A 144,179-nucleotide genomic window follows, 5' to 3' on the forward strand; every position below is an offset into this window, starting at 1 on the left:
AGAAAATATATAATAATTTTTTTTGCGCTATATGACATGCTGTGAATAATTTATATTAGAAATAATCACTTACTAATATATAAACATGAATTCATCAGTATTAAAATGTTAGATAAAAAATTTTATAAAGTGAATTCGCTTTTAGCTGAAATAGAATATTATAAATTATTTTTATTTTTTCAATATTGGATAGATATTTAGGATAGATATTCAGGATTGATATTCAGCATAGATATTCAGGGTTGATATTCAGGATTAATATTCAGGATTGATACTCAGGATTGATATTCAGCATAGATATTCAGGATAGATATTCAGGATTGATATTCAGGATTGATATTCAGGATTGATATTCAGGATTGATATTCAGGATTGATATTCAGGATTGATATTCAGGATTGATATTCAGGATTGATATTCAGGATTGATATTAAGCATAGATATTCAAGATAGATATTCAGGATAGACATGAATAAAATAAATTGTTAACTATATAAGTGAAAAATACAATAAAATGCACATGTGTTCTACTAAATTGCAACTTTTATTATTTTTTTATACCGCCTAAACATTCATTTTATTATTACCACAATAAAATAGACGTTAATGCCAATAAATTCCAAAAACATAATTATTAGGGTTGCGATCAGATACTAAATTAAAAATTCTAGTATATTTCTAAGACTTTTCAAGGAGATTTTCGGTTTTCTTAAAAATATATTGATCTTCTCTCGACAATTAATTAGACATTAAAATACAAAATATGTTGCCTTAAAACAAAACTTAATATGTAAACTATTTGATATAAATAAATATAAACATGAAAGTAAGAAATGATAACGGTTTGGATTGTATAAAATGAAATCTGGCAGTGGTTTAGTTGTCAAGTTGGTTTGCGAAGTCATCTACGACTATAGTAAGTATATATAATAATGATATGTGTTATTGTATGGTATAATTATAAACAAGAAAATTTAGAAAATTTTGAACTATGGGTCTTTAAATTTTTTAAAAACTTCTTTGGCTGTTGCATCTTAAAAAGAAAAGTTAACATATAAAATTTTAGCTAAAAATGTTGAGAGGTTGACAAGATACTGCAATTTTAATACTGACCTGGTTTCCTAAAATGACCTGGTTTTCATAACACTCTGAAAAAACATTTTTCTTAAAATAATAAAAAATAAAAATGGCAAAAACATGAAAATAAACATATATAATGTTTTTTTGATGCTGAATTCAATAAATGTACTTAAAATGCTAAAATATAAAAGGAACATGCTTAAAAATTAATAAAAAAAGATTATGTTAGCATTCAAAAGAACGTCCATAAACAAAAAAAACTGCTTTTGTGTAATTTAAAGGAACTATATTTATTATACAAAGAAAACAATCCAGAAATACAAATAAGTTACTCAAAATTTGCTTCACTTAGACCAAAGTGGTGCATTTTGCCAGGTGCAAGTGGTACACATTCTGTTTGTGTTTGTTCTTAGATGCTTTAAATATTGGACTAAAGTATAAGGACTTACTTTCAAAAACCGTTTGCTCAGTAGAAAACAAAGAATGCATACTTGCACAGTGTGATGATTGTCCTGGTAAAGAACCCCTCACCAAATATTTGTATGAGATTTTTGGAGAATACGAAGATGATTTTGAGATACACTACGAGCAATGGCAAACTTCTGACCGTGCAACACTATTAAGTTTAACAGCTGATGTTCCAACGTTTGTTGAACTATTAGCATCTTGTTTTGAAAAGCTGCAAGCTCATTCTTTTATTGCTCACTCTCAATCACAGTACCTTAACCAACTGAAACAATATATGGATCAATCAAACATTATCATTATTGGCGATTTTGCTGAAATTATGCTTTTGTTGTCCAAGATGAAATACAGAACTATCATTGGAACACCCAACAATGTTCTTTACATCCCTTAGTCATATACTATAAAGATGATAAAGGTGAACTGAAACATATTTCTTACTGTTTTATATCAGATGATATCATACATGATGTAACTTATGTGTTCAAAATATTCCAACTAATCATACCAATATTAAAAATAAAATTTTCCAATCTGTACAAATTACATTTATTCACTGATGGTTGCGCAGGACAGTACAAAAATTGTAAAAGCTTTTACAATCTATGTCAACTAGAGAGCGAATTTTGCTTTAAAATTGAATGGAACTTTTTTGCCACGTCCCACGGAAAGTCACCATGCGGTGGGATTGGTGGTACTGTAAAAAGATTAACAGCACAAGAAAGTTTAAAACGACCGTACAGAAACCAAATTCTCACATCAGAAGCTATGTATGAACTTTGTATTGATAAAATCAAAGTTGTTAATTTCATTTACATAAAGGGATTGGACTTACAATTGCAACGTGAAGAGCAAAAAGAAAGGTACACTGGTGCAACAACTCTACCTGGTTCTCGTAGCTTTCATCAATTTATACATCTTGGAGATAACAAAGTTGGGGCAAAGAGGTGTAGTACAGACACTAATTATACAATAATCCACAATCTTAAAAAGAAACAAGACATAACTTGATACTGTCACTTTAGGTTGTTATGTCGCTGTAGTCTGTGATGATAAGTGGTGGATCGGCATTGTAACTAAAACCAACTTAGAAGAAGTTGATGCTAAAGTTAAGTTTCTTCATCCAAATGGTCCACCAATCTGTTTTAACTAGCCTAAAAGAGACGACTACTGTTTTATTTCAAACACCAACATATTGAAAAAACTATCTGTTCCACAAGCTTGCTCTAGTTCTGGTAGAAACTATGTGTTTGAAAATGCTGAAATAGAGGAAGTACAAGTAAAATGGGAGCAATATTGTAAACTATTACAAACACAGTCAAAATAACTTTCATCTTTGATACCTTTACAAATCTTGTATATTTAAGTAACTTTTTAAATTACGATTAACTTTATTTTATTTACAAATATTTTTTGGGAATTTCTTGAAAAAGTAATACATCTTTGAAATTAAAGTTCCGTATGTTTTAGTTGTTTTTCCAGTTATATTTTTTATGCCTAGTAAGATTATAAACAGCTGAAAATATAAACAGCAAAAAAAAAAAAAATTTTGATGGGGATGTTTTGAGATATTGGGCCCCAAAGTTGGTTTATAGAAACTAGTTGTTTTATTAATTTTTATGCATGTTCTTTTTATATTTGAGCATTTTAAGTACATTTATTGAATTCAGCATCAAAAAAACATTATATATGTTCATTTTCATGTTTTAGCCATTTTTATTTCTTATTATTTTAAGGAAAATGTTTTTTCAGAGTGTTATGAAAACCGGGTCATTTTGGGAAACCAGGTCAGTATTAAAATTGCAATATCTTGTCAACCGCTAAACTTTTTTAGCTAAAATTTTGCATGCAATATTTTTTTATAATTAGGAATAATGTGTCAAAATATAACACAAAAGGAAGACACATGGAACATTCAATGGACTGGGTGATTTGATGTGGAATTGCCCAGAAGCGTTTAAAAATTACATTCAAATTTTTGCTATCTAATCGCTAGCTAGAAAGATCTTCGTCGCCATATCGCTGTCTTTATTTATAAGAAAATAATTTTAGTAGTGGTTGGTTAGTTTTATTCAAGATAGAGTAATTTCTATTCAAATAAATTGTTTCCTGTGGGAAATCAGTAAACGACTAGCAATTCAGTCACGAGGATCGACAGCTACATACGCTAGCAGTAAATCGCTAACTAAAAACCCGTTATGTGTGTATACAGTGGTGGCCAAAAGTCTTGGAACAAAACATTTAACGACCAAAAAAATTTTTTTTTGATCTAAAGTATAAATTTTGAAAGTTTGATGCTTTTGTTTTTACCTAGCAATATGTTTATAGTTACATATTTGTATATTGCGCAATTTATTATCGTTTTTTATTATTCACAAGCAATTTATCAGCTATATTATGCCAGAACTTTCACCTAAAAAAAGAGGAATTATTGCTGCATTATATGAACAAGGTTTAGTTCAAAGAGAAATATCTGAAAAGCTTGGTTGTTCATTATCAACTGTAAGTAGAACTTTAAAAAGGCATAAAGAAGAGCCCCAATTAAATTTTACTTCAAAGATGAGATCAGGCAGGCCCAGAGCAAACTTATTGGCCGGATCAGCCATGCAAATCCACGGCTATCTGCACACGTGGTTTCAAAAGAAATTTTTATTAAGAAAAAAGTAAGTGACCGAACAGTTAGAAGAAGGCCTTTGGTTGATTTCAAAATGAAGGCATGCAAGCCAGCAAAAAAACCTTTTTTATCATTAAAAAACCTAAAAAATCGAAAAACATTTTGTCAGCGCTACAAAAATTCGACTGGAGAAAATTGGTCTAAAGTTCTTTTTTTTTCTGATGAAACATGTATTAAACAATTTAATGTTACAAACAACTTTGTAAGAAGACCAAAAAACTGTAGATATATGCCAAAATATACAGTTAGCAGTGTCAAGGCTCCTGTGTCTTGTATGGTTTGGGGTGCTATTTCTGCCAAAGGACGTGGGCCATTATGGATAATGCCCAAGAATACCACAATAAACAGCAAAGTCTATTTGGATGTTATGAAGGAGAAGTTGCCACCTTTCATGCAGATCTTGAACTGCACTTATTTCCAACAGGATGGTGCACCATGCCACACAGCCAAAATTGTAAAGAAGTGGTTTGCTGATGAAGGAATTCAAACCCTTGAAAGTTGGCCTGGGTCATCACCAGATCTTAATGTTATTGAAAATTGTTGGCATATTATGAAAGTAAAAGTTGCTGCCAAAAAGCTTAGATTCTATAATGATTTAGTTGAAGCAATCAAATCAGTGTGGATCCATGAAATTACACCAGACTATTGTACAAAACTTGTTAACAGCATGCCAAAACGTATCCAAATGGTAATTGACAATAACTATGCTTCCATTAAATATTGAACTTTTATCATGTATGTGCATGTACCTATCATCTTTAAAATTGTTATAAACACTTATTTTATTGAAAAAAATAAAAAAATTTACTAATAAATTGTTTTTCACACAAATATATTTATTTCATAACATAAAATATGATGCTCCAGGACTTTTGGCCACCACTGTACACATCGTTTTAACCATAGATGACTATAGTTACATATTAATTATAGAATTTTCTTTATGTAGTAGCAGCGACAAAGCTACAATATGCAGCTATTGTTATAAATAAACAACATCGCTAGCTAAAAAAATATTATGATATCTAGCCATCAATTAGCTTTACAATTGTCGTTATACTGTAGTTAGCGACATACCTACAATCTGTAACTATCTATACATCGTAATAATATCGCTAACTATTATTACGATGTATAAGAACAAAGCTGCGATATGTAGTTATTGACTAGCCACAGGTTTATTGTTATGTTGTATTTAGCTCCGGTTCTAGGTTCTGTAGCTAACAAGCTAATATCAATAGCTATAATAATAATAGTAATATCAATAGTTACAAAGCTGCGATATCTACATACATGGCATGTCGTTGTAAAACATAAATGTCACAAGCTAAATTATTATCATGAATATATTAGATCCAATATTAAAAATCGAATTTTTTAATACGTAAAAGATAAAATGAAACAATAATGTAAGAAAAAATTGTTCAAAAAACGGTATAAAGCTTGATAGTAGCTTTCCCACCAGACAGTTTAACTCCGCATTAAATAGTCTTAGAACCGTAAAGTAAAATGTCCGCAAAGTAAAAGGAACCATAAAGTAAGGACAGGCGAGTATTCGTTAAAATTTGGATTACGAAGTTTACTGAAAGGCGAAGTTGACTTCGGCTTTGACTTCAATGCCGAATTTGAAATAAAAATTTGCCTTATTCGTCAAGGTTCATGTTTCGGAGTTAAAGAGTTAAGAGAGAGTTGTAGCCACAATAAAAACAAAACACAAATAAGTAGTTTCTTAGACTTATATGGCTCACTCGACCTTGGAAACATCAATTCAATAATTAAAAAAAAAACACCGGTGTAGTAGACATGATTGTCTTAACGGTAGCGTTTTACTGTACAGTAAGCCGTTGCAAAGCACTGTACAGTAATTTCTACCGGCCAGGCACCAAACACTGAACTTAGGCAATATGTACGAACAGCAAAAAAAAAAAGAAAATATAATTTTTTTGAGTATAAATATTTATTTTTCATATAACTTTTAAAATAATTAGATTAGGTAATTTTATAATACGAATAGCTTTTTCTAATTAAAACTACATTACAGAAGAAGTTTTACAACATGACGCCCTTCTTAAATTGAACCTGTTTTGAAGATTAGGACTGAGTATTCTTATTGTAACTACCACTAGTAAGATTACCTTTCAAGATTTACGAGATCCTACTATCCTTATTGACATATAAATTAGGGGTTTTATTTCAGAACTTTCCTTCTCCTAAAATAGTTGACTTCACTACGACTAAAGAGTCTTACATACCATATATAAAGCAAGTTATATTGCATTACATGTTTCTAGTAGTAGGGTGACCTGACCTGAGTAAATTTAAACCAATTCGAATTGTCTTATTGCTGTTTGTAACCGCAATATTGGTATAAACTTTCACAAGTAAAATAAATTTTTGTTAAGGCCACCTTTATACCTTCGTAATAAGTTTTGTTGGCCCCTCACTTCTTTTATTTTTTATTTTGCTTTATTAATCTCTTGCAGTAAGACTATTTTCATGAATATACTTTTATGAGAATCCATATGAGAATCCATATGAGAATCCATATGAGGGTTCAAAATTCTTAATATAAAACATTATTTTAATCGACACTCAAAATCTGAATTTTACTTTTTTCATTCAGTAAAATTTTCCAGTTCCGTTGTGACACGTAAGTAACCCCTAAAAAATTTTAGTTCCTGGACAACTGAACCTGTCAAGCGTAAAGAAAGCACTGATTTTAGAAGACTACCAATCTCAGTTGAGGTTCGCTGTTATAAAATTACAAAATTTCTAAAATTTTGTAATTTTCATAATTAACTCATTGGTCAATCTATGTTGGCATTTTCAATAAAAACACGAGTGTTTTAAAGAAATGAGAGAAAAGAGGTCAAGAAAACAAACCGCAAGACAAGAAGCTGAAATTGTTTTCCTAAATCAATTTAATTTTATTGTTTAAAAAACAAGTTTAAACTATTTAAAACTAATATAAAATTAAGAATCTTTCAAAAAGTTTTTACAGATAAAATAAATTTACTATAGTATTTTAAATTTGCATAGTATTAATTATTTCAATTCTTGCTTGCTAAAACTTTATCAAAACTTAATAAGAGAGAAAATAAACTAAGAGAGTTAAAAACAAGTTCATGATTAGTTTTAGAATGATAAATTGCTTAATTTGCATAATTAAAAAATAGTCAAAACATTCATAAAGTAGAAATATAATCCTAAAATAAGAAATATAAATATATAAAACACTAGAGAAAATTTACAAAAACACAACTTAATTCGAACAAAATTCAACCGACAGCTACATTTCTATCATAATATACACCAGTATTTTGAAGATAAACTATTTGGTTGTTTTATTTTATTTTCATTAGTTTAAAAACATTTGCATCTTGAAGAAGAGGTTTGTAAAAAAACCACGAAAAAACAAAAGCTTCAAGAGGCTTTTAGTAAACAGCAATCGGCGTATCCAAGAATGAAAAAAAAAAAGGCAGTTGCTATGCTTATATTTCGATAACAATGCCCCATATTTAGTCAGTCACCATTTTTGTATCACTGATGTATTGATGTATTTTAAGAATGATTTTGATACATAAGCATAAAAGCATGACTGTATTTCGCTTTCAAGAGAGTATCAAATGCCAGTTGACGCAGTATTTTATAAAACTCTTCACTTAGACAAACTTTCTGAATTAAGGCTCGAAATAGACAATTTCCATCATCTTCAATCAACTTTGATCGCTTTTCTCAAATGTAGCTATTTTTTTCGATTCGCAAATGTAACTATTTTTTTCGTATCCTTTCTTAAAAGGTATTTTAATAGTTAAAGGAATCTTCAACAGAGAGTATTTCCTTGTTCTCCATTAACTATTAGTGGGTATAAAAGAGTTTGTTTTGTTAACAACTTTGACAAATTTTAAAGTTTCAGATTCAATATTAGACACCTCATCACATGTTTTTTGAAGAATTTCAACTTCAGATCTTTTTTTTAAATTCATGTTTAAACCATGATACTTGTTACGAAGTGTTTTGCCATTCTTTTTTTTTAGCTGATAAAGTCCTTTATCAATAAATATTTTAATAACTTCGTACGAGCCATTCCAAACTGATTTTCCTTTATCACCCTTCTATCAGCTGTTCTAAAATTAAAAACAAAAACTTCATTGCCTAGATTAAATTAAATTTGGTTTTTGTGACAATTTTCATAGTCTTTGTTTTGTCCCAATTGAGATTTCTTTATATTTTTTGCTACCTTATCATGAATTATACGTTGAATGTTTTTAATTCATTTTAAGTTATCGTGCAAATCAGCTAATTCCAAAATACCTTAAAATAAAAACTAAATGAATAAAATAAAATTTAATAAATTTATTTCATTCATTTATTGAAATAAATAGCTTCTTCTCTGTCTAAATCAACAGGTACATCATGAATTGAGCTTCGATCAATATTAATGCAATGCAAGGGTAAGACTGGCTCTCTTGCATACATAACTTGAAAAGGAGTGACACCTGTTGACTAGTGGCGAGTTGTTCGAAATTCAAACAGTATGCTATCTAATAAACGAGATGATTTGTAGAAACTTTTTACATTTTTGAATGTTGTTTTTGACAAGATTCACAAGTGACAACAAAATCTTTATTCATATTAGGCCACCAATATCCTAAATCAAACAATTTCTATATCGTCTTATCTCTCCCAACATTTCCAACTATAGTATTTGATTCAGCTGATGTGCCCAATCTATCATGTGCTGCTTTTTTGTACTGATCACGAGACATTTGATCTTTGACAACACTTAAAGTGTTTGGACCAGAAGTAACTCTAATGATTTTTCTATATTTACAATGTAACATACCATTAAAAATTACATACCTGTCACTTCCTTTTTTAAAGTAAACAAACGACTCATGAACAAATGTTTTTTGAATCCTTTTCCACATTTTTTACCTCTTTTTAAAACATTTACACTGCAAAATTAAAATGTTAAATGTTCGGTACCCAAGTACAGAGTTCGGCACCTAAGTAAGAATCACTTGTCAGGTATTGTCAGAATTACTGTACAGTGATCCGTACCGGTTAACTACTTTGTACCTCCTACACCGGTCCTTACCGTAAAGTAAAGTGTCCTGTCCCGAAGAAAACTGTTTGCGGAGTAAGTTGTCCGGTCAGACATTTTACTCCGGAATAGAGCGTCCTAGTTTGTTGTATCCTTCCGTCTAGGACAATTTACTCCGGAGTAAACTTTCCTATTTTTTTGCGAATAATTTACTCCGAACCACTCAAGCAATGTGTTTTTGTTTAAACGATGGTTTGAGAACTCGCGCATTATTCTGCGGCATAAAGAAAACTTAAACGCTTTATATACTAAGCATAATATTATTATAATTAACATTATATTGCGTAATATTATGCGTCATGAAACTCAAACAAATAAACTTAAAGCTTTTTAGTTCACAAGGTCATTTTTTACTGGTTTGAAAGTTTAAAAAAATAAAAAATATGTTAACACTGAGATGTTTAGAACTTTATATTTTGTTCAAGGTTTAAGTTAAAAATACTAAAAAAATAAAAACTATGTTTTTTATGTTAACTTGTTTGAAAATTATTCTAGATTCAGAATATATTTATACATTTAAACTTAATATTATAAGTAAAATCGATTGTTTTTAAAGTGAAGTTTTTCAGCTTCTATAGAAACGCCCCTAGCAACGGCAATTTCCTGACTTTTTAGTTAACTATATTTTATATTCATTACCTAATTGTTTTTGCAACCGTTATTTCAATCTATTTAGTACTTAATTAACTTTTGCAACATATATTAATAATATATGTTTTATAAATGTGTTTTTAACAGAATTCTTATTTTCGACCTTGTACAAAATATAAAACTGAAAATGAAAACTTGAAATTTTCAAGGTGTGCTCTTTAACAATTATTTGAAGGACTGTAGCAGAGTCACAGTAAACTCACGATAATATTTTAAGTTTTGAACAATTATTTTAAATAAAAAATGGATTTTTTCTTTTTGCTTTAACTGCTTAGATCAGCCATTTTGATAGAAAAATCTTCATCGAAAATTTCCATGCCACGTTCTGAAACCTTGTAGTGCTTGTTCTTCCTAGGTGACAAGTAAGATGTTCACTGTGACAAGAACAAGTAGTTTACTTTCTCTGCTTTTTGCTAAAAATAATCTCAACCCATAAACCCTTCTTTGTCATATATTTTAATTGATTACCTTTCATTATAAACCTGGAAAACATAGACTCTCTTTTCATTGGGAGTGCAACTGTTAGGATAGACCCCTTTAGTTAAGAAAATATTAACATCGAGAAAGTATTGTTCATCTATTTCATCATGCCACGTTCTGAAACCTTGTAGTGCTTGTTCTTCCTAGGTGACAAGTAAGATGTTCACTGTGACAAGAACAAGTAGTTTACTTTCTCTGCTTTTTGCTAAAAATAATCTCAACCCATAAACCCTTCTTTGTCATATATTTTAATTGATTACCTTTCATTATAAACCTGGAAAACATAGACTCTCTTTTCATTGGGAGTGCAACTGTTAGGATAGACCCCTTTAGTTAAGAAAATATTAACATCGAGAAAGTATTGTTCATCTATTTCATCATTCACTTCATCTATTTTATTTAAAAAACTAAAAAAAGTTTTTTAAAAGTTGCATCTACCAAACTGGTTGACTTTTGTCAACAAAATTATATATTTTGACAAAAAAATCTAATAATGTAGGTCATTTACAAAAAGTTTAAGTAAATACCAGCTAATAATATTAACAATACAAATAATAATGATGAAAATAAAATAAGCAACTAAAACAATTGCAAGAATGATAAAATAATTTTATAATAAAAAAAAATCAGTATTCATTTTTAAACAACAATAATAATAAGCTAAAGCAGTTAGAAGCTGCTTTAGTTTGTCAAATAAACCGCTCCATTAATGACACACAACTGCATAAACAACAATGATATGTTTGTTTGATTAGGTAAGGTATACTTTGTGGGGTTTAAGAAATAGTACAACAGACATATTAAAGTAGAGTTATACACTATTTCTAAGAGCATGTTAAAAGTAGTTAAAATCTGCAACACAACAATTATCACAACAACATTATGGTATAACAAAAACTATTACTGTAAATAAATAATGGTACAAAACAGCTAAGATATTATCTAACTACAGTTAAATCATATTTTGCAATGTTACCTGAAAACAAAACTAATCATAATTTTATTGAATTCAATTCAATTTTTCTTTAACTGTTGGGAAATGAATAATAAAGTAAACTTAAATTCATGGATGTTTACTAAACTAAAACCATATTTCAACAGTAGGCAAGCTAAAATAAAAAATTGACAAAGTTAAAACCAATGAAGAAAGGAAATAAAAAAGAATAATTTCTATATATATATGTATTAAATAATAAAATAAAACAAATCAAAAACTTCAAGTCTTTGAAATCTTATAACAAAAAACTTCTTCAAACTCCAAGCATAAATAAAAATGATAAATAAATCCAAATAAATAAATAAAGCTCCAGCATAAATAAAATTATAGACAACATAAGTATAAATATAAAGAAAAAGAAGAAAAAGAAGTAAAACAATAACTTTTTAAACTCTTTAAGCTAATACTACTATTTAAACTTTTTAAACTCTTTAAGCTAATACTACTATTTAAACTTTTTAAACTCTTTAAGCTAATACTACTATTTAAACTTTTTAAACTCTTTATGCTAATACTACTATTTAAACTTTTTAAACTCTTTAAGCTAATACTACTATTAAACTTTTTAAACTCTTTAAGCTAATACTACTATTTAACCTAAATTTCTCATTTATCATAAACTAGCTACAACTTGTAAAATCAAGCAATCATTTTACTTGTAGTACAAGTAAGATGATTATTTGATTTTAAATCTGATATAAAACTTTGCACTCACAACTGAAAATGTAACTCACACACATACATACAGATACAAAAATAAATAAAGAATAACATCATAATACTATTATGATATGACTTATGTCTTTATCAAAATACTATAATATTACAATTACTATTGTTAGTAGTAACTATATATTAGAAATTTATATAGCTAAAATTATTAATAGTAATATATTATCGAATTTATCGAATTTATAGAAATGACTCTGTAACTCATAAGAGTTGAAAATGAAATTACGTAGAATTTCAGTCTATAAGTTATAGACTGAAATTCTATAAAGTATAACATATAGTATATGAAGTTCTATATAGTATATGAAATTCTGTTATAGTATAACAGCCAGAAAATTTAACAAGGATTAAAAACAATACACAAGATCTGAGATTTGAGGTTAAAATTTAAAGTATTTATCAATGAAGTTCTTAAATTGATTACGTTTGTTAACTCGATGATTTCTTGTCTTAGTACATTCCAGTCATTTACAACTGTATTAGTAAAAAAACTTTGTCTGATTGTATTAAACTTGTAGTTATTTTGTATTTTTATTGACTTCTTATGGACTTTTAATTTATGACCTCTTGCTCGATCATTAGTATTAAAATATTCAATTCGGTTATGCAAATTTATTTCATCAATTCGTTTTACTAATTTGAACATTTGGATTAAATCACCCCACCTTATTGATAAAATATATAATAAATTATGTAAACTATTTATATATAAATTGAAGTGCGGGGAAAAAAACTTGACTAATAAAAGTTTTTGGAGCATGCAGCGACAGATACAGTAAAAGAATGAGACTTTAATAAATGACTAGTCAAGCGAGGATGAGTTTTAGTTGATGGAACTAGAGATCATAGCTCTTTTAAGCAGTGATTTACTGCATCAAAATAAAACATACTTGCCTAATTACTAATAAGGCTAGCGGTAATTGCCTGCAGTGCCGGCAAATAATTCCGAGATTATTTGCCGGCAGCGCAAGTAAAGAAACAATTTAAATGTAATAAATACAGTGATTTGACTAGTTTGTTAGTTTTGGTGTTATAAAAACAATTTAAATTATGTAAAGTAATATTTATTTATTTTATTTGCTTTTATAACTTTTTTTAAGCCAGAGTTAAAAAAACGAAGACTTTTTTTTTAATTATTATAGACTGCCTGCCCAAACCAAAACCCACAGTCAATCTATGAACACTCTATACAGGTCTAACCCTATCAGAGTCAGTCGGTGATATATACTCTTCACTTTGCCCATCCCTACATCCTTATTCAAGTCAGTATTTGTATTTAGACTTTGCTGCGCTTATTCCTAACTCATACTCTGCGTCGCCTAAGGCTTTATCAGTTGATGTATGTACACTTTGAGGCACCTTTTAAACTTAAACCAAATAGATGGTAAGTATTAATAAATAAACATTAATAAACACTAACAATGGGTAATACTAAAAAAATTTAGAACTGTTTGAAAAAAAACATAAATTTTGACGAAATAAAATAAATAAACAGACAGATTCGAACTCGGAAAATCGTACGCATTTCAACTATTGTATCCATTGAGCTACGCAATCATTTGAATTTGACAAGTTTTTAAATTTATATTTTTAATCATCCAGTCGGCAAGTAATCTCGAATTATTTGCCGGCAATTACCTTTTGCAAATTACTAATTACTAGTATGTTTTATTTTAATGCAGTACTTCACTATTAAAAGGAGCTATCATCTCAAATCCATCTAAAACTATCAGTTATTACAATATTAAATATTATTGTTGTTGTAAATATTATAATAAAATAAAATAATAATAACTAAATTCAGGAACTAATTATAATAACACTAGTACGAATAAGAATTATGGTGACGTTATTTCTAAAAGTAACTTTAATTATACAAAATACAACCTCTTCTTCTCTAAAAAGTCTCCAAGTTACTTTCTTAATTTGTCTTACTTAAAAACGTCCACAATCTTTGTTTGTTGTTGGCTGTTTTGCCAAATGAAATTTCACTTTATTTAGAGCGGAAAACTTACTCCAATGCAGGACAATTTACTCCGGAGTAAAATGTCCTATCGGACAGTTCACTCTGACGGACAGTTTTCTCCGACAGTCCGTAAAGTAAAAAGTTCTAAGAAACATAAAACACATGATATCGATAACCAAAAATGTCAGCTCAAAACACGCGCGATGAGTTCTCGTGTGAATATCGTGGAGTAGATTTAATTGATTCTTCATTAGATACTAATCCTTTATGTGCCCATGGTTGGTTTATTAAATATGTTTTTGTTAAAGCATTCTTAAAATTTCGTTTGTAGAATAATCTTCTATTTATTAATCTTCAAACTGCTATTTTTAATTTGATTAAAAATAGCAGGTTAGAATTAGAAGATTATTTTACAAATGAAGTTTGAAGAATAATCTTTTTATAACTTTATAATTAACATTATAAAATTTCTTTATGATTTACTTTTTCACATTTTATTCAATAGTGAACGTTTTAAAATTTAAGTTATTATTACTTTTTATTGTTTAACGTTTTCTTGCACATCATTATTTTCTTGTACATCACCTGAAACCTTTAGAATAAAACACCTAATTTGCAATACATAATATCTTGTCTTTCAAGGTCCAACATTGTTATTTGAACGTTTTTTTAAACACAAGCCATCACAAAAGTATTACGCGTGTTCAGCATGCAGAGATCGCAAAGAATGCCCTTTTTTTCAATTGTATGGCGAGAAATTAACCAATGCTAAAAAGTTTATTCAAGAGGTACTAAATCTACCTTTATAAATTAACTATTAATGTTTTTTATGTGACAATAATTTTTCAGATTTAATAAATACTAGAATGATACCATTAGAAAAGTCTTTATTTCAGTATTCTAAAGTTAAAAAAGTTTTAAAATTTACGAGTTTTTGATATGGATTTATTAAAGAAGGTGACAAAAAATTTTGTGTTTTTTTTTTTAACTTCAAATTTCATAACTATTTCAAGTCTTACTATGCTCACAACTTGGTATGAAAAGAAAAGTATCAGAAAAATATGATAAATATTTTTAAAGAGCTTATCCTGGGGCATTCCCCAGGATAAGCTCATTAGAAATATTTTATTAGACGGACACCAGAAAACTTTTTAGAAAACTTAATAGGCTTGAATGTTTTTAATTTTTTTTATAAAAGTGTAATAATTGAGGATATTAAGTTTTATCTTTTTTCAAAAAACCACAAAACCACAATTTAATAGACTAGAATTTTGATTTTTAAATTTTTTAACTGTTTTTAAAGGTTGTAAAGAAGTGTTTAAATTATTATTTAAACACCTCTTTGCAAGATCTTTTTTAATTATTCTTGTACATGAGATCTTTTCTCTAATTACTTTTTCATTAGGATAATGCTTTTGTCAATACTCTTTTATAATGCATAGAAAACGCTTTTGTCAATACTCTTGTCAAATTTATAAACTTGAATTATTTACTTTTTGTGTTTTAAAGATTCCAGACTGAAGCAGCATACTCTAAATAAGGATGAACCAGAGGTGTATTAGTTAGTCTGAATTCATATTGAAATATTTAAAACGGTGCTTTATTGAACCAACTTTTTATATTTTTTCACATCTTTTTTATAGTAAGAATTCCAGATTGAAACTGCATGCTCTAAATAACGACAAACCAGAGATGTATAAAGTTGTCACATTGAATTCATATGAAATACTTAGAAAAGTGCTTTATTAGACCAAGTATTTTATTTGTTTTTCTAATTGTCATTTTAAAATGCTATTCTTTTTTAAATCATCCAATATCATCACAACAAGATCAATTTCTTATTTATTTTTGTTAAAATTGACCTACCTCCTGTATTGATATACAGTTTTTTGTTCAAATGTGCATAATTACACATTTTTCTAGATTTAAATTCAAAAGCTACTTCTTTCATCGTCCAACAAGATGGTTTAAAATATTTTTATATTTAACCTAAAAATGCAATTTTAACTGACTATTCTTTCATTGCTTTGTATAATAAAATATAAAAATTCTAGCAAATTAGTTATGCATCCTTTTCTTGAAATGAATCTGTGTTGCTGTTTAGAAATTAAATTGTTATTAAATTGTTATAAATTGTTAATAGTGTCAGGTTCGCTCTTGACTAATATTATGGAAATACTCCAGTTTCAAATGAGCAGTAGAATGATGTTGATTTTGGTAAAGGAAAACTTTTGAAACTCTCAGTTTATGTAGTTGATTCTGATTGATTTATTACATTTTAGTTTTGCTTCTGCAATAAGGTTGTCAAAACTAGGCTTAAGTCAGTTAATTAAAAATTTTTTTTGTTGGTATTCACCTCCCCAAGGCTAAGAGGACCACTAAAGTTAGGGAGGCTACTTTCTTGACTTTCCTTATTTTCATTCGACAATGCCGACCTGACAGTGTCTGAGGTCAGCAAACATAATTTGCAGACCTCAGATTTTTCAAACTTAATTTTATTTGTTATTTTAAAAAGATTAAAAACAGCAAAACGAATGATTTATTTTCTTTCTGAACAGGTAAATTTAAAAACACAACAAAAAAAAGAACATTTAATTTAAATTCTAAATAAATAATTAAAATAGAGACGAAAATTTGAATACAAAAAAAAAACTAATCGGCAATTTTATTCTAATTCTGAATAAAATCGCCGATATAACAGCATAAAAGTTTTTATTTAAATTCTAAATACAAACCTTTTATTAAATTGTTAACAAAACAATTAAAATAAAAACAAAAAAATTAGGTTTTTAAAAATATCTAAGAGAAATAAAAAAAACATCATTTTATTACTATTAACTATTGTTATTATTAACTAATAACAAACTATTGTTATTATTAACTAATAACAAACTATTGTTATTATTAACTAATAACAAACTATTGTTATCATTAACTATATTATTATTATTGTTAACTATTGTTATCATTAACTAATAACAAAATGATTTAAATAAAAAAGCAAAACAAACTTTTTATTTAAATTCAATGTAAATAATTGCAATAAAAGTGGGAAAAAACAACATTTTTTTTGTTAAATTCTTAATAAAACAACTAAATTAAAATGGCAAAGCAAATTGAATGGTAAACAAAACAATTAATATAAAAATGGAAAATGTGCCAATCTGATGCTGGCCTAAAATGATTTTGGATGGATAACTTTTCACTGACCTTATTTTTTCCTAATTCTAAGGGCTAGTACTGTCATTTTTTTTTCTGAGGGCTAGTACCAGGGATGCGAAGTTCCATTGATTTTTTGGACTCCGGACTCCGTGCTCAAAAATCATGGACTCCTTGGACTCCGACTCCAGACTCCGGAATTATTATTTTTTCTTTCTTAAATTAAATAATGATTTTTATTATCTGGAGTTTTTATGTATAAATGCTGAAAAAAAGTGATAGGTTACCAATAATATTTTAATGATGAATAATATATGTATATATATATTTTAGGTGCCCTAAGTAGTCTATTCAGAATTCACTCCTCCTTCCTAACCAATGTCGCAAAACTTGCCCAAAGGTGGGTTTGAACTACGGATCTCTTACTTTTTAGGAAAAATAAGGGATCCGCGGGTTTATGCAGCCTAGCGCAACCACTGCTTAAATCCAAAAGTCGATTTGTCCCGCTTTTGCTAGATAACAATTAATAAGAATAGTACAACTCAAAACATAACTTTTATTTAGTTTGTATTGTTGCATGCACAGAATTCTCAATTTCTCTGTTTATTTGAAAACATATGATCATAAAATTAAAAAAAGATTTAAATGTTTATTTACATTACACTCTAAATTATACAGTTGCAAGAACAAAATATTACAATATCTGCATTGTCAAAAAATATTCAAATAAAAAACTTGTTTGTTCGTAAAAAAAGCATATCGACAATTAACTCAGATGTAAATTGACTACATTGATCTGGGGTCATGTGCTTTAAAACTGAAAACAGTCGCTCAACACTGACTTGGGATATGGGTAGCGACAATGCGACTCGGCAAGCATCCCGTAAAACCTCAGGGAACTCTTTAATTGCTTTTAATGGGTTAAGTTTTAAAAATTCGTCTAAGTTGGAGGAGGTATCTTTAAACATTGATCGAATTTCCGGAATTGTTTTTAGAGCTTGTCGAAACTCTGTTTCTATTACGTCTAGTTGAACCTGCATTTGTTCTTTTGAACAATTCTTTTTAAGCTCCTGTTCACACAGCATAAATAAATTTGGTCGTCGCTTTGTGACTGGTGAAGCATCCTATTCGTTTTCTGAACTAGAGTCGGCAACATGAACTGAAAAAGAGTTGCGCGCTACTGCGTTTTTAATTTTGTTGAGTTTATCATTCTTATTTTTATTAGCCAGTTGAATCAGTTTGTAATTAATTTTCCAAAGTCCATCAGCTGCAGCTATCTATAGAGATATTAATAAGTTTTTGAATATGAATTTTTTAAAGTTAAATTTTCAAAACTATATATATAAATACAATTTGATTAAAAAAGACAACTTTATCTTCAGTCGCTGTTAGCATACAGCCATGCCTAATATCCACGTAAACTGCTGCAAGAAACAACGAATTTTCGCGTATTGCGCTTTATCTATTATTCATTCCTATTTTGAAATCTCTGGCTAAGTCACTGTCTTTCCCGTCTAGTTCACACTTTATTGAATTCCAATCAAAAAGGAATTTGCCTGCTGTAATATTTTCACGCTGAAGACGAATAGTTAGATCGCGTGCCATATGCAATACATCTCTCAATTTTTCCCACATCCCCCAAAAATATGGTTGCACATTAAATTCTTTAGTAGCTTTTTTTTGCATATTCAGGTTTTGAATTACTGGTCGAATCTAGAAGAACAGAGGAATTCATTAAATATATGTATTACGTTATCAACTTGTTAAGTTAAGAGGATTATTAAAACATAGAAGTTATAAATTATAACTTACTTGAATTAGCCTCTCGATCATATTGAACTGGCTAGACCAACGGGTAGCCTGATCTAGTATTGGAACAAGATGTGGAGCTTGGTCTCTGAAGAAGTCAATCCACTTAGAATTTCTTGCAGTTTTGACAACTTCTCTTGCATGGCTGAGGAATTTTTTTATTGTGGGTATCATTAATGCATCAATAGTTTCATAATTGTTTGAGTATTGCACATTTATACCGAGGTAGTGGAGCATATGCTTAGATTTAGAATCGACTTTTAAGTAAATTAGCATTTCCGATAATTTGTTTTTGTTTTGTTCGCAATGCTTTTTGGCAAGATCACTAATTTGAATTCTCATATTATCTCTATTCATTTTAAATCCAAAATGAGATGCAACTTTTTACAAAGCTTTTGAATAGGTTCTTGATCAAGCGCCTATAGAAATTGTTTTTAAAATAATACATTTTTATTGAAAAATGGCAAAAAAAACATAATTTTTTAGATTTATTTTGAAATTACTTAATAAATATTAACGAAAAAATAATTTGAACCTGGAATGAAAGACCTTCAATCAAAACCAGTTGGTTGAAGGCTTCTAAAAACTCATCTTTTGCTGTTATATATGCTTCACCAAATTAATTATTTGAAACACAACCCTCGAAAACATCATTAGGAAAGTTGTTAACATGGCTAGTTACGAATTGATGATGTTAGTAGTTTTTCCGTCAAAGGAATTGTTGCGCATAATAATTTTTATTTATTTGTTGAGGTATTTTTATAAGCCTTTTTTTTTGTCTTCTTTCTGATTTAGATGGTAGGTTTTTTACCATTAGTCCAGATCGTTAGTTTGACTCAATAACGCAAACTTACAGACATTTGAATTTATTTTTTTTTATTGCGTATAATTAATTTGTGAGTTCAATTTGATAGCTTTTCGTATCTAAACCATATCGCTTTCATTGCAATTTTTCAGTAAGCGTTATTAGAATAAAAAATTTCATTTTTTTAGGAGAGTAGACCGAAAACCAATGTACATAATTATTATTTCACAACATTTCGGGTTTAAATTAAAAGAAACAATTTTTTTCTTAATAAAAGTAGTTACAAGTTTTATTTATTTATAATTATAGTTTCACACTACTTAACAGTTTTAAACAGTGCTTAAACAAAGCACAAGTTCTTTCGACAATTATTTTTAAAGAACTTTACTTTGTTAAAATATTCATTTACTGCTCATAAACTAGTTCATTATTTCTAATCGAGTTCTTTCTATGATAAACTTATGCAAAAAAATAAACTTCTAAACTAAAATATCATTTAATCTTAAATTTGGTACATATTGAAAAAATTTGAACAAATAAATTCTCAAACATATTATTATTTACAGGTCTAGCCAGGGAGCAATTTTTTGAGTAAAACAAAGAGGGTGAGTCCTTCAAAAGTGACGAATATCTTATAAAAAATATTGAACTGTAACTCAAATATTAACTCCCTCTCTTTTTAGGGGAGGGGGACACAACCCCCTTTCCATACAACCCGTGAAATCGCCCCTGGGTCAAGACAATTGATGACGAGGAAATACTTTAATAAACAGTTCATCATAAGTACTTTCTTAATTGGATAAAAAAAATTATTTTTTTTAAACTATATATAAATAAACAAAAATTGTTACATATAAAATAAACATTGAGGGTTTCATTTAAAGTTTCATATTTAAGAAATATAAAACTTATAATGAAATATGATGAAAAGTTTAAACTTAAAACACTTTATTTTCTTTAACTAATTTTAACTGAACGGGTAGGCAAATGGTCATTTTGCACATAAAATGCGAGCTGCATACGCTTCTTAACAAGGCGCGACATTCGAACCGATACTCAATTTGGCCAAATAAATAAAATTGGCAATAAGGAGGTTAGCTTCCCGGTTAAATGCTCTTTTTTAGTGCTTTGTGAAAAGATCGTCAGGTCTTTTTTAAGCATATTAATAACTAAAAAAAAAAAAAAAGAGTTCCGGAGTCCTAAAGTTTTTATGGACTCCTAAGACTTCGGACTCCGGGCTAAAATAGGGACTCCATGGACTCCAATTCCGGACTCCGACTCCGGACTTCGCATCCCTGTCTAGTTCGTCATTTTTTCTGAGGACTGAGAGTACTGTTATTTTTTTTGGATAGCTTTGACTTTCTTTTACTTTTGTTTTGTTGTTCATTTATTTGTAAATTAATTTTTGTCTTCTTTCGACTTTTTCTGATAGGTTTTTTTTGTATTTATTTATAAATAAGTTTAATTTATTTTTTAGTTCTTGAATAATAGTTTTATAATACTTTGTTCTGTTATACAAAATATTCATTTTTTCAATTGTGTGGCATGTCTCATTGAATTTCAGGCTATATTTAAAATCAATAACATGATGTGTGTGCGGTATAGCTTCCAATGATGGACTGTTCTCTAGTTAAAATACTTTCTAGGTATTTTTTTCTTAGTTAAATTGTGCCTAATATTGTTAGTGTTACTACTACTGTTTGCTTCCTTATTTCATTTTATTCTTTTATTTTTTTTTAAAACTGCAAGCCTTGTTATAAGATTAAAACAGCTTTGATATTTACATCAGTTAAAGTTAAATTGCGTCATTAACGTTTTTTAAACTACTGGGTTAACATTAGCTTTAATTTAAAACTGCGTTAAAAATCATTTAAACTAATATAACAAAAATTACTGATGAAATCTAAATTTGGTATTTGCTAATTTAGTTTCTTTATATAAAAGTGCTGCATTTTTTCAATTTAGAGAAATAACTATGTAACTGTTTAGAGACAAAGTTCTTCAAGTTTTATTCATCACAAAGTTCATTATTTGCACACGAAAATTAATAAATTAATCAAAAGTATTGAAAAAGTTGATTTCCTTCTGGACAAAACAAGTGCAACTCGACAAAATGTTGACTAAGCTGTATTTCGCTATCAATATTTCGTGGCGAATCCTTTGTTGTTGATTACAGCCTTGCATCTTCGAGGCATAGATTTGATCAGGTGATCAAAGAAACTTTGTGGAATCGCTGCCCAGGCCTTTTGGGCTTGTTCAAACAGTTGATCCTTATTACGAACACCTTCACAATTAATTCTGTGGTTGACGATCTTCCACAGGTTCTCGATAGGGTTGAGATCCAGAGATTGAGGTGGCCAATCCATCACCAATAGGTGGTTGCCTTGAAACCACTGCTTTACTACTTTTGCAGTGTGTTTCGGATCGTTGTCTCGCTGAAAAACCCATTTTATTGGCATATTCCATTCAGCATGAGGTAACATAACATCTTTCAGGGTATTTTTATACATGAAACGGTCCATTATTCCATTGTTTTGATGTATTGGACCTAGACCGTTAGCAGAAAAACAGACCAGACCATTACATTTACCATGCTTCATGGCCTTATGGCAGTAACGTAAATCGAGGCGTTTTCCGGCCGGTCGACTTACACGGCAAATGCCATCGCTCCCAATGATGTTGAACTTCGATTCATCACTGAACAGGACAGTTTGCTATTTCTGCATATTCCAGTCAATATGAGATGTAGCAAACAGGATTCTTTTCTTCTGATTTTTTAGTGAAATCAGTGGTTTCTTTGCAGGGCGTCGAGAAAACAATCCGGCTTCAATAGCAGGTCGTCTGATTGTTCGCTCCGATACAGGCAGCTCTATTTGCTTTTGTATCTCGACTGATGATATCCAGGGATCCTTCTTGACGGATCTGACGATCATAGAATCCTCTCTAGAAGTGGTGGAACGCGGTCTTCCACCTTTGTTATCTGCTGCCAACTTCCCCATTGAACAATATTTGGAACATAGTCTTGATACGGTCCATTTTTTCACGCGATATTTATTACAAATACTTTCTTGTGACATTCCACTTACGTAATCGCCAATAATTTTCTTTCTTAGTTCCAATCCAAGACTGTCAGGAGCCATTTTTGAACTTGAAGTCATAAAAATAATAAAAATAAATAATCACACTTCTCAAGGCTTACCGTGTTACATTTACCTTGTGATGATACAATAATGCTCTGTGGAACACAACGTCTTGGTTGGATGTGGACTGTATTGATGTAATGAAACACTTGTTGTATTTCACTTCTTGTATTGATGTTCTTCAATAAAACACTTTGATAAAACTTTCTTGGATAAACTGTCTTGATAATACTGACTGATTGACTTCCATATACTGACTGAATTACATGTCGATTTACATGTCTCTTATATAGTAAAATGAACCTGTGCAAACCTGTTCTGGAAGATTCTAGATGGTTCTTTTCGATGCTTCTAGAAGCTTCTGGATGCGTCTGGATGCTTCTGAATGTTTCTGGATATTTCTGGATGCTACTAGATGCTTCCAGATGCTTCTTCTGGAAACTTTTGGAAGCTTCTGCATGCTTCTGGAAACTTCTGGATACTTCCTTTAATTATTAAAAAACTTCTGTGACGTTGACACAGACCAGACTTAAGAAAATGAAACAAACCAAAAAAGTTGCACTTGTTTTGTCCGCTGCAAAATGGCACTTGTCAACGAAATTCTGCCTGTGTGCTGTCACCTGTTTGCTGATTGCTCATGTCATGGCATGCTATGACTCCAGACTCCTGAACTGTTTGCTGTGGTAGTATAGTTCGTTTCGTTTTTAAGACATGTAAAGTTAAGAACACTTTTTAGCATTGTTTAATGTTGGTTGCAAATGTTTTGTCCAATACTGTATATAATAATTTGTATTAATATATATTATTTTAATCTTTTTTCAAACCTAAAATTTATTTATTACACTAAAGACTCCACCTTTCATGTCGATGAGTTCGATAATATGTTGCTCAACTATGTGTACCTTCAAAGGAATTGCAGCCCCTAGATTTCTATAGCTTGTAGAGAACTGCTCAATACTTTTGACATAAGTAGTACTTTATGATTTTCCAAAACAGCCATGGACTACTTTTTCAAAATCTCTAAGTACCTTAATGTGTTTGGATACAGGTTCTCCAAGACTGAACTCCTGAAAAAACAGCTCAAAGCTGTCAATTTTTTTAAGCACTTTATTGCAAGCATTACCTTCTAAACGATGCAGCTCTTGGTACGATACTCTGCAGATGTTTATCATAGACAGATATTGGTTGACAAACTGTATCCCACATTTCTTGTTTTCAAACAAATTTTTTTCATCTCTTTTAAAATTTTGTCTATAACACCTAAAAGTATATGTAGACTGGGAATATTTACAAGCTCTATTTTTTTTTTTTTTTGTTCCTTGTATAATAAAGGGGGTTGAACAACACTTTTGAACATTTTTGCATTTTTTAATTTTGCATGATCAGATATCCATTGGTCGTATAATCTGCACAAAGATTCTAAAGAATAATGAAAGCTTTTTGAAAGTTAAGAGATGAGGTCATGCAAAACGGACAAGGGTGCTTTGATGTTGCAGTTTGTTTTCCAATCATTTGAAGCAAAATCTTTAGATCTTCAGATTCTGTGTAATCTAAGGAAGAAATGTTCAATTTATCCAAAATTATCTGCAGATTAAGATTAAGATTATGGTATTTTTTGTTCAATAAAGGCAAAATGGCCAGTATAATAGTTTTATGTACACTTTTATCTTTGAAATCTTTAAACGCATATCCGTCACACATTTTTTAAATTTATTTGGGATTTTATCATTTTCTAACTCTAGTTTTAGGGTGATTGATTAAGTAACTTTGAGGAATCCCCAACCCTCGGAATTGAGGTCGGCAATAATTTGCCGACCTCAATCTTTTAGAGGTAGGCATCAGGTTGGCAAAAATTATTTGATACAAAGGTCTTACCATAAAGCATATAAATGAAGTCTGCAATTTTTTGCTGACCTCAAACACTTTCAGGTGTGCACCATTGCTACAAGCACCATTGCTACAAGCTTTTTCTACCAACTATTTATGAATAAAAAATCAAAATGAATGATACAGATTGCATTCTAGTTATTTAAAAAAATTGTAGGTAATAGATTACTTACCACTTTCTTTTCATTTACTCCTAATAATAATGGAAATTTATCACCATGGAATAATTTTCCAATCAGCTGGTTGCTCTCAGTCAGTTTAATATCCACACTTTTCCGTCTTCCTTCACTTCTCAGAAAGTGAGCAACTTCAATCATATTGCCATTATTTTGAAGTCATAACAAAATTATTTAAAAAATTGCCTTTAAATTCATAAGTAAATTATTATAAAAAAATTTTTAAGCATCAAAACCTTACCTGGCATGTAGTTTTTGTTGAAGTTTGTTCTATTTATCCAAAGAAAAGACCTCAGTGGTCAAGCCTTGAATAGAACTGGACGGAACTTTTCCTTGCATTGTAGGGGATGTTGATCTTACAATGGCCGTCAAATTCTTTTATCTTTCTAACTTCGTACAGGGATGTGGAATTCCTTGTGACATTTGAACATAGCAATCTGGACAATAAGTCTCTTTGCAGGTTTATTTGAAATGTCTTCGGCACCTTTATAAACAGGTTTCCTCGAAGCACATTCAACCAATGGGGCCAATATTTTTTCCATTTTGATTTGCGCCAATTTTCACATATAAAATATTCACATTTTCTGTCTCTGATAACCCTGGTATCCAGATCTAAATTTCATAGCATATGTCTAGTCACTAATGTTCCTAGAATAGCATAAGTAGATTTCAACTAAAGTACATTATATATAAATATGTATATTTTACCTTCATAACACGGTTGCATAGTGAAGTAAGGGTCAGACCCAAGAAGCTTTTTTCTACATTTTGAGCAAAGCATGGTAGGAAGGTCTAAGTTATTAGCTGAATAATCTTTCCAGACCTCTAAGACCCTAGTATATGGTTCCTTAAACAAACTTTTCAAAATTTTTTGTTTTATATTAAACTAGGTAAAAATTCATTGACAGATTTTAAATTTCATCAAAAAAAAATTCCTTGTTTAAAAGTTATGACTATTCAATGTTATTTTAGGGGGTAAATTTGTGAAATTTTAAACTTCTTATGGTCATAAATCTTAAACGAAAAGATATTTTTTGATGAAACTTGAAATCTGTCGATAAATATTGGTCTAATTTTCGATAGGACTTAAAAAAAAATTTATTATCTTCGGAGACGTAGTTTGAGGAAAAGGGCAATAAGGGGTTGAAACGGTGTTGGGTTAGCTCAATTTACCTAAACTTTTTGCAAGTCATCCTCATTTGATACCAGTATTAATGTACTAAGTATTTGAGTATGCCACATAGCTCATAGTTACCTATCATGAACAACAAAATTACTAGGCACTCGCCTAAAATACGTGATTTCTCCCTAGGCCCCTGGTGAAAAAAGTTGTTTTTTACATTTTTGAAATAAGGAAGAGTCTTCTGATAAACGAAAAAAAATTTCTAGGGATGTGTTGCAAGGTCTCAGAGCATGTTCCTATGCACCATGTGTATATATATATATATATATATATATATATATATATATATATATATATATATATATATATATATATATATATATATATATATATATAATAACAGAAAGAAGACTAATCGGACGATAATTAGAGAATTCAGAATGTTCACCGGAGTTTTTGAAAATTGTAACAACAGGTGTCATTTTCCAGCAAGCAGGAAACAAGACTCAGTCTAGCACTTATTAAATAGTTTAATGAGAATTGAAGATAGTTCTGGAGAACAATGTTGTAAGATTATGACTGAAATGTTGTCTGGACCACAAGTCATAAATTTGAGTTATAATTTTAGCAGAAGCTGGAGTGATTTAAGTGTTTAACAATGGGTTAACCTGTTAAATTGGAATAGAAAGAAGAAAATGGCCATAAGATTCAAGAGTCGAATTAGAAGTAAAGTTTGTTGCAAATAATTCTGCCTTATCCTTATGAGAGATAATAAGATCAGTCCCATGAATGAGAGATGTAATGTTCCCTACCCTTGTTAATGAAGCTGTTGAAGGTTTTCCAAAAATCTCTAGAGCCTAACTTCTGAGATTTAGTGAACTGAGAATAATGGAACTTAGCATTAGACAACACCTTTTTACATCAATTTCTTGCAGTAATATATAATTATTTGTTCTCAAGGGGTTATTTTTTTGAAAAAGATAAAAAAATGAATATGATAAGATATAGCAGCTGCACAAGAAGGTGAAAACTATGTAAATGCTTGACTTAAAACTGACGAGAGGGAATGAAAAAAATTATTACAAGTAGATATAGCAGCCTCAGCCGTTATCATTTTTTTCATCTTTTCTAAAAGCATTCATTCCTGCCTAAATCTAGGAGGTTATGTAGAAGGGGCATTTTTCAGCTAAGAGAATAAAGACATCAGGTTAAGGACCGTCACAGAAAATCATGAAAAGAATTCCAGTCAGTTTTAGAGTAGTAGTAAGTAGTGCAATGATAGGGTGAGTCTGAAAAGGAAGTACAAGATAAGAGATTTAAAGAGACCATTGCATGATCAGAACCACCTCAGGGAGAAAAAAAAAACTGAACACAAGCTAGGATCAGAGACAAGACATTAATCCAGGATTGAAGGTAAAAGATTAGGGTTGTCAGGAAAATGAGCCACAAGGTTAACTGAGTAAGAGCAGGGTTCCCACTTCTCCTTAAAAACCTTAAATGTCCTTATAAAATAAAAACCTCCTTAAATGTCCTTAAATAACCTTAAAAGAAGTTAAAATTTGACTGCTCTCCTTAATTTCTCCTTTTTTTTTGTTTTTTTAAGTTAGGAAATTTTGTTAAAGTGAATGAATTACAACAAAAAAATTTTTTTTTTTCTGGTGCCGAGCAAACAATATATTTATATAGATATATAAAGTAATATATTAATTTATAATAATTCCTCTGTATATATTTAAAAATTTTTTGAAAAAAATAAGATTCTGTTTTTAATGTAATCGTTTTCTCCTTACTTTTTCATTCAAAAAATTGTCATTCGCGACCAAATCTCCTTATATATTAGGAAAATATCTCCTTAAATCTTCTTAAAATCCTTACTTTTAGCCTCAGTTTAGCCTCCGTTTAATCCTTACTTTTAGCCTCAAGTTCTTAAACTCTTTATCTCTAAAGGTCATTGCAGCTTTATTTTCAAAAGATAACATCCAAAATATCTAGGATCTAGTGTGTTTGCCAGGAAATGAGCTCCACTGACAGTCTGAAGGTATCTAGTTTCCAAATTTTTTTTTATCAGTTGATAAAAATTATAACATGTTTATTAGCTCTTTAAAAATTTTAAGTGTCACTTATTTTTGTTTGACCTCTTTGCAACTTATCTAGAGCAGCTCTAATTGTTTTTAATATTTTCAATAAAAGTAGTTGGGTTTTAAATGATATTTTTTATATTGGTTTAAACCATTTGGTTTAAACCTTTTGGTTTAAACATATCGACCCTGCCTACAAGGCAGCAGGGCATAGGGCAGGTAGTACTGGGTTACATGATACCAGTAGTAGGGTGATTATGATGATCTAGAACCTGTCTTGATCTGGAGTAGTTAAAACAAATCAAAACAAAAACAGCAAAAAGAATGCTTTGAATAAAATCTAAATAAAATAGTTAAAAAAGGCAAAACAAATATTTTGTTGAATAAATGAAATAGTTAAAATAAAAATAGAAAAAAAACAAAAACAAAAATATTTATATAAATATTAAAAAAAAAATTATAAAAATTAAAACATAAAAATATTTTTTTTGAATTTAAGTTTTAAAATAATTGAAATAAAAATGGCAAAAAAAAAAGTTTTCAAATACTCAACAAAGTAGTAAAAATAAAAACGGAAAAAATCTACTATTGGGTATACAGATAACAATTTGATTTTCCTGTCTTTATAACATACAATGTTTTCAGAAAAAGTATAAGAAAACAAGAACAAGGAAAGAAAAGTTTGCTGCCAAACCCTCAGTTGATGTTGTGGAAAGAAAAGGTTGCTGCTAAACTCTTGCCAAACCCTCAGTTAATGTTGTGGCACTCCTTTGCGACAATAGACTATAAGATTGTCAATGTATGTACTGAAGCCCCCAGCACATATATATGAGTGTTCTCTGTTTAAAATTTAATGTCAACGCGCATAAAACATTGTTTGGTCTTCTTTAATTATTTCACTTTTTTAATAAGCAACATGTTTTTTTTTAAAAAAAGAATGATAATATTGAAACCAAAAAAAGTTGAAATTTTTTTTTTTTTAAATTGGTAAGTTTCCTGCCTTAACTAAAACTCTCAGTTGATGTAGCCGCACTGCTCAAGTCAGTCAATAAAACAAAATTTAAATAAAAAAAAGTCTATTAATTTGTGTTTTTTAATTTTGTGAAAAACAACAAAATTCAATTAGTAGGTACATGACATGAAATTTTTAAATTGATCAAACACTATATTGTTATATATTATTGGATAGGTCTTCAATTCAATTTTAAAGGTGAAAAAATTACCAAAATTGAACAGTTGTACAAAAAGTTATGGCATTTTGAGTACCAAATTTTTGATATATGGTTTCTTGAAGCAACTGTGATCAAATTTTAAGTTTTTTTCAACTTAAAATGTTATAACTTGGCCAATTATTATCGAAATACATACAACTTAGTATCAAAAGATAGGTCTAACAAAGGGCAATATGTATATACAAAGGGTGTACAAAGGGTGCTAGAGGGACGTCTACAAAACCCTTTATTATATTGAAAAATGGGCGCACCCTCTGATCTAATATTAATTCAAAACAATTTCAAAAGATACATGGATGATGGTTTTGTCTCTTTACTAAAATCAATAATTGTTAATTTGGTGTTAAAATATCTTAATTCTTTACATCCCGATATCAAATATACAGAAGAACAATCTAAAATTTCATATTTGGAAACCACACAGTACCAATTTTTAAACTTTTTAGAGGTAACAGTTGTTCTACATGATAACAATATTATTAAAATAGATATTTTTTATAAACCTACAAATTCCCATTATCTAAATTACAATAGCCATCACCTAAACATTTAAAGGAAAGTATATCTTTTACATTTACATTAGCTAAACAGATAATTTGTTTTGTGTCTAATCCAACTAAAATGGAAATCAGACTTCAACAACTAAAACAATTTTTAGTTGGATGTAACTACCCAGTAAAAATCATTAATAATGGAATTTTTAAAGCTCGACTACAGTGACCAGCATGTCAAAAAAGAGAAAAAAACAAAATTATACCTTTTGTAACTACAAATTTTGCAAATATTAATTTTGAAAATTTGTTAACTACTCTACATGGTATTATGAAACTGTCTGTTTCAGACAATAATTTAAAATCAGTTTTTGAAAACACTTCTATTGTACTATCACAACGCCAACCAAAAAATATTTTAAGACACATAAATACAAGTTTTAATAGGAAACCAGTTTTTATTAACGATGAATGCAAGGTTCCAAAATGCGTATCAAAATGTTGTAAGTTATGTGCTATGTATCTTCAGTTTGTTAACCATTTCACCACATCATCTGGTAAAGTATGGAACATTAAAACTTCAATGTCATGTAATTCCAAAAATATTATTTATTTTCTATTATGTAATGGATGTGATGTTTACCTTTAAAAGAGAACTATATACTTTTACAAAAATAAATAATGTCAAATCTTCATTAACTTTTAAAATCCTAAAATGCTTAGAGTTTTAAACCTTAGCATAGAGTTTTAAACCTTAGCTTAGAGTTTTATTTTTGTTTCAAGATTTCCTTAAAAACGGGGTTAAGCTAAGATGTTAATATTATAATTAATAAATGTTTAAAATACTTTGAAAAATTTTTAATAATTATTTACTAATAGCGTGGTATTTGCAACAAAAGTTTATTAAAAGTCTTTTTATAAAGTAGTTTTCTTATCGTAACTAAAGTCGTCCACTGGTAAATTCATGCATTCAAAAATATGCCTTTAAATCAACTCCTTATTTTAGGATAAAACTAAACAAGATAAACACAAATGATTAAAATGATAATTGAAAAAAAGATGACTAAAAACCATTGTTGTGCACCGGTTTTAACAAGGGGAGAAGAAGGAGGGGGGCGGGGACTCAAAAACATACCCCTTCCCAAAGTTGCCAAAAAAAAAGTAGTATCTTCAAATAAACTCTGGGTTCTTCACTGTATATATATATATATATATATATATATATATATATATATATATATATATATATATATATATATATATATATATATATATATATATATATATATATATATATATATATATATATATATATATATATATATATATATATATATATATATACAAATGTTATATATATATATACAAATGTTATATATATTTACAAATGTTATATATATATACAAATGTTATATATATATATATATATATATATATATATATATATATATATATATATATATATATATATATATACAGTATTGGACAAAACATTTGCAACCAACATCGAACAATGCTAAAAAGTGTTCCTAATTTTACATGTCTTAAAAACGAAACGAACTATACTACCACAGCTAACAGTTTAGGAAACTGGAGTCATAGCATGCCATGACATGAGCAATCAGCTGACAGGTGACAGCACACAGGCAGAATTTCGTTGACAAGTGCCATTTTGCAGCGGACAAAACAAGTGCAACTTTTTTGGTTTGTTTCATTTTCTTAAGTCTGGTCCGTGTCAACGTCACGGAAGTTTTTTAATAATTAAAGAAAGTATCCAGAAGTTTCCAGAAGCATGCAGAAGCTTCCAGAAGTTTCCAGAAGAAGCATCTGGAAGCATCCAGAAATATCCAGAAACATTCAGAAGCATCTAGATGCATCCAGAAGCTTCCAGAAGCATCAAAAAGAAGCATCTATAATCAAGACTATGTTCCAAATATTGTTCTATGGGGAAGTTGGCAGCAGATAACAAAGGTGAAAGACTGCGTTCCACCACTTCTAGAGAGGATTCTATGATCGTCAAATCCGGTATGTGGTAGTGGTGTAGTGGTAAAGCGCTCGCTTCATAAGCAAGAGGTTCCGAGTTCGATCCCAACCACGTCCCTGGTAGTACCGCGCTCAACTTGTTTCTCCGCGCAGCGGCCTTGTTCGTCAAGGTTCGTGTTTCGGAGTTATAGAGTTGAGAGAGGGTTATAACCACTATTAAGTAACCTCCTCGTCTGTAGTGGCCTTCTCGGCCTTGAGGAGGTGAATAACAAAAAAAAAAAAAAAAAAAAAATCCGTCAAGAAGGATCCCTGGATATTATCAGTCGAGATAAAAAAGTAATTAGAGCTGCCTGTATCGGAGCGAACAATCAGATGACGTGCTGTTGAAGCCGGATTGTTTTCTCGATGCCCTGCAAAGAAACCGCTGATTTCACTAAAAAATCAGAAGAAAAGTTTCCTGTTTGCTACATCTCATATTGACTGGAATGTGCAGAAATGGCGAACTGTCCTGTTCAGTGATGAATCGAAGTTCAACATCATTGGGAGCGATGGCATTTGCCGTGTTCGTCGACCGGCCCAAAAATGCCTCGATTTACGTTACTGCCATAAGACCATGAAGCATGGTAAAGGCAATGTAATGGTCTAGTCTGTTTTTCTGCTAACGGTCTAGGTCCAATACATCGAAACGATGGAATAATGGACTGTTTCATGTATAAAAATATCCTGAAAGATGTTATGTTACCTCATGCTGAATGGAATATTCCAATAAAATGGGTTTTTCAGCGAGACAACGATCCGAAACACGCTGCAAAAGTAGTCAAGCAGTGGTTTCAAGACAACCACCTATCGGTGATGGGTTGGCTGCCTCAATCTCCGAATCTCAACCCTATCGAGAACCTGTGGGAGATCGTCAACCGCAGAATTAATCGTGAAGTTGTTCGTAATAAGGATCAACTGTTTGAACAAATCCAAAAGGCTTGGGCAGCAATTCCACAAAGTTTCATTGATCACCTGATCGAATCTATGCCTCGAAGATGCAAGGATGTGGTCGACAACAAAGGATTCGCCACAAAATATTGATAACGAAATACAGCTTGGTCAACATTTTGTCGAGTTGCACTTGTTTTACACAAAAAAAATCTAATCGCAAAAAAAAAAATTTGTTGTTGATTTTGTTCAAAGTGGGTAGAATTAATTTTAATTTTGCAGCTCATGATATTTTGGCATTAATGATGTCAGACAGCATGTTATTCCAAATATTAACAACCCTGAGTAAAATAGAATATTTACGAACTTGGAGTTAGCACTATAGTTTGGGTAATTTAAATTTGTGCCCTCGAGTGTAAATATAGTTGTTTATTAAAAAGAAACTTGATTTATTTAGACAAACTAAATTGTTCAGAATTTTGTAACATGTAATCATGTCTTGCTTAAGGTGATTAATTTCTAGTAGTTCCAAACGATGATTATTAAGTCTATTAAAATTAGGTTAGCAATTCTCTTAGTAAAATGTCTTAGTATTCTTTCCTCTGCTTATGTTCCTTTTAGTGTAGTTTGGTGACCAAACTGGAGAGCAATATTCTAAAATCAGTCTTATGTAAGGTAGTGTAGGCTTTTATGCTAATACAAAGATCAAAGCAAAAAAACGTTAGATTTCACGTTTTTTATAATTTATGGTTTCATGATAGATCATGAAACCATAAAGCTTAAAAATGAAACCATAAGCTAGAGCTTAAACTTATTGTTTCTTGATCTATCTTTTTATAGTTTATTGTTCGTTGATGTACTATTAAAAATTTAAGTATAATTAATTTTTTTATTAAAATGGTTTTAAGATGTTTTCATTCAATTTTTTCAATCAAATTGTTATGCAATAAAAGCGAAACAAAAATATTTGGTTTAATAAATCGAATTATATTTCCTTAAGTTTAAATATATGCTTAAATTGTTTTTTTAAAAAAAAAATTTCTTTGAACAGATGTAAAATAATTTATTAATTTTAATTTAAATTTTTTATCATTTAATATATACTTTAACTTTTGCAATCACTGGTTTAATGTTTGCAATAGAATGTTTTTACTTTTAAAACTATTTTCAAGAAACAAAATATAATTAACTATTTAAAATGTTTACAATTTAAATAAAACTTTCTTCCTCACTTGCACTATGTTAAGTCTGATATTGTTACTGTAGCTAGTTATACATTTAACTTTTAGCAACGATCCTTGCTATGCTGGGTATTATGAACTGGGTATTGCAAATGCCACTGTATTAGATTTATAATTAATATAACTATTACAATTATGTTCTATTAATTATAATAGTGATACCCCTACCTGGGTGTGTGGTGTAATTGAAGTCAAATATTACCTATTTAGGGTAAGTTTGAAAGTTGTCTGGGCAGGCTTTTTTTTTTATGAATTTTCGCAAGTAATTATGATTTTGCAGTTATTAGAATATATTAGAAAAGAACACCAGCATTTTTTTAAATATATACAGGATGCTCATAAAACTAGGAAGTTTTTTAAACAAGATAATTTGTATCTATAGATATAACTTTTTAAAATAGAAATAACAGCACTGTTGTTTCTATTTTAAATAGTTCTATTTAAAAAGTAAGTTAAGTGTAATGACCATCACTTGATACAGCATTTATAATAGAAATGACAATGATACAACATTTATGTTTGTTTAATTAATAACCATTTTCTATTGAACATTAGAGATAACTGTTGTTCTCAGTTCTCTCTGATGGTTTTTATAATGTGAAGTTTTATTGTTTTTTACTGTTTTTTATTTCTTTTCAAGGAGACAAAAAAAAAATTGCTCAAAAAGAAAATCATAAAGAAGTTATGTGAAGGTGATGTTTGGTGTTTCTCCTGTGACACAGGCTTTCAATATGTGCTTTTACACCAACATAAAGATCATCAAACAATGGTACTAAGTGCAAACCATCTTATGTCACCAACAACCTTTATTTATCCAAAAGAAGAAAAAAAATCCAATGCAGTAATATTTTTAAATGGTTTTTAATTTTATATATATAGTTCTAATAGATTTTAAACATACCACATTAACTAGTTCAAGCAATCAACATATTTCATGCTTGTTCAAATTTTTTGTACAAAATAAAAGTATTAAATGTTTTCAACTTACCTTGTTATTATAAAGCCAATATATAAACAAAATTTATAAGTTTATAAATAAATTTTTATATTTTTTTTTGTAAGCTGTATTGGTGGGAATCAGAGCCAGAGGTTTTTAAAAGGAGCCATAGGAGTAAATAAGCCAGAGCCATTAAAAATCTGCCAGTTTCGTGGCTCCCTTCAGTTTAAATTTTCAATTCAGTTTATTAATTTGTATTAGATTTCTGGAATGGCCTTTCTATCCATTCTATGGATGGAAGGCTGTTTTAATGCGTTATCTGGGAACAAGCTAATAAGGGTTTTGCCAGTTTTAAGAAAAAAAAATTTTTTAGTGCATAAGATATAATCAAAATTTATAAAGATATTTAACATTGCTGGAGCCAGATGAAAAAATTTGGGAGCTGGAGCCATAAGTTCAGAAAAAGTTCACACTGTTTTGGAAAAAATTTTTTTTTTCAAGATTGGACTGCAATTGATTTTCATGTTTTTTAAAGATAAAAGTATAATAATGCTCTAAGCGATTTTTAAAACAGTCATAAAATAATCCACAATCTGGCCCTGTGCATCCAGATAAACTTTATTTGAGTCCTCCCAGTCTAGAATTTCTACTTACATACCAATCTTAATGAATATTTGAAATTCTGAAACATAATTGAGCAGAATCAAATAGATAAAAAATTGGTCAGACTGCTAAATCTTGAATGATTATCAAAACATTTTTTTAGTTATAAATATGAAGTTTGGTGACATTGATGTACTTATAGGACAAATTAAACTAATTCTTAATGATATACCGTTTTTTCATCAGTATTCACTCTTTTAATTTCTGCAGATATTAAATTTAAAGATTGAGGTAAAAACTTCATTAATGTATATCATTTTGAGAAAAGTAATGTAAATTGAATATCTTAAGATTTTCAATTTACCTTCAATTCGTTATCTCAAAATGTTACATCATCAGTTAATTATGTTTGAAGACCATGATGCTCTTTTGAAAAAGCTTGTAACAGAACAACAACAAAAAGCTGGCTTAGCTAGGTTTGAACTGAGTTACTTCGTACAACAAAATTTAAACTGAGAAATTAGTTTAGTATGTGACTAGAAAAAATTGCAAAAATATCATCACCAACTAGTACAGCTGGTACTTGTGTGCCATTTAAAGTTGTTCTTGAAAGCTTTACCCATTTTACTTTCAATGAATATAGAAGCATCGTTATCTCTACCGTAGCTACCTATATCTACCAAAGTAAAGCAATATTTTACATCACATATGGCTACCCAAACCAGATGGTTTTTGTAGTTGTAGTATGTTGATCCACTTAAACTAGGAGCTTCTATATATAAATGTTTCATCTATGGCCCCAATAGAATTAGGAAAGTTCCATTCATTTTCAAATTCGTTTGCCAATTTTTCCCACACATTTGATGTAATTGTTGCCTTTAGATAACATGGTTGTAACACATCCCAAATGGCCTTTGTTGTTTCATTTATGTTGCATACTGTTGTTCTGTCCAGTCTAAATTAAAAATTTTGCAATTCTTGTGTTTGTTGTGAATCTTCAGTAGCCAAGTATCTTAGTCAATCGAGGGTGATATAGTTTGACAGCTTTGACATGACTTTTTGTGCAATCATTGACAACAAGTGTTCGTACCTTTCAGGTAACATTCTGTAAAAACGTCATGAAGTCGTAGCTCAGTAATATGTGTGTTAAATGCTCCTTTTTCACAACGGTTTTTAACCCCTTAAGGACCAGGCCCGAGATATCTCGGGTCATGTTATATGGTCCAAAAAGACCGAACCCGAGATAACTCAGGCGGTCACTTATTTTACGTTTCATTATGTATTAGCCCGAAATAATTCGTGAGAATAATCTTATAACAATACTATTATATCAAATTAACTAAGAATCAATCAAATTAATAATATTTAGATTAATAACAGACTTTTTTTTTATTCTTAATATGTCAATATCTAAGTTCTAAGCATTAAAAAAAAATTGATTTTTTTGGTGCATTTATTTGAAAAAATATTAGTCCTTAAGGGGTTAAACAATGAACAAATCCAAAATTTTGTGCTTTCTTTTTTTTTACTCTGCAATGTTCAAAGAGCTAGTAATGTATTGCAAAGTGCGAGCTAGCAGTTCAAAAGATAATATTTTCTATTATTTGCCTTTGTTATAAAAATCATTGGTTCATATAATTATTTTTTTTTTTTAATAATACTTTATTTATTACCTAAGGAAGAGAAAAATTCTTCAATAGTATTTAAGTTGATGATCAAAATCTATTATTTTTTGACTGGAAATAATTGTTATTGTGAATCTAGATAACTATTTTTTAACAAAAATTAGTTGAACAAAAGTTTTTATGTAGATATTTTTAATGTGGTGTTTTGAAATAAATTTTTATTCATTAGATTTTTTTAAATTTGATTCTTAAGCGTTTTTTTTTTTACTCTTTGTTATATTCCCAGTTAATGTTAAAGTTTTTTCTTATCATTAGAACCTGTCTGTAATTTTAATCTGTGTATACTCATTATATAATTTTGAAACATTTTTTTTTTACAACAATTTGTAGTGAAGGTAATTTAAAAAATCTTTAGCTAATAGCACATATTTCATAAATTCAGTAACAGGTTCATAGTATAAAAATAAATAAACAATAAAAGGAAACATTATTTGCTTGGCATCACGAAAGTGATTAAAAAAATTTGTTTAATAACGCTTCTAAAATTAATGGAAACAGCTGGTCGTGCGACAAATATTGTGGATGTTGTTGCATGACAGTTGTCGCATGACTTATAATTAAACTTTTATTTTAGATTTGAGTGAACAGATATTTTCATTTTTTTTAACTAAAAACAAAAAATAGGGTATTTAACAAGATTTTTTGATTATAATTTTTTTTATCAATATGTTTTTATAAAATGAATATTATTTTTAAAATTTTTATATAATTTTGCTTCGTTTAAGACCCAACATGACATACTTTTGAAGAAATTTTGTTTTAATAATTATAGGAACCCATCTATTGTTTACACCTAGAATTTTTTTTTTCAAAAATTTTTTAATTGCAGTATTTTTTTATTATATAGAACACATTTAGAGGGTGGGAACAAATATTTAAAAAAAAAAGGAGTTGTTTTAAGGACCACCATAATATATATATTTTTTATTAAAATCAATTTATATATTTATATATACATATATATATAAATATTTATATATATATATGTATATATTTATATATATTAATATATATATTTTATATATATTAATATATATATATTAATATATATAAAATATATATATTAATATGGGTCAGTAGCAACACCTTTAAATATTTTTTATTAAAAAAATGATTCCAGTGATTGTTTTTTTGATGAAGATTAATATTCATGTACCTTCGATTTTTCAAAGAAGTGTACTCATCCAGTGTAATTGAAAAGCGTTTTCCCATTGTCACTAAAGAATTGAAAGTGTTTTTAAGGTCATTCCTTACGCCAGTTGCAAACTTTTTAACTGACTGGATTGCTTGTTTGTGATTTTTTGGGAAATCATAACCTTTTTTAGACATTGCAGATCGAATGAAAGAGCTGTTAACAATGGCATTGAAACTAAATCCATCCCGTGCTGTAAGTCTTGAAATCACTTCTTCAATTGATTGCTTTCGAAAAAAAGTTGAAATCTTAGGCCTTTTTGATTGTGATGCAGCTTTTGGTGTCACTTTTTTCTGTTTCCTTTTTGATTCCGTGTCTTGTCTAAGTGATACCACATTCCAGTTGTGGAACTTGTGTATTGACTTGTATTTCCACAAATTTTGCAAGTAACTGTTTTCCCTTTGTTTAAGGTGCAGTGTTTCCAAGCCTCCGACATTTTGCCAAAAGGCAAATCAAATTTAGTGATAAAGACCACAATAAATATGAATGATGAAGACTTAGCAATGAAATCGCAAATGGCGGTCGCTTTTTTGTAACGGTGAAAAAGAAAGAAAAAACAATCATCTAGAAAAAAACAGTAACTATTAAAAGTAAAAAAGAAAAATATATATATATATTAAAGAATAAATGAAAGCATTAACAAAATTAAGCCAAAAGTAAAAAAAAAGAAAAAAAAATGTCAATCAAATACAACAAAAAGATATCTTTAAATTAAAATGTATAAAAAAAAAAGAAGTTAAACGCTAAACAAAGTTAAGAAAAATATGGAACGTTTTTATAAATTCGAAAAGTCGAAGATGTAACAAAAATATATACTTTTTAAAATTTATTTTTATGTTTAAATGTTATGTAATTTTATTTTTTCTGTGATTTTGTCCCTATTTTTATGTTTTTTAATATTATGATATATGTTTTGTTTTGTGTGTGTGTGTTTGTATTGTGTTTTAATGTTCCTGATTTTCTCGTTTATTGACTTTTCCTATACATTTTGACCCACCTAATCTATTTTTATCTGTTAGTTGGAGATTTTAATTATTTTATATTAGAGTGTGACGTGTTTATTTTAAGTTTTTTGGATTATTAATGTAACGGTTGTATTCTAATAGTATTGATTATAGTTGTTAGTATTATTATTATTTTTATTTTTTATATTCAGTCTAGTTTTTCTTTACTTTTTTTTTTTTTTTTTTTGTTGTTGTTGTTTATTATAATTTTTTGTATCTAAAAAATCTCCTCGGATGTACTTATTCTTTATTTTACTTTTTATATATGTTAAGTATTTAAAACTATTTAATTTTTTTTGTTTATTTTAGTTAATTGGTTTTAGTGTATTTAGTGTAAATTTATAAATATTATACTCAATATATTATTTTTTATGATTATAGTGTTATCATTATTATTAATTCATTGTTCATCATTTTTATTATTATTTGTGTTAAAAAATATTTTTTTATATCAACTTTAAGGTATTTACTTAATATTAGTTTTATAACTATTTGTAAATGACCGTGGATGTAATATCGTTTTCCAAAAAACATTGATTGATAAATAAGTCACAAGAACGTTTTTCTAAAGTGTTTAGACAAAACTAAACCAACAAAATCACTTTTCAAGCATAACAAACAACAGCTTTGTTGACAGGAAAATGAAAATTAAATTTTTAATTAAATTTTTAATTTATTGGTTGAGCCATTTCAAGCATTCTAAAACATTTTCAAGCATCCTTCAACGTTATTAAAAAAACAATATTTGCCGAAATTTCCGACATCATTTTACCGGTAAATTGGTAGAACAATTTTACCGATTTACCGGTAAATTTTCGGTAAAAGCTCAACCCTAGTCATGTTTTATTATTTTTTGCATTACTTTACTGATGATGATGAGATCCGATAATTTGTCGGATCAATTTTTCCCCCTTTTTTTGGAATAGGTGTGATGTTTATTTGTTTCCATAGTTGTGGTGTAGTTCCAGTGTTGTATGCTTTGATAAACAGTAAACTAAGTGGCAGGCTAAGAGCAGAACTACATTTTTTTAGAATATAAGGAGAAATATTGTCAATTCCAGGTGCTTTGTTTTCATCTAATAAATCAAGTTTTTTTTTAACATTAAATGGTGAGAATAGAACAGATGGATTTAAAGTATATTTTTTAATTGTTCTTGAAGATAAGCTTTTTATCAAATTATTTTCTTGATCAGGTGGTTTGCTGAATGATTCATAAAATTGTTTATTTAGACAATTGGCTATGTTTACATTTGTTGTTAAATTTATGCCGTCAGCATTGATTAATGAGATAATTTTACTTTTATATGATTTTTGATTATTAATATATTTGTATAATAATTTTGGGTTAAATTTGCATTTGCTTATTATTGATTTTTCATGTTTAATTCTGGCATTTTTTACTAATTTTTTCAATTCTCTTGCTTTTCTATTGTAATCAGTTGAAAGTTGTTTTTTATGGTCAGATGATTTTGAAGCAGATTTCATAAGGAAATATATATATTTTTTTGATTAGCTGCCTTTTTGTGCCATTTGATAGAGCTATTTTTAATTTTATTACTATTGATACAGATTTTTGGTATATGAATATTCATTAGATTTTTATAAGTTTTTATTAGAATATTTATCATTTCGTTCATGTCTTGATTATTGAATAGTTTAAACCAGTTGATGCTGTTGAATGCTATATTTAGATTTAAAATAGTTACCTTTTTGGTACATTTTGGTATTTTTTTGATTTTTTTGTATGGTGTGTGATTCATTTAGGTAAAAGTCCCAGGTAGTGTTAAATGGAGTTTTTTTTGGACTGAGATATTGGATCATTAATGCTAATTGTATAGATCTTGTTTAGGTCATTTGTAATTACTAGATCAATGATGTTATTGTTTAGAGTTGGTTCTAGTACTGATTGTACTAAGAAATTTGAATTGAGAGTGTCTAGAAAGTCTATACTGGATTGACGTGTACAACTTGATCCTCCATTAATGTCCCATAATATGTCTGAATAGTTGAAATCGCCTGCTATTAAGAGACTTGAGAAACGATTTGAGCTAACTAGTTGGGCAGATGATGTAATGGAATAGTTAATTGCATTATTTACTTGGTGTTCTGAGTGTGGTGGTCTGTAGATGCAACCGATAAGGATGGATTCTGTTTTAATTTTAATTTCACACCAGATAGATTCAATTATAGAACTGTTTAATTGTTGAAAATTTATTTCTAGTGATTGAATATCTTTTCTTATGTAAATCACCACTAGGGTGGGTCGTACTTTTAAAATTTTGGATATGGGAGCGCGCGCAACATTTTTTTATATGTATTAGGGTATTAGAAGAGACGTGAATAATTTTTTTTTTCTTAAAAAGTTCATCTAGTGTGGGCGCAGGGCGTTTGAAAAATGTCAGTTTTACAAAAATCTTAATATATTGGCATTTTTCGGCCTTTTTTATATTAGCCAAAGGAAAGGCAATTATTAAAAAACAATAAGACATAATATATACATAAAAAATAATATATATATTCGGTGCTACTTTTCTTAATGCTATACAAACACGATAGACGTAAGAAAAGTTGGCTACCATTATGGATTTTACAAAAAATATCTACTTATAAACTTTAGAAATGGGAGCGCGCGTAAAATTTTTTTTTATGTGTTAGGATATTAGAAAAGACGTGAATAATTTTTTTCTTCCTAAAAAGTTCATTTATTGTAGGCGCAGGGCGTTTAAAAAATGACAGTTTTATGGAAAGCTTTAAAAAAAATTAGTATACAAAACTTGTTGTTATTTTCAATGTGCGTAATGCTACTAGTATAAAATGAGGTGAATCATGAAACATAGTCATCAAACTTTGTGGGCTTTGGACTTATATCCTCCTTTCCATTATTATTAAAAACCATTAAAATTATTAAAATACAGGAAATGGTGTAGGATTTTTTATTTTTATAAAGTTCCAATAGCTTATTTGTAGGATAATTACTAAGATAATAGTTTCCTGACGATTTGCGGTTTAAACGAGTTTTATTTATTTATGATCACTTTGGCATCCTAAATATTGTAATAAAAATGTAATTAACAAATTTATAACATATTTATAAAGGTCGTTTTTTTACCTACTACAAAAAGTACCAATATTTCTTAACAAACATAACATCAATTTCATTGCTATAAATGGCTAAATCTACTCGAGCTCAAACAATGTTAAAATGCCCTAAATTGCATGAGCTATTGGGTAATGGACTCGAACTTTGTTTATCAGAGCTGTCTACGCTGAGAGATAGTTTACGGTATGGAATTTTGTTGCGTGATAGATCAGTTACACATTTGAATACAAGATGTATGTGTATACAAATATTTATTAAAATAAAAAGTATTTGGATGTCAGCAAATTCTACAATCCCGTTGGTCTCAGAAAAATACGCAGTTGATAAACTTGTCCTTGAATGGAAGATTGCAAAAGACATTAGAAAACTGAGAACTACAAAAAAAGAAATATGTATACGGACAAGCTTGATAAGTTATTTGACTTGACGAAATGTAAGTGCAACATCTTTAGCTGTAATGAAAATGGATGCAATGGTTGTCTTAGAGCTAATGTAACTTGCATATGTCCAAAAGTAGCAAAGATACCTTTGCAAGAACTATTTTTCCTACAAGCTCAAAGAAATAAAATTGGTAACAAAAGTTCTTTACAAATAGGATTAGTTGATATACCAGAGACACATCGGTTAACAAGATATTAGGTAGAAAAGAATCAGACTCTAAAATACCTGGAACACTTAGTGAGGATGCAAGTAAATGCTAAAATACTAAAAATATTTTTGTCAATTTTTGTTTAAACTGTGAATTAAAAAGTTGAGTATAAATTGATTATAAATTTTTTTCATTAAAATTGTTTAACATAATTTTTTTTCTCCTTTAGCAGTAGAATTTCAAACAACAGGCGATTCGGACTTTGGCAACAAAAATGCAGATAATACAGAAAAAGTTGACTTCAGTTTGAAAAAAAATTACTTAGATATTACCAGGGTTTCTCAAGCAGCTATTACGTATGGGGTATCTAACAGAGCTGCAGCAGCCATAGCTACTGCTACTTTAGCTTCTGCAAAAGATGCAAATTTTTTAAAGAAAAATACTGATATTTTCATTGATCACAACAAAATAAAACGAAGTAAGACTAAGTTAATGAAAGAAATCCGCGGTAGAGCTGAAAAAGTAGCGATGAATGATAATATTCAATGTATATTTTTTGATGGACAAAAAGATTTGACTAAGTACATGAGAGAAGAAAAAGATGGAAAATTACACCCATCGGAAAAAAAAGAAGAACATTATTCAGTTTGTTCTGAACCTGGAGGAAAATACCAATTTCATTTCACTAACAATTCTGAAGAAAGAGTAGAGACTGCAGCTGAGCAAATAGCTGATGATATTTACAAATGGATTGCGAATCATGATGTCGGAGACTATTTAGTTGCCATTGGTGCAGACTCAACAAATTTAAACACTGGTTGGAAAGGAGGTGTTATCCATTTCCTTGAACATAAATTGGATAAAAAATTAATGTGGATAATTTATGCTCTTCATACAAATGAACTACCTCTCCGACATCTAATGATTCAGCTTGATGGAAAAACTACGTCTAAAAATAATTTTTTTTTTTTCTAGTTGAATTTTGCAAATAGAATATGTTTCCTTTGGTGCTCCGAAATCGTACTTTCAGTTGAAGAAACATATAATCTGCAACTTCTGTTGGAGTTTATTGTTGGTGTTTATGCGCCTCTTTGGTTTGAAATCAAAGTAAAGTGGAAGTGGACTGAAGGGCCTAATCATATACTCAAGCAGTTAAAACTTCTTTGTCATCAAAGATTTAAAGTTAAAGACATTGTAATGCCCTACGTTTTATCTTCTTCATGGAATGCTCATAGTGAAAATGTTCTTCAAACGTTGTTATGTAGTCTAGAAAAAACAGAAAGACAATTTGCAGTTAAAACAATTTTAAAATTAAAAGGAGATTTAAAATACGGAAACACTAGTGTAAGAAGTAGAAAACATCATATACATAATGAAAATGCTGAATCACTTTTTGATCTAATTGATTGGAGCTTGGATGTACACGAACTTTTACTTACATGTTTATTGTCAAAGGATGAACTTTTAAAATACAATGATATTCCTATGTATGTACCTTGTTTTCCTGTTCATGGGCAAGCTATTGAACGATGTGTCCAAGAAGTCACACGAGCTTCTCAATCGGTATTTGGAAAAGATAGAAGAGATGGGTTCATAAGAACAACATTAGCACATCGAGAAATCATGCCCGTGAACCAATCAAAAAAAGATCTATTTAAATTAATTTAAGCAATATTAATTTTTTGATGTTTTGCTTTGATTATTTATGATCACAGTAAATAAGTTGAACTTTAAATATATTGTATCTTTTAAATGACATTTTATATATTTTATTTATGACTTTATGAAGAGTAGCACCCCAAATTATGTTTTATTTTAATGTCTATATTATACCTGGTTGTTTTTTGATGATTGCATCGCCATAGGCTTAAATAAAAGGACAGAAAAGTGCTAATTTGATGCATTTTTAGTAAAACTATCATTTTTTAAATGCCCTGAGCCCACAATAGATGAACTTTTTTAGGAAAAAAAAAATTATTCACGTCTTTTCTAATATCCTAATACATAAAAAAAATATCACGCACGCTCTCATTTTTAAAGTTTATAAGTAGAATTTTTTTGTAAAATCCATAATGGTAGCCAACTTTTCTTATGTCTATCGTGTTTGTATAGCATTAAAAAAGTAGCACAGAATATATATATATTTTTTTATGTCTATATTATGTCTGATTGTTTTTTAATAATTGCCTTTCCTTTGGCCAATATAAAAAAGGCCGAAAAATGCCAATATGATAAGATTTTCGTAAAACTGACATTTTTCAAACGCCCTGCGCTCACACTAGATGAACTTTTTAAGAAAAAAAAAATTATTCACGTCTCTTCTAATACCCTAATACATAAAAAAAATGTTGCGCGCGCTCCCATATCCAAAATTTTAAAAGTACGACCCACCCTAATCACCACACCTCCACCTTTTTTACTAGTTCGATTTTTATTGAAAGATAACAGATTTTTCATCAAACCAGGAGTCAGTTATGCATATAATAAGTTTGTTGACTCAGCATTAATTGAAATTCATCCCATTTGTTATTTTAATGAAATTGCATTTGAATAGAAGCAATTTAATTTGTTTAATGTTTGAATATCTGAATTAAATGAGTATTGTTTAGATTTAGTTTTGATTTCAATTTTTTTAAGTTTGCCTGAACGGATCCCCCAATAATATTTTTTCCCATTGTTTTCATTGTAATGTTGCCTCCCATTACTTGCAAGAACTTCATGAGTAAGAGCTGCATTTCTTGTGTTTCTGATTTTTCTTAATTCATTGTCAAATAGTTGTTCTTTTTTTTGTCCTTGTTAATGTAAACATTTATGTCCTTGTTAATGTAAACATTTTTGAAGATATCAATTTCGTTTAATTTTTTTGTATTACTAATTACTAACTTTTGAGTGTCTATGCTGTCGAGTTCGATTAATATCAGATCAGGGCATCTTTCTGATCCTTTATTTTTTTTTGTTAAACGTATTATTTTTTTGATATTATTTAATGAAAGGTTGGCATTTATCGCTTTTAGCATTGTTTTGATTTTCTGTTTATCATTTTCTAAGATTGTATTTTTGTCTTCACTGGGTGATTCGATAATACTGCTGACAATAATATTGTTTTCAATTTTCTTTTTGGTACTGAATTCATTGGTACCAAAAAGAAAATTGAAAAAAGAAATTTTAGCCATCATTACAATTTCAGTTTCTTTTGGTTTTGGTATACTTTGCTTTGTTGCTTCTGCGTATGAGAATATTGTTGGATTGTCTGCAGTGGAAATCAACACTCTTTCTGCTTTAAGTTTATCAATTTCGAGACGTTTCATATATATATATATATATATATATATATACATACATACATACATACATATATATATATATATATATATATACATACATATACATACACATATATGTATATATATGTATATATATATATATATATACATATATATATATGTATATGTATACATATATATGTATATGCATGTTCTAGAATGTTCTGTGGTTCCTGAACTGTGGTTCTGTGGTTCATTTTTGATCTTTACAAGCTCTTTGGTGTTCTGCACTTCTTGAAATGATTTTCTTTTTGGTCTCACCTATATATATATATATATATATATATATATATATATATATATATATATATATATATATATATATATATATATACATACACATATATATATATATATATATATATATATATATATATATATATATATATATATATATATATATATATATATATATATATATATATATATATATATTTCCTTAATATAGCCTTTGTTAACTCATTCCTACCAATAACTTACAAAAGATATGGATGACAGCCATGCTTGCTTTAATTCAAAAGAAAAACAAGAATTGTTTCTTTAAACTTTAAATGAGCAAAACCCCTCCATAAAAAATACTGTTAAACCTAATTTTTTAGACATTTGTATTACAAATACAATGAATGGATTTTATGAGTTTCAAGTACACCATAAGGATGTGAGAACAAATGTTCAATTAAAACTGAACTCCAACATCAACCCAAGTTTAACCACTGGCATCTTTAAAGGTTTTTTATGTAGAGCAAAACAAATCTGTTCTCAAAAATATCTCTCACAAGAAATTGATTTCCTCAGAAATACATTTTTTGAAAATGGCTACATCAAAAGCAATCTTATTAAAATAACCAAAAACTATTTAGACTGCGTTTCAAAAAATACTACATCTAACCAATTAGATAAACAGTTTGTTAAACTACCTTGGATACCTATTACTGGCTTAAAACTTCGAAGAGAATTTAGAAAGCAACACATCAGAGTTAAATTTACTTCAGCTCCCAATATAAAAAAAATATTATGCAACAACAATACAAAACTACCTCCGAACTCAAATCTGGGAGTTTACCAATTTAAATGCTTATGCTGTAATATATATATTAGTGAGACCAAAAAGAAAATCATTTCAAGAAGTGTAGAACACCAAAGAGCTTGTTAAAATTTTTTACTATACCTGGCATGGAAATAAAATTTCAAAATAAAAAAAAATTTCATCAAAACATAATATTAATTATTCAAAAAAGCTTGTGCAAGACTATCTTACAGGTTTAGACGGGCTATATCTAGCTCGTGCACTCATTTACTCCTGCCGAAGCCTATAAAAAACTTAAATGATTTTTTTTTTCTAAAATGATAGACTGCCTGCCCTACCCAATCCCTCAGTTAATGTAGCAGCACTCCGTTGCAACTCATGCTATAAGATAGTCGATGAAGCAGCACTCTGTTGTGAGTCAGGCTATAAGATAGTCAATGTAGCAACACTCTGTTTCAAGTCAGGCCATAAGATAGTCGATGTAACAACACTCCCTTGTAGCAGCACGCTATAAGGTAGTCAATATAGCAACACTAAGCATGTTTTAAAAAAATATTTTCAAAAAACAAAAATAAAAGCACTATTAAATAAAAAAATTATTAAATAAAAAAAAGCCTTCTAGTCATTATTATTGCGGAAGTACATTAAGTTTTATCATTTTTAAAAAAATGATAAAACTTAATGTACTTCCGCATTAATTTAATTGTTTTAACTTTTTCGATGACAATAAAATGTAGCTTAATTGTCGAGGTAGCAAAATTGTTGTTAAAAGAGACTTTTTATATTAAAAGTCTCTTTCGACTATGAGATAAATATATATATATTTATATATATATATATATATATATATATATATGTATATATATATATATATATATATATATATATATATATATATATAAATATATATATATATATATATATATATATATATTTGCTAGTTTTTGCAAAATTTTTGTCTATATTTTGTCTTAACCAATAAAAATTTCCAATAGCACTGATGAATAGTTGAATACAATCAGTGCTGATTGAACTTTTTATTGATCAATTGCTGATAATAGCACCTTATAATTTATGTCATCATTTATTTAATTTTTAACCAAAAGCACAAAAAAATAAACAACTTGATGTAAGTTTGTTTTGTCAACTACTTGTTTTAAAATGGCGCCATTGTTAAGAATTTATCCATGCATATAAATAATTTACTTTAACTACCCAATGAGCATCACGGGACATCTAAATATCACGGTATCCAATGGAGGCTTAGGAAAAAGTTCCTAGGAATTTTTATGATGCCTTTTTTTTATTAGAGTAATAAGATTCTGATAATATTAAAATGTGTAACATTATTTATTAGAAAATATTGTAAAGTTAATTTTATAAAGTTTATAATGAAATATACCTTAACTCACTACCGCAAGCTAAAATTTTTACCACAAGCTGCTGGTAGGGGCTTTCAAGTATGCTTTACAATTAATAATTTATTTTTTTGTACCTCTTTAAAAAAAAAAAAAAAATTATAGTCAATAACAAATTAGAACCATAATGTGCAATTGTAAAAAATGTTTCCATTGTAAAATTTAACTTGTAGAAGTGTATAAGTATTTAGCTAAGTAATTACTTAAGTCATTGGAATAAAGATCTTCTTGTCATACATTAAATGAGTTTTGTTTTGGACTTAATGTTTTAGTTGTTATTTATAAAAACAATGGGTTTAAGCACTTTGCATTTCTTGTTTTTAATTGATGCATGTTAAAAACTATATTGAAAAGTTAATTTGCTTTCTATTGATATATTGTTTGTTATGCTTTCAAATAAATTAGCTATCCAAATTTTAATTAGTTTTTAATGTTATGTTATTCAAATTTTATCCAAAAATTGTGCGATCACAGTGAAAAGATTTAAAGCTGTAAGGTTAAGTATCGCATTGCTATGTGGGTACAGGTAATCAAAATTGTACCAAATGGTTTTGTAATATATATTAGGAATTTATATTCTCGTGAAATTTGCTATAAGTGTGTTTTTTGCTTTTTAGTAATAGTTCTTAATAGTTCTTAAATAAAAAGGTTTTTCTTAAGACTTTCCACAAATTTTCCTAAAAACAATCAAGAGCATTAAGAATGTTTTTTATTCTTTTAGCAATACTTCTTTAGTGAAGAAGCATGCAGTGTTTTTTTGAAAACAATCAAGAGAATGAGCTATAAGAATGTTCTTTGTGTAGGAGCACCAAGGTAACTTAAAATTTTTTTTAACTTTAATTAAAAAAATAGTTTTTGGGTTTAAGACACATTTTTGACATCTTTTATGTGTTACAAAAAAAAAAAGAAAACTAAGAATGATAATTGTATACACAATTTTCTGGAGAGTGGATAAAAATTATTAGTGTTTTAGAAAAAACTTCTAAACAATTTTTGTCAGTTTTAATAAAACATCAATAAATGTATTTTTTCCTTATTTGGCAAAAAAAAGTTTAATATGAAAAAAAAAGAAGAGAGTATCAAGTTACAAACTTTATTAAAAATTAATATTGAAACACTTGTAAGTTATTTCTTTAAATACATTACCAATTTATGATATATATCTGATTGCAACAGTTTAAGTCAGCATTAACATAATGGTCCTCCAGTTTGCTCTTTGGAAATACTTTTGATACCTCAATTCATAGGAACCTCAGTAATGTAGTATTGACAGAAAAGCAGAGAACTGCTACAAAGTTGGCTGCCATAAAATCTCTTGATATGATAACAACTGCTCCTTATTTCTTTCTTTTGTTCAAAAATGTTTTAATTCTAACTCACTCCCAACAAGGCTGCAAGCTGCCACTATCAAGTTGGGAGTTACTAGAAAATAAAGAATAGAATTAAAGTGCAAGAAAATGGTTGACAGAAGTTTTAAAAAGTTGTAGGTTGTATGATTCAGGATTCAGGACATGAAGATGGGAAAGAGTTCCAAAGGGTTCAAGTGCAGAGGAAAAAACTAGACAAAAAAGTTTCTTGAACATGCAGGGATAAAAACAGTAAAACTATGTGATTTTGCTGAATGAAGAGTAAATGAAGAGTTAAGCAAGAATGAGGTTTGGTTGAATAGCAACCTTAGCAAATGATAACTTTGCATGGTTTCCATGAGAAGTCAGAAATGAATAATAAGAAGATATAAAGAAAATCAATTCAGACAAAAGAACGAAACGAAATCCAAACTAGACATAAGAACATAAGATAAAAGAAATCCAGATGTAAAGACATCCTAGATGTAAAGAAAAAGACTCAGCACCTGTTCTAAGCAATTGAAAAGAGAAGATTTTTTGTCAAGACAGGAATATAAAGTCGTCAACGAATAGAGCGTTAGAAGTGAGCTTTAGAAACTTTAGATATGAGTTTGTCAGAAAGAACCTTGAGGTATCCCAGAAGTTACTGGAAATGAAAAAGAGTGTTGGCCTTCAAGGATGACTATAATAAAGCAGTTAGAAAGAAATAATTTGATTTTCTCAAAAATCTTCCCAGATACACCATATGAAGCAAGTGTATGAAGAAGACCAGCATGCCAAACTTTATCAAAAGCTTTAGATATGTCAAGAACAAAAGATTCTAAAATGAAGGGGTCAGAATGTTCTTCAGAGTTTTCAAAAATTAGAGCCATAGATGCCATCCAACAGGTAGGAAAACAAGATTTAGTCCAGCACTTATTAAATAATTTAGAGAGAATAGAAGAGAGTTCTAGAGAAAACTTTTGTAAGAATTTTACAGGAATGTTGTCTGGACCATGAGCAGTAGAAGAGTTTAATTGAAAAATGAATTAAGCAATTGAAGTTGGAATTATTCAAACGTCCAACAATAGGTTAACCTGTTTTACTGGAAGAGTATGACCATAAGGTTCAAGAGTCAAATTATAAGAAAAGTTCTTTGCAAATATTTCTGCTATATCGTTGGGAAAGGTAATAAAATCAGACCCATTAATCAGAGATTGAATTTTAAACTTAATAATGGTAATGACACTATTGAAAATTTTCAAAAAGTCGTTAAACCCTAATTTTTAAGATAAAATATGAGATTTAGTAAACTGGAAATAGTAGAGCTTAGCATCAGGCAGCACTTTTTTACAAGCGTTTGTTTTCAAGAGAGTTGTTTTTTGAAAAAGATGATTATGATTAGATATAGCAGCTGCACAAGAAGGTGAAAACCATGAGGTCGAAGGAGGCTTGACTTGGAACCGAGGAAAAGGAATAAAAGCTTCTGTATTTGCTATAATCCAGGAGGTTAGGTAGAAGACACATTTTTCAGGTGAAAGAGAAAATACATTAGGCCAAGGACAGAAACAAATCAAATTATGAAAAGAATTCCAATCAGTTTTAGGGTAGTAGTAAGTAATGCAATGATAGTGTGAGTCTGAAGAGGAAGTACCAGATAAAAGATATTATAGAGATCATTGCATAGTCAGAACCACCTTAAAGAGAATAAGGAGAAACTGAAAACAAGCTTAGGCCAAAGACCTGCCTTATTCTTGGGAGAGGTTATAAGATATAAATAGCAATTGAACTATACAATTCCCTGGAGCAAGTCTTTTTGTTATTGTTAGTACTGTAATGTCTTCAATTAAGATCTTACTGTTTTTCTTGACATTGGTTTTGTTTTCATTATCAAATCTGTTAGCTACCATTACTAATTGTTTGCCTTAAAATTCATATCCACTTATCGACTATGATAATCTTACCATATATATAATGAAATAAAGAAAAAAAAGAGATAGATAAATATCTACTTATCTCTCTTTTATTATTCATTTTACTATATAGTGAATAATATTGTACATGTTTATACTATATATTATTGTTTATATTTATTATATTTATGGGGTATGTTTTTTGTGTATATTTGTCTCAATATCTACATTTTTTTCTAAAATATGTAGGTTATAGGTGTTGCATAAATTTGGGAGGGGTTTGGGTGTTTAGATTTTCTGTAGTGAAGTTCATTTTATTGCAATAAAGACTGATATGATGTAGGCTACAGGGGATGATAAAGATAGCAAAGATGCATCCCTGACCAGCGATGCTAGCCAATTTTTATCAGGCTCTCTGAAACATCATTGGTGAATATATTGTAGCACTGAGGATGGAGTTTCACGGGGTTCATGTATATGTGATCGCTTTGTGACAGGGGGAAGGGGTTAAGAATTCGCAAATATAGTGTGATGTGCTTTATGGTTGACCCCTCTTAATTGCATTTACAAATGTTTGTTTTATTAAAACAAAAACAAAAAGATTCTAATTGATTTTTTTTATATTAGGAGAATAGCAAATAAATCTTTTTTTTAAAGTCTAAATACAAATATTTATATAATTCTTATTTTTATTTATGTATATTTATATGTCAACCAAAATAAGAATGCATAAACAAATAAGAACAATAATATAGATAATTTTAATAAACAAAAAAAAAAAAAAAAAGATTTTTTTCTAAATTCTCCTAATATAAAAAGTTTCAGTTAGAACCTTATCAAACCAACATGACAAATAAGAATTACTTAATGACGTAATTCATTTTGTTAACGAAAAAGCGTCAGAACTTCAGTAAATGCATGTAGTTTTAACTTATGTTTCACATTTAAAATAAAATTGTGCTTTAACTAAACATTGTTATTCAAAACTTTAAATGTAAAAATGTAACATTTAATATTCTTTCACATATATTATTAAAAAACTTAAATTTTTTAACTATATTTTAAAAAAAAAAACTTTATCATGTTTTTGTTAACTTGCATTAAATGAAAATTGCAAAAGTTCTTTCGTTATTTTCTTAAAATATATAATTTTTATAAAGTATAAAATCTGACAAACAACAATTTGAATATGTCAGCTCCATTTGCATACTAGTTTAATTCTAATTATGCAAATAAATTCATGGTTAGAATAACATTTTACAATGACTTTTTTTATCATGGGACAATGAGAAAAACCGTAACTTTTAGAGGCATAAAAACGACTTAAATTAATTTTAATATTCAAGATATTTTAAATAAACTTTCATGTATCTACATCAATATTCATTTGCTAAAAGTTGACAAAAAAGAGAATAAAATTTTACTACTTTTTAATTTTCCGCCGTGGAATATCCCATATGTGTATATATATATATATATATATATATATATATATATATATATATATATATATACATATATACACAAATTCAGGTCATTGGTCTTTGTTTTATTTGCAAATTGCTTCATTTTTAATATCTAATTTTTTAGATATTACTTTTTATTATAACTAGTTATTAGTTTTGTTGTTGAGTTTATAACTTATTATAAGTTATCGGACAAAATAAAAACGTCAATAGCTTATTTATAGTTGAAAAAAAAACTATTATATTTTTTTTAAGTTAAGTATTTATTTTTAATAAAAGTAAGTTATTTTTTAAATAAAAAACACTACCATTTTCAATTGATCTCAATTTTGCTTTAATGCCTTTTATAAGTGACTGTAAAAAATTTAAATCGATTTCTTGTAGTTTTAATTTAATTCAATCCATCAAATCTTGCTCTGTTGAAGCTTTCCAATCTCCCTCGTAAACCTTCTTTGCCAAATGTCTCCAAAAGTTTTCATGTTTTTTTGTTATTTGTGTAGTAGCCAGAATTTCCAGACATGTTGTCCCCTGCAAAACAAAAGTACTTTTCGTCATCGATGACCAGAAGCGATTTTGTGTTATAGAATTGGTTTACTAGTTCCCTGCTTCTTTTCTTTGCCTTTAATTGTTGTTCTATAGTTTAATTTGGAGTCTTTTTATGTTTTCAATATTTAATATTCATTTTTTTTTAATGATGACCGATTGTCGATTGATTTACATTTAAAACCTATTTTTCTCTGGCTGCCCTTTTTTTGATTGTTGACAAGTCTCGTTAATTTGGCTTTTTTTTCTCTAGTCTAGGATGTTAGACAACCAAGATGCTTTCTATCAGAAAAGAATTAAATGATTTAAAATCTATTTAGGTCATCATGTATTATGCAAATCCTTTCTTTTCAAAATGATTTACGATTTCTTTCTTTTTTTAATATTAGATCTATTTACAAAAAACATTTTGAGTCGCTTTCGAAAAAATTCTTGTTTAGCTGCATTTAACCTCATTTTAAATAATTGTGTTTATATTTTATAAAACGTTTATGCCCTCACATAAAACCACAAAAAGAAATTATTATGCTCAAATAATTAAATTCAGATTTGTCCGATAACTTCCGCACCACCCATTATGTATCACTTCTTTTAGCTCCAGGGAATTGTATAGTTCAATTGCTATTAATAGAACTCTAATCCTAATGAGATAACCAGATAATTCAATTGCCATGTGGTAGGTTGGATATCATCAGTCGAGATACAAAAGCAATTAGAGCTGCCTGTATCGGAGCGAACAATCAGATGACGTGCTGTTGAAGCCGGATTGTTTTCTCGACGCCCTACAAAGAAACCGCTGATTTCACTAAAAAATCAGTAGAAAAGTTTCCTGTTTGCTACATCTCATATTGACTGGAATGTGCAGAAATGGCGAACTGTCCTGTTCAGTGATGAATCGAAGTTCAACATCATTGGGAGCGATGGCATTTGCCGTGTACGTCGACCAGCTGGAAAACGCCTCGAATTACGTTACTACCGTGAAGCATGGTGGAGGCAATGTAATGGTCTGGGGGTGTTTTTCTGCTAACGTTATAGGTCCAATACATCGAAACGATGGAATAATGGACTGTTTCATGTATAAAAATATCCTGAAAGATGTTATGTTACCTCATGCTGAATGGAATATTCCAATAAAATGGGTTTTTCAGCAAGACAACGATCCGAAATACACTGCAAAAGTAGTCAAGCAGTGGTTTCAAGACAACCACCTATCGGTGATGGATTGGCTGCCTCAATCTCCGGATCTCAACCCTATCAAGAACCTGTGGGAGATCGTCAACCGCAGAATTAATTGTGAAGGTGTTATATCAGAATTAATCGTGAAGGTGTAATAAGGATCAACTGTTTGAACAAATCCAAAAGGCCTAGGCAGCGATTCCACAAAGTTTCATTGATCACCTGATCGAATCTATGCCTCGAAGATGCAAGGCTGTGATCGACAACAAAGGATTAGCCATGAAATATTGATAGCGAAATTCAGCTTAGTCAACATTTTGTCGAGTTGCACTTGTTTTGTCCAGAAGGAAATCAACTTTTTCAATACTTTTGATTAATTTATTAATTTTCGTGTACAAATAATGAACTTTGTGATGAATAAAACTTGAAGAACTTTGTCTCTAAACAGTTACATAGTTATTTCTCTAAATTGAAAAAATGCAGCACTTTTATATAAAGAAACTAAATTAGCATTATTTGGTTGCACTTATTTTGTCCGATACTGTTCATAGAGCTTATAAGAGATTTCTAATTAGGTTTGTTTTTCTCCTAAATGCATATCATCGATAGCTCAGGGATTTAGTGCACTCTCATCAGTGTTGTTTCAGAGATTTCAAGACCTTCCGTTACATAATAAATTTTGAAATTTTTTCAATCTTGCCTATTTATATATATATATATATATATATATATATATATATATATATATATATATATATATATATATATATACATATATATATATATATATATATATATATATATATATATATATATATATATATATATATATATATATATATATATATATATATATATATATTGCAATAGTGCTACTGATAATTAATACTGAAAGGTCTCTAGTACTATTTGATATTTTCTTAGTAAAATTTAATGTAAGAAACTTTTTCCTAAAAAAATTAATTCATTTTTTGAATATTGTTGATTTGCTTGGCTTCTTTTTCCTTCATATTGTTCATTATTAAATTGCTTGATATATATGTGTGTGTGTGTCTAATATCTTTATATACGTTTATAATCACTTCGGCCACTTTGATTTTTTTGATTTTCGGCATATTGATTGTGAAAGGTTTTAAATCTCTTTAATAAACAAAAAACTATAAAACAGTAAATAAACTCTATAAATCAAAATTAAGGAGTTTTTGCCACAATGCAGTTTTTAAGTAAAAGTAAAACTGTAAAACTTGATATATGTTTTGATACGTTACATAATTTGAAGTTAGATATTTGCTTTTGTTCACATTTTCTTATAAAAAAAATGCTGCGACTTTTTCTCACCATTACCTAGGTTGCAATTGCTGTTAAAGGTTCCGGGTCAAACATGCTCGAAGGGGCACTACTACTACTACTACTACTACTACTACTACTACTACTACTACTACTACTACTACTACTACTACTACTAGGTTCAGCTACTAAGTTAATATAAAGAAATAATCATTTTAATAAAAAAGCGATAACTAAAATTAAGTTGAAAAAATTTGGTTAGGTGCGACATTTTTTTTAACAATTTTTTTAGAATACGTCACAATGCTTGAATAAATAAATATATTAAAAAACAAACATTATTTGGAATTGTTTCTCTAATTTATTTATGATATGATCAAAACATTACAGTATAACTAACAAACTATTACTAAAATTTAATCAATTATCATATTCGATTTATTTTTGTGGGCTTTTTTTATAAAAAAAAAACACATGCAAGCACTATCAGTGCAGGTAACTCATGTCAATCGCCAAGTCTATTTTTACTCCCACTCATTTACTCCCACCGAGACTTTTTTAATCTGAGATTTGCTAATCATCGGTATAAAAGTGCGCTAAAAATTTTTAATATGCAGAAACCAGTTCACTTTTTTTTGTTAAGTAATGATTATCATGAGAGCTACCACAGAGTTCGGGAAACCTGACTACCAGCCGGCCTCAGAACCATAAAACTGAGTTTTAGAGCTGTACCCTCATAAGGAGATAATAGAATGAGTTGCCTAGTCATAAAAACAGTGACACAAGCAAACCCATGCATTGAGTCAATAAGATCCAGCATTCAACATCCTAAACTGGAAACAATGTATTAAAAATACATCTGCGCCAGCCTAATAGATGAAGAAGGGGTGCGAGGCTGGTCAACAGAAAGATTCTGTTTACCCCTTAAGTCTTTGCCTAGGAGGCATATATATATATATATATATATATATATATATATATATATATATATATATATATATATATATATATATATATATATATAAATATATATGTATATATATATATATATATATATATATATATGTATATGTATATGTATATGTATATGTGTATATATATATATATATATATATATATATATATATATATATATATATATATATATATATATATATATATGTATATGTATATGTATATGTGTATATATATATATATATATATATATATATATATATATATATATATATATATATATATATATGTATATGTATATGTATATGTGTATATATATATATATATAAAACCAGGAGTTAGGCACATTATTAAAAGGTTTCAACATGGTACCCAATCAATTTTAGTAATTCAAAGTTTGAATAATTATTTAAAATAATTTAAAGGTTTAAGAATTTTTTTTAGATTACATGAGGTTTTGCTCAATCAAAAAGTCAACTCTTTATTGTTAGATATTGATAAAAGATTTGTGAGTAATATTTTTTTTGAATTTTAAAAATTCTTTTATAATTGCAACAATGCAGATTAATATAAATAACATAATAATCAATAGGTTTTATTTAAAAATTCATATTTTAAGGAAGAAATACAAGCATTGATATTTAAAGTTTTGACTTTTGAATTTTAGAGTTATTTTTATGACACTAACTCATTTCTGCATTATAATATGTTCAATGGTTTCTTCTTTAATAATGATATTGGTAACAAAAAGTTAGAAACTTTTCTCTCTCAATCATTAGAAGAAACTTTGATTGTAATTGATCCTCCATTTGGTGCTCTAGTTAGTTTATTGATCAAAATGCTGCAAAGGTTATGGAATGTATGTAAGTATGTTACATTTAATTAAATTTTGTTGAATGAAAAAGAGATTCTACTTTTACTGATTTTATTCATTTTATTTTGATGATGATGATAATGATAACAGTGATGATGTGATGATGATAGTGGATGATGACAATTGATGATGATTGATGATGATTGATGATGATGATGATGATGATGATGATGATGATGATGATGATGATGATGATGATGATGATGATGATGATGATGATGATGATGATGATGATGATGATGATGATGATGATGATGATGATGATGATGATGATGATGATGATGATGAAACTTAAAATTTTATAGTTTGTTGAACGAAAAAGAGATTCTACTTTTACTGATTTTATACATTTTATTTTGATGATGGTGATAATAATGATAACGGTGATGATAATGATAACGGTGATGATGTGATGATGATAGTGGATGATGACAATTGATGATGATTGATGATGATGATGATGATGATGATGATGATGATGATGATGATGATGATGATGATGATGATGATGATGATGATGATGATGATGATGATGATGATGATGATGATGATGATGATGATGATGATGATGATGATGATGATGATGAAACTTAAAATTTTATAGGCAACAAAGAACTGCCTACCATGATGATATTTCCTTATTTTCTTGAAAATCAAATTCTTGAGAAAATTCCTTCATTGCTAATGATGGATTATAAGGTGGTTTTTAAGTTTTGTTTTTTATTTAATAAATTTTTATAAGCATTCAATTTTAGTCATTTGTGGTTTGTTGATTTATTTTTGTTTACTTTTATTACTAATATTTTTTTAAATGACTTATTTGTATATTTCAGAAAGAAATTTATATTAATAAAATATTTAGTAATATAATTTATAAAAAAAATGTTTTGAAATAGATATTTAAAAAATAAATAAATTATAAAACATAAAATTTGGCATTCAATGTTTTTTTTGAAAATGTGAACGTTTGACCAAACATTCAATAAGTTCAAACATTCAACACCATTTCATAAGTTCAAACATACAATACCATCTCATAAGTTTAATTGCCTTATAAAATATATTTTTTATTGTCAAAAACATAATCTTAAAAAAAAGGAGTGTTATGGAGCAAGTTGATAACTTGTGAAAATATTTTTGAAGAGTTTTACTTAGTTAAGAGTTAATGGTAAAGCAAAATGTTGTCTACTATAGCATACTCTCATTTTTATTGCTTTTGATTTTAAAGGCTTCACAGTTGCATTTGAAATGAAGCTGTTAATGATTACAGTCTTGTTCTCAAATATGCAGAGACTAGAAGCTTTTCTAGAATCAGAAAAGGGATTTTCTACAAAATTTCTACAAAGAGTTTCTTGAAGTAGTTTTACATAGGGTTAAAAATTTCCAAAAATTTTCAACTCGGGAAAATTTTTGGAAATTTTAAAAAAAAGTTAAGTTATTTTATAATTAACAGGTAAAATTTTATGGACATTTTATGTTGTTATGTCCAGTTTTATAGTAAAGTATTGTGAAGTTGATTATAAAAATTTGAGAAAACCACCTTTGAAAAACACTTTTTTAGTATTTTGTTCAGTTTTTTTATTATAACTTTAAGTAGCAACTATGATAATTTGTTTTCAAAATTTTTTAAAACTGTTTTATCCTGTTATTTGCCAAGCATATATTTTTTTAATTTAATTAAGGATTTTTTAAATATTTTTAAAAAATTGATACTATCAGTGTTGCACAATAGGGCATCCTGTACTTTTCAACTTTACTTAAAAAAGTTGGCCCTTATAATTTTTTTGCCTTTAAGTATATACATTAAAGAAAGGCATGAATAAATTTATCAGAATAAAGGCAACATTTGCAAAAATAGACCTTAAGTTTTTAAAATTTAACTCAAATGGGGAGGGGGACCAAAGTCATACTTTGCCTAAGATTATCCTATATATATGGTAAAAAATACTTTAAAATCTTTTTTCATTAATGTCAGTAAATATAGAACAGTCTTAAAATATATTTAGTGGTTTTTAAGCCCCCATCCTTCCCCAACCAACCACCCCCCCCCAACCCCTTCTGTAAGTGTACCTGGTTAAATGAATGCTTATTTAAAATACGAGGGTTATATAAGTTAACATATAAAATGAAACTCATTGCTCAATCTTTAAATTACTAATCTTTACTTACTACATTACTCACAATCTTTACTCATGCTCAAACTCTACTAGAGGTACTGAAAAAGAATGCTAAATTGAATGAGGTCCTTCTTTCTGTTGAAACGAGGGATTATCAATCTATTTTCTGCTCTTGCATGAATAAATCCATCTCCTCTCTCAAAACCAAACTGTTTCAAAAGCTGCAGTTACCTATATAAATTAACACTTTTTTAAAAATATTTGTAATACAGTAAACTTTTTTTTACATTTTTAATAACTAATATATTATTGAGGTTAGGGAAAGTTAATTTTACCTCTTTAACTGCTCTCTCAACTCCTTGTGTGTGAACAGAGAAATACTGAACTACCATAGAACAATCCAGGATTTTGTTTAGCTCATTATTGTTCATTTGACAGGGTAAGATGGGTTCGTAGGCCTCTTCCCATGTTATTAACTCAATCAATTTAGTTGCACACAAGTTTAATGGAGGAAGCTTATATGTTCTAGGAGCTAGAGTTCCCATTTCCTCATTTTTTTCTAATTTCTAAAATTTTTTCAACAGCAAATTTTCCTTCAATTTTATTTTGTCTGCAAAGTAATCTCTGCAATAAGATTTCCAAATGAGAATTGCATGCTGATGATCTCACATATTTTTCAATAACTTTTTGTACATTTTTATCTTTGATGTTTGATGAGGTTGATAATTGAAGTTTGATAAGGTTGAGTTGGTTCAAGAAAGAGCCCTTCTATCCAACTATGCTTCACTTTGATTTGGAACTACATAGGGAAGTATACTGATACAAGAAACTAAACAATTAGAGGTTTCTTAGGTCGTCTCCCTCTAACCAATGTTTGCATATCCACAATAAAAGTAAGGAAGAGCATGTATTGAGCCACCTTGAATGGACTATAGTGCCTGGTTTTTGGTTTGCCAAACCTTCAGTAAGAGTTCCTGAAATTACTGTCTGGCATTTTTTATAAGCATATTTCTGATTTGAAGATAACTCTTATTATTTCCTCACCAGGTTCAATTAAACCAGGACCTATAGACATTGGCTTGAAACAGTAATTTTTTCCATTTCAGTAACCTTGAAAAGCAACTTACCAATGGGTCCAGAAAACCCTGTATTTAAGTTTGTTTTTCCATCAAGCTCTTCTATTAAATGCCGAAAGCAAAGTTTGTTTGTGCGAAGAGAACATATTAGCCACCCTAATTTTCTTTCTAATTGAACCTCTAAACAATGAATAACACCTCCATTAGACCTGTATTTGTAGCTGTGCTATCACAACCAATGAACTTTAAACTATGTTCATGCAAAATATACCATATTTTATTTGCTATATGTTCGGTAGGCTTAATTTTTCACATATTTCTCCTTTGGTTAAATGATGAAGATATTTTCCATATTCATCAGTCCAAGTATAGTGATCTTCCTTTTTAATTAGAGGATAAAATCTTTTTGGTTTCTTCATTAAATGTCATTAAATTGGTTTTGTCACTTCTCCCATCAAAGAGAATACAAGAAACGTCTTCAGAATCTAATCTATTCTCTGCAAAAACCTGACACTCTGACATACTTTATCATTGGCTTTTGCACTTTGTTTTTGTCCAGCAATAAAAAAAGAGCTGATTCTGGAACAACTTTAGTTTCCATCAAATCTTTTAAAATTCCTGAAGCAATTGCAGCTGCGGCAGTGTTTGAAACTTCATATCTTATTGCAGCAATAGCAGTATTTTGAATCATATAATTTCGCTTTACTTTAAAATCATTAGTAAATCAATATGTTCAGTGTAGCTAGAACATTCTCACTTTTAGAGCACTCTTCTTCATCATTACTTTTTTCTAAAACCTAAGCATAGGTTCTTTTCAAATGGCTATCATTTATCATCTCCTTTTCCTTGAACTTTTTCAAATTCTGTTCCTTCTTACTACATCCCTGAATTGCCTTCCTTTTAATCTGTATGTAGTCTTTTGATCATAATTTGAGACTGCTCTCTTTCTTTTTTTCTCTACTAATTCTAATTCTATTGTACGAATCCAAACTGACTTTTCACATTTACAGTACAACTTTTTTTCACATCCCAAACACCTTGATTTATTACAAAATAAAATTGCACATTTGCAGTTAGTTATATAAAACAGTTGTGACATAGACTTCATTATTTTGTCAGTTTCTTCTTTTTTGGTTAATCTTTTTCTGCAAATACCCTGAACATCATTATAAACTTTTTTGATCTTTCTGTCAATAGGCTTATCTGTAAAAATAACTAGAGATGAAAAGTCTGAGTTTGCATTTTTTTCCATTGTTTAACAACTTCTAATTTTGTTTCCCTAACCAAATCATCTAATGGATATACTTTCTCTTCTGACAACTCTTGAGTATAGCTTTTCGAAGAACAGCATCAAGGTAGCCGAGACTGAATAATGTCTCTTCCTTTTCCTTAAGATAAAGTTTTATCATATTATTATTATTATTATTGTTATATAATAACATTATATTAACATTATATCGATATTATTATATTGTTATATAATAACATTATATTAACATCGATATTATTAAGATATAAGATTAGTAACAAACAATTAATAACACAGGGTGTGTCAGAAAAAGTGGTACAATTTATTTTTTGAAACTACAACACTTACAAAAAAGTGAATAACTGTAAGAAGCAAAATTGTGAGTACTGAGTAATATATGAATAATTACAGTATCCAGAATGTTCAAGTGAAAAATTGTTCAAAATACCCTCCTTGCTGCTTGGTGCATTTTTGCAGTCTTGCACGCCATTGATCGATTTCTTTGGCCATACTATCTTGTCTCACACGATCCCAACAATATAAAATTTGTTCAAACAAGTTCCCTTATTTTTACTCTTTTGTACACTTTCTCCTGTAGTATTTTCCAAATCAAATAGTCAAACAGGTTAAGGTCAGGCAAGTTTGAGGGCCATTCATCAAGGGTGTTTAGTGACCCTGAGACTAACCATAGCACTTTTTGAGAAATGACTCCATGGATTGCTAAGATTTTCACTAGGCACATCGCATTTTTTGTCTACTTCACAATACACTCTGTTATTTTGAGTACTTTTTGGAGTTTCCACAGTAAAAATCTTTTTATCTGTAAAGAAAATGTTCTGAACTTGAAAAATAGGAAATCTATTTAATAAATTTTAGCAACATACTATACGTCGTTCTTTTTGAGCATCAGTCAACTTCTGAACACATTGTCTTTTAAACACCTTTAAATTTAAAGATTTAACAATTTTATGAACAGATGAATGTGATATTCCAGTTCTCCTTGTTATCATCCTTGACGATAAATGTTTACTAGGTGAACCAACAGGACTAACTATCAAACGGCTTACAGTGCCTCTGTTTTCTGGTGTATTAACAGTTGGGCGCCTCCCACTACCAATTCATCTATCGGCAACACCTGTCTGTCGAATACGTTGTAATACACAATTTACTGATTGCATACTCCAATTTTTATTTGCAAAGAATTTACAAATGCGAATTGCACCCCAGTGCTTTCATGATAAATAGCATCAATTGCAACCAAATCTTGTTTGCTTATTCGCATGTTATTCTGAAATGCAATAAAACATTCAAATATAACATAAATCTTAAATACAATACCATTATTACCATAGCATGAACACCTATATGATGCAACACAGTGTGTAACACTAATATTTAGCAAAAAAGAACAAAAAACAACATTTCTAACATTTTTGCAATTTAAAAAAACTTCTAAAAATACTGTACCACTTTTTCTGGCACACCCTGTAATTTTAAATATATTATATTATAATATCTGAAAAATAATATTTGTCAATATTATTGTTTTCAATGTCAATGTTATTGTTGATCAAGTTTTTTTAGAAGAAAATGTATTATTCATGACTTAATATTTATAATATTGTTAAAATAATATTTAATTAATAAAATATCATATATAATTTCAAAGTAAAGCAATTATGTTCTCAAAAATTGTATACCTATTAAATCAGACATTGCTGTACTTGTCTTTTGTCTTGTTTTTATACCACTCATTGTAAATTATTTCTTTTACTTTAACTTTATAGTTGGAGTAAAAAAATATCTAACTTTAAGAACTTTTTTTCGTTTTAAAAATTTCCTATGAAAAATTGTTGTGAAATGTAAAAAATTTAATTTTTTCAAGACGGTTATTTATTGTTTCCGCATAAAAATGTATTTACACTTCAAGATAATTTTCAGGTCAATAAAATATAGCAATAAATCAATTTTTGCAAGTGAAGACTTAATAATAGCAGCTTTATTTTAACACATGTTAAATTATATACTTTCAAGCAAAAAAATACCAAGCGCCAAGTGTTTATTATGAAAAAAGTTGTTTTTTAAAAAGTATGGGATGCCCTATTGCACAAGGAATTTTATTTGCTTCTTTTATCAATTTTAGGCAATTTGTATTTTTTTAGCAGCATCCTTATTTTTTAATGATATATATTGTATATATACTAAGCGTGGGTAATTGGTAGTCCATTAAAACTATTTCTGTTTTTTAAAAAAAATTAACAGAATTTCCATTAAAATCCATTCTGTTGAAAGTTATTAATAGTAATTTTTAATCAATGGCTGTTAATTTACTTTAACATCCATTCATTTCATGAAAGTACATAGACATAGTTGCAAAACAGATAATATATATGTTCTTGAAAGCAAAATAAAACATTTTTGAAGCACATAAACATAGTTGTTCATAGTAAAATAAAAGTTATCACTCTTCTTGAGTAAGAATTTTTATGAACTTCTATTTTAGCATGTTTGTACACTTTTTGACACTTTTTGCAAACTGTGTTGACAACTACTTCACCACCTTTATTAGTTGGTTCTTTTTTAAAATACTCCCAAACAGCAGAGTTAGTCTTTAGCATTTTACATATAATAAAAGAAACTAATACAAAAAAAAATATGTCATGAACACCCTTTCAATACAGATAATGTTCTTTAAAAGACACTTTGAAAATGAAATCAATTTTAAAAAAATAACTAACTCAAGTAACAAGATTATCAAATGTAAAAGCTGTAAAATTGTACATTGCTTCTAATAAATGTGTAAAAATTGTTCATTAAAATTTTTCAACATATGGTGTGTTAACAGTACAGATTTACAGGACAAAAAAAATCAAATACCCATTCTTAATGTATACTGTTTTTATTTTTTGTATAATGTTTTAATGTCTTTATTTATGATTTTTAGAAATGCATTGTGATGTTTTTATAGCAGTCTGTTTTTCAAAAAAAAAAACAACCTATTTTCAGGACTCCATAGTCCTGTTTTTTACTAATTACCCTGTAAAAACCCTTGTATTTTAAAATTTTATTTATTTTTAAGCAAAAAGTTGTTAATAACAGAAATTCAAATATTTTTTACAAGATGTAATCAGTTTTGCTGACAAATTATTTCAGCAGATTGGAAATTAAAATTTTTTACAATATCAATTAATCAAGTTACAATTTTGTTAATCAAATTTTAGTTAGATAATTATTGACACTAAAGCCATAATAGGATAAAAGAAAACCATAAAAAGTATAAAAATTGATTAACAGCCACAAATTTTTTGGAGCTATTGATTTAATAAATATGTACATATGTGCTGCTTGCAAATAGTAACAGTTTTATAATTGTTTTTGAACGTCATGATGTTTATTAAGAGTATATTTTTTTTACGAAAAAAAAATATGTATTTTTTACCTGATGATTTCAAAACGCATGAAACTTTTTTAGTAGTAAAAATCATGTAGTTATTTTTATTTAATCTCGTCTAAAAATCAATATATATATATATATATATATATATATATATATATATATATATATATATATATATATATATATATATATATATATATATATATGTATATAGACACACACACACATAAATGTAATTTTTTTTTTAGGTTTGTTATAGTAACCACCCACATTTTAATAATTCAAAAAAGCGAGGTTCACCTATTCGTATTTTTACCAACATAGCAGTTGATAAAGTAGCACTACCTACAGAAAACTATAGGTTTGTCTTTTCTCAAATTAATATATCAATGATTTGAGCCTGTCATTAGCCAATAAAGGTTTTGTTTAACAGTTTTAGCATGTCAGTTTGCATCTAAATAAAATGTATCATTGATTTCCAAAAGCTGGTGTTTAAATATTAGCTTTTATATAAATTCATCCCTATTCAGTATAGTGGGCCAGTTTGTTAGTATTGTATCTGCAGGACTTTCCAAATTTTTCTTTTAAATTTATTCCCTAGTTTTAAATTAATTTCCATTATTACAAGAAGTCAACCTACACGTGAATGTACAGTTTGTGATCTCCTCAGGATCAGTCAAAAATGAAAAAAAACAGTATCCACTGAAATGATTCTGCCACATCCCCTACTTATATGCCAGAGATGGTACTGTAGTCTATATATACTATAGTCTATATATACTATAGTACTATATAGATGGTATATGTATAGGTTCATTTTTTATAAATCTTTTGTTTCAATTTTGATTTATATTAAACTTAAACTTATATTTGTAATAATGAAAGTATTCTAATATCATGTCTCGCTTTTAAATTTAATTTTATCTATAATTTTCAAACAGCTATATAAAGACATTACTCAAACACAAAGTATTAATATGATTTTTTAACAGAGTAAAAAATTTTTTTTCAAATTTTCAAAACATTTGTCAAAAAATTTACTTTTACATTTTATCCAATAACTCAGTTACTATTATTTTTATTTAATATATATGTTCTTATATCGAACATATATATTAAATAAAAACTCTATTTATTGTAAACATTTTTAAAAAATTTTAAATATGTAATAATCTTGGAATAACTATACACATTCAGAGAAATTCTAAAGGAAAGTTTGAAAAACTGAGAATAACTATTACATTTCTCCAATCTTTTCTCTAATCTCCAATCTCAATTAAAACGGTAAAACCAATATTGTTAAATTTATATGATAATGACATTTCACCACGTAAATCTCTTCCATAGAACATCTCTTAAAAGAAAAGCTACCAGTTTAAATCAGAAGCTATCAGTTTAAGCTATCAGGGAAATTACAATCAAAAAAATTCATACAAATTTATCCTCTTGATAAAGGTGTTTTAATTTATCATTAAAACTTTTGATTCTAAAAAAAAGTTATTGTATTTTTCTTATTAAAACTACATGTTCGCTCCAAAAAAAAAAAAGAGAACAAATTTTAAGTGCAAAAATAATTCCAAATACTAAAAATTATCACTAAAAATTGTGAATATGAGCATCTTTAGTCAAATTATCCCTTACTTCCATGCTTGTATAGCAAAGTTATGCACACAAACCAGATAATCCAGATTATCTGATGAGAATTTCTAATTTTAATAATGATTATGATTAATCTAGAAGAGCTAACTTATTTGTTACTAATTGTAGAAACAAATCTTTGTCTTTTAAATTATTTTTTTTTGCCTTTGAAGGAGTCTATTATCAATAAGAAAATTTTGGACCAATTGGTCTTGCTTTAATGGTTGTTATATCTAAAGCATTTTTGCAACGCCTTGTCTTTAAGGTCATGTTTTAATAGTTGTTATATCAGAAGCATTTTTGCAACACCTTGTCTTTAAGGTCATGTTTTAATAATTGTTATATCTGAAGCATTTTTGCAACACCTTGTCTTTAAGGTCTTTTTTAATGGTTGTATATCTGAAGCATTTTTGCAACGCCTTGTCTTTAAGGTCACGTTTTAATAGTTGTTGTATCTGAAGTATTTTTGCAACACCTTGTCTTTAAAGTCTCGTTTTAATGGTTATTATATCTGAAGTATTTTTGCAACAACAGAAGCATTATTTTTAATTTTATTTATTAAATTTATTATTGATATTTTATTGAATCAAATGTAATAGCCATTACATTGAATAATATCATTAATATAAATCTTTTTTATGATTTGTTGATGACAGCCACATACAAGTTTGATCAATTGAGCAAGCTAAAAACTTACTTGATATTTTCAACCAACAAAATATCAACCTTAAATATACAATTGACTTGAGGTTAAAAGAAAATCACCAATTTTTTTAGAAATAAATATTATCAATTACAAAAATGGCCAAATTTCAAGATTCAATAGAAGGAAGCAATTACTAATGTCCAATTCAGGACATGACTCAAAAGTTATTAAATATTATTGGTTTCACTCATAGAGCATAAAGGATTTGCAGTAAGGAAAGTTTGCAAAAATCTAAAAATTGTTTTGCTACTTGGATACCTAGGGTAAACTGGAATCAGTAAAATATGTTAAATTTTTGGTACAAAGATTTTTAAATCTAATTTTAACTTACAAATAATATTAACTAGTTTTTTCAATGCTTCAGATGTAGAAAACCAGATGCGCTCGCTTGAGACGCAAAACTGACATAAATGCAATGTTTTCTTTTAACTGGTTTTGTAAATATTTTTAGAAAAATATTTAGTTTTTCGGCTAATAATGATGAGTCTAATAGTCTCAAAATATTACTATTAAACAAATAACTTAGTTGTTTTGAATGCCTAAAAAAAAGTAATTTAAAAATAGTTTAGTATTCATTCAAGGTGTCCTTAAAACATTTTCTCATATTTTCATACTCTCTTTTTTTTTTTTTTCTGATTAGTTTTATTAACTGAAACAACAGACCAAGCTTTATTTAATGTTTACTGAATATTGAAGAAAATAATTTCGATAATTCAAATATTTATTATTTTAATTCACTTTGGTGACATAAAAGTATATCCATTTTATTTTTGCAGTCAATGGTTCGAAAATTCTTATCACAATAAAGTTAAATTTTTCAACCAAAAGTTTGATTTTTTAAAATAAATCAAAAGTTTTCACCTTATTAATTATGCAAAATTTTCTACCTACTATGACTCTAAGCAAAAAAAAAATGTTTTTTTTTGCTTTGAAAAATTTATTTATACACCATTTTATTTTGCATAGTTGCCAAAAAGATTCAGTGTGCAATGCATTGCACACTGAATGAGAGAATGAGAGAAAACAAGATTACTGTGCACAGTAATCTTGTTTTCTCTCATTTCTATTTTTTAAAAATAAAGGTTATATATTTTTTTTTAATAATAAAAGTCAAATTAATTGCTTTTTGAGCGCCAAATTGAATTTTGAAGAAATTTGAAATCTATTTATAAATATTGATTATATTTAGGATATTGTAACTATTTTCTAAAGCTAATTTCTTTTATCCAATGGGTTAGTATTAGAACCAAGGAACCCGAAGTATACCAGAGTCAACAATGTAATCATTCGAGCAACATAAATAAAATCATTAACATCCTTTTCACTTATTCAAATCTAAAAAAATGTTCTTGAAAAGAAAACTTATTAGGTATGGCTATAATAAGTGGTGGTCTTAATGGTTCCAAGTGTGTTTACAAGTGTGCCAAATTTTTAAGATATTCAGATAAATGAAACTTCTTTTTTTAATAAAATATTTTGAATTCATTGAAACCTTTATGTTGTTTTTTTTTAAATTGTTTTTAACACATTTTAGAATAGTTTTTTTACGACTTTGTTTAATTTAAGTACTGAATGCTGTTTTGATATGAAACTTACTATACCTTACATAGAGAAAGATTGGAGTTAATGCTGTACTTGAAACCATGTCAATAATGAGGTAGCAAAAAAGAATTCACATGGATAAGAATTTCATATAATCGATTTCTATCTCGTGGGTTATTTCAATATTCAGAAAGTCTAGGTTGGTCTTACATCAGAAAAAACTTTCAAAACAGTGCAAAAAACTTAATGTTTTGCATTGATATCTATTTCAGTATCAGTAGTATGCATAACATATTAAAAATTTTTTTTTTACTAATGCTTTCCCTCAAAAATATCAAAGAAAAAAACCCTTAAGCACAGCTCTAGTATTTGCTATGTAAGTTATGTCAAACATCTCTATGAAAAATTATTTCTTTTTGCTTCTATTGACCACAACATTTTAGAGTTTTTTCCTCCGCCTTTAGATGACCCTCTATTAAGGTGATATTTTTATACATAATAAATTGTTTAACTGGTGGCTTTGGTATTTAGGTTCTGCAAGATTTGTAATCGATATGTTTGTAAAGAAAATAAACACTGTAAACAATGCAGCAAGTGTACTTCAAAAGTATGTTATATATTAAAAAAATTTTAAATCAATTTTGTTTGATTTCAAACATCTTTGTTTATATTATTATAAATTTTACTAAAGGATGGCCGTTCCTATGTTCATTGTACTATATGCAAAATTTGTGTGAAGCCAGGTTTAATTTTTTTATTTAATAATGTTTTCTTGTTCTTCTTATTATTTTTTTTTTATTGAGTTTATATGCAAAGCAATTAGATATTTTTATATAACAACCTGAGTACAATAATGAACAATTAACAACAACTAAAATATTAAAAAAGGTTGAAAATTAAAAGTCAGATTAATAGGAAAGTAACAGTAAAATCTTATAAATGAAAGTTATGTCCAATTATGTCATTTATATTATGTCCAATTATGTATATATATATATATATATATATATATATATATATATATATATATATATATATATATATATATATATATATATATATATATATATATACACACACACACACACACAACCCGTAGATATTGTCCGAAAGTTTTTTCCATATTTTGTTGACAAAAAGTAAAAATTAAAATGCAAGACCGGAATTATTATTTTTTATTAATTGAGAGACTGCCTGCCCCAACCAAACCCTCAGTCGATGTAGCAACACTCCCTTGCGGGTCAGGCTAAAAGATAGTAGATGTAGCAGCACTCCCTTGCGGGTCAGGCTATTTGTCAGTCGATGTAGCAGCACTCCTGTGCGAGTCAGGCTATTTGTCAGTCGATGTAGCAGCACTCTCTTGCGAGTCAGGCTATAAGATAGTCGATGTAGCAACACTCCGCGCATGATTTACAGTAAAAAAAATAAATAAATAAAAACATTTTATTAAAAAAATTAAAAATAAAAACATTGTTTATATTGTTAAAAACATTCAGGTCAATTAAATTTGCGTTTTTGTGGTTTTTTTTAAAAACGATTTATTTGTAATTAAATTAATGGTTTTTACTTTCGTCCAACACGCAAATTTTGGACGAAAGTTATATATATATATATATATTATATATATATATATATATATATATATATATATATATATATATATATATATATATATATATATATATATGTACATAATATATATATATATATATATATATATATATATATATATATATGTATATATATATATATATATATATATATATATACATATATATATATGTATATATATATATATATATATATATATATATATATATATATATATATATACACATATATATATATATATGTATATATTTATATATATATATATATATATATATATATATATATATATATATATATATACATAAAGTTGTGTCCAGTAAACACAAAACTATAAAATAAAATAAAATACATATTTTTTGATTTAGGCATTTTATGATACATTTATTTTATTTTTACCAAAATGCTAACAATATTTTTTCCAATATTTTCCAAACAAGGTAAAAACAGATGAAAAGAGGTCTATAATCTATGTTTTATATTGACATTAGAAACAAACAACCAAGTAGTAAACAATATAAGATGATATTTGACCGGGGCTGACTTTGATAAAAAAAAACTGGGGATTTATTTTAAATATGCTTTTAAATATTTAATTATTTTAAATAACTTATTTTAAATCATTTTGAATAACTTTTTTAAATAAACTGAAAGTTTATTTAAAATATACCTTTAGTACTAAAATTAATTTATTTAAGTCATTTTTATGCTTCTGAAAGTTACGGTTTTCCTCATTGACACATGATAAAAAAAGGATCATTGTAAAATATCATGTTAACCATAAGTTTATTAGCAAAATCGAAATTAATTTAGCGTGAAAATGGAGCTAACATGTTCAAATTGTTGTTGGTCAGTTTTTATACTTTATAAAATATATATATTTCAAGAAAATAATGAAAGTTTTTTTATAATAATAAAGTTTTGTTTTTTCTAAAATTTAGTTAAAAAACCTAAGTTTTTTAATAATATATGCAAAAGAATATTAAATGTTTTTACATTTAAAGCTTTCAATAACAAGGCTTAGTTAAAGCACATTTTTATTTTAAATTTGTGTAATGTAAGTTAAAACTTACATTACACAAATTTACTAATTATTAAAGTTCTGGCGCTTTCTCATAAATAAAATGAATTATGTCATTAAGTAATTCTTATTTCATCGTGTTGGTTTGATAAGGTTCTGAAACTTTTTATATTAGGAGAATTTAGAAAAAAAAAAATTTTTTTTTATTGTTTATTAAAATTATTTATATTATTATTTTTTATTTGTTTATGTATTCTTATTATGGTTGGGATATAAATATACATAAATAAATAAAATCAAGAATTATATAAATATTTTTATTTAGACATTAAAAAAATCAGTTAGAACCTTTTTTATTTTTGTTTTAGTAAAACAAATTGTTTGTAAATGCAATTAAGGGGGCTCATCCATAAAGCACGTCACCCTACATTTGTCAATTCTTAACCCTTTCCCTTCTGTCCCAAATGATCACATATACCTGAACCCCCTCTCCCTTCTAAACTGTGGTAGCAGTTTTTATGTCAAAAATATTTTATTAGATTTAAATACATTGCATTGAATTTTGAAAATTCAAACTAATGAATATAAGGCAATAAGCATTAAAATAAGAAGTGTAAGTAAAAGCTTTAACAAACCAAAGATTTAAATGACTCAAATAAGTATAAATAAAGTTATAGTACTAAAATTATTTTTTTAAAGTTGATCTTGGTCTTGCCGAAAAACTGTTATGAAAAATCACTCAGAAAGAGTGCCACCAGTTTCTTTGTTAATTATTTTTAATGAATGAGTTCAATACTTTTGCAATTCTTTTGTTACGTAACTCTTACTCATAATAATAGATGTAAAAAATCCACAGTAATAATCGCTCGGTAACATAAGTGATGTAACGTAAGTTAAATATATAGTACCATAAAAACTAGTTTATTTTCTTTAGCCAGTCACCTCTGATAAATTTTTATATATTTTTTAAATTGGTATAGAATTCTCAACATCTTGTGAAAGTTTCTAATACAAACCGCTTTACTGATTCGCAGAAATCTGACCTAAAAGTTTAAGCAATTAACTTAATTAGTTAAGTGGTATTTTCATTAGTAAATTCGTCCTCTTTTAGCCAGACTCAATACTTTTAAGCTTATTTTATTCTTTAGACTTGTGTTTTCACACAAAATAACTAAAAGTTTAATTTACAGTTTAAAAAAGTAAGTATTCAATAAAGTTGTTGGGTGTGTAATGTAAGTTAAAAATGGAATTGCCCATATATATATATATATATATATATATATATATATATATATATATATATATATATATATATATATATATATATATGTAATTATATATATATATATGTAATTATATATATATGTAGTTATATATATATGTAGTTATATATATATGTAGTTATATATATATATATATATATATATATATATATATATATATATATATATATATAATTTTATAAATATATATATATATATATATATATATATATATATATATATATATATATACTGTTGTGAGCAGTGAATTGTACGTTTGTAATTTAAGAGTCGTCTTTGCCATTCTAGCTTTCTTTCTTATACCTAAAACAAAGCAAACATTACAGAAAGTCTGCAGATTTATTTTGTATGACTAGGCAAAGGCAAAACTTTGGTTTGCTGATCAATTTTACAACAAGGTAGACTATATTTACTTGTCACAAGTACTGAAACCCTACAAGAATGGGTTATTGGTTATTGGAGAAACACTGGTAACACTAAACATTAATACTGAAGACACCAAGAAGCTACCAGTGTGTGGAACGTGCAATAAAAGTGTTGCTGGAACTGTTTTCAGTGTGCAGACAAAAAGACAAATTCCAGTCCATATTTATTTTAAGTAATAGACAGTGATGTACTGATGTATATTAATCATAAATCTAGACAATACGAAGCATGTTCTATGCTCTAGTAACTGTAATAGTTAGTGACAAGACAAGTAATTATTAAATAATGTATATAGTTAAGTTATAACATGCAATTTGATATCTTGATTTGGGGATGAACTTTTCTCAAAAAATATTGAAGTAACTATTTGTTTCTTTGGTTTTGAGTAATTATTCATCAAACTGACACCCTTTTTTTTTTAATAGGACAATATTAATAAAAATTCTAATTCAATCTCAACAAGGCTGCAAGCAACTACTATTAAGTTGGGAGTTACTATAAAACAGAGTTGATAGAAGACTTGAAAAGTTGTAGGTTGTATGAATCAGGAAAACATGAAGAAGAGAGAGAAAGTTCCAAAGGGTTGAAGTGCGAGAAAAAAAATTAATGAATAAAGGTTTTTGGAGCATGCAGAGATAGTAAAAGATACAAAAATAGTAAAAGAATGTGACTTAGCTGAATGACTGAAAAACTAGAATGAGTTTTGGTTGGTGGAACTAGAGAAGATAAGATGCTTTGAGCAGTGACCATAATAGTATTTTAAAATGAGAAATAGATGTAACTTTATGACAATGAGAGGATCATGCATGGAAAATAAAGCAGGTCCAACTATGTTTACAATACATATTTGGACCTTGTCTAAAAGAGAAAGAGCATAATTAGAACAACCAGCTTAAATATGACAACAGTGTTCAATAAAAAGATGAAAGAGATTTGTAGGGGTAGAGAATGGAATCAGGAATAACATAATGGCGGGTACAATCGAGAGAAACAATCTTAGCGGTTGCTAACTTTGCAATCTATTGTATATATGGTTTCCATAAGAGGTCAGTAGTGAACGATTATCCAAAAAGACGTAAACAACAGGGCTCAGTGAGAGGGTTGCTATTTATTAGTATGTCGAAAGAGTTGCAAAAGTTGTTTGCAGTAAAAAATTGAGTTTTTTTTTGAGTTAAAATTCACAAGCCACTGCAAGCCCCAATCTCTTTCAAAAGTGAGATCAGATTCAAGATCATCTGCCTGTTTTAAGAGATCGAAAAGAGAAGACTTTTTGTCAAGACAGAGTCTTGACAAAATGTCTTCTCTTTTATGATCTTTAAAAAGAGTAAAAAGTTGAGTCATCAATACATAGAGCCACTTAAGATGTAAAAATGTCAGGAAGATCATTAATGTAGATAAGAAACAAAATAGGACCTAGGATAGATTATTGAGGTACCCCAGAAGTTACTGGAAGTAAAGAAGAGTATTGGTCTTCAAAGATGACTTTAATAAAGCGGTTAGAAATAAATGATTTAATTTCTATATCTCAAAATTTTTCCCAGATACACCATATGAAGCAAACTTATGAAGAAAACCAGCATACTAAATTTTATCAAAAGCTTTAGATATGTCAATAGCAATAATCCTTGTCTTGTCGCCTCAATCTAATGCACAATAGAATCATTCTGTCACAGCAGTTAGCAAGTCAGCTGTAGAACGAGAAGATCAAAAACCATATTGATTGTCAGAAAGTAAGTTATTTGACTCAAGAAATGTGTTGATCAAAGATTCAAAGACCTTGCTAATAAAAGAGAGAAGACAGGCAGGAAACAAGATTCAGTCAAGCTGGGTCAGTGGTGTTAGAGCCGAGACAGTGTGATGAGCATAAGTTACCAATAACAACAATATTGGAAGATTTATTAGAGGTGTGTAGGAGAATAGAAATACCAACCTCTATGAAATGTGATGTTGTGAAGAAGTTAAATAAACTGTATATTGAATGGAAGTTGTTATAGAAGAGCAAAGGAAAAAAATCAAAGTTCTCTTTAGAGAAAGAGAATACATAGAAAGAAAAATTGGTGATATAGTGCATGCAAATGCAAATGAGTTATTAACTATTGAGAAAGATAGAGATTTTCTAAAGTTACAAATGGAAGGTTGAAAAGAAAAAATGATGGGAGTTGATAAGAATAAAGAAAAACATTGAATCCAAGTGGAAAGAAACAGCAAAAAATGTATATGAAAAGATCATATGAATCTTATTCATTAGCTAAAAAAGTAATTCTTGCGAGCAGCATCAGCTCTTACAGTAATTCACCTGCATCTACAGAAGAAAAAATAAGTCTCGAACAGGAATCAACATCAAAAAGGGGCACTTCAAGAAAAATATTTAGATTATAGATGAAAACCTACTTTCCTCGTTGGATATTGCTAAGATCTGTGACCGATCAGCCTCTTTAATAATGATTCCAACAATTGCAAATCTGAGAGAAGATCTAGATAATTACAATGTGAGCTATTCATCGATACAAAGGGCAAGACAAAAATCAAGAAAGAATTTCAGTGAAAACCATTGTTTGTTCATTCAGGTGGCAAACTATCTGAAGACACTGCTGGAAATGAGGTTGTAGATTAGTTGCCAGTCGTAATATCTGGCAGTGGAGATGATCAATTGCTTGGAGTGTCAAAATTAGATCATAGTACGGGAAAGGAGAGTGCAAATGCAGTACATCAGTTGATCATTGAATGAAATCTGACAGATAATGTAAAAGGTATGTGCTTTGACACAACTTCATCAAACATTGGTCGTTAAAACAGAGCTTGTGTTTTACTTTGAACAAAATATGGAAAAAGATTTGTTATGGTGTCCTTGTCGACATCATATCCTTGAAACTGTGTTAGAAGCAGTGATATCCACAGCATTGTCAGCTTCATCAGGTCCTAACATTCACTTATTTAAAAGATTTTTAAAAAAACTGGAGTAATAATGATTAAACTTCATTCGATATATTAGACAATTATGATAAATTAGACAATTATCCACAAAAAGAAAAAGAAGAAATCATACAATTTGCAGTAAAAAAACTCAAAGTAGATCAACCTCGCAACAATTACAAAGAATTACTGGAACTTTCACTTAAATTTCTTGGCGGATCTTTAAAGACTGAAATTAAGTTCAGAAAGCCTGGGGCTTATCACAGAGCATGTTGGATGGCAAAAGACATTTGTTCCATGAATTTGGATGTTTAAAACTTATTTCCTAATAACAGCTATGGAAGAAATAAATAAAAGAAGTTTGTCTGTTTTTTATTGCAATATACATTATGCAATGGTTTTTTCAAAATTTCCATCACAACTTTATTGACTTGAATCTTTTTTTTTTTTAAACTAGGAATTTATTTTTTTATCATTTCCCACTGTTTTTATTATTCAATTTAATTGTTGTATTTTTTTATTGTTTTATTGACTGATTTATATAGGGATCGATGAAGTAGAGTCTACACGCATTGACTGAATGTGTTATATATATTGGGTTATATATATCGATTGATTTTCTAGAGATGAGTGTGCTTACATTGACTGATTATCTAGTTAGTACTAGATAGTCAGTTGGTGCTGCCCAAACCTAAATACTATAGTAAGTATTTATATATATAAGTCTATAGTAAGTATTTAGGTTTGGACAGACAATTTATTTAAAGAAAAGAAACTTTTAAATTTAAAAACTTTTCAGCTCTTCTTTTTTAAGTTTTTTTAAAGTTGATAGAATATAGTAAAGTATAGTTTTACCAAGCAAGTGTGTGTGTGTGTGTGTGTGTGTGTGTGTGTGTGTGTGTGTGTGTGTGTGTGTGTGTGTGTGTGTGTGTGTGTGTGTGTGTGTGTGTGTGTGTAAAAAACATATATATGCATATATATACATACAACTGATAAAGGCTGGACAAAGGTTTTACCATATTTTGTTGACATAAAAAAAATTATAAGACCAGAAAATTTTATTTCAGAGTTGATGTTATGGCACTATATGCATGTTCTACTTATTTCAGTATATGTATGTACACTCATATGTTCTACCTATTTTAATTGATGTGTGTACACTCCTTGTATGTTCTACCTTTTTCAGTCGATGTATGTACACTACTTGTATGTTGTACCTACTTCACTATATATGTATACTCCTCGTATGTTCTACCTATTTCAGTCGATGTATGTACACTCCTTGCATGTTTTACCTATTTCAGTCAATATATGTTCACTCTGCAGTCAATAAAATAAAAACTAACAAAAATATATTGTTCCTTGTTCTTAAAAGAGCAGATAAAAAAAGTAGAAAATCACTTATCAAATTTTTTTCATTTTACACAGTATTTTACTAATATAGACTTATCACAAAAATTAATAATAAATCTTCCTTTAAATAATATTTTTAAAAAACACTGAAGTTAACAATTCGAAAAAAATCTTTTTATAACAGTGTCAACGTATTTGAAAAATGGGACATATTAGGGGTCTACAATTACATCATGCAGTTTTTGACCATTTTAAACCCCTCCCCTTGTTAACAACTTTTTGTCAACAAGTTTCATATAAGTCATCACAAAACCACTTACTCCTCCTCTCTCTCTCTCTCTATTCCCCCCCCCCCTTCCTACCTTCCTTCCTAATGCATGACCTTATTTATGGATGATGATCGTTTACAGTAGTTAAGACATGACTTTTTGTAGTTTAGTTTTCGATATAAATTGAATTTTAATAATTCAATCTTTTTTTTTTTTTTTAATAATAATTATATATATATATATATATATATATATATATATATATATATATATATATATATATATATATATATATATATCATTTTCTAGGTTACAAAAACACATCACTGCCAGTATGAAAATTGATAATTCAGCAGCAACTTATAAATTTTCTATGCATGATACTTTAAATTGTACTTTTTTAAAAGTAAATACAATTTTATTTGCATTTTTTTAAGAAAGATTTTTCGATATCAAGGGATCTCATGGAAGTTGCAAAAGGAAAGTTTCTTTAATGAAGCAATTTATATTTTAATAGTAAAACGTATATCAGTTGTCTTTTTTTTGAAATAAAATTTTGTAAAATGACCCAAAGAATAATTATAAAGATGATGACAGCATGTGAGCCAAAGTGGAGTTTTTATAAGTTTGCATTGCAAGCATTCATAGATTTTGAATCTCAGAATCTCAAATAAAAATGAATTTTTACAAGTTATCTATCCTGCCTATTCAACTAGTTTCAATTCTATCCTGTCCATTCATCTAGTGTCAACTTTTGAGAGCTGCAAACTAGATATTGTTTTATCCTGTACCAGTCTGGTTTTAACATAATACTTTTTATTTGGAGAATGCATATGAAAAATATTATTCATTGATTGTTTGAGCAAGTATATGTTTCTTTTTAAACTGTTTTTCTATTCATTTATTTCAAAACTCATTTTTTATTCACTGTTGTAAAAGAGATGCAGTTGTTTAAAATGTTTGAATTAATATTACTGATGTATGTGACTAATATAAATCACTACCAATGTGGTAGTGCTATGGTGATACAGGGCTCACATTATAAGCATGAAATTTTGAATTTCAACCCATCACGCACCTAATTGTACTGCACTCAACTTGTTTCTCCAGGCAGAAATCTTGTTTGACAAGTTTTGTTTCAAAGTTTTAAATAGTTGTGAGAGAGTTAAAATCACAATTTAAAATTAAAAAAAGAAGAAGTGTCCTTGACTGTAGACCTCCTTGGCCTTGAGGAAGCAAAATCATTAAAAAAATAGTTATTTTAAAGTATTAGAATGTAAAACATGTTGATTCTTAAAACAAATGCAAAAAGATTAAACAGTTATTGGAACAATAAGTTTTTAATTACAATTTTGTTTAATTTAATCCATTAAAACCTTGTGTTTTACTTTTTACCTTGTGTACTAATTTTAGCATCGCTCGAAAAGGAAAAAAAAGGTAATGGGTTGGTTTTCAGTATTTTCAAAATACCATCTTATCATTGCTACACATTTTTATATTCAGTGAAAACTAGATGTAAATTTAAAAGTAATTTTTAAAAATAATGATTGCATAAGAATTAAATCTTAAAAAGTACAAACAAGAAAATTACCACCTCCACCCCACCCCAATTTAATGACCATTCCCCCAATCTGCACTAACTTGTGTTAGTGCAGATTGGGGGGAATGGTCATTAAATTGGGGTGGGGTAGAGGTAGTAATTTTGAAAAATTGTATCTCTACCTATCCCCACAATTACAACAACCCAATCAATGAATTTTTATCATTGAGTCTACTCCCCCTAGCTATTCAACCCTCCCCTACAATTAGGTAGGTAAGAGTAGATTTTGTAAAAATTATTTGTTAAAAAAATTAGCATAATATTTGGTCTTACTCTGCATTTTGAACATGTTTTTTGAAAAAATACACTGCATTGGGAAGTCATTGCAAAACAAATTATTTTTATTATTATCTTAATATACATATATTATATAATAATATGCATTATTCTTATTATTAACTTAATATAATCTTTTAAGTAAACCTCTTGTTGTAAAATATTGTATTTAATCTAAGCTGGTGGTTTTATATAAAATATAAATATCATATGTTTATAAAGAAAACTCGCGTATTTACAACATGCATACTATGCGTTTGTTTGTTTACATGAGCAACAATAGAAATACGCAATTATTAGTAAGTATTAAAATGAACAAATTAAAAACAGAACAGATGCAATGACAGTTTTGTATCTTATACTGCTGATTTAAGTGAGCAGTCTGATATCATGATGGGCTTCAGTACATGCATCGACTGACAAATACCCTGACTTGCAGCGGAGTGCTACTACAACGACTGAGGGTTTGGCATGGGGCAGCAATTTTTTCATTTATTTTCTTCTTCTTCTAAAAAAAGCTGTATTGGTTAAGATAAGCAAAAAAAGTTAGCAAATGCTTATATAAATATGCTATAGATTAATTTTCATTTCTCTTATTTTTTTTATTTATTTTTATACTCATTTAGTTTAATTTTTTAACTTAAATCAATATTTTGTTGTTATACTTTACTATATTGTTTTGCTGTTGCATTATTGTTTATGCTATTACTAATAATATTCCTTATCATAGCTGTTAGTGTTTTGATGTAGTTATTACATTTGTTTCTAATAATCTTATTCATTAGTATTATTTTATTGTCACTATTATTGTTAACATAGCTATTTACTAATTTTTAACATTCTCTCTGATATTGCAGTTCTACTATAGCTTTTAACTGTCTTTAATGTAAAAAAAATATATTTAAAGTTACCACCCAATTCAATGTAATGTTTGTTTGTTTTAGACTCATAAAAAGGCTCAATGAGGCAATTTTACTACTATTTTTGTTGCTCATTACGACATTATGTACTAAAAGTGTCTTTGCATTCACTAATGTACCTGATAACAAATTTGAATTACTATTTTCTTCTGATAAAATTCTTATAACTGATGATTTACTCTGTCTACAAATCTTTTTATTTAAATAAAGTTTCTAATCAAATTAATGATTGTGTTTTGTAGTTTAGATTCTAATGAAGAAATCTCTTCATTAGTTTGTAAATATTATGATATAAACAAATTCTCTACACTTAACTTTATTAAAATTAATGCTTTCAACTTTTTTTTTTTCTAAACATATCGTTGTTACAAAAACATTTTGAGGATTTAAACATAAAACCATCCCAATTATCATAAAAAGATTTATAAATTATATTCAAGTGCGCAATTTTTTCACAATTGTTTATATTCATAAGATTTAAAGATCTTATGAATATAAACAATTTGTTATGAAAGTTTTTTTAGAGATAAAATATATGATAGCTACATTAATTAAACTTATTAGAAAAATCCATTAAAAAAAATTCTCAAAAAATGTAAAAAATCTTTGCAAGCTTTGGTAAGGCATTAATAACACAGGTCAACAAAAAAACTTTTTTTTCCTGGTGCCGAGCAAACAATTTGTTTTTTGTATAGCATTTCTCATTTTGATTTCAAATATGCAACTCTTTTTTTACCATCACGTCAAGTTGTAAAGATATTTAGGTTCAAATCTTAAGTATTTAGGGTAAAGTCCCTAATATTGTCGAAAAAAAAATTATTCAAAAGTCAACCTGGGTCTCAAAAGAAGCATATTTTCATAGAGATTTTAAAAATGTTATTCATTTGTAATAAAAATAAGTATTTTTTGTATTATTGCTGAATAACATTCTGTTGAAATTTTTTTAAGAGTCTTTAGCATTTTTTCACATCATTTTTTTGTCAATAAGTTTTAAGGAAAAATATTTATGTTTTCTAAAATCGCTATGAAAATACGCTTCTTTTGAGACCCATGTTGACATACTTTTGTTGAAATCAAAATGAGAAATGCTATACAAAAAACAAATTGTTTGCTCGGCACCAGAAAATTTTTTTTTTTTGTTGGCCTGTGTAATCTAATTAATACCAAAAATTCTAATAAGTCATCTCCCAACTGTTAATTAGAAAATGAAACATATGCATATATAAACATATATACTTAACCTAATTCTTATCTCTGAAACATTTGAGACCTTATTTTACAAATGTTGCTGATAATCTCAAATCCAATATTTATTCGTCTTATGTCAACTATCAAAAGTATCTTAAATATCTAAATTTACATAGTTTACTATTATCTCTAAAAAATATTCCTGAAATTTCATCTCTTAATATCTAAATTGAATCCAAGAATATCATTTGATTTAAAGAGCATTCCCACAAATATTATGATTTTAATTATTTTAATTATGAATTTTAAATATTCTTTCAAACTATTTAATACCTCATTCATAAATGGAACATTTCATGATATTTTGAAATTATTTTGTGTTATTCCAGTTTTTGAAAATGGCTCTAAATTTTCATGCACTCATTTGTGTATCTATGCTGCACCTATTACTATAGTTCTTGTTTAATGCTTTTTACTTTGACTGCACTTTTGCGAGGATCTTGTTTTGATTGTCTTGATAAAATTCTGTTTTGATATTCTGTATTTATCTTTGGCCTATTTGAACCATGCTTTTTTCAAGTGTCTTACAGTCTATGTGCTTAAATCAACAATTAGTATACAAGTTAAGATATCACTTTACTTTCATGCTAATTGTTGGTTTAAGCACATTATATAACTCAGAAATTTGATTGTAAGAAATCCTCCTCTCTACAACTTGTATTATTCAATTTCTTTAATTAATTTTATAATTATGTAAATATAATATCTGTATTTAAATAAATAAGTTTTTGTAAATAAAATTTTTATTTTTTAAGTGCTTTTTATAAGCCTTATTTTCAATAAAATTTTAGTTTCTTTCTTATATTATATTACAAGTTATCCTTTTCTTTTTTTTTTTCTTTTTTTTTGAGTTAATTATGCTATCTATTTATATAAGTATAAATAACTATATTCACATTAAGGGCAAAAAGTTACTATCAAAAAACTTGAATTTTTTTGTTTTTATAAACTTTTGCATACTACTGTATACAAAAAATTGTGAGAAAAGAAATTAATAATATTTTATGGCTAATAATTGCCTACAATCAATGAAACTTCAAGTTTCATAAACTGTTGTTTTTCTTCATTTTAATTTTATTTAAAAAAAAAATACTGCAAAAGAAATAGCAAAAAAAAAAAAAAAAGTTTCAAAAACAAAGAATTTATTAAAAGATTTGCAAAAGTTAAAACATACCAACAAACAATTTACAAACAGCTAAATTAAAACTTAAAGTTGAAATTTAACTCACAGCTAAAAGGATATTATATTATTGTAAACTATAAGGATATTATTAGCGCAATATTTTTTATTCTATTAATGTTTATATAATGAATAATATTGTGATAATTTTATTATTAGATCGAATTCATTGTATGACATGCAGCAGATGTGAATCTATAAACCATAAATGCCAGATACAGTATTTTTTTTTTTTTTTTTCATAATTTTTTCTTCATGGTAATCTTGCTAGTATTCTAAAAGTTACTCCCATTTCGAAAAAATGTTAAATTGCATGTTTTTTGTTCTTCATTATATTTTTTTTTATTTTTTTTTGCAGAGTCGATTTTTCTTGTCACTGTTGCGGCAAAATGGGTCATAAACGAAAAGATTGCCCCAATTTAGAGAAAAAAATGTATGTATTGCATTTATATTTAAAATTGACTCAGACATTTATTTATATATATATATATATATATATATATATATATATATATATATATATATATATATATATATATATATATATATATATTAGGGTGGTCCTTAAGACAACTTTTTTTTTTAAATGTCAGTTCCCACCCTCTAAATGTGTTTTATATAACAAAGTAATACTAGAATTTAAAAAATTTTGAAAAAAAAATATTTTAAGGGTAGCTCAAGACCCTTAAACATTAGACGGGTCCCTATAACTATCAAAAAATGGTTCTTCAAAAGTATATCATGTTGGATCTCAAAAGAAGCAAAGTTGTATAAAAACTTCAAAAATAATCATTTTATAAAAATTATTATTTAAGATTTCACTGCCTAGAAGATAACATTTTAAAACTAAAAACTAAAAATATGCATTTTTTTAAAAAAAAATTTTTATAATTTTTTTTCTCAATATTTTTTATTAAACGATGATTATTTTTAAATTTTTTATATATTTTCGCTTCTTTTTAGGCCCAACATGATATAGTTTTGAAGAACTTTTGTTTTGATAATTATAGTGACCTGTCTGATGTTTAAAAGTCTTGAGCTACCCCTAAAAATAATTTTTTTAGGGGTAGCTCAATGTATGTATATATATCTATATATATGTGTATATATATATATATATATATATATATATATATATATATATATATATATACATATATATATATATATATATATTTATATATATATTTATATATATATATATATATATAATATATATATATATATATATATATATATATATATATATATATATATATATATATATATATATATAGGTCTTATTGCAGTAAAAGTACTGATTTTGAACCCCCCTTGTACGCACTGGTACGCTTTCGACGACCCGACCCCCCCCCCCCCCTTGTGTACGTACGCATTATTTATTCCAAAATTATATTTTTTATATATTTTCGCTTCTTTTTAGGCCCATCATGATATAGTTTTGAAGAACTTTTGTTTTGATAATTATAGTGACCTGTCTGATGTTTAAAAGTCTTGAGCTACCCCTAAAAATAATTTTTTTAGGGGTAGCTCAATGTATGTATATATATCTATATGTATGTATATATATCTATATATATGTATATATATATATATATATATATATATATATATATATATATATATATATATATATATATATATACATATATATATATATATTTATATATATATTTATATATATATATATATATACATATATATATATATATATATATATATATATATATATATATATATATATATATATATATATATATATGATATATATATATATATAGGTCTTATAGCAGTAAAAGTACTGATTTTGAACCCCCCCCTTGTACGCACTGGTACGCTTTCGACGACCCCCCCCCCCCCCCCTTGTGTACGTACGCATTATTTATTCCAAAATAATGCCCCCCCCTTCCTGAATGCATAACTTTTTTTTTTTAGTTATTTAGGTGCTCTTAACAAATGATATTCTTCTTGTAGCACCGCCACAAGAAGAATATCATTTGTTAAGTTAGCTCTCAGTTTCCAACTTCACCGGTAACGTTTATTTGCTTCGAGCGTGGATCGAACCCGCAACCCTTGGGTTACGAGTCCAATGCTCTAACCACTGCGCCACGGCTGCTATGAAAACATTAAAAACCAAAAAATATCTAGTTATTTCGACAAGTTAATAATAAAAATAAAGAATGATATTATAAAAAAGGATTCTTGCGAGTATGTTACATTTTATATTTCCACAAATAGTGACTTAAATAAGTCAAACATATTATCAAATACAGGCATGAACTCAGCTTCCACACTTTTATCAACAACCTCCTCACTGACATCTTCACTTTTATTAATATATTCACTTTCACTTACACTCTCCTTACTCTCCAATTCAATTGTTTTTTGTTTGTTTTTTATGTAGTTTTTTATGCCGTTTCATTGCAGCCTCATTTGGCCAGTATTTATTGCAGTTAACGCAAACTCCGTTTGATAGCTTTTCTTTCATCGATGGTCAATACAGATCAAATGATATTATTTTGTATTCTAATCCTTCTGTAGGTATATCATGTAGCAAAAGGCGGTGTGTCAGTGGTGCAAATGTTGATTGGTTTGATACGTTTTTAAAATATGTAGACGGCTCTATTGCTTTATAACTATTCTTGCAGTATTCGTAAATGGCTGGAAATGGAATGAAACGTTGGGGAAGGTTTTTCATCCAGTTTGTTTGAAATGGTGTGCAGCATGACTTGTCTTGGCATTGTACGATTTGAAGGCTATATCGCGATTGCTGACAATGTTTTTCTACTCAAACAGGATCGGGAGTAGGTGGTTCATATGCTTTTCCAACTGGTACAGCCTGGCAATGAACAGGATACCCATCAATTACTGTTTTCTCCCAAACTTGGGCTAAAACGGTAGCCGCTTTTTAAAAGTTCTCTAGCTCCAATTTTTGGTCGATTGTTTTTCCTGAAGAATCAAGGTGGTTGCCAAAATAATCATGAGGAAGAATTATTCCAGCCAAATCATGAGAAAGAGGTGCCATTCTTTTTTTGACGGGGTCAAAGGCTGAAAGCCCAGCTGCATTTACACCATGAAGAAGGACATCTAAATCAAGCAAGCGGAAGAGATCAACAGCAGTTTTGGTTTTAAAAAGATCTCTAACATCAAAAGCATGTGTAAAAGCATTTGATGTATTGTGTTTCCCACTTATTATGCGTATGAAAGTGTCCCCACTGTAAGATACATTTCCAGTTTTGTTACCTTCGCATATGCCATACACTTATGGGATCAATTTGTGCTGTGGGCCAACGACAAAGTCGTGATCCATGAGTTTGACCTTTTTTGTCTTCTTTTTCTTTGACGAGCTGATTCACGAATCAATCTGAAAACAAAATTTCTGAAAATCTTTGATTTCATTATAAAAACTTCTATACTTAAGGTTTTGCGAACTTTGGCTGATGTTGCAAAAGAAAAAGTACGCAAATTCTCATTTCAAACTAGAAATTATTATTGACAAAAAGATTATGAAAATTTCTGTCTGAAAAATGTTTTTTTGGCCAAGACGCTTTTCTATACGCACAATTAAGCGCTGTTTAATATATCTCTTGATATTTACTAGAAACCTGATAGTTAGACATTATAAAACGAAATGTTTAATAAAGAAATTATATACAATTAAATTATCTTACCTGTCCAATTTTGTATTCTCCTTTCTTATGCTTTCTTTCACAGTGTTTATTTGTTTCTTTGATACGGTAGACAAACCAGAGTCGCGTACAATTATCAAGGATGAACGTTGCAATTCAAGATCTTAGATTTTCGTTCGACTCCTAATTTGTGCCGGATTTTCTCTTTTCTTGTTGTTGGATGTTAAATCTAAATTAAAAAATACTGAAAAATGATTATAAATTCTTGGCAGTTGATATTATTATCAACGATTATATCAATTATATCGATTTATTTTGGATATAGAAAATAGGTCTAGTGGGCTAATGATAAATAAGTTTATGTGACTGCTCTATAGTCGTACGCTATAGTTTGATTTATAATTTGGTTGAACTCAATGTATATAAAATGTTTCAAAATATTACAGAAATTAGCTTTCTAAGTTCAATGCTTGCAGGCTCTATCATAGTTGCATTTAGAGAACTTGGCCTTTCATTTGATGAAGACAGCATTGGATGAATATTTTTTTTTTTTTTGCTAGGTGGTGAAAAGGCATTTCCCCAGATTGACATAATTGATCCGTTCGATTTTGTTGCTTTCACTTTTAACTCGTTTACTTTTTTTTCATACAAGGATTGATCATTTTTTACTACATTCCACAACCTCCTGTGCGTGCTGATATTGCTTTTGTTTTTTAAGCGTTGAATACGCTTTTTTATACAACTCAATGAATTGAAGATATTTTTTCTCATTCTCTACAAATCCGTGTGGCATCTTGGTAATAATAAATATATATATATTTTTTTCTAATTTGGTGTTTTCAGTTTTCCAATAGAATGAAAAAGTTTTTATTGTTATCGTTTTGCTGTTAACTCAAATTAATTGCTCTTGCTCGCATAATAAAAAGTAATGGTTTTAATCTGCATTAAAATAGCTATTTTTTACAATTATAGTCATCGTTTTTTTAAGAGAAAAGTATTTTTGCCTTTAAAACCCTTTTTTAAATTCGTAAAATTCATTTAAAAGAAGGGCTTTAAATTCATTTAATGAACTAAAAAACCCAATCTTAAAACAATTTTATTATAATATTAGCTTAAATCAAATCATCTTTGCATTTTTTGGACTCGAAGAAAGATGATTTAATGTTTGATCACCAGCATCAACACAAAAATTTAAAAGTTCTATAAAATTACCTACTCCAACTTTTTGTGCAGAAGATTCCCCAACATCTGGATGATACTTGCAATCATCATCATGTCCACAAAATGCATGATCATTTCTACCAAGAAATATTATTGTTTTAATTATTGGAACTAATTTTTTTTGGTTATCAGAAATAAGTTTTGAACTTAAATTATTTAAATCAATAACATTACTTTTGGAGTTGCAACGTGAAAGCAATGCATTAAAAGAAAGCATCGATCTTTCGTGTAAAACACAACTTTTCTCGTGTTTTTTAAAATCATGAACAGCATTACTCTACTCTTGATGAGGCTTAAACAGGGGCGTGGTGGCTCTAAAAAGCCCGTGCGGGATTTTTATTAAAAGGCCTATATATGCGGGATTTTACCATATATGGTTGATGTAAAGGCCCATACGAAAAAAATAAATAAATATATATATATATAAAATTAATATTATTGTTTGTAATACTTCAAAATAAAAATGGTAACAACACAATGCAGCGACCACGTTTTTGTTATGATTTTCTTAAAATACAACTTTACCGCAAGCAAATACGATTAGTTTTTTATTGTTTGAAGAACATAGCCTAACACAAATTTAAAAATCAAAGATTTTAATTTTTCTATTACTATATAATGATGTATATTTTATTGTACAATAATATAAATTTCTTTAAGTTATGTAAAAAAAATTTTCTAAAATAATTGTTGAAAATCTTGAAAAATAAGAAATTCTTTTTATTTTATGAGAAAATTCATTTTAGTTTATGCTTTTGTTTAATTCGGTGTTTTAACTTTTTTTAACATTTTTGCATAAACTCACAACAGTAAAAATGCCGCTCTTAAAATGGTGCCATTATTGACATAGTTTAAACATAAAAGTTTTTATAATGTAGTTTTATTTAGCAGTTAATCATCCTTTTTTTAATCTGTCTTAGGACAGGATATTATGGAGTGATTTCTTTATTTACATACAATAATATAAACTGTATAAAGATTAAAAACTTTTTTTATTAATGAAGAAGTTTATATCTGTTTCGAAAGGTTACAAAAATGCAAAACATGAGTTCGAATTTTATTTATATAAAATGTTTAAAATTTAACACCAAAACATTTTTCTTAAATAAATTAAAACGCAATACAATTACTATATAGTAATGGTATTTCGTTTTAATTTATTAAAGAAAAATGTTTTAAGGATAAATTTTAAATTGAGTTAATTTAAGTCCAACAATAATAATACCTATTATTATTGTTGGGTCTGCTGACTATCTTAAATTTATTTTGTCAACATTACGATCGTTAAAAACTGTTTCATTATTTTCTCATGAAAAAAATATCATAATAAGTCTCAAAACATCTACTTTGTTTTCAGAGCAATTTTATTATTATGCAAAATACTAATATAATTGCGCTCAAAGTCGAAAACTTTGAATCAAGTGATTAATAAAATTTAATTTGTGCTTACATAAATATTTCAAATGATTGTGGAGTTTCTTTAAAATGTAGAAACAATTAAAATTTTCCAAAAGGCCCATATTTAGATGAAAAAGTGAAAAGCCCATGCGGGAATCCCGCTTAGCCTCTGGGGCCACCACGCCTCTGGGCTTAAAAACTAAATTTAATTCTCCAGACGTATTTGGAATACTAGCGCTTAGTAAAGTACAAGCAAGACAGTAAGCTCCATCTTCTTTGCTAGAATAAGCTAACCAAGAAAATTGGCCCAACCATTCACTTTTAAATGATCTTTTCGTATTAGAAGATAGTGGGAAAATAAATATAGAATTAGGACGAAATACTTTGTTTATCAAATCTAACAAAATTGAATCATCTTTGCCAGCGGTTAAAAGTTCACCACGAGCAAGATACGTTGAAGCATTATGTAAAGAACTTGAGTCTTTATATAAAGAAATATCAACTGAGTTGGAATTTAATGGTTCAAATATTGTAGAATCTACAGAAGGTTCTAAAGGCAACTCTATAGCAGGATTTTTTTTTTTAAAGTTAATTTTATATTGGATTTGACATGTTTTGCAGAATTAATTTCTTCTGCGAAAGAAACACCAGCGAGTTTTTTTTTATTTGTTTCAGTTTTAGAACTACTTGGAAGCGCGTTAGAATCAACAAAGTGTAAAGGATATTTAACATCACTTTTTATAGCTAAGTCGTTATTTTCATATGAAATTAATCGGGATTTTTTAATAATAGGTGCAAAATGGTTAGGTGACCATTGATTATTATTTTGCATCACTGACATAATATCAGTAATACACCATAAAATGTTTAAAATATTTCGATTTTGATTTTTACTAGAACTAAATGGATAAATAATTGTATTAAAAAGTTTTGTGAATTTTTCAAGGCCAAAATCAGGATATATTGATCTAATAGCAATGTTTAAAACTGACGACAGAGCAATGAGACATTTAACGGAGAAAACTTGTTAGCTTGGCAGTTGATCAATGCTTCCATTTTTATAATTTTAGAAACTGATTCGTTGTTAATTAATTTAAACTGATCTGAACATTCAAAAGAAACACAGGCTACTAAGCACACTGGAAAGAGTATTAAAATTATTAGTTTCAACCTGTTTAATAAAAAGAGAGTACATCAAATAGTAGGAAACTTTTCCAAACAATTCAATCAAAGTTAGAAGTCTCAATATATTAACTGTTTTCAGTGACGAATTGGTTAAAAGAGAAGCTGAACTGTACAGGCAATTTCCATCTTTGGATGACCTTGAAATGAAATAAAAAATATACTAAAATTAGCTCAGTTTTTATAATTTTCTAGCTGGAAAGACTTTTAACTTTATAAATCGTATTTACCTTAAAGCAACATAATCTTTACTATCTTCTTGCTGCGGTATAAAACAATCTATTTCACCATTTTTAAAAGACTGGCTATATGGTTGAAATGAAAACTTATTACTTAAACTTTTAAGCTCTTCAACTAACTGACTTTTGTATTTGCGAATATTTGGCAAATGTCTTAATTGCATTTGAGACTAAAAAATTTTTGTTTTTAAACTTAATAACTAGTAAAGTCCTTTGATGAAAATTGCGAAGAACGAATATTCGGTATATTAGAAATATTGTAGGTTTAACACGATTTGGAGCAACTGTCGCAATTATTCTAAACCTTCTACAGAAATGATTGGTTATAAAAAAAAATCTTCAGTTTAAAACTTTTTTTTTTTAACATATTAGTATTTTTTTTTTCCGGTTTGTTTCAAGTGTCGCAAGTGTTCTTTTTATAAAGAGTGATTGGTTTAAAAATGTACAAATATGATTGGTTGATTGGTAAAATATTTTTATTTAATTAATCACACTTGTTATAGTGAAGAAGAATTGCATCAGTTGCTCCACATCACAGGAAATCTTGTTTATGTAACGAATAAGTAACTATAGAGACTAAATAAAATCGAGTTTACATTAAGTAATTAAAATGTTTGATTTTTTTCAAATCTTGGATTCTAATTTCTATTCAAGTTTTTATTAAGGCAAAAAATGCAAAAGAGATACACTAATATTTAGCGGTGCAATAAGACTGTCGCAAGCGCATCAGTGGCGACACCCTAGATCCACCCCTGGTTATATGCGTGCTATTAGGTGGTAGACAAACAAATTTTTTTTTTTTTTTTTTTTAAACATCTTCGCTTCCAACAAGGCTGCAAGCAGCCACTAATTAAAGTTGGAAGTTACTGTAAGAGAAAAGATGAAGATTGTAGAGCAAGATAACGATTGACGGACGATTTAAAAGATTGCAAATTATATGAATCAGGAAAGCAAGATAAAGGAAGCGAATTCCAAAGAACTGATGTTCGAGGAAAAAAACTAGACGAATAAGCGTTTTTGGAGCACTTAGGAACAGTCACAGAAAAAGGATGACACTTAATTGAATGACGAGTAACACGAGAATGAATTTTAGTAGATGGCACAAGAGACGCTAGCTCTTTAGAGCAGTGCCCATTATAGTATTTGTAGAAAAGAGAAAGAGAAGCAACATTACGACAATGTGATAATGGTTGGAGGTTGGCTGCAAGAGCAGGTCCAACTATGTTTACAATGCATTTTTGCACTTTGTCTAAAAGAGAAAGGGCATCATTAGAGGATCCGCCCCAGATATGGCAACAGTATTCCATACAAGGCCGGATTTGAGATTTATAGAGATAGAGAATAGAATCTGAAGTAAGAAAGTGACGAGCTCGATAAAGAGATGCAACCTTAGCAGATGCTAATTTTGCAACTGATTTGATATATGGTTTCCAAGAAAGATTGGAAGTAAGAGTTAATCCTAGAAGATGAAGAGTAGGTGACTCATTGAGTACATCACCGTTCATAAATGTAGGAAGATCTAAATTATTGCAATAACGATTGGCTGAAAAAAATTGAGTTTTATCTGAATTAAAATTCACCAGCCACTGTGAGCCCCATGCTGTAGCAGAAGTGAGATCCTTTTCAAGCTCAAATGCCCCCTCCAAGCAATCAGAGGGTGTTGGTTTCTTATCACGACAAGAATAAATGGTAGTATCATAAGCAAACAATGCCACCTTAGATGTGAGAATATCTGGAAGATCGTTAATGTAAATTAAAAAGAGTTTAGGGCCAAGGATAGAACCTTGAGGAACCCCTGAAGTTACAGAATAAGAAGAAGAGTGTTGTCCATTGAGGACAACTTTTATGCTACGATTGGAAAGGAAGGACTCAATGATCTTAAAGATGTTGCCGGATACACCATAAGAAGAAAGCTTATGGAGAAGACCAGCATGCCAAACTTTATCAAAAGCTTTTGAAATGTCAAGAGCGATGACCTTAACCTCTCCACCTTCATCTAATGCACAATAAAACCTGTCAGTTATTACTGTTAGCAAATCAGCTGTAGAACGAGAAGATCGAAGTCCATATTGATGGTCAGAAAGTAAGTTATTAGATTCAAGATAAGAAATTAAGTGTTTGTTAATTAAAGATTCAAAAACCTTGCTTATGATAGGAAGAAGACTTATGGGACGGTAGTTAGACGAATCAGAACGCTCCCCAGAATTTTTGAAGATAGGGATAACAGATGCGGCTTTCCAGCAGGCTGGAAAACAAGACTCTGATAAGCACTTGTTGAATAGTTTTAAGAGTATAGACGACAGCTCCGGAGAACACTTCTGCATGACAATAACAGGTATGTTGTCTGGGCCACAAGCTGTAGAAGAGTCTAGGCAGGAAATCACTTTAGATACAGATGCTGAAGTGATATGAATGTCAAGCAGTGGATCAACCTGTTTGTTGGCAATATCAGGTAGAACGCAACTAGTGGAATCAAGAGATGATATTGATGAAAAGTTTTTAGCAAACAATTCGGCTTTGTCTTTAGGTGAGGTGACAAAGTCTGAACCATACAAGAGAGGTGGAATTATAGATTCGCCCTTATTATTGCTATTATTAAAGATTCTCCAGAAGTCACGAGAGCCTAATTTTTGAGATGAGATACGAGATTTCATGACCTAAGAATAGCGGGTTTTGGCGTTAGACAAAACCTTTTTACAACTATTTCTAGCAGTAATAAACAGACGTCTGTTTTCTGGAGAATTGTTTTGCTGATAAATATGGAAGTAACGGTTTCGATTGGCAATCGCAGCAGCACAGTGTGAGGAAAACCATGGAGGAGAGTGAGGCTTGACCTGGAATCGTCGAGAGGGAATAAAAGATTCCATGCCAGCCTGAATCCACGAAGTTATATAAGAAGCACATTTGTCGACAGGAAGTTGAAAGATTTCTACCCAAGGGCCATCACGAAGAAAATCACGGAAAGAATCCCAGTCAGCTTTACTGTAGTTGTAAGAGGTTCGATAGTAGGGGTATTCAGGTGATGAAGAAGAATGAGATATTAGTTTTAAAGAGATCAAACTGTTATCAGAAGCACCTAAGGGTGAATGTGGAGAAACTGAGCACTGACTAGGATCAGAAACAAGACATAAGTCGAGTAGAGAAGGTAAATGATTAGGGTTGTCAGGAAAGCGAGTTGGAAAGTTGACTATTTGAGTTAGGGATTGAGAAAGGCAAAAGTTGTGGGCTTTAATGCCTGCAGAGTCACTGACACTAGAGCCAAGCCATTCAGAGTGGTGAGCATTAAAGTCACCGACAACAACTATATTAGCTGATGGATAAAGAGAGAGGGCTTGGTCAATATGATCAGAAATAACATCAAAAAGAGAACAGTCTTGAGATGAAGGAGAGCGATATAGAACAATGAGAAAGGCAATAGAGTGAAGTGGTGCTAAACGAAAGCACATGAAAGAATAGTCTGCGGATTCAAACCTAGTTTCACGACAAACAGGTGAATTCTTACGAATGTAAATGCCCAGGCCAAGCATGTGACTATTGGAGTCTTTACGAATTAGAGGAAGATAACCATCAACACTAAGATCACAAGATGAGACAGTCGAACTCAAATTAGTCTCACAAAGAGCAAGTAGGTCTGGTGAACTTTGCAAGAGATAAGACTCAACAGTAGAAAAGTTACTTCAAAGACCACGAATATTAGTGAATGATAGGTTTAGAGAACTTGGTGATGATGATGGTTTTTTGTGTTTTATAGTTTTTGGTACTTTATTCATTATTAAAATAGATTGAAGAACTTGACTCAAAGCATAGATAGTACTCAGAACACCGTTTAATAGCCCAAGCAATTGCCTCATTACGACTAATAAACCCTAAGCCGTAACAAAGGGCTCCAAATGTGGCCTCCGCAATGCACACCAAAAGTACAAACAGGGACATCATCCATGCGCAACATGGCACTGTTAATACTTTGATATTTTTCAGCTGTTGATGGAATCAGCCTCTCTGAGAGCTACCACAGAGTTCGGGAAACCTGACTACCAGCTGGCCTCAGAACCATAAAACTGAGTTTTAGAGCTGTACCCTCATAAGGAGATAATAGAATGAGTTGCCTGGTCATAAAAACAGTGACACAAGCAAACCCACGCATTGAGTCAAGAAGATCCAGCATTCAACATCCTAAACTGGAAACAATGTATTAAAAATACATCTGCGCCAGCCTAATAGATGAAGAAGGGGTGCGAGGCTGGTCAACAGATAGAATCTGTTTACCCCTTAAGTCTTTGCCTAGGGGGCCTTCTACAAGACAGTAGCTGGGTGCATTTAACATCTGCCCAAGTTGAGTATTTTTATTGAGACACCATCTCTAGCCTTTACTCAACCAAGAGCCCCAAGGCAGGGGGTGTTTTAAATCGGAGTTGGCATCTCCTAGCAATTGCCTAAAAAGGCGTATCCTACAAGGCAGCAGGACATAAAGCAGATTGTACTGGGTTACATGTTACCAGTAGCAGGATAACCTGATCTGACATGAAAATAGTATTTCATTTTTTCACAGGCAAAATGCTTTTAGAGAGATATTATATAAATATACTTTTTGAGAGATATGAGAGGATAAGTTATCGCCTGACAAAACTTAAACTCCTAATTTTTTTTTTAAAGAAGGTAAAACAACAGAAAAAACCACTCTTCAAAAGCTGCTCCGTCTAACCAACTAGCGTTGGTTTACCGTTATAGCGTTGAAGTATCTGTCCCCTTTAGGACCTAAGTTGACCACAGGTTTATAGCCTTATAAACTTCAAAAGGTGGTAGAACTTCATCTGGAGCATTACCTGATATCATAATGGAAATACTTGTCTTAGAAGTGTTTCTTATATTTGCTCGGTATTTATTACCTCTTTTTACCAAACATTTTTTTAAACCTGGATCATCAGTCAAATTTGTTTCATTGTAATTATATATGTTGCCTGGAGGTACATTTTGTACAGTTTTGAATAATTGTTGAACATAATCTTTTAAAACTTCTTCATTAATCATTGCTTGAGATTTTTTTATGTTTGGCACATATATATTTGTAAGCTGTGGATGTCTTTGTAAAAATAAGTTAACTAAATCAAGCCCAGGAAAGACTTTAGGCTCTTTTACGTTTTTTCATGAACTAATTAGATAACGATTTATAATATGACGTAAATCTTTTTTACCAATTGGAAAACCAAATCACTCAATTGAATGGTATACTTCACAAAAGTAGCCTCCTCAAATTTGGAAAAGAAGTATGGTTTACCAGGTTTCAAGTTGTGTTTTCATTTAGATTTATAATAAATCGTTCTTCAACTGATATACTATTGTCTTTATATTTTCTGGCTTTGTAACAACTTGACATCTGGAAAAAACATGAATGTTATTTTTATATACCAAAATATATATACAATTATATATACAAATTACTTCATGTTTTAAAAAGTATTGTTTTTAGATAATTAAAGACGGTTGTGGTTATTTTGCGCATTGTGCAATTGCACAAATATATTGGTATAACTTTTCGCAAAGTTATCCCAATTTAGTCCAAAATTGTAATTTATTTACAAAATTGGTAATTTTCATTTATCTATACCGTCAATCGCATTAAAACATAGAATACTTCGCATTAAAACATAGAATATTATAATGAGCATGTTACGCCATTTACTTACTTTAGGGTCTAATTCTGATCTGCTTAACAGATAAAAGTTACAAGAAATTGTTTGCGTGGATTTTTTCTATGATTAAGTAAAATTACTTGCATAGAAAGAAATCTCGTTAAAATTTTACACTATTTTTATATTAAAACTAGAATATTCAGCTGACTTCAAAAGCTTTTGCATTTGTAGTTCAAATTTTTAACTGCTAGAGAGTAAAATATTTTTGACTTTGGCTGTGCAATCTTACCCACATGTTGTGCAAAGTTACCCACATGTTGTGCAAAGTTATCCAAAGTTACGGTAACTGAAATTTCGGTTTATTTCTGTTTCGGCTTTTTTTAGTTTCGGTCAATCACTAATAACGGGTGATAACTAAAAAAATGAGAATAACTCTAACCCTCTGAAATCAAACCGCAAAAGTCAAAAAAAGAAAAGTACTACTATGTGAAACTATACTCTCTCTGTTTACAAACTTATCGTATGTTTTGTTTTGCATCAGCTAAATTAGTTTTGTTTAAAATGCCGTCAAAACAAGATGTACTACGCGAGCGCATTGTACAGTTCTATTAAATGTACGAAAATCTCGGAAAAAGGTTTACTGTAAATCATTTTTAGACCGAAAATGTTCCAGCTTCAACTATTTACCGTATTTTGGCATCCTTAACCAATCGTAAAAGTGGTAGTGGAAGACCAGCTAAAATAATGAATTAAAAGGTACTTCGTATGCTTCACGGTGTTTTCAACAACAATGGTTCTATAAGTCAACGAGGTGCTGCAGCAAAGTTAAAGTGTACGCAGCCTTATATCTGCAAATCGCTGAAAAAACAAGGAATAGTCTGCCGGAAAAAACAAGAGCACCAAAATACACTGAGCAACAAATATCAACCGTGAAATCTCAATGCCGCTGGATGACCCGAAATTACTCTAGAAAATGTTTTGTTTTGGATAACTTCCTCCTCTCCAAAACGCAAGTTTCAGGAAATGATCGATATTATGCACATAAAAGTTCTACAACACATACAAAAGTAAAATACAAATATGAGCACAAGTTTGAGCAGAAAGTAATGCTGTACATTGCCATATCTGAGAGGGGAATTTCTAAGCCATTGTTTAAGTCAAGTGGTTTGGCTATTAATCAAGAAGTACGCCAAAATCAATGTTTGAAGAAAACATTGGTTCCATTTCTTCTAAAATATCATTCAGATGGTAATTACTTGATTTGGCCGGATAAAGCATCGTATTATGCCAAAAAAACAAGTCTTCTTGGAAAGCCAAAACATTCCATATGTACCAAAAAACCGCAATCCGACAAAGTTGCCTCAGTGTCTCCCAATTAAAGATTTCTTTGGATATTTAAGTTCGTTAGTATACAAAAACAACTGGAGAGTTAAGAATTGCAAACAATTGATTACCCGAATCAGAAGATGCATTCGTCAAATCGATATAAATGCTGTGCAATGCTCCTGTTCCAACGTCATGACAAAACTACGTCGAACTGCTGATAATGGACCATATTTGAATGTTCATTAATTTTTTCTTAACGTGATTTACCTTCAATTAAAATAAATATCATTTTCTTTTTCTAAACATTTGTTTGTATTATAGCCCGATATGAAATTTCTCATTTTTTTTAGTTCACCCGTTATATGCGGTTTCTTGGCTTTGAAATGTTGGAAGGGCGATCAATTTGTCCAATTAAATTATTACCTTATAAATCTAAAATACTGTTTAAATATATACAATATATAATAGTTAAACAATATGAGTTATTTAAGCAAATTTTCAAACTTTTGGCGATACTTTAAAATGGATTTGCGCAGAGGGTTTTGCGTTTATATAGTTTGTTTTTATGAGTTTTAGGTAATTACTCCACCAATAGTTATAGGGCCGTAACTTGAAAAAAAAATTTCCACTCCTATTGCTCAATGTCAACAAATTGTTGATACAATAAATAATATTAAGGCGCTAGCAATAATTACTGATAGTAACCATGTAAATCTATTGGAGTGATTTGGAGGCTTTATATAAAACTGAGTGCAATAGTCTTTTTAAAAAGACTCTTACAGCTAAATAAGTTTATCCGAAACCAATAGAGACAATATGTAAAGGTTTGTTTGTCTGTTTTTTGTGTAGAAACAGTAGCTCTCATAAGAACGCATCCAGATATTGAAAATAAAGCATTTGAAAGTACTGCTGTATTTATTGAAAAAATTATTTCTTTTCGGAATGTTGTTAATGTCAAAGTACCTGATGCTGGCATTTGGTTTAGAAATGAATTTTGTGGAGAAATCCACTGAGTTGGTGATCAATAGTTACTAATGCTACAATATATTGCTGAACTGTCAAATTTTATAAAACGTAGAGGTAAGCGAGTAAAACAGCTTAGGCTAGATACCAGTGATGAAATAGCGTATACATAATATGGCTTGATTGATCTAGTAGAAAGTTTATTGAGTAATGGAGCAATGTATGTCTTATTAGGTTGGTTTTCAACAGATCCACTTAAAAAAACTTTTTCTAAGCTTTGATAGGAATCTGGAGGTACTTACTTTGTAAATGCTAAATCTGTAACTGAAAAAATTAATATTCAACATATCAAATCGATATTATAACTTGACATTCTTGTACATACCATCTACGATGGTCATGCTTGCGACATAAGTTGTAGAAATATTTCTACTAATAAAAAAGAACTGCTGTATAATATGGGTGATCTTCAAAGCTCTGTTAATAAATCTACATTAGTGGCTATAGTTTACATAGTTGACTAAGTGCAAAAATCCAAAATAAAAATTTATGATGACACTACCAATTGTTATAATAAATATGGAAGTTATCTAAATGGCCTAAACAGATGCGGACTTGAAATTCCTTTTGATAATCTTGTTCAATGGTCAGTATTTTGCTTTTTATTTTTTCAAGGTGCTAGTGGCCCTTTATGTAGAACATTTTGTGTTACTCTTTTTCAGTTCATGGCAACTAAATATGAATTTAAAATCACAAAAAAACAAACAATGCGGAATATATTCTAATATTTTGCTAAAGAATTACGCACTAATTGCCATTCCCAGCAGCAGCTAAGAATCTGAAACGAAAATACTAAAGCTATCATAGTTTAATAATGTGAGAATTAGTTTTGTAATTTATTATGCTATTTTCTTGTTATGTTTTTTATTTTCTCTGCAGCCTTTATGTCTCTTAATATATTTGGATTTGTAATTATTTACCCTTTTGAGATATATCGAGAAAACTTCTTTTTTTTTTTTTTTTGCATGAATCAATTTTTGTTGGTGTTTTTCATTGATGGTGATTTTCATTGCTGCCTTTTTTTTTAGTTATGTTTCTTTAAGCAAAAAATATCCCTTTATCTTTCTAATATACATACATTGTTATGGTTCTGTTTGTTATTGATATTATTGAAAATTACATTAATATTCTTAATGAAATTAGAAATAAGAAAAATTTAATTATCTTTTAACAATTTATTGGTTTTCTCTTTATATTTCCGTCTTTTTTAGAGATTTTTATAAGAAAACATAGACTACCATTAAACCTTACCTTATATGAAAACATAGACTACCATTAAACCTTACCTTATAAGAAAACATAGACTACCATTAAACCTTACCTTATAAGAAAACATAGACTACCATTAAACCTTACCTTATATGAAAACATAGACTACCATTAAACCTTACCTTATAAGAAAACATAGACTACCATTAAACCTTACCTTATAAGAAAACATAGACTACCATTAAACCTTACCTTATATGAAAACATAGACTACCATTAAACCTTACCTTATATGAAAACATAGACTACCATTAAACCTTACCTTATATGAAAACATAGACTACCATTAAACCTTACCTTATATGAAAACATAGCAATAAAAGTAATAAAAGTTTAATCAGTTTTCACGGCGTTTTGCGTGATGTCAAGGCCTGTTATTATAGTGGTTAATTATGTATATATTTAAGGCCGTGGTTAATTATTTATATTTTTTATCCCCTTAATATTCCTCTGTAAAGTCTTCTGATTTTAATTTTTATTCTAAGGTTTTTGTAGTAAATTTAATCTTTTGAAAATGAAATAATTAAATTACGAAACATTTCAAGAAAAACAAAAATCGTGTCATTAAAAAAAAATGCTCTTCTGCATTGTGTAAATACTCAACTGTATACGCATCACTTGAAAACTATTCCAAAAAACAACATGCATGAGCATAAAAGAACTATGAAATTACAGTATAAAACATTTTTGAAGTACCTTGTTTGGGCTCTAAACTTAGGAACACACATTATTTGCGGCATTAAGGAAATAAAAGACTCGCTGTATATTTGGGCATTATTTTGTGACGCCACACTTTCACTATGGCTTTTTTTTTTTAATTTCTAGAGAATTTGTTCTATTTAGAAACTTCTGCTTTCAATTTTAACCACAGATATTTTGTAATAAAAGCTTATTGCAATAAAATATGATCTAAGTTGAAGTACTAGGCAAGGCATCTTCAAATTTTGCGAGCGCTAACATTTACACTAAGAGGCAGTTGAGTAAGAATTTGTGAGCTTGAAATCTTTTTGTCAAATTGCAACAATCATTTGTTCAGGCTTGAGGCAAATTTTATCTTCCATTAATGGTTGTGTCGTATACACGTTTAGCAAGTGTTGTTGCAGTCATTATCTAACATTAATTGAATTACATATGATTTTAATGTATATAGATAATATTATTGATAATATGGATTGAATTATACATGGTTTTAATGTATATAGAGCATTTAAAATGTTTTCTGATTGGTTGATAACTTTATGTATGTATATACATTTCGTACATATAGTATGTATATATAGTATATATTATAGTATATATACATGTATGTATATACATATATGTATTATATACATATATATGTGTGTGTGTGTGTGCGTGTGTAATACATGCCTATTAGGCATATATTAGGAATGTTTCTACTATAGTAAATACCAGTATAGTTTAATAAATCTTTTAAATAAATTTTAACTTATTTCAAAGATTTTTTAGAGCTAGAACGTTTTAAACACAACTTTAGAAAAGTATGGTATGCAAAAACTACTTCCTGGTTGAGTAAAGCAGACTGTATTTTCGTTGAATGGAGACTCGTTTGTTTTAATATCCAAATGATGCGGCTTATATTTTTAACACCTTAACATATTTTTTTAAGATAATCTTTGGTTTAGTTTAAAAAAATGATTTTGGTAAATAATAAGCAGAATATTCTTACGAGTGCAATTTGTATTTAAATAAAAAATTTTAACAACTCCTTTATTTGAGGAATATTTGAGAATTTACTAAACTAATTACTAAATAATTTAATACATTGGTATATCAATTAATGTTATATTAATATTTAATTTTGTTTGGTTCTTTAGAATGATGGCTGAAAAAAAAAGGAAATCTTTGTTCAAAGGTGGAAATCGGAAGAAATTGTGTAAGGCTAAAATGTAAAATTATCGCCAAATAAATTTGATCATTTGAATATTGTCTTATTATCGCTCTTCTCTAAAAGCTTCAGAAACAAGAAAAAGAAAAGTTTGCGAATAAATTGGCTGCACTAATAAATTGAATCCTCTGCAAATAAAAAAAGTTTATTCGGCTTTTTCTTTTAAAATAGGTTGTTTGCTTTGCACTTCTTCGTTTTCTGCACCGTTGTTTTGAATATTATTTATTAATTTACACTCTTTGATATTAGTTCCTATTTTTGCATCTGTGTTTGTTATCTTTTCAGGCGGTGAACTGCTTTCTATTGAAACTTTTGGCAACGAATCTTCTAAGGAACAAAACCTATGTGAAATATTTGCTATTTAAAATATTTAATATTACATATTTGATAATAATTACATATTTAATAGGAGCTATATAGTAATTATATAGTAAACTTTCACTATATAGTAATTTATTATTACTTACGCGTTAGTAAAATCATCGTTGCTTTCCTCATCATCTGTTGTATATTCCGTTTCTGTTTCACTACAGGTGACATCTTGGTACATGTTTTTGCTATGATAATCGAAAATAGCTTCTCTGGGACCTAACGTGGATGGACAACTTGACGGCCGATCTATTTTATATGACTTTAAATCTTTTATAAATCTATCATGTTTCCTTTGTTGAATTTTCTGAAGTCTTCTTTTTTCTTCTAAAATCCATTCACTTTCATTTGTTGCCATGAGTTGTTTATTGCTGCGAACATTTCCTGATTCGTCAACAATACCAAGCGACTTTTCATGTTGATCAAAACTATCTTCGAGTCGAAATCTTTTGTTGGTCTTTGTAGTTGAGTTATTTATTTGGCTCTTAAATCCATTGCCGTGGTTTACAGCAACTGCTTCTACGCATGATATATTATTAAACGTATACGAGTTTTCACTATTATCGGAGTTAACTAAAGGTCTAACAGCTGATTTGGGAGGTATTTTTATTGAAGCATCAGATTTTACAGAAGAAATAGATAGTACTTCTTTTGTTGAATTGTGTTTGTTAGTGTAAAGGTTTTTGCCATACGATGTTTCACCTGGAAGATTTGATGGTGCTAGAGAATGGTAACCACAGTTGGTACTATTTTCTACTCTATATATGTTTGATTTCTCTTTGATTTTTTTTATATAATCGTTAATTTTTTGAGACCATTCGTTTTCATCTTGACTATCTTCGCTACCGTGTGTCAGCTCTTCTATAGGAGTATACTGATATGAAACAAGTCGCCCTTCTGTTTCGTTATTCTCCCATGCATTTTTTGTTAAATTAGGTAAAATCTCTGATGCGTTTTTTTCAGGAAGTGGTTCTGATACTGTTCTTATGCGGTGGGTTTTTGTTCCTAATATTGATCCCTTTTTGAACACCTTAGGAACATCGACATAAGAAAGTTCATTTTTATATGTTTTTCCAGGAGACTCAACTTGTATCTTTTTTTTTTTAGCGTATATTTGAGTGTAGGTAAAATATTTTTGTTGTTTCGATCGCTCTGAAAGTAAGTCGACATCGTATTTTGGTTTTTTGGAACTAATTTTGAACTTTGAATACGATTTCTTACTTGCTCTTTTATTTGAATTTTTAAATAAACTTTTTGTCAGATTGTTTTTTTCTGAGTGCACGTCATATTCTTTGATTTTATTTTGGTGGGATGTTTTTGTATTGATGTCAGATTCTATCCTTTTACTTTCATTATTAACAACATTAAAGGGTTTTTCTATATTGTTTATCGATACTAAGCATGCGTGTTTAGTGGAAGAATGAGGCTCTACACTTCTGCTGCGCATTACTATTTTTGAACTGTCAGGTTTCATTTTCATCGACATGCTTCTAGATAAACCCTTTTTTGGGGGTTCCAAACCAAGCTTTTTGTTTGAAGAAAAGTACTTTTTTGGAACCAATATTTTTCCTTTTTTTCGAAAATCGTTAAGTTTTATGTTCTTGTTTAAATCAAGAAAATCGTACTTTTTATCAGGATCCGATACAGTACCCGATTCATTATCTCCTGAAGACTTTGTTTTGTTATCAATTAATTCATTGACATTGAGATCAATTGCTTGTCTTTCATAACTTTTTTTGTCTTTTTTTTTAGCGTTTTCAATATCTACTATCCAAGCATAAGAGTGCAATTTTTTTGCATTATCAGTTTCAACAGTTTCAGAAATATTTGACCTGTTGTTTTTTTCGTTTAAAGTTAAACTGGTTATTTCTTTAACAGGAACAGAAGGAAGTTGGAGTTCTTTTTCATGAGAATTCAATATCAATTCAGTTACAATTGGATGATAAGGAAAACTTGCATTTGTATTTTTATTTTCTTTTTTAATATTTTCTTCGTCAAGTGTTAACATTAAATCTTTAGAATTATTTAAACTATTGTCCAATCGTTCAATATGACCTACATATGAGTGAATCGGACCAAGATTAGTTCGATAAATTGGACTTAAAGCTTCTCTGTTTTTAAGCAGTTCGGATAATATTTCTGATTTGGGAGTTGGTTCAAATGATTTTGAACGCAAGTGTTTTTTAGGTAACTTAGGTAATTTTCTAGATAAGTTGTATTCTTCAGACTCGCTTACGTCATTTTCGCTATTGTTTTGTTTATTTACGATTTCTTTTTCAGAAAACTCACTGACGTTTTGGTTAATGTTATTTTTAGGCATTTTATATTTTTGCCCGTTTTCTAAATGAAGTGGTTGTTTCCCATATTCTCTTGATCTTTTTTGAAATAAACTGTCAACTTGCTGATTTGCGTTATTTAAACTACTTTTTTCTCTAGTAACATATTTTGTTTTCAAAGGAATTAAAAAGGCATCCAAATTATCAATTTTTTCGCTTGAGTTTAAGTTCTCTATTTGTCGTTTTTGATCGGACCAACGACAGTTCGGTTTGTGCCAGTCTTTTTTACTATCAATAAACTTTGGTACTCTACTCCAGTCGATGTTAAACTGACTGTTCTCATTACAGCCAACCTTTTGCAAAAGTGGTTTCTGCCCATTATCAAAAATTTTTGTTTTGTCTTTTAAATTTTCATTACATTTTTCATAATCTATTTCGGTTATCATACTGTTGTTTACATCTTGATTGTATCTTCGATATTTCATCTCTGCTTTAATATCATCGTTTATGTTTTCATTGTATCTTCCATATTTTAACTCAACTTTTGCAATCTCATTTTTATCTTCATTGTGTCTCATATATTTTTTTTGGTTTTTCAAAAGAGTTGGTGTGCCAGTAGTGTTTAAGGATATACGTAATTCATTTGCCTTATTTATTTTTTGGCGATCATTTAAATCTGTTGTTAGTTTGGTACCTTTCAGTTTGTCAAAAAACTGTCTTCTTATATCCCCGTTATTTTCTTGAGAAAACTGTCTTTTATCCCCGTTATTTTCTTGAGATAATTTTTCTTTTTCATTTAAAGAATCAAAGTAGTTGTAAATCGGATTTGCCTTATCCGCAACTGGAATTGAGCTTTTTTCTTTCTCCCTAGACTCACTTTGTTTATCAAGTTTTATTTTATGTTGATTCTCGTTTAGAATAAAATTTTTTATTGGATTTTGATCAGTAATTCTTGAATCTCTTTTAATTACAGTTGGTTTTTGTTTTTCAAGCAATTTGTTTCTATTAAAAGCAGCGCTATTTGATATATTTTTATGTTCAACTATTTCCTTATTACGTTCATCTTTCTTGTCTCCTCCTTTAGCAAAACTGCGCACTTTGTTTGTAACAACTCTTGCATCAGGTTTTTTATTTGTTCCAATATTTCCATTAGAAGTTCTCATAACGCGATATGCGATTGGTCTTGTACTCATACTTGAAACGGTTGTACTTATATTACTATTAATTAGAGACTTGTTTTCTTCTATTAGGAGATTATTAGAAAATATTTCAATTTCTGGACTGCATGACGATGTTTGGTATTGATAACGAAGGGGCTGGTCATCTTTTATTTTGTGGTGATTTGATTTGTGTATATTAATCATATCCGAAGTTTGTATGCTATTTCCATAATATTTTTCTGAAGCTGTTTTCTGGAAAGGCTTATTGCCTTTCTTCTCAGCGCTATTTGTTAATTTATCGTTAAATACATTTTCTGAAATCGTTTTATTTCTAATTTTCGAATTGATTTTTATAGAATGTGATTTTATTGAGTTTACTCCAAATGAGTTTCTCGTTTGTGTTTTTTCGCCTAATAAAGTTTTTTGTTCAACTTCATCATAAAGATTATCGTTATTTTTGCCGTCTGATGACGTTTTTAGAGGGCTATAAGATTTTATCTTTGGTTGCGAACTATTTTTTGTTTTAACCATCTCATTTGGATTCAATTTATTCTTCTGCTCAACTAGCTTTACGGTTCTGCCAAATGCTATTTGAGTTTTAGGATGTTTTTTTTTCTTTGCGTATTCAAACGAGTTGTTATTATTTTCTTTCTGAATTCTTGATTTAATAGGTTCTTTTTCAAAACTGGTATTAGAATTGAAACGATCTTCTCTCACAATATTGGTTTGATAAATGGGTCGGCGCTTGTACAATTCATCTTTCCAACACTTTGAATCATCGCAGTAGTATTCAATTGTTTCGTGTATATCATTTTCTACTTCCTTCTCATTACGAATGTTTAAAATATTGTTTGCTGGAGCATTAACTTTTGATGCAAGTTTTGAACAATTTTTGTGTGAAGATTTCAAAGGGCTTGGAGGATACATATCTTTTTTAAAATTATCTTGAGTATTGTCATTTTTTTTGGATAATTCATCATTGTTTGGCGTTTTTTTATAAAGCGTTTCTATTTGAAAAGAATTATTTTCATCTGCACTTTTTTTTTCAACTTTTCCAAAACCATTATCAAACGAATGAGCATAATTTTTAAGACTTTCTTGTTTCAATTTACTTATTTCTCTTACCGAAGAGATTTCTTCGTTCATTGGAAAGTTCATTGGTTGGTATAAGTTGGTATCATTTTTTGATGAAAAATTAGTTTCTGCCGAAGTTTGTGTTTGCTTAACTTGTTTGCAGCTTTTCGCACTTTCTATTTCAGTTAAATCTGGATTTTTTTCCTCTCTTTTTTCAAAACGTTCTTTGTCATTTTTTAAAATTAATGCTTTTTTTGTAGGTTCTGTGTTTTCCATAACTGCTGTTTCATAGTTATCCTTGTTAGATAGTGTTTGCAAAATAGGATTTTTTTCTCCCTGTTTTTCATTAGTTTTTTTTAGAAGTACTTCTTCGTGTTTTGTTTCCGATATAATTTCTTTTGGTTTAAGTTTATTCTTTTCATTTATTTTTATTTCTTCTTTGGTTTCATCTGATGTCTTTACTTTCACGGCCTTTTTATCTTCATAGAAAGTCTTTTTTTTATATTCTTCAACCCTTTTTACAGCATATTCACCTGATGTTTTAAGATTATCTTCTATAGATTTTTGTTTATTATCCTGGTTTTCTTCAACGAATGTTTTATCTTTATTCTTTACAGACTTCCGTTTTATTTCCTGGTTTTCCTCACTTGATAAACCTAAAACATCAGCTTTAAGTTTAATTTCTACAGGCTTTTGTTTATAATCATAGCTTTCTTCAACTAATGTTTTTTGTTTATGATCTACAAGCTTTTGTTTTATTTCATGGTTTTCTTCAGTTAATGTTTTATGCTTATCTTCTCCAGTTGTCTGTTTTACGTCCTGGTTATCTTCTCCAGTTGTCCCTTTTACGTCCTGGTTAAATTTATCTGATAAATTTAAAACTTCAGCTTTAAGTTTATCTTCTAATAGGTTTTGTTTATTATCATGGTTTTCTTTAGCTGATGGTCTATGTTTATCCTCTACAGGATTTCGTTTTACTTCCTGTTTTTTTTCGACTAATGTTTTAGGTTTACCTGTATCAGAGTTTTGTTTTATTTCTTGTTTATCTTCATTTAGTTTTTTTTGTTTATCTACTGCACTTAATGATTTATGTTTATCTTTTACAAGTTGTATTTCACATTTATCTTCATTTGGTATTTCAGTTCTATCTTCTCCAGGTTTAGGCTTGATTATTTGATTCTCTTGAGGTTTTTGTTTTCCAAAAATTTTTTCAAAAAAACCAATTGCATTTGAAGTTTTTTCAAACTTATTAGGAATAGAGTTTAACGATGCGACAACGTTTTCATTTTTTCCTTTTTCTTTGTTTTCTATGACATCAAAGTTTTTCACATTTGAATATTTAGAATTAACATCCTCAGATTTATTTCCTCTTTTACTAATGTTTGTGTCATCTTGTGTCATTATGTCTTTTCCATCTAATAATAGGTTTGTGCTTGGTAAGTTATGGTCTTCTTCAGAATTTTTTTTAACAAGTTTTTTTTGAGTTCCATTCTCTTTTGCACTTTCAAACTTACTTGGTTGCTTAATTTCCTGTTTGTTTGTTCCATATAATTCATTTTTTACTGTTACAGAGTCTCTTTGAAAAAATTCTTCATTTAGACTTCCGTCATTAAAATCTTTCTTGTCAACATCTGTATCATCTATTTCATTAGTAACATTGGAAGCCTTTTTTTTAAAATGTTTTTTGTCTTTTTTTTGTTTTCTTTCTTGAGGCGGAGTTGCAAACATTTCCCCTTCGCTGTCCATAACTTCTTTCCAATAATACCCTTCATTATGCTGTGTTTCACTGTTTTCTGATGTACTTGAACGAATTGGAATTTTAACTTCTTTTTCAACTTTATTTTTTTTGTTTTGAATAGGATATAAAAGTTCATTTTGATCAATTTGTTCATTTTCGTCATGGCTCTTACTACATTTTGTAGTCAATTGCTTATGGGAGGGAGATTTTAAATTTTCTGAACCGCTGTAGTTTTGTGAATAGTTTTTATTTCTTTCGTGTAATTCTCCAAAATCATCGTTTTGTTTATAAAATATAAGTTTTTTCTTATCTTCTAAAAATCCCAATGATTCTGTGTTCTTTGGTAAAGAAGATTTTGTCAGAAAAATTGGTTCTCTTTCTGCTGATGATGCTAAACCATTCAACGAGTTTGTACTCAATGATGATGATGATGGAAGTGGTTCTCTATTGGATAATGACGATGATGGAAGTGATTCTCTATTGGATATTGATCCTGTACTATTATTTAAATTACCAGAACTTTTTTTTAAATTTGATTTTAGAGGCAAATTTGAATCTTTGTTTATTAACGAGTCTGCGCTTTTGTTTAAAGATCCCGAATTTTTTTTGAATGGTGAAACGAAACCTTTTCTTTCTGATCCACCTTTAAAGATTTTTAAAGAAGGATCTGAAAGAAAATTTGCTTGTTTTTTTAAAGAACTTCTGCTGTTGCTTGACAATTCTAAGCTTTTATTTGCAACCCCTAAGTTTTTATTTAAAGATCCACTACTTGAGATGTTTAATGATCCGGTACTTGCATTAACTCCCTTTTTACTTAATGAGTGAGAAGGAAAACTTGACTTTCTTAACAAAAATGAAGTGGGCTCACATTCAATCTTTCTATCTTTACATTCATCATCATCTTGCATTTTTTTATCAAATTTATTTTTTCCAATCCTTTTTTTTTCATATTCAATGTCTGGTAAATTATCTCCGCAAAACTGTAAGTCAATGGGTTTTTTTTCTGCTTTTTGACAGCTGCTTTTAATATTAATTTCTTCCTCTTTTTTTTCATCCTTGACATTAAATCTTGGTGTATCTAAAGTATTATGCTTTAAATCTTTTGAATGAATTACTATTGTTTCAGGAAAGTTATGAATTTTGCCATTTTGAGATGGGCTCCTCTCCATTTCTTTTTCTGAAGTTTTCAATACTTCATTATCGTCCGACTTATTTAAATTTCGACTATTCTTATCATTTTGTTTTTCATCAATGAATGTAGATTTACTTTTTTCATAGTTTTGGTTTTTATTTTTTCCGTTTTTTGGTACGTGACGATTATCAACATAAATTTCATCGTCGCCATCAAAACTTGCAAACATTTTTTCATTATCAACAGCAGTATTGATTTCATCTTCTAAATAAGGTTTAATATTCTTTTCGCTGTTTGGTATTTCGCTAGTTTTTTGTATGACTTTCTGATGCAAGTTTTGCCTAAACGTATCTCGTTCCACCGTCTTGACTAGTTGAAGACAATACTGTGTTTTTTTTCGATCATACACGTCTTTAGACTTTTCATCTAATTCAGCTTCTCCTTTAAAAAAGAAAAATAATAACTCATACAAGTGGCTGATTATTAAAGTCTCCCCTTCAAAGCTATACAAATTCCTTAGAAGGAGAGACTTATCAAGAGCTCCTAATTTCGAACTAAATAAAAACTTATGACTTTATGCCCAATCTCCTCTCACTTAACGGTCATAATTTTCCCAACTGAGCGTCAAGCTTGCATATTTAACACCATTTTTTGTGAGTCATAACTCCCTTTATTAAGAAAATATGAAACGTTGTAATTTTATCAAACAGTTTACCTGTTAAACAGGAAATCTTTGTGAATTATTTAACCTTACAAGTCTTATTATATTAATTTTATTTTCTCTTAAATTATATTTTGTTTCTCTTCATTTTAATATCATGCAAAAGTTAACCAAGATTTTTCTAAAGATCCCAATGGTTTAAAGGCGTTTTATTTCTGCAAGAGTAAACTACCTCAAATAATCAGCCTTTAGACGTTTAAGTAAATGTGTAAAATACGAATAAAATTGTAACTTGCCAAGAACATTTGGATTTATATACTACAATATCTTATTATCTGATTTATAGAAACTTAAAGAAAAAAAGCAATAATGGGTAGGCAAGGTTATAAAACGATTAATTGAACTAGTAAAAAGCTATTGTTTGATTGAATAATAATGTATGAATTAATGAAAAAAAGTAAATACCTTTATTCTGCATTGTTCCTATGATAACAGGCAAATCTATATGTATTTCGCTGCCCATTTCTTCGTACATCCCTACTCGAACTATGTAGTCAACTCTGATATCATCATTTCTAGTTATAGTTGGTCCAACTGCTGGAATTTTTAATTCTTTATTAGTCCATACAAGCCTGAAAAAAAGCTTTATAATTAATTGGTATATCTCATTTGTATATTAACACTTGACCTTAACACTTTTTTTAAAAGAAATTTTTAAAATATTTAAAAAAAAGTTATTACGTACTTTCCATACGGTCCCAATCGACTTTCATGCAAACTAGTTGTATCTATCATGAAAGTACTTGCCCCGCAAAGTGATTTGCAGCAAGTTCGCCTTATCAACTTGGCGTAAACTTCTTTCATTATTTTTGATGACTTATTATGAGCAATTGTGTTAATAAAAACACTCTGCCCTTGAACATACTGTGATTGGTTTAAATAACTCTCCAGAGATAACGATCCGCAAGGAACCAATCCTGCTCGAACGTTTTTTTCTTTATATGAACCTGGTTGAAATGCTAACTCTGGTCGATCAGGATCTATAAGCTCGTTGATAACAATGTTAAATTTTTTAATTTTATCGCGTTTTTTTGGTCGGCAAAGAATTGCCTTCAGAAAGTATCTAGCATACCCAAGATTTTTGTCTGGTGGACTCTTAAAGGAAACAGGAAGATTATGAGGTATATTAAACTCGAAATCGTAAACAAACCTACCGCGATCGTGAACTAATGATTTTTCATTATTTTCTGCAAATCCAAATACAAGCAATCCTACATCAATAAGTATCTTCTTTTTTCCATCTTGTTTAGCTTCAGGCCTTGCAGATTGAATAAGCCATTGGCCTTCTCCATCACCACACAATATGATTTTTAATGATTTTATTGGTATTGCTTTTTCAAAACAAAGATAAAGTTCACCTTTTAAAATCTCCCCTGGTAGAAACGCAAGTTTATTTTTTTTTGTTAAAATAGTAAACTCTTTGACATTCCTCATCTTCCGTTTGTATTGATCACATGGTTAAAATCATTACCCTTTTTCGCGCTGCAATCCAACAGCTGAATAGTAGATCAACATAATTTTACCTGAATAAAAAAGATACTTTAAATTTATACTTTTTTATAGCCTTTTTATTTTTATTGTATACACAAAAGATAAGGGAAAATCATTATCTAAACTTTTCATAAACTTTGCTTTAAAAATATGCAAATAATATTTTACCTAACTCTGATAAAGCAAAGCCAAATAGCCGCGAATCTCACTCATCAGGCAATTCATTTTTTAGATTTTTTAAAAAACCTACCGGGGGTTCTCATGAAATTTAAAAATTCTCATAATTAGTTACATTCTCTTGAGTAAAACAAAATAGGATTCCTAAGAAAATAACACAAAAAAAAAGAGTTTTTAAAAATTGCAAATTTTGATAGTGAAAAAGAAACAACAGTCGAAATTGGCTAATGAAAAAGAAACAACATTTGAAATAAATAATGGGGAAAAAAAGTATTGTACCTCCTAAAGGAAAATAATCTTATTTTGGTCTTAATAATTTTAGTCATTACATAACTATTACAAAATACAACTTTGGGGGAAAACGAGTCCTGTATGACCAAAAGCCTTAAAGGAACTAAATTCAATTACTTCAATTTGCTCAAAATAAAAGTAAACTAACATACAATGGTAGGTTAAATGTTTAAAAATGTTCAAAAAGAAAAAACGTTTCTTTTATTTTCTTAAAGAAATATATGTAGAATTATTTTTTTTATTTGCTTTTTTTTTATTTGCTTATTTAAAAATGGATCTTGCATAAAAACAAAACTTTAAGCTAGTCCCCCGTATTTGACACTCTATTACTGTAGGTCGCACTATTCATGTTTGAAATCAAATGTTAATGGTATTCGAGCTTGCATTTAAACGTCATAATGTTTTCTCAGTTAAACTAAAATCGAAATTAATCTGTATTGATTCAATTTATCATATTTTATATTTATTATAAAAGACGCAAGTGCAAAATTAAATTTTTATTTTTCAATTTTTTGTATAAAAAATTTTTATTCGTGTAAAGTTTTTATTTATTCATGTAATATCTAAAAATATTTATTTACGTATATTTATATTTGAAAATATTTATATAAAATTTGAAAATATTTAATAATCTAAAATTAGAAAATATAAACACTAAAAGAATTAATATCATAAACAATGTTTGCTAAAATAATAAGACCAAAATTTAATAAAATTTATATAGCTAACATAATAGATGAATAATCATTTATATGTTCATACAACTTACTGCAAAACTGATCAACTAAGATCAAATGTATTAGAAATGTTAGTTTATTTACGAAAAGTTACTTTATTATGAACATACAAAATATGAACATACAAAATGTTTTAAATGAACTTTTTGTAATGAATTTTTATTATTTTTTGTTTTTACGTAATTTTCACTAATAAACAACTAATTTTCACTAATAAACAAAACAAAAAAGATCAAAAATTTCCATCGCAGAGCCTTAAGTTAAATGAAAATCAAAAAAAGAATTAAGTTTAAGGAAAATCGCCGCGTAAAAGAGCTTAAGATTTCGTTAAGATTACGTCAGTTTTTTAAATCAATTTAGCGTCGCGTATTTTATGGACGATCCCTTACTAGAAATGGTGATGTTTTTTAGATTTAACACGAAGAATTATTGTGGTGGATTTTAAAAAAACAATTTACTACAATAAAAGAATTATTATTATAGTTGTAACCGTAAAATATAAATATAATGTGTATATATAGCGAGTAGAAAAAACATAGTGATATTTATAGTTGTTTATAGTGTTAAACAACTAATTTTATAAATATTTTTTTCAAAATTTTTCAAATTTTTTCCACAACCAAAAGTCTTTTCTCCTTTAAAAAAAGTACGGTAGAGTAGAAAGTTACTAGCTCGAGTAATTTGTTCCAGAGTTTTGCTGATCTATTAATTATATTATTAGATTATATAGCTGATAAAAATAAATTAAATGAGACGAAAAGCAATTTTATCAGCAAGTTTTATAATCATTTATTAATGTAATTAAAAAGTAAATAATTTTAAAAACATCGAGAACTGAATCAATTTGTTTTCGATCATTGCTTTAATCAATAATTAAACGTTGTTTTTAACTCGAAATCAGGCATGGGCATCGATATTGCGGCTAATCATACAAGTTTTCTTGACTAATATGGTACTGCATAGATAAGTTTTTATTAGTTTTAGCTGTCTATATGACAATTAAGTGACAGTTTGACCAGGAAGTATCTAAGCGACGCCAAATAAAAAAGGGAAAAAAAAAAAAAACTTTGACTGATAATATATGAAAAACTGATATTATAAGGGTGCCATCAAGGTTTTTGTGATAGCCTTCACGCCAAGGCGGTGTGAAGGCTATCAGCGTCCCTGAATAGGCTTCCTGCGAGTGTTTTTACACAAAAAAATTATTTTTTATTTAACGTTTTCTAGATCACTGGTAAAAAAAATCCTTAAAAAATGTTTTAGAATGAACCAACCAACCCCTTCGTTTTTATGACAAAATTATATTTTTATTATAGTCTTTTAATTAACCCAGCTAGCACACTTACATTGGGTCAACGCATGTGAAACCATCGAGAAAACCTCGTCGGCTGTTCTTTCCGATGCAAAAGGAACGTTGATCCAATGTCATTTGTTTAATGATAAAATTAATACAGACGGAACTAAAAATAGCTTGCACCTCCAACATATGTAAAAACATCGCAAAAAGTTGATTGTTTTTATGTATATAAGCAGCCGTGGCGCAGTGGTTAGAGCATTGGACTCGTAACTCAAGTGTTCCAAGTTCGATCCCGCTCGAAGCACTTAAAACGTTATCGGTAAAGTTAGAAACGGAGAGCCAACTTATTAAATGCTAATCTCCATGTGACGGTGTTCTGTGACAAGAACATTAGGACTTCTTAGAGTACCTTATAAAAAAAAATAAAAAAAAATTCAACGTTGAATCAATGTAAATACAACGTTGCTTAAAAGTATAATATAACATTGCATCAATATAGAATAATAACTTTGCCGACTATAAACAAAAGTTTCGCCAACATTGTTTTGTTGTTGGCGACGTCGTATTTGTAACCATGATATAAAAACAACGCTGTTGTTTTTGTATCATGGACCGATGTTGGGCCAACGAAACGACATTGTTCTAATGTTTTAACAACGTATGCATGCTAGTTGGGAAGGTAATTCTGATAATTAGGCCACAAACAGTTAACAACAAGAGACAGTCTGGGTAGAAGAAAAATATTATTTGATATGTAGGCAATATAAAACACAAAAATATTGCATCTTTTTATGTTTTATATTTGCTTTGCAATCGCTATGTTTCAAGAGGACATTCAATTACATTTATGGGCAGACCCCCTACTGGGGCTGTTACCATCTACACTTTTGACAAACCATGCTAGCCTACTCAACTAATTTTAAGAAAACGAAGGTGCTAAATATAAACTTAAGTTAGTTGTTGCTATCGACTGTTGCTATGGTAATTCGGCCGTCGACGCAGAGACACGGGGCTACTAATTTTAGTTAAAAAAACTACAACTTTTTAAAAAAAATTATGCATAGTTAATAAATAGTAAAATATATTTTATAACAAGAAAATGTCATGAAATTTTGGCACCCATTTCCTGAATTTGTAACACACTCATGTTATTATTACACTTTTTAATGAGCCTAAATATCTACATTCAAACAGCATACAATGACGAAATTAAAGATGAATTTTATGAGAAAGGCATATTTTATTAGTTATCTGATACAATTTCCCTTTTTTTTCATTACACTAGGTTATACCGTCCCCCCATCTCACCTATAGGTTATACCGTCTCCTACCTGATACATTTTCGCCTTTCCTTTTTTTTACACTGGGTTATACCGTCCCCTATACCTACGTGCATACTTTATTGTCACACTAAACCACTTTTTTTTACAAAATTTTTACAAAATACAAAATTGATCTTTGAAAATCTTGTTGTGAAAATCTTATCTTCTAAAAATTAGATTAAATATTTTTTAATATCAAAATATTATAAAAATATTTTGTTAAACTATTAACAAAAATAAATGAGAGTATCAACTATAAAGAACTAACAAATAAGCTTAGATTATAACAGTTAAAAACTATGTTCTGAAGATCTAATAATACTGGTATCTAAATTAACCAAGGAAGCACTAACAGACACAATTTATTGCAAATTGAAAGCGTTTCATTCATTATTTCATCTTTAATACTTTTTACTGTTTGAAAAGGCAAAATTCCCTTTAAACTTGTATACCTATTTTGAATGAGTCCTATAACACGTTCTATATGGATACGAACAGATGCAATTTTTCTTGTGTTCTCTACATCACCTGAAGACAATTGATCTTTTCCTTTAGGGTAAGCAGAAACATTTTCAGTTCAGCTCCTGATCAGCAGCAAAATCATCAGCTAAAGTAAAACCACGATCAGCAAAAAGTTGATATCCAGACATGTGGTATTAACATAAATGAAAGTTTGACTCTCTGACAATTTGGTTGAATGATACTCTACCTCCCCAACATTGTGATAAAAAATTAACTGCTCTAAGGGGTGTACAAGATATCATGACTTTTTGTACTGACTGTAACATTTTGCTCTTGCTAATAAGCACCATGGAGATTCAATAAAAATTTCAAAGCAATCAATTATGCATGTTAGTCAGGGAAACTTTGCTTTAAAAACAGGTGGTATTTTTTTATAAATATCAGTTCGGTCTTGCATTTTTATGTGAAAATTTAGATTTAAATACATAACATCAACCCACTTCCAAAAAAGCCAATCGCTGTAGTCTTACTAATGTCACATATATTATATATTACTTACATATATATTACTTACATATATATTACTTACTAATGTCACATATATGAGCAAGCATTGCAAAAGTAATTTAATTTTATCAAAGTCAACAATATTTGATCATTCAATTTGTTGCAATAATTCTTTTGATGTTTGCATAAATAATCAATCACTAACAAAATAATAGAGAAATATCATCTTGAAGGTCATCAACTGGAGGAGTTAACAAGCTTGGTATGCATACAAAATCTATTGATTCATCTTTCAACTCTCTCTTTGTATTGAAATCAGGTTTTAGTTAAAATATTTTTATTGAAGCTAAAAAAAAAAAAAAATAGGTAAAAAAAGTTATTGTTTGATGTATTTCTAAAAACATTAAAGATATATTTAATTTAAATTTATTAAAAAATGGAAATGTAAAATACTACTAGTATATAAATATTAAAAAGTACTATGTAATACTGTTATATAAATAATTTTAATATAAAAAAATTTTTAAATTAGTTTATTAAATAAAATTTTATTAAACACAGTTACTGTGTTGTATTATGACATAATACAACTTAATAAATAATTGTTGCTACAATATAATTTATGTTGTATTATGTTGTAGCCACAATTGGGATATGTGACAGATATCTTAATTATGGCATCAATATAAAATAGGTTATATATTTTTATACAACTTCTATTTTGTCTTTTAAATAAATTTTACGTAGATTTTGTCAATTGTTTACTTAAATTAATCATTTTATAGACCAAATAACTAACTATATAGTATGTGTTATGAAAAATATTTTTTATAAAAAAAATGTTATAAAATTTTAATTTTAATCAATGTAATAATTATAATCACTATATTTCATTAACTTGTTTAGCTAACTTTTTGTACCTTCATTTATATCTGTCAAACCCTGTATATTTAAAAGACGATTTTTGCATCTTAAACTTGTATTTGTGGTGGAAAACTGATGGAATAAAAATCGGGATCATTGATAACATTACCTTTTTTTACCTATAAATATTATATTTAAAACTTTAGAATAAAATATATATGTATATATATATATATATATATATATATATATATATATATATATATATATATATATATATATGTATGTGTGTATGTATATATGTGTATATATATACATTATATATATAAACATATATATATATATATATGTATATATATATATATATATATATAATATATATATATATATATATATATATATATATATATATATATATATATATATATATATATATGTATATAGATATGTATATATGTATATAGATATGTGTATATATATATATATATATATATATATATATATATATATATATATATATATAATATATATATATATATATATATATATATATATATATATATATATAATATTTTTTATAATACCAAGAAAAATTAAATTTAAAAAATGAAATTTTTTAAAATAAGTATTTCTGTTTTCGATTAGTGATATGTATATAGTTTAGTGATATTATTTTTATAAACCATCTGAAACATTCAGGTATTTATGAGTGACACAAAGTTTCTTTGTAGTTGCAAAGTACTTTGTAACTAAACTTTTATATAAAAAGTACTTTTTACACTCATAAATAAGGTAATAGAAGTTTATTTTAAATTTACTAATAACTAATAAAAAAAACAGATAATCATAAACCAAAGTAGAGGACTGCAAAAAAACTTTTTTCTATCCAATCGCAACAGAGAGTCATCTCAGGATATAGCTGATATAGTGTTTGGAAGCTATTTACTGAGATAACTCTCTATTGCGATTGGATAAAAAAATTCATTACAATTACTCAAAATATATCCATATCCATAATATATCATATACAATACAAATTCGCTGCCAATACTTGTCTCGCGAAACGGCAAACGAAAAGAACTTGTTTCGGAATAATAAGTTTTAAACCAATCAAAATCGGGAGTCATCTCAGGAAATAACTAATCCTCATTCGGCAATCTCAGTCATATTATTCAAATATAAAATAAAAACCGTTATAAAAAATACAAACTTAGCGTTGCAACGGCATCTGACGTCAAGTGTACGTGATCCGATATCTTTTAATTATGTTCCACTTAATCATAGGCATGTTACCTGCGCCTTTGTGTTTCCAGATTTCTTTGGGAAGTTCTGTATCATTTCTCTATGTGATTGCATTAAATGATTTAAGGTGGTTTGCAAATCTGAGCTTGAATGCGTTTTCACTGATACCGATGTAAGATTTTTCCGTAAGACTGGGATTAGGTGATGATAAAGTGGCTTTTTTGATAGACATTCAAAGATAATCTATGTTCAATTGAGGTTGGTAATTGTTTTAAAATGCTTGGTGGATGGTTGGAACTGGCATGGATATAATTTAGCGTACTATCAGGTTTATGGTAAGGTTGAAAAGTGCAGTTATTAAGATCAAATGTAACATCAAGGTAGTTAACAACTTTCATATTAGATTGAATGGAAATACAGAGGTTGTATTGTTTAAATATTTGGGTAAAATGCTTCCTATTTTTTTCCATTTTTAGACCGCTTGCGTTTTTAAACACGGCTAGCCCATCATCTCTATATAATCCAAAATTAAATTTTTTATAAAATTGCGAAATCCAGAAGAGAAGAAAAATACCTACTAACTCACACACTTCCGCTCCATCAAATGCACCCATGGTAACATCAAACAAACCACTCGATTTCTTAATCCAAACTTGATCATTGGGAAATAATAAAGACTTACGCGCGTGGAGAATTAAAGATTTATGATCAGCATCAATGGAAACGTATTGTTCTGCAAAGTTTATAGAATCGATAAGTAGCTTTTCATTTATAGAAGGGTAAAAGCCAACGATGTCGAAAATAAGGAATTTATAAAAATGTTTGTCATTGAAGTTTTTGAACCAATTTATTACATTTTGTGTACTATTCCACTGATTTAGTTGCAAAATATTTCTTAGGTTGGTGATAATATCTGATAAAATATGCTTACTTATTCTACCAACTTCATTCTTAGCTGGGTTAATTAGACGAACAGTAGGGTTATTTAAAAAATTAGGTTTATGGTCTTTTAATGTAATGAAACAGTTTGAAGAACTGTTTATATTGATTTTTTAAAAACGTCATGATTCTTTAGAAAAGTTTTTCCTTCTTTATTAATGTGATCTTTTATAATAGGGTTGGTTTTTTTATAGTTAGATGTAGTAGCGTTCATTCACAACCAACAAATTTTGCGCAACAAACTCACCACTAATGATATAAATTGCAACTGCATTAAAATTAAATAAATTATCAAAAGACGAATACAATAAGTTGTTAATGAACTTTGCATCAGTGAAAAATATTTTATTATGAATTTTGATAGTGGTTTACTAAAGTGAATTGGTTTCTGCTTGTAGGCATAGGAAAAAATTTTTACTTTCTAACTTTAATTCTGGCGATTAGCAAATATCGGATCACGTACACTTGACGTCAGATGCCGTTGCAACGCTAAATTTGTATTTTTTATAACGGTTTTTATTTTATATTTGAATGATATGGCTGATGATTGCCGAATGGCATGAAACTTCAAGTTCCATTATAAAGTTGTATTTTCTCATTTAAAACATATATATTTTATATATATATGTTTTAAATGAGAAAATACAACTTTATAATGGAACTTGAAGTTTCATATAAGTTTTATAATGGAACTTGAAGTTTCATATATATATATATATATATATATATATATATATATATATATATATATATATATATATATATATATATATATATATATATATATATATATATATATATATATATATACACATATACACATATATGTATATATGTACATATATATATAAATATATGTATATATAATATATATTTTTAAATATATATATATATATATATATATATATATATATATATATATATATATATATATATATATATATATATATATGTATGTATATTATTTTAGTGTATTTTATAAATAGAGTGCTCAATGTTCATAAAGAACAGAGCAATAATAAATTAGTAAAAAACACTTATCTAACTTTCATCTTCAACTTGAAGTTTCACCATTGCTGGATCATCAGGAAAAGTTCATCATCAGGAAAAGGAATGATTTTTTAATAACTAAAAAAATGATACCAAATTTTTTATTTTTTGATTTCATTTAAGAAAGTTATGAGTTTTTTAGGCACAAAATTTTTTATAGGGAAAGTTGAATAATGTTGTGACCGCAATTTATAATTATCAACTTAAACTAATCATAACTTCCGTAAAAATGATCCAATTTACATAAAGTAAATTTACATGAAAGCTGCAAAAAATAAGAAACATTTTGTAAGTAGTTGGAGTAAATACGAAAAAAATGATCAGGCCAGAGGGGGGGGGGGGATAATACCTCTGACACCCACCCAAAAGTGGATGAGTTTTTTGTAATTAACAACATAAGTCATTGAGATTCAAAATTTATTTGTTGATAAATTAGTGATCAATAGAAAGTTGAAGAAAAAATCAATTGTCTCTGGGTAGCAAAGATTAATGAGATTCAAAATTTATTTGTTGATAAATTAGTGATCAATAGAAAGTTAAAGAAAAAATTAATTGTCTCTGGGTAGCAAAGATTAATGGGTATATTTAGAGGTGTATATAGGTGGTAGGGAGGTTGGTGTGTGGTAGGTAGTTAAGGTTGATGGTGTAAGTAAATAATTTTCAAAAGTTTTTAGGTAAAACAAAATATGTAGTAAAAGAAATGCAGTAAAAAAAAAAAAAATGGGTCAACACAAACTGATAGTTATATTCATTTATTTCATAAAAGTTAAAACTACAAAAACTTCAAAGTCGCATAATGTTTTTAAAAGATATGTGGCTATGAAAATAGCCTTTTTTATATTATTCAATGCTTAGTTTTCAGGATAACATAAGGTCTCCATAGATTATATCAGCAGCAAGTTTGTATTTTGAAATGCCATAACCCACTGCATCATTATCATAGGATTCATTATCTTTCCATTATGCTACAACATAAAATTGCTTACCATTTTTTACCTTCATTTTTTCAAGTTTACCAATATAAAGAACTTCTTCTTGCATTTCTGAATTAAACCATAAATGGCAAATGTTTCTACCAACTACTGTATCTTATAGCATATTGGAGAGGTCTGATAATTGCTTATACACTAGTCCTTGAATTTTTGCTGAAATATCTGACAAACTAAGGTTTTGAATTTGAAGAGCCAATGTTTTTCTACTTTTATCCTCTTTTTTTTGCTTCTTCAACATGTTAAGACCAATCATTTCAAACTTTATTTCATAAATATTTTTTTTATTTAACTCTCTCTTTTTTCTGGCTTTGTTTATTGCCCAGTAGACAACTTTCATTTTCTCATCTTTATCTACTTGGTCAATGTAATCACTTGCATTATTATTTATTGCTCTTAATTTTGATGACAAAAAACATAAAGTAGAGTTAGAAGCACGATGTTTAGCAGCACTGAACATACCCATGACTTCTTCTGCATCAATATTATGAAACCTGGCTGTCTGCAGCTCTTTTATAAGTTGTTCTGATTTCTCTAAATTAAAATATCTTTTATACTGTCTTTCTAAAACAGCAATAATAGCTGATAAACAGGATACAATCATTTGTTCAACTTCTTTGTCTATTGGGCACACCAAAGCTATTTCTTCAAAGATCTTATCATTTTCAATTATATTTCCGAACAAATCTTTTGTGCTAAATAACAATATTACATGATAAAGATTTTTTAAAACATCTTTAACCAATTTTATCCCTTTAATATGACTTAAACTTCCTGTAGCTGACTGATAAAATAATGTCATCCATGGCCCTGTTAAAGTCTTTCCCAATAGTCCTAAGACGCAAATTTCTTTTTTAGCTGTTTCATTAATAAAGTCTATTCTTAAACTACTTTGTAGCCCTCCACATGAAACTGTACTGGTACTTAAAAATTTAATAAATAAGTTTTAGTGCTGGATTAATATACCACATATATGAAACAAAATATGCAATCTGTTCCCTCTATAACGGGGAATGAGTCCTTTGGGAAGTTTTATCTTATCTAAAAAGATTTTAAAACCTTTAGGATCTCCTTTACCATCTTTGTATCGCATCTTATTCAATTGTAAAACTATATTACCAGCAATACAATCTTTCCCAAGCAGCACTCCATTATGTGTTTCAATCATTTTTAATGCAGACCTGCAAGAGCTGGATATTGTTTCAAGAAGGTGTAAGTGACAATTAAGTTCATTTAAAACTTTTCCCCATGAAGAATTAGCTGAACAGTTGCATGATTAGTGGCAACACGGTCAGTCATAGCGTTTGTATTGTTTTGAATAGTTTTTGAGCGGCTCTTTTGATAGTCACAATTATGGAAATCAGAATACAAAAAGGCAAGTTGATCTATTGAAGATACAACATGAGTTTGATAATCGTGTGCAGTACCACCTGAGAACTGTTCTATTGCTAAAACATGACACTGTGTTTTGGTTGTAAAATGAATAGAGTTTATATGTACTACTCCTTGGGTTGTTGCATTAAACCCAAGGGTAAGATTGGCTGTAGAAATCGCAGTTTCAGCAGCATGAAGGTCGCTGATTATACCTAATTCACGAACCATCTCTTCAACTGTGCTACGATGTGGGAAATTTTCTATATGTGCAATGCCTAAATGTTTAAAAATTTTTGGAAACAAAATTAGAATACTTTTTGTTGGTACCTGTTTAACAATGGCATCATATTTCATTAATCATAGCTGCCATCAAATTGTTATAACTCCAGTCATTTTGTTTTCTTTCTTTTTAAGCTTTATTATCTTTATATGTTTTTTCAAACATTTATTCTCTTTTAGTATCTACATAGTATTTACATGTAAATATATCATCCCTGACATATTACCTTGATGATCTAAAACTTCTGCTTTCCCTTATGAATAATAAACCTAATATCATTGCTATATCTGAAACTCGCTTAAATCGTAACATAACACTTAGAACTGATATTGCTTTAAATGGCTATGTCTTTGAACATACTGATTCACATTCTAATAAAGGAGGAACTATTATATATATAAAATCTGAATTAAATTTCAACTTAAGATCTGACCTCATAATCCAGAACAACAAAGAACTAGAATCAACCTATATTGAAATTTTACTGCCATCAGAAAAAAATATTATTGTAGGTTGCATTTATCGCCACCCATGTATGAGCACTAGTGAGTTTAATATCACTTATATACAAACCTTACTTGACAAGTTATCACTAGAGAATAAAAATATAGTTCTTTTAGGAGACTTCAACATTAATCTTTTAAAATATGACTCCTGCAATGATGTTTCTCACTTTCTAGATCTTATGTGCTCTTTCTCCCTCTTCCCATTAATTACTCAACCAACCAGAATTACCCCAAAATCAAAGACTCTCATAGATAATATATTTGTAAACTTTCACACTCCAAATACTAAATCAGGCAACCTAACAGTATGTCTTGCTGACCATCTTGTTCAGTTCATATCCTTTTCATCCAAGAACTTAAAACAGACTCATTCCAAATTATATCGTAGATGTTTTAAAAATTTTGATAAAAAAAGTTTTTTAAAAGACCTTAAAGAAACTGATTGGCTTTCAATAAACCATTTAAACTACTGTGTTAATAACTCTACTTCAAAGTTTTTGGATGCACTTAAAAGATTACTTGACAGTCACGCCCCTTTTAAAATGTCAACCAAAAAAGCTAATAAATCTTTATCAAAGCCATGGATTACTAATGGAATCATTATGTCAATACAAATTAAAAATAAGTTGCACAAGGAGTTTATAAAATGTAAAAATGAGAATTTAAAGCTACCATACTTTCAAAAATTCAAATATTACAGAAATCAAATTAGTAACCTACTGCGATACTCAAAAAAATCATATTATTCAACCTATTTTAATGAAAACTTAAATAACCTTAAAAATACCTGGAAAGGAATAAGGAGTATTATTTATATTAAATCAAAGATCAACATTAATATAGATAGTTTAAATATCAATAATAAAACTATAACTAACAAGAAAATAATTGCAAACACTTTTAATGATTATTTCTCTTCAATTGCAGATAAACTTTCTAAAGAAATTATACCTCCTAGATTTCACTTCAGCCACTATTTGAAAAATCAAAATCCTGATACTTTTTTTATATCTCCAGTTACTCCTCAAGAAGTAAATGACTATATTTCCCTCTTGAATCCAAAAAAAAGCACCGGTCCCAATAGCATTCCTTCAAAAATAATGACCTTAGCATCTCAAGAATTGAGCTTCCCCTTGAGTATTATAATAAATCAATCTTTTCAATCAGGGATATTCCCTGACTTATTTAAAGTTGCAGAAGTTGTTCCAATTTTTAAAAGCGGCTGTAAACAAGATCCATGTAACTATCGGCCTATATCCTTACTCTCAAATATAGGTAAACTAATTGAAAAATTTATGTATAACAGGCTGCTCAGTTTTTTAAATCTATCAGATAGCTTATATAGTCTGCAATTTGGATTCCGAAAGAAACACTCTACTAACCAAGCACTCATAGATATAACTGAAACCATACGTGAGGCTTTGGATCAAAAGCAATTTGCTGGTGGAGTATTTGTTGACCTGCAAAAAGCTTTTGATACTGTTAACCATGAAATTTTATTATCAAAACTGTATCATTATGGTGTAAGGGGAATTGTACTGAACTGGTTTAAGTCATATCTAAACCATCGTCCACAAAGTGTTACTATTGGTAATATCTCATCCACTACTAAGTTTACATCTATAGGTGTTCCTCAGGGTTCAACTCTGGGTCCGCTTCTTTTCCTTATCTACATAAATGATTTAAACACTTGTATTAAATACTCAAAGGTGTATCATTTTGCTGATGACACTAACCTTCTGATTGTAGATAAGTCTTTAAAAAAGCTAAATAAGTACCTAAATTATGACCTGGCATCACTGGTTCAATGGCTGCGATCAAACAAAATATCTTTGAATGTCAAAAAAACTGAATTAGTTCTATTTAAACCTCAAGGCAAAAAAATTACTAAAAAACTTAATTTTAGAATTAGTGGTCAAAAACTAAATATTGTAGATAAAATAAAATATCTGGGCATATTATTAGATGAAAATCTTTTGTTCATTCAACAAATTAAGTCCATATCAAACAAATTAAGTCGAGCAAATGGAATGCTTACCAAAATAAGGCATTTTGTGAATTATGAAACCCTTGTGAATATGTGGCTTCCTATTTTTAACTCCCACCTACGCTATGGTTGTCAGATATGGGGGCAAAGTCCATCCATTTATAAAAAAAAACTTACAAATCTCCAGAATAAATCTTTAAGAATAATTCACTTTCAACCTAACAGTTTTTGTTCTGACATACTGTATAATCTTTCTAAAATTTTAAAGCTTGACGAACTTATCTACTTATCAAACTGTGTTCTTGTATGGGACATTGTCCACCATAATACGCCTAGCTGTTTCACTAGCTATTTTAAATTCACAAATGATGTTCAGAGTTATAAACTTAGGTCTGTATCTTATTGTAGTCTTTCTATGCCTTTAAAACAAACAAACAAGTATGGCATAAAGTCAATAAAGTATCAATCAGTTCTATGTTGGAACTCTCTTCCTGTTGAAACTAAAAAAATATTCTCCAAAATATCAAATAGAAATGCCTTTATAACCCATGTAAAAAAATTTATCTTCAGTAAAAATTATCAATGAACTATCAGTTATGCAATCACCCCCTAGTTATTCTCTATAACTAAATTTTTAATATAATAAAAGTAACAGAAATAAATAAATATAACTCATAAATAAAAATAAAAATAAGAATAAAAATATAAAACCAAAAATAGAAATAAAAATATAAAACCCATAAAATAGAAATAAAAATATAAAACTCATAAAATAATAATAAAATAGAAATAAAAACATAAAACTAAAAATAAAACATAAAAATATATAAATGTTCATTTAGTCACAATCAAGTACCCTCATTTTCATCATCCTGTAAAGTTATATGGCTCTAAAATTTGTGGCACTACTAAACCATATAACATGTAATAAATAAACAATAAACTATTTTCTATGCAATCGTCCCGCTTAATTCTCTATAACAATTTTTTTTTTTTTTTTTCTTTAATTCATATTCAATTTTTCTATGCTTGAAAAATGCTGGATCACAACAAAACTCCTATGACTTCTACTTCTTTGACTCTTCTTCCTTTCTTTCCTTCTTTTTACTGTTATATTTTTTGTTATTGATATTGTTATAATGTTTATATTTATTATTATTATTATTTTTTTTTTGCATTATCCTTATGATAATCACTATAATATATATAGATAAATATATAGTAAAATATATACCTATATATAGTAAAATATATAGATAGTACTTATTATATTACTGTATTTAATATTATTATTACTATTTATTACTATTATTATTACTATTTATTTTTATTTATTTTTTATTACTTATTTATTATTTATACTTATTATTATTATCATTATTATTATGCTATATTTATACCATCATAGGTCTTTACGCGTTATCAGTTTATAACTATTTGTAAATGTCCCGCACGATTGTATATATACAGTTATTATCAATGTGAAAATATATTGATTTGATTTGATTTCATTAATGGTCGAAGATTTTATACTGAAGTATTTGCTTGATAATTAGGGTAAGGTGTTTAAAGTTTTTCAAATAAATAAAAAATTGAGTTTGTTAACAGACTAAATTAAGTCTGACTTATTATGTTTTATTAATTTTGATATTACTTTAAACATCTGACTCTTATTAAAATTAAATGCTATTTCTAACTTAAAAATAACATATTTAATACAACTTTGCAATTTATTAAAATATTCAACTTAAAATAAATAAATTATCAACAAAAATAACCTGAAAAAACCGAATATACCCTGAGATTTATGTATATTATATACAATTTGATGCAAAATCTAAAAGTTTTAAATTAGCCGCAATAAAAAGAAGTTATAAAACATAACTTTATTAAAATATTTTTTTTATACCATCTGCATGCATTTTATTAGGTTTTCCTTGCCTTTACTTTACGGCAAATTATTTTTGTAATGGCTAGTTAATGAGACAATAATTTTCAATGTGCCACTTCCTCAACAAAAAAAAATGTTATTAAATTAGTATAATTATTATTAAATTTAAAAAGTATATATATATATATATATATATATATATATATATATATATATATATATATATATATATATATATATAATATATATATGTACATATATATATATATATATATATATATATATATATATATATATATATATATATATATATATATATATATATATATATATATAAAACTTATTTATACATATAATTTATAATTATAGGTTCAGGTATCACTCCATTGACTAGTTTTTAACTATATGAGTGACATCTAACCTTATTTATGTGAGTTTATAAATATTATTGTAAATTTTCATATTTTATGGTTAATTAAATGGATTATTATTATTATATATAAAATATATAGATAAATAAATTACATATATATATATATAAATTATATATATATATATATATATATATATAAATTATATATATTTATATAAATTATATATATATATATATATATATATATATATATATATATATATAGATATATATATATATATATATATACATATTTATTTATTTATTATACAGTAAACTCCCGGTTATTCGAAATGGCGCTTATTAAATTTTTCTGCTTATTCGAAGCAATTTTTATTTACTGTGAATTTTCTTTAACAAACTCATGCAAATGCTGTTATGCAGAAATGCAGTTATTCGAACCCGCAGTTCTTCAAAATTTCGGTTATTCGAAACAATTTTTGCTCCCCTTAAAGATAAAAAAACACATTAAGGAACAAAAAAATAAAAAATGGACTATATTTTCAATGAATTGTAAAACATTTATTATTTTACAAGGATAAAACTGAAGTAGCACCAAATTCCAAGTGCCTTTTTCTTTTTTACTACTTTTATTAATATTTGAAAGAAACTTAAAGTAGGTCACTTTAAAGAGCATATTCAGTTATTCGAGTTTCGGGTTATTCGAAATAAATTCTTATACCCCTTGGAGGTTCGAATAACCGTGAGTTTACAGTGTATATATATATATATATATATATATATATATATATATATATATATATATATATGTATATATATATATATATTTATATACAAAAATAATTTTGTATATATTTATATATATATATATATATATGTATATATATATATATATATATGTATATATATTTATATACAAAAATAATTTTGTATATATATATATATACAAAATTATATAACTTTGTATATATATATTCATAATTACATTAATTAATACATAATATTAAAATTAATAAAAATACATATCAAAGGTATGTGATAAATAATAAATGTTAGAATTATATATACAACACCAACTCTAAAATTAGGACTAGAAATATAAACATTATATATACATATATAAAATGTATATATTTCTTTTATATATATTCATAAATTTACCCATATATATATATATGCATAAATACATATTATTAAAATAAATAAAAATATATGATAAAGAATAAATGTTAGAAATAAATATACACCACAAATTCTATAATTAGGACTTAATACTTTTCCTATTAAAATTAGAAGTTTTTCAAAAAAATGGAAATAAAGTTTCTTATTGAAACGTGTTTTTATATAAAAAAAACTTAATACTTTCATTATTGGTCGAAGATTTTATACTGAATATTTGGTTGATAATTAGTGTAAGGTGTTTAAATTTTTTTAAATAAATAAAAAAATTAGTCTGTGAACAGACTAAATTTAGTCTGACTTATTATGTTTTATTAATTTTGATATTACTTAAAACATCTAAATCTTATTAAAATTAAGTGCTATTTTTAACTTAGAAGTAACGTATTTAATACAACTTTCCAATTTATTAAAATGGTCATTTTAAAATAAATAAATCATCAACAAAAATAACCTGAATAAACCGAATATACTCTGAGATTTATTTATATTATATACAATTTGATGCAAAATCTAAAAGTTTTAAATTAGCCGCAATAAAAAGAAGTTATAAAACATAACTTTATCAAAATATTTTTTTTATACCATCTGCATGCATTTTATTAAGTTTTCCTTGCCTTTTCTTTACGGCAAATTATTTTTATAATGGCTTGTTAATGAGACAACAATTTTCAATGTGTCACATCCTCAACGTTGTCAAAACAACGTTTAATTAACGTTGGCAAAATAACACTTTTTCAACGTTTTTTAACTACCACATTTTCAACGTTGGTATATGTAACGTTGAATAAGCGTTGTTTCATAAATAGCTTTCATAAATACGTTGAAAAAGCAGCCCCATGTCTAACGTTGATAAACCTTCAACTTTGCGACGTTTTTACAGTGATTATTTGCGTACTTTTATTCAACGTTGAATAAACGCGGTTTTTTGAGAAGATAATATAAGTTAATATTTATACGCTTATTCAACGTTGAAAATGTGACGTTTAAAAAGCGGTTTATTTTTAACGTTGATGAAGCATAGATTTTGAATCGTCTTTAAAATGGCTTTTTGCGTAAGTTGATTCCACGTTGAATAAACGTCTTTTTTTGAGAAGCTAAATTACGTTACAATTTCAACGCTTATTCAACGTTTAAATTTACCGCGATTTAGTATACAAAAACAAACATTGATTCAACGTTGAAAGCGCGTTGTTTTTGTGACTGCAACGCTTTTTCTACGCTGCGACCGGTTTTCAACGTTGATTCAACGCTGACATGTTTGCTGGGTACGTTGAAATTTATACGCTTATTCAACGTTGAAAATGTGGCATTTAAAAAGCGGTTTATTTTTAACGTTGATAAAAGGGCGACTTAATAAGTGCGAATTTCATAACTGCGAATCTGCATAAGTGCGACTGGCATAAGTGCGAACTGGCATAAGTGCGAACTGGCACAAGCGCGAACTGGCATAAGTGCGAATCACTTGCAAAAACTGGCATAAGTGCGAACTAGCACAAGCGCGAACTGGCATAAGTGCGCCAAAAGAATTTGCAAACATTGGCATAAGTGCAAACTGGCATAAGTGCGAACTGGCATAAGTGCGAATTGGCATAAGTGCGAACTTGCCAATTCGCCACTTATGCCAATTTGCACTTATGCCAATGTTTACAAATTCTTTCGGCGCACTTATGCTAATTCGCGCTTGTGCCAGTTCGCACTTATGTCAGTTTTTGCAATTGTTTCGCACTTATGCCAGTTCGCACTTATGCCAGTTCGCACTTATGCCAATGTTTGCAAATTCTTTTGGCGCACTTATTCCAGTTCGCGCTTGTGCCAGTTCGCACTTATGCCAGTCTTTGCAACTGCTTCGCACTTATGCAGATTCGCAGTTATGAAATTCGCACTTATTCAGCCTCCTCTTGATAAAGCCTAGATTTTGAATCGTCTTTAAAGTGGTTTTTTGCGTAAGTTGGTTCCACGTTGAATAAACGTTTTTTTTTTTGAGACGCTTAAAATACATTACAATTTTAACGCTTATTCAACTAAATTTACCATTTAAATTTACCGCGATTTAGTATACAAAAACAAACATCGATTCAACGTTGAAAGCGCGTTCTTTTTGTGACTTCAACCCTTTTTCTAAGCTGCGACCGGTTATCAACGCTGATTCAACGCTGATATGTTTGCTGGGATAACTTGTTTATTATCGGAAAATAGTTCAAAAGTCTAAGCAAGTTTTGCAAAATCATTTGTGTAGAGAATGAAGAGGAACAGGCAGAGCGTAGAATCTTGAGAAAGGCCATTGGGAAGATCAACCAAATAGTGCTAATATTGTATGTTGTAACGCAGACTACTAAAATATAACTAATCCATCGAAGGAGTTTGCTGTTATTTCCGAAAGATCTTATTTCTAAGATATGTCTGTTGTGAGGTACAGAATCAAAAACTTTGGCAAAATTAAGAATGATTTTAAGACAAAATAATACCAAAAGTTTCTGTTAGATTAGTTAGGCAAAATTTGAGATTATAAATAAGAGTAGGTTATTAACGTTTACGTGCCTTAAAATTGTTTTCTACAAGTTTTTAAAAAAATTATCTGGAAATATGGATTTTTTTACAAAGTAATACTATTATTATTCAGCTTGAAAACTATTTAAATTATTAAAAGTTAAGAAAAAATCTTTTAGAAATGTAATTGAATTCCTAATTTCGCATAGCAACGTATAATGCGCCGTTGGAAATACTTTTATTAAAAATTTACATAAAGTCTTTGTGTATAATTGAGCTATGTTAATTTGTTAACTGCTAATTTGTTAACTGCAAAGTGTCACGCAAATTTCTTTGTTTTTTAGAAAGTATTTTTTTGGATACGCCCGGTATTATTTACAAATTTTATGTGCAACTTTTTATCATGCCAAAACAATAGTTTCAAACGAAGCAAAAGCTGAATATCTCAAAATTTTTTATTCGAATTTTCTTTATGTTCTGGAGCTGTTCTATTCACAGGAGCTTACTCTCTCGTTTTCAGCAATTTGAATTTAGAAAAAAATGCAGCTAAAAGAAAATTTTATATATGAATAAAAGCAACTTTTAGGGTCCAATTTACACTAAAAATTTTATTCCAATTCCTTAATCATTTTAATTGTTTTTTTTTGGTAGCGCTAGCGAATTTTTAGCCACGTTTGCGCAAAAATTTTGCATTTTTATAAAATTAAATTAAAACAACGATTTTTTTAATTACTTTATTAAATTATCTTTATGATCGGATTTCATTTTTGCATTATATTTATACATAAAGAATAATCTCTTTTTTAACAATTGATTTCTAGAAGTAATGTTACAATCCAGTTCTTTAATTGGTTTTTGATACACAACAGAAGTAGAAGGTTCACACAGTTTTGTTTGAATAGGTGCTGAAAGTAAATTAGATGATTCACATAAACTACTTTTTGCCACTGTTGATGGCTCATTACTTTTAAAAACAATTTTGCATAACTCTTCAAGTTTTCTTTTGTTAGATGACTTAAGGTTGTACACTTTTTTGTATTTCTTGACCAAATTATATATCTGGCTATGAGTTGGATAAAAATCAAAATTTTTATAAATGCTTTTGGCAGTTTTAAAAGTTGACTTGGATTGTTGCATATACAATAACAAAACATGTCTATTGTAGCATTTGTTTTCATTATTATCTGGGGCAAATGTAAAATTGTCTATTAAATACTGCTTTGCAAGCCCAGTTTTAGAAAATGTAACAGGAAAACTTTTTTTTGAATTCATATGAACAGCAATGCTATAAAATATATTAATTATAAATAATATTTATTTTGCTAAACCAATACAGATTTAAAAAAGTCCAATTAAAAACTAGTTCAGTTATCACGTGACATCAGAATCAAAACATTTCACGGCATATTTACTGCATAATTACTACTTTTTTTTAGAAAAAGTGAATCTACTGCCAAAATAGCATATATTCTAATCTATAAAATTTCCTTAAATTTTCAGAATTAAAAAAAAAATACTTTTTCTTGTTGAAGTTATAAAAGTTGTCGAGAACAAACTCTTACTTCGATGATAACTTTGTTTTCCTTTTTGATCAACTTTTTCCGCTTGTCTTAAATGTCATTTATTTGTAAATACTTAAATGAATTTCTTTTGTTTTATATTTTGAAACATTATTCCTAATTATAAAAAAATATTGCATGCAAAATTTCAGCTAAAAAAGTTTAGCGGTTGACAAGGTATTGCAATTTTAATACTGACCTGGTTTCCCAAAATGACCCGGTTTTCATAACACTCTGAAAAAATATTTTCCTTATCAAGTTGAGATATGTCTTGTTTCTTTTTAAGATTTGTGGATTATTGTATAATTAGTGTCTGTACTACACCTCTTTGCCCCAACCTTGTTATCTCCAAGATGTATAAATTGATGAAAGCTACGAGTACCAGGTAAAGTTGTTACGCCAGTGTACCTTTCTTTTTGCTCTTCACGTTGCAATTGTAAGTCCAATCCCTTTATGTAAATAAAGTTAACAACTTTGATTTTATCAATACAAAATTCATACATAGCTTCTGATGTGAGAATTTGGTTTCTGTACGGTCTTTTTAAACTTTCTTGTGCTGTTAATCTTTTTACAGTACCACCAATCCCACCGCATGGTGACTTTCCGTGGGACGTGGCAAAAAAGTTCCATTCAATTTTAAGGCAAAATTCGCTCTCTAGTTGACATAGATTGTAAAAGCTTTTACAATTTTTGTACTGTCCTGCGCAACCATCAGTGAATAAATGTAATTTGTACAGATTGGAAAATTTTATTTTTAATATTGGTATGATTAGTTGGAATATTTTGAACACATAAGTTACATCATGTATAATATCATCTGATATAAAACAGTAAGAAATATGTTTCAGTTCACCTTTATCATCTTTATAGTATATGACTAATGGATGTAAAGAACATTGTTGGGTGTTCCAATGATAGTTCTGTATTTCATCTTGGACAACAAAAGCATAATTTTCAGCAAAGTCGCCAATAATGATAATGTTTGATTGATCCATATATTGTTTCAGTTGGTTAAGGTATTGTGATTGAGAGTGAGCAATAAAAGAATGAGTTTGTAGCTTTTCAAAACAAGATGCTAATAGTTCAACAAACGTTGGAACATCAGCTGTTAAACTTAATAGTGTTGCACGGTCAGAAGTTTGCCATTGCTCGTAGTGTATCTCAAAATCATCTTCGTATTCTCCAAAAATCTCATACAAATATTTGGTGAGGGTTTCTTTACCCGGACAATCATCACAATGTGCAAGCATGCATTCTTTGTTTTCTACTGAGCAAACGGTTTTTGAAAGTAAGTCCTTATACTTTAGTCCAATATTTGAAGCATCTACTAGCAATATGGCATTTTGGTGATAAGAACACAAACAGAATGTGTACCACTTGCACCTGGCAAAATGCACCACTTTGGTCTAAGTGAAGCAAATTTTGAGTAACTTATTTGTATTTCTGGATTGTTTTCTTTGTATAATAAATATAGTTCTTTTAAATTACACAAAAGCAGTTTTTTTTGTTTATGGACGTTCTTTTAAATGCTAACATAATCTTTTTTTCCAGGCATAGTTCTACATAAATCACTTGAATCATAAAAAAGTTTAACAGAATCTTCTATTTCTTTTTGTAAGACTTTCCCTTTATACAAAGGTGAGATAGCCAACAATCCTTTTTTATTAAAAAGTTGTCTAGCCTTTTTTGCTTGGTATTCTGTAACTGCAAAGTTATTTTGTACTTCTAATATTGACCAACTTGGGGGTGCCAGTGTTAGAAGTTGAACAATAGTTCTTTTGTCAGAACATAGAATTTTTTCTTTTATCAAGCTCATAATTTCATCAAAGTTTTCAGCCTTCTTTTTAATGTCATTTGGTTCATAACACAATATTGAGGGAGCATTGAATTGACTTTCAGTTTTTCTAGTAAGGTTACTTACCATTTCGTTGATGCGCGCAACTTTACGCTTTCCTTCTGAGAGTATATGTTTTGATGACTTTGAATGAGATTCTAGAGGAGATATATTAAAATTTTCAAGTTCTTCATTGATATCCTGTCTTTTTGATTTAAATGATGATATTAGAAAATCTTCATCTTGTTCACCCTGACTTTGCTTCTCTTCTTTAAGATCTGCTCTTTTGGCAATCTTTTGCTTACAGGGTTTGCAAAGTTTCTTCCCAGGAGCAATATTTAAGCTACTTCTCATCATGTCTTGTGACTCATTTATTGTAACTACTCTAAGATTTTCTAAAAGTAATTGAATTGTATATATAATTGCATATAGCTTTATGTATTTTGTATATAGTATAATTGTATGTATAGTTGTATATAGCTTATCTGCACAATTGTTTAAAACATTGTTTATCTTTTGGAAAACACAAATTAAAAAAATATATATATTAAAATACTTAAATTCCACTTTTACTTACTTGTAATTTTCTTTGTATGTTTTTTGAATGGATCACAGCATGCTTTCTGCCATATAGGATACATTTTCAAATAATTTGTAGCATGTTTTTCACATAATGTTGTTAAGTTTGATAGTTCAATGTTACAGCGTAATGATATAGCTATTTTTTCTTCGTTGCTTAAAGTTCCAATAACATCTTGTTGGCCTTTGCATGCATCTGATGTCATTAACCCAATAGAACACATCTTATAATAAACTACTTTGTATAAATGTATTTCCTAAAAAAAAGAGAATTCTCCTACTTAATTAAAAGAATTCTCCTACTTAATTAAAAGAATTTTCCTACTTAATTTTTAGTAAAAAAAAAAATTTAATATAGAAATAATTCAAACCTTTTCAGAATCCCACTGTTGTATAATTTTTTACACTGATAGATATTGTTCATTTTCTTTATAGATATATTTATATATATATATATATATATATATATATATATATATATATATATATATATATATATATATATATATATATATATATATATATATATATATATATATATATATATATATATATATATATATATTTATATATATATATATATATATATATATATATATATATATATATATATATACAATTTATATATATATCAAATTGTTAATTTGTTAAAATTTAAATAAAATTTACAAATGCTGTTTTTTAACTGAACTTTTTATAAACTAGTTATTATAAACTTTTACAAAAGTTGTCAAAATTTTAAATAAATTTAAGACTTCCTTAAATATAACAAAATTGTTTTTTTTTTTAAGGAGTCTTTTAACTAAATATAATATTTTACAGAATTCTATTTGAAAGTTTTTTAAAATAGCTTATTGAAAATTTGACACATCTTTCAAATTAAAGTTCCGTATGTTTCAGTCGTTTTTCCAGTTAGATTTTTTGTGCCTAGTAAGATTATAAACAGTTGAAATATTAACAGCAAAAAAAATTTTTTTTTGATGGGGGTGTTTTGAGATATTGGGCCCCAAAGTTGTTTTATAGAAACTAGTTGTTTTATTAATTTTTAAGCATGTTCCTTTTATATTTTAGCATTTTAAGTACATTTATTGAGTTCAGCATCAAAAAAATATTATATATGTTTATTTTCATGTTTTTGCCATTTTTATTTCTTATTATTTTAAGAAAATGTTTTTCAGAGTGTTATGAAAACCGGGTCATTTTAGGAAACCAGGTCAGTATTAAAATTGCAGTATCTTGTCAACCTCTCAACATTTTTAGCTAAAATTTTATATGTTAACTTTTCTTTTTAAGATGCAACAGTCAAAGAGGTTTTTAAAAAATTTGAAGACCCATGGTTCAAAATTTTCTAAATTTTAGGTGATTTGATGCGGAATTACCCTAATATATGTATATATATAATATACATATTATATATATATATATATATATATATATATATATATATATATATATATATATATATATATATATATATATATATATATATATATTGCTACTATTAATATACGATATAATAATAGTAGAAATATAATTTTTATCCATATCAATAACTAATTAACAGATTTAAAAACAACACATTTGGAAAACATCAAGCTAAAGCACTTTTTTTGTAATTCGTATAAGTTGTTCCAAGGGAGTTAAAATATTACGGGGAGTTAATTTGTTTCGCCGACAGGGGTTAATTTATTTCAAGAAGAGTTAATCTATTTCGAAATAGATAAGCTTCCCGGGTAATTTTTTACGCAACGGGAGGTAATTTATTATGGAGGTTAGTTTATTTCATGACACCGGAATTTTTCCGTTGAATCTTTGGCGAACTTTTTTAATAGTGTAATAAAAATTGTGGAATTGATGATGATGTAATTATAGAGGTCATGGTAGTTTTTATAACATGTATAGTAATATGTATATATATATATATATATATATATATATATATATATATATATATATATATATATATATATATATATATATATATATATATATATATATATATATATATATATATATATATATATGTTTCTTGAGCAACGCAATAGCAATAAATGTGAACATATTTTAAAGAAAAACACGATATTTTTTAATCGTGTACTGAAAATTAAATTAATTATAACATCTTTACAATATTTTTTAATGCTATTATTTTATTAATTTATTATCGCTATTTTTAATTCAGAGTTTGAAGCTAAGGAATTTTTTACACATCTTATAAACAACATAAAAACTTAAAATTTACTATGGAAAAAGAACAAGATAATCAAATTGCATTTTTAAATGTTCTTATCAATAAGTCTGTTTCGCTTTCCACATCAGTTTATCATAAAAAAAACATACACTGGTCTTTTACAAAAATTTTCCAGTTTTGTAAAAGACCAGTATATGTTTTTTTTAGTTCATAAAATTACTCTTATACATTGTTTAATTGAAATCAACAACACATAGCTAGGATTTGATAAGGACATAAAAAATCTATATAATGTTTTAAAAAATAACCAATATTCACCTAAAATAATTGACACTGAAATTAAATTATTTGTTGATAAAAAGTTAAACCCATCTGTGATAAATAGTATTGATAACCATAATATAAGATATTATAAGCTTCCATTTATAGGTTTTTACTCAAATTTTACTAAATCTAAATTTATTAAAATCATTAAAAAATATTGTAAAGATGTATAATTAATTTAATTTTCACTACCAACAAATTACAAAACAGTTTATATATAAAAGATCCACTTCCTAAGCTGCTCAAATCCAATGTTGTTTACAAATTTTCTTGTGCTGGATGTAATGCCAGTTATATTGGAGAAACCTCCAGACACTTAACAACAAGGATTCATGAGAATCTTACAAGTGACAAACAATCTAATGTTTATAAGCATTTAATTTCATCTGTTAATTGTAAAAATCTAAGTACCTATAAATGTTTTAAAATTTTTGATACTGCTTCAAAGAAAAACAAATTGAAAATTAAAGAAGCACTCTATATTAAATGGGAAAACCCATATTTAAATAAACAAACTGTTCATTATAATACAAATTTGTCTATCCAGTTATTTTTGTTGTTATTGTTATTGTTTTTTTTTATTTACTTATATTTTATTTTTATTTATTTTTTTGCTATTTACGGTATTATAATTTGTATTATAATTTTTATTGGTTTATAATAATTCCATTTGTCTGTTAATATTTCTCTGTAATGTCTTCAAACTTTGGTTTTATATTGATATCCAGAGTTTAAATTTGTAATTTTATCTTTTGAAAATGTAGAATGTTCACTACAAAACATGTCAAGATTAAAAAATATCGTGTTTTTCTTTAAAATATGTTCATATATATATATATATATATATATATATATATATATATATATATATATATATATATATATATATATATATATATATATATATATATATATATATATATAAATATATATATATATATACATATATATATATATATATAAATATAAATATATATATACATATATATACACACACACACACACACACACACACACACACACACACACACACACACACACACACACACACACACACACACACACACACACACACACACACACACACACATATATATTTATTTATGGTATGGATTTTTATGTATGGATTAATTATAAAAAATCGACTATCAGTGTCTAACATTAATGATGGTTTGATAGCTTAGCAATCTAATCTTATCTTTGATAAACTAAGTTAAGCATTATTTGCTTAACTTAGATTATCAAAGATGCTCCTAAATTGCTTTTACAATTTTTCAATGGATTATGACAGAAAAGTGTGAATTAAGACAGAAAAGTGTGAATAAACATAATTAAATCTGCTGATATTTTAATCGAATGAGTTTCAGGTTGATTAAGGTGTTGATTACCTGCACCTTTCAGGGAGAAGTAAAATATAAATGAATTTAAATTGGATGGTATATTATTTAATATATAAATGTATGGAACATCATAAATATATTAACTCACTGTAAATAGCTTTTGTTTGTGTGTGTGCTGATAACATAATAATTTGTAAATGTATAGAACATCTTAAATATATTGAGAACATTTTAAATACATAAAAATTTATATAAATTATAATTTATAAAATAAAAACCAATAGAAAATAGAATTTAAATCTTGTTTTAAGAAAAAATTATCTTAAAACAAGATTCTATTTTCTTGTTGGTAGTGTAAGATATTTATTTCTTAAAACAAGAAAATATTTAAAATTGCTTAAATTAGAATAAATAACTCTCAATTCAATATTTTATATATAATTTATCTTCCTATTACAAGTTTTTTAATTTCTTTTCTTGTTTTAAGAAATAAGTATACTACATTACGGACAAAAAATTATAATCTCGTTTTTTTTTTCCTGAATTAAAATTTTTTACTCTTATATGAAGAAGTTAAGTATTTCTTGTTTTAAGAATAAAAGTTTCTATACTTTGGACAGAAAATGATATTCTTGTTTTAAGTTTTTTTGTTCCTAATTCAAGATTTATCTTAGTTAGCACTGCTTTACACTTTATGAACTTGGTGCAATCCAAGATCAAAGATCAAATAGATCTTTCCATATTTACATTTTTATCTAAAATACTTATAGTAACATTTATGTTTATAGCTACCAAACTTTATTCCATGTTTATTCAAGACTTTATTCAAGACTTATTTTAACCTTTATTTCAATTTTTATGAGCAAATTCTTTTTTTTTTAAATTTTTACTTCTTATATTTATTTGTAATGGAATATATATTTACAGAAAAAGGTGTTAACTTTCAAAAAAATTTTTCTTAGTAATATTAAAAGTTCTGAAAAATATTTAAGGGTCTTGACCTCTAAAAAATTTATAAGCGAATTCTTATAACTTATTATTTATTATTTAAATATTGTTACATTGAATGCATTTAAGTAAGAGAAACGTTTTGAATGAATTAATTGAAATGGGACAACTTTTATAAAACAGAACTTAATATAAAGTACCTCGTTTCGCTGCAAATAACATAAAGTACCTCGTTTCGCTGCATAAAATTTTGCTTTTCATAACTATTCTTTACATAAGTAAATAATAATAATAAAAAAAACTATTCTTTACAAAGTAAATAATAATAATAAAATAAAGTAAATAATAATAATAAAATAAAGTAAATAATAATAATAAAATAAAGTAAATAATAATAATAAAATAAATAAGGATTAATAATAAAATAAAGTACGACTTTACTATTGTGTAAAAAATATATTTTTACTTTTATAAGGATATTATATTATAAGTTTTTTCAAACTCAACATCGTTTATCTTTTTATAAGTAATGTCTTATGTTTTTACGATTTTTTTACTGGCTAGTCCAAGTTCAACATCACGTATCCTTTCAGCAAAACTCAAACTTAGCACAGTTTCACCAGAGTTCTTTTCAACGGGAGAAACTTGTACAACCATTAAAGTCTTAGAATCTCCACCTGTAATAAATAAATATAGTGTAAATAAAAATAACAACTTAATATATTTTAACCAAACATATTTTAACTACGTTCAAACCTCAAAAAAAAAATTTTTAAGCAATAAAATAGATGAAGTAAATTACAATCAAAAACAACGATCATTGGAGCTTTAAATATTTGGTATTACACGGCATAGTAGTGGTTCATGGTACAATATGCGGTAGTGGTGTAGTGGCAGAGCGTTCGTTTTATATGCAAGAAGTTTCAAGTTCGATTCCCTCGACGTCCCTCGCTCAACTTAATTTTTCGCGAAGCGGCTTTGCTCGTCAGCGGTTTTGTACGCGTTTCAGAGTTAAAGAGATGAGAGAGGATTGTAACGACAAAAACTAGTCACCTCTTTTGTATTTGTATTGGATTGTAGTGGCCCTCTCAACCTTGGGGAGGTGAAAAACATTAAAGAATATGTATAATATATATATATATATAATGTAAAAGTGCTGTACACTTCAAGAGTGATGAATCCAAACTACGTAAAGTTTATAATTGTAACAGCTGTAACACACAAACATAATAAAAGTTAGTATTTATTCATCCAATTTGTTTATGAAATGATACCACGACAATATATACTGTAGGCCTTGCCAACGTGCAAACCGTATACCTGACTGGGGAACGTGCAAACCGTATATCTGACCTATTTCAAATTTTGCTTAACTTTAGTCGCCATTATAGTGATATCAAAATATGGGTGAAAAATGTTGCATTATGAATGCACTATAAATTATTTATCTGCAAAAAAGAAATCTGATAATTTAAAGCAAATCTGATAAAAAAAACAAATGTGGATTAAAGTAATTCTAAATCCAAACTTAAAAGTAACTAATGACACCGAGTTTGTGAGTTGCATTGGCCGATAAATTTTCAAAAATAAATAGTTAGAGGAAAATTACGTCCTAACTTTCCACCATCTGTTTGGCCTGGCATACCTGTACCTGTCTTGACAAATTTCCACCTATCTTCCTCCATTACGCTCAAAAACTCGTGCTTCTTCGTGTTTTCGAATTTTGCTCAAGATAAACTATCAACTTTTTTAGAAAAAGTTAGAGTAGCTTTTGCTGAAATGGAAAAAATTCTTTTAAATAATGAAAGAGATTTAGGTGTTCCATTAGTATGCTTTATGATTAATAACACTATTCATTTACAATCATAAGTTTGTTCAAATGGAGTTCCACGTTTTTTAATCAAGAGGATTTGCATTTTAAATTTTATCACTATATATCAAAAATCAACACATTAGAAGGAATTTTACGTTATTTGAAGTTTTTAATTCCTTGAAGAAAAGAAATTCTAATTCAGGAACATTTTGCTTCTATGGGTACACAGTGCACAGTGGGCCAGAATGGCAAATTTTGAGACAAAACTAAAAGCTAATTTATTATTAGTGCTACATTCATCAAGTTTGGCACGAATACTAATAAGGTCTGGGCTTTTTTAAAGGTTTTTTCTTATTATTTGGTTGCTATGGATACCTTATTTTGCATAGCAACAAGATATTTTTGT

General features: G+C 28.1%; 4 protein-coding genes across 4 annotated transcripts in view; 1 reads left to right on the forward strand and 3 right to left on the reverse strand.

The window, feature by feature from the left end:
• The first annotated feature begins 14,279 nt into the window (after positions 1-14,279).
• LOC100208157 (rRNA N6-adenosine-methyltransferase ZCCHC4) lies at positions 14,280-103,303 on the forward strand. Its single transcript, XM_065792900.1, has 13 exons — positions 14,280-14,430; positions 14,795-14,940; positions 34,844-35,044; positions 49,803-49,894; positions 58,190-58,253; positions 58,413-58,608; positions 59,224-59,318; positions 66,707-66,819; positions 70,876-70,951; positions 71,036-71,087; positions 84,601-84,661; positions 84,800-84,874; positions 103,197-103,303. Exons 1-13 carry the CDS (start codon positions 14,334-14,336, stop codon positions 103,270-103,272), a joined length of 1,344 nt encoding a protein of 447 aa, XP_065648972.1. The 5' UTR covers positions 14,280-14,333; the 3' UTR covers positions 103,273-103,303.
• On the reverse strand, positions 103,042-113,506 carry LOC105845076 (uncharacterized protein PF3D7_1120600). The gene is made up of 5 exons (XM_065792899.1): positions 113,397-113,506; positions 112,423-113,260; positions 112,143-112,309; positions 103,735-111,457; positions 103,042-103,608 (listed from the first exon to the last, which is right to left on the reverse strand). Exons 2-5 carry the CDS (start codon positions 113,169-113,171, stop codon positions 103,413-103,415), a joined length of 8,835 nt encoding a protein of 2,944 aa, XP_065648971.1. The 5' UTR covers positions 113,172-113,260; positions 113,397-113,506; the 3' UTR covers positions 103,042-103,412.
• Positions 113,507-135,102: 21,596 nt separating this feature from the next.
• On the reverse strand, positions 135,103-137,587 carry LOC136077703 (uncharacterized). The gene is made up of 2 exons (XM_065791919.1): positions 137,529-137,587; positions 135,103-137,414 (listed from the first exon to the last, which is right to left on the reverse strand). Exon 2 carries the CDS (start codon positions 136,933-136,935, stop codon positions 136,267-136,269), a length of 669 nt encoding a protein of 222 aa, XP_065647991.1. The 5' UTR covers positions 136,936-137,414; positions 137,529-137,587; the 3' UTR covers positions 135,103-136,266.
• A 4,814-nt stretch (positions 137,588-142,401) lies between these two features.
• LOC101238359 (kinesin-like protein KIFC3) overlaps positions 142,402-144,179 on the reverse strand; it is a 98,565-nt gene continuing 96,787 nt past the window's right edge. The window contains exon 12 of the mRNA XM_065792901.1: positions 142,402-142,637. Within this exon, the coding sequence (XP_065648973.1) occupies positions 142,495-142,637 (143 nt within the window). The 3' untranslated portion in view covers positions 142,402-142,494. The remainder of the gene's footprint in view (positions 142,638-144,179) is intronic.

The sequence above is a fragment of the Hydra vulgaris genome, chromosome 03, assembly GCF_038396675.1.
Source record: "Hydra vulgaris chromosome 03, alternate assembly HydraT2T_AEP".
Classification (NCBI taxonomy): domain Eukaryota; kingdom Metazoa; phylum Cnidaria; class Hydrozoa; order Anthoathecata; family Hydridae; genus Hydra; species Hydra vulgaris.

Bases quoted from the DNA above. Each gene is read 5' to 3' on its own strand.
- LOC100208157 (XM_065792900.1), top strand. From the start codon at position 14,334: ATGTCAGCTCAAAACACGCGCGATGAGTTCTCGTGTGAATATCGTGGA. The intron at 35,045-49,802 runs GTAATATTTTTA...TTATTCTTTTAG, and splicing joins AAGAAAAAAAATCCAATGCA to CAATACTTCTTTAGTGAAGA. The intron at 66,820-70,875 runs GTTTGTCTTTTC...TTTGGTATTTAG, and splicing joins CTACCTACAGAAAACTATAG to GTTCTGCAAGATTTGTAATC.
- LOC105845076 (XM_065792899.1), bottom strand. From the start codon at position 113,171: ATGAGGAATGTCAAAGAGTTTACTATTTTAACAAAAAAAAATAAACTT. The intron at 112,310-112,422 runs GTACGTAATAAC...GCTTTTTTTCAG, and splicing joins CGATTGGGACCGTATGGAAA to GCTTGTATGGACTAATAAAG. The intron at 103,609-103,734 runs GTAAGTAATAAT...TATTTCACATAG, and splicing joins AACGATGATTTTACTAACGC to GTTTTGTTCCTTAGAAGATT.
- LOC136077703 (XM_065791919.1), bottom strand. From the start codon at position 136,935: ATGATGAGAAGTAGCTTAAATATTGCTCCTGGGAAGAAACTTTGCAAA.